The 144,179-nt window shown below is 35.0% G+C and overlaps 4 protein-coding genes across 7 annotated transcripts; 2 read left to right on the forward strand and 2 right to left on the reverse strand.

Moving 5' to 3' along the window:
• Positions 1–2,501: 2,501 nt before the first annotated feature.
• LOC142240045 (uncharacterized) lies at positions 2,502–7,828 on the reverse strand. Its single transcript, XM_075311765.1, has 8 exons — positions 7,492–7,828; positions 7,177–7,302; positions 6,304–6,867; positions 5,291–5,362; positions 4,658–5,227; positions 4,390–4,577; positions 3,072–3,234; positions 2,502–3,019 (listed from the first exon to the last, which is right to left on the reverse strand). Exons 1-8 carry the CDS (start codon positions 7,826–7,828, stop codon positions 2,541–2,543), a joined length of 2,499 nt encoding a protein of 832 aa, XP_075167880.1. The 3' UTR covers positions 2,502–2,540.
• A 7,657-nt stretch (positions 7,829–15,485) lies between these two features.
• LOC142240491 (uncharacterized) lies at positions 15,486–37,507 on the reverse strand. 4 transcript variants are annotated; one of them, XM_075312192.1, is made up of 4 exons: positions 37,442–37,507; positions 34,822–36,154; positions 31,145–31,524; positions 15,486–16,022 (listed from the first exon to the last, which is right to left on the reverse strand). In XM_075312192.1, the coding sequence occupies exons 2-4, from the start codon at positions 36,002–36,004 to the stop codon at positions 15,915–15,917; spliced, it is 1,671 nt and encodes a 556-aa protein (XP_075168307.1). In that variant the 5' UTR covers positions 36,005–36,154; positions 37,442–37,507; the 3' UTR covers positions 15,486–15,914. The 4 variants fall into 4 exon arrangements, with proteins under 4 accessions (XP_075168307.1, XP_075168304.1, XP_075168305.1 ...); XM_075312189.1 differs by having other exon boundaries at positions 34,822–36,181; positions 37,442–37,503; XM_075312190.1 differs by having other exon boundaries at positions 34,822–36,219; positions 37,442–37,493.
• A 21,169-nt stretch (positions 37,508–58,676) lies between these two features.
• LOC142240046 (uncharacterized) lies at positions 58,677–71,371 on the forward strand. Its single transcript, XM_075311766.1, has 2 exons — positions 58,677–58,828; positions 70,315–71,371. The coding sequence occupies exons 1-2, from the start codon at positions 58,677–58,679 to the stop codon at positions 71,369–71,371; spliced, it is 1,209 nt and encodes a 402-aa protein (XP_075167881.1).
• A 47-nt stretch (positions 71,372–71,418) lies between these two features.
• Positions 71,419–74,481, forward strand: LOC142240047 (uncharacterized). The gene is made up of 3 exons (XM_075311767.1): positions 71,419–71,492; positions 71,986–73,154; positions 74,162–74,481. Exons 1-3 carry the CDS (start codon positions 71,419–71,421, stop codon positions 74,479–74,481), a joined length of 1,563 nt encoding a protein of 520 aa, XP_075167882.1.
• Positions 74,482–144,179: the final 69,698 nt, after the last annotated feature.

The following is a 144,179-nucleotide window of genomic DNA, read 5'->3' on the forward strand; positions in this document are numbered from 1 at the left end:
TTGTGCTCTTGAAACATGTTTGAGATGATCATATTCCTTCTCTGGGTGTATGTGTCACACCATTGGAATTCGTCTGTAAAAGGGAGAGGCCTTTATCCATGGACTGTTAAAATTAAAAAATTTTATATCTCGTTTGAGAAAATTTGGATCATATGTACATCTTCCATCACCTCAATATATGTTATTACATAGAGGCGCTATATCAAATATTTACCGATCCATAAATATGTCAAATATAATTTGACATAATTTTTATGTACTTAAAAATTGCGTTAACTTGGCATAAAATTTTCATTGATAAAGAATATAAAATGCTCAGTGAAATAGGCCCCAGCATATAATAGGCACAAAAGCGGTAAATAGCAAAATTGCAATTGCTTGCAAACATTTGGCTGACCGCTGCATTTTTTCGCCACCCATTCGAAATTGTTGGGGTGGGCTGTGGTCTCACTTCAGCATACGCTATGTCCGCAGTTTTTTTATGTTCGTTTGCTTCAATTGCATGGAAATCTAATTAATAGATTGTAGTATTAAATATATTATATGGGTTGTTAATAAACCGGATAAATTATATGAAGTGTTGAAGCCATGTATTTTTAGTCTTTAAGATGACTCCACAAAGCAAGAAGCTTTGTCCGTGAATTACAAAGAATTTTTGACGTATTTCATTTATTTAGGAACACATCCTTCATCATAAAACTGAAGAGCAGATTTCTTCACGAAGTATTACCAATTCCAACAATCATATTTTTTGTCAAATTTATTATTTTTTTTTTTTTCGTTATAACTACAACAATGTGTGAAAATAATCTATGTTTTATTTCATTTTCAGAATTCATTTATATAGCTGCAGGAATATAATATAGCAGTATTTTGGCTCATTCCCGTTCCATGGCAAGAATATAAATGTCCGTCGGATTGGCATGTGGCGAATGTTGAATTAAATGCGGAGTACAAACTTTTTGGTCTTCTTAGCAACTGAATCGATATTTACGTAATATGAAAGGTAATGTAACAAAGATATGTTCCGATATTTTAGAATTAATTTTATAATGATGATTGTCGCACAAAAACAAAATTGACGGATTAACACCATATTCAGCTCTGCCATTTGTGGACATAAACTAATTCAATATTTTGAATTTCAGACAAATCAAATAAAAAGTTCGAAACCGAACATGTCATATAGGGAGATGGAACTATACCAAAACATAGACCGGCAGAACCCATATTCGGCACACTGATTTATGTATCAAACACCTCTAGATTTCCTATTTCCGGTGGGCATGTAAGTGACAATACACTGATAGAAAAAGCTTCATTGATAATGTGAATTGCTTCGTTGTATTAACGAAATTTGTCATTAAAATTGAGCCAACGAAGCTTTTCGTTAAAACAACGAATATGTCGTTGTACTAATGAAATGTATTATGAAATACTTGTCATAAATGCAATGAAAGAAATCATTGTAATAATGTAACAAATCCATTATATCAATGAAACAAAATTATGGTATGAATGAATGATTTCATTGTAATAATGTAACATATTCATTGTAACCAAGAAGCATAGTTGTTGTACGAATGAATGATTTCATAGATATTATGAAGCCTATTCTTTGTATCAACGAAACATAATTATTTTATGAATGAATGGCTTCATTGTTATAATTAAAAATATTCATTGTTTCAATGAAAACTTTACATTGTTTGAACGAAAATATTTCATTGAAATAATGAAAGCGATAGTAGTATTAATGGCGGACAATAATTAATACTATGAATATATTCGTTGTAATAATGATACAAATTCGATCTCCCAATGAAATATGTTCATTGTTTTAATGAAAACTTTACATTGTTTCGATGAAAATATTTCATTGAATTTATGAAAGCGATAGTATTATTAATAGCGGACAATCATTAATACTATGAATATATTCGTTGTAATAATCACTATTAATTAAATATTGTAAGTATATAAGAAACTCTATTCAAAATAAAATGTTTGTAATAAATGGGCTAATTTCCTTTTACATTTTAAGCAAAACAGCATTGTTTTTCATAATTTAAGAAAAAATTTATTGTTCTCAACAATAAAGCATTTATATAAAACTTTACTTAAGTGTTAAGAAGTGTTATACTTATGTAATTATTTAAATACCTCAAAATTTTTGTTGTTGACATGAATCAAAAAGGTAATTATAACTTCGAAAAAATATTATATAAATATATAAACTTATAAATTTTTGTTTCATTACAAAAACTAAACACACATACGACAGAAAAATAATACATTAAAAAATAATCATACCTCTAATAATTATAGATTTTTGTTTCATTTTAAAAACTAAACACTTTTCATACGCCAAAAAATATATATTCCTTAGAATGACAATTATATTACCCCTTTCTTACAAGAAATCTAAAACCACAAAATTATGAGAATCGTAATAATAGTATTTTCAAACATTTCATGTAGTAATTTTTAATCTAAAAAAAAATAAACCAAATCCTCATACAAATTGTGGTTCATACATTTTATAGAACAGTAGATAATTCATGAATAAGTGATAAAACTTTGGGGAAGCCTTTTTTGCCGTCAGCAATATTATAAAAAAATTTTTCAATAAAAACCCAGAAAGGGTAACATGCTTCCGGGTATTCTACATTAAATATGTGGAATACCTTGAAGCATATGTCTAATGCTCGACAAAATGTATTCACCTCCAACAATTGACCATCTAAATAAACGTAATATTTTTCAATGTTAAACATTTTTCTGTTACCAATTGCCAATATAAATGGTTGTATGGGTTCACCCCTCTTTTTTAAGAATTGAAGCCGATCTTCCAGTTCTTGAAGCGTTTGGCTGATGAAAATGAATGACTCTTGCGAATCACGTATGGAGTAACGACCATAGGTTTTTTTGCCATCACAGTCTTTGCGTTGGAATTTTTTAGTGGGAAAGAGGTAGCTGTGAAGGCTCCAGAGAAGTTTTAGTCCAACGCCATTTATATCTATAATCAAAATAGTTATTGGAGTGAATTTAATAATTTTGAATATAATTACCTTCTTGAATGTTGTTCGGATTTATTCCCGACAGAACTTCCTTCGACTCTTTGTCGTGAATTGTTAAATGTTGTTTCATGTAGTTGGAGAGGCATATAAATTTGTCAGTCCAGCCGAGAATTTGATCAGCATCCTTATGAATAATAGAGAAATCAATATCCATCTATTTAAAGAGAATTTTAAATATCAGTGTTCAGTTATACATTTGTTTTATGTATCTTTTTAATCGCAACTTAATTTAAATTACTAGTTTAATAAAAATATTTATTTTATGTACGTACAAATATTGAGAAAATTTAATTTAAATTTGTTTACTCTAAAAAATTGATTTTAACTTTATTTGATTTGATTGGTCTTAATCTATATAGGATTGACTTTAATTTAAATTTATTTAATTTATTTTTGAATATTTTTGAGTTAATACTTTTTTTAAATGTTTATACTTTATTTAATCAACTTAAGTCTATATTAATTTTTAATATAATTTGGATTTTTAAATTTAATTACTTTTAATTGAATTGATTGTAGTCTAGATATTAAATTAATGTTATTTTTAAAAATGTATATATTTTAATTTAATCAAAGACAGTTTTCTTAATTTTTAATATATTTTTGTTTTTTACGTTTACTTTATTCTAGATAGATTTGAGTTTAATTTAATACTAATTTATTTGAACATTTATTGATTTGGTTGAATTTAACTTAAATTAATATTTTTTTAATTATATATTTTAATTTAATCAATGATAGGCTATATCAATTTTTAATATAATTTAGATTTTAAGTTAAATTTAGTCTATATAGATTTGAGTTTAATTTAATATTGATTTATTTTAAAATTTTTTGATTTGATAGAATTTAACTTAAATTAATATAATATAAAAAATCTGTATTTTAATAGGCTATATTAATTTTTAATAAAATTTAGATTTTTAAGTTTACTTTAGTCTATATAGAGTTTAATTTTAATTTTTTTGACTTTTTTGATTTGATTGAATTTAACTTAAATTAATATTATTTTTTAAAAATTTTATATTTAATAGGCTATATTAGTTTTTAATAAAATTTAGATTTTTAATTTTGAATATAATTTAGATTTTTAAGTTTACTTTAATCTATATAGATTTGAGTTTAATTTAATATTGATTTTTTAGAATTTTTTATTTGATTGAATTTAACTTAAATTAATATTGTTTACAAAAAATCTATATATTAATTTAATCAACATTTAATTTGAAATATAGACTATATATTTCATTTTAATTTAAAATTGAATTTGATTTAGTTGAATTTTAATAAGTTTAATTTGTTTACTTACCAATTTAAACCCAAAACGACCTTTGTATTGCGGCCAGGCTTTTAAAGACTCACTCATGTTTAAGCTTTTGTTGTGAATTTGCTCTAATCTATATTTAGAACACGAAGACCAGCTAGACATAAACTCATCGGCCGACAGATTGTCATATTTTAAACTTTGCATAGAAATTAAAGCATTTTCTTCAGGAGCTGGAAAAAGAAAAAAAGAAATATTTTAGTTATTGATGAGCAAATTTTATATTAAATGATATATAACAACTCATACATACCAAACTTAGCTTTTGCATCCTCATTATTTTCTTTCATCGATTTTGTCTCGCTAAGTGACTTCAATTGCTTCCTGATATTGTGAAATTTTGTATAAATCTTGCCACGCCTTTCGGTTCGGTAAAACTCTAACTTTTCTGTTGGAAAAATTTCGAGAATTTCATTTTCCAAACGATGACTAGTTTGTAACGACAAAGGCAAATTGTTGAAATCGAAGTGTTGAACAATGGTGTTAATTACAACTGATCGGTGCTCATCAGTTAGTGTACGTGTGTTTTGATAATTTTGAAGAATTTTCTGGCCATTGTGATGATTTTTCAAAATATCCATGGTTTTGATATTGCTTACGGATATATCGACTTCATTTAATGGTAATGAGGTTTTCGGAGAGGATACTTCATTTATAGTTAATACTTTATTATTTTGGTCCATAGATGGTAATTTGTTTTCACTTCTCCACTCTTCAAGGCAATATTTAAATGTAAGGGCGTCTCCAATTTTCAATTTATTTGTGATTAATATTAAATCATCAGTTTTAATCCTCTTAAGCAAATTTATAGTTATATTTTCATCTAAAATATAATATATATGGTAATTTAAAATTCAATAATCAAGTTTTTTGTGCAATGTTTTACCTTTGAAAAATTCTTTCAAATGTAGCAAATTCCATTTTGATAAAATAGTGGTTAAATTTTCGTCACTTTCGTCTAAAAATAAAAAGAATAATAATTTCATGCAAATACACTTTAAAAATTTTATACGGTCTCTTTTAACCGTATCATAAATTTCCCCTTAGATGTTTTTATAATTGTGGTAGGAACTCCTAAAATGACTTCTACTCTCATGACGTCATAGTCTCCTAAGTCGGAAGGATCCACTTCAAATGCAGTGTAATGTTTAGAATATTTAAAAGAATTTATTTGTCTTGTGTACAGATATACCAAATGATCGGATATTACAACTTTTTCGATTATGAAGAAATTGTAATCTGATGTTCGAGTTGCTACGTAAAAGCCGCTTTTGTACAATATATTGTTGAAACGTACTTTGTTGTACAGATCAATATTTTTAGGTTTTGTATTCAGTTTATTTGAAATGATATCTAGATCAAAATTTTTTACTTTATCCATGGAAGAATAAACAAGATGTTTTCGTTGTTTCTTTGAAATTATGAAGTTTGCAAAATAAAATTGATATTTTCTAGCAAGGGAAATGCTAACATTTTTTCTGGAACTTATTGATCTTGCGTACTGCTTAAAAACTCTGTGGCGGGCTTCGTAATGAAAGCTCCAAAACTTCCGAAGTGGTCCACATAATTCCATTACCTCAGGGTAGTGAGTCAAAATATGAAATTTCGGTTTCAATGTATCTTTAAAAAGTTTAATATATAATACGTTATGTTGTCTTATAAGCTCCTTGAAGGATGATCTGGAAAAGTCGGTGCTTTGAAATAAGAGCACGTTATCTATTATCTCTATCAAAACTAAAATAAATTCCCATACATCATCCTCTGAGGGCACAAGATCTCCCACCATAATTGGAAAATACACAACAAAAGTTAAAATTTCCCTAGCTGACATTTTAAGGTGATTATTTTTCAGGTGTGACATGGTTATATCTGGTGATATATTCCCCACTTCTAATTCACCATACTCAAAATATTTCTTTCGATCATTCAATTTGTCTAAAGAAAAATATTTTTTCTTAGTAATAAAGTATAATAGAGCATGGCACAAGTCATAGTGGCAGATGCCCTCCATAACATCATGCATAACATCGACACTTACATTATCGATAACATGAAACGAGGGAATGCGATTGAATTCGCATCTGGTCACAATCCCAGTTGTAGTGGGATCATTTTGATTGATATGATTTTCATAGTTTTGGTGTGTCCGCCGCAGTTCGGGCAACGCCATAGGAATGGTCTGACTGTCAGCTTTGCTAATTGTACAAAACCTACAAAATGGCTTGTTAAATGATTTCCCATAACCCATCAAATAATTTACACCGAGATTATCACCCACAATTAAAACAGGAATGCAATGAGGATAATTTTTCTCACCCGTCGAAAGTTCAACCTCAATTCCGTCCACTTCCAACGTTATCATTTGATCAATCAAAGCGTTTAAACAAGCCTGTCTTCCAAATGTTTTTAAATCATTGGATGTTATTGCAGTTATAAAAAAAATGTTGTCTAGTTTAGTGTCTTCTGCGACACAAGGGAAACTAAAGTAGAAATTAGACACAACGTTAGTGGAGTGCGAGCCCAAGGGGTTGTTAATTTCAATTTCATCGCAATACACTATATACGGAATGAGCAACTTTCCGGGATATAAACTGCACTTTTTTTTCCAAGTATTACCTTGAATAATGTTTGTAAACGAATTTGCATTTAAAAGATTTGATATATATTTTGTCATGTGTAATAAAGCATCATCCTTTTCAAGAATTTTTTTGAAGGTAAAAGGTAAATTCATAATACCGATCTTTTTTTTCACCTCACAAAATTCTAACTTACCTTCTTTGTGAATATAATCCTTGGACGTATCCTCCTGCTCTTCAAGATTCTGCATATTTCCCTCTTCCATCAGCCTTTTTTTCAATAGGTGTTCAGTTTTCACAGACTTAAATGTTGTTTTGCACGCTGTTATTATGTTACAAATTTCTGAAAATAGGTTTTTGTCAAGCTTTTCCCCGAATTCACGAAATAGGTGTAGCAGAGGGTCTATAAGTAATTCCAAAAGGCTTTTATATATGGTCTCCGCGTCACTTCTCGGAATATTAAAATTTGAATATAGTTTAGTTGCAAAAATGAGAACATTTTTTGATATACATTTTATATTAGAGTCGCTGTCTTTCTTTGGCTCTAATATTTCATTATCGAAATCTTTGCAACTTTTCTCATTTATTAAAACATTTGTAGCGGTTTCACCAATATTGCTATGTATATCATCAGGCAATAATATTAATGACTCACTTTTATCCATCGATGACGCTAACTTTGTTTGTGCATGCTTAACGCGACAATGCCTTTTGAAGCCAGAGGAATTTTTATAGGCCGCTCCACAGCACCTATAAGTGTCATCGTATTTTAGAAAATGATACGATTTTAAATGTTTAAAATAAGTATCATTTTCATCAAATGTTTTGTGGCACAAAAAGCACTTCATTTTTTAATAAAAAACACTTGCACTCACTAATTTACACAGAGCAACCAAACTTTTACTTTTTTTATGTTTTGCCGACGGAGAAAAACACTCGCGAATAACCATACGTGCGCACCGATAACTTGCATAAATCACACTGACATTATGAATTGGCTGTTGCACAGCCGTGGTCATGCCTATTACATTAATGCCAGGGTTGCCACGAAATATTCTAATACGAACAATTTGATGAAAATTTAAATTTATTTTAGAAGCATGGCTATTTTTGAAATGTTTAACATAATATGAAATTAGTGAAATCTAGCATAATTTGTTAAAAATATCTATATTTCGTGTTTTCATTTACGTTTTTGTTTTATTTGTTTGTATGTTCCCGGTAAAGACTAAAATCTAGTTTAATACAAGTTGTCCGATTGGTATATTTTTTTGCCAGCATGTAGACTTTTCGATTCTAAAGGTGGGTATTAAGTTCGAATTTAGCCGCAAAAATCGTCATTTTTTCACTTAAGTGAAAACTAAATCAGTAAAAAAAGGCATAAAATTATACATATTTGTTGCAAATTTGATTGTAACTTGATGGGAAATAGACCAAATCAAATTTTCACAAAGTTTGTATTCATTAAAGTGGATTAATTAAGAAAAGTAATCGTGAAAAAATGGCGATTTTAGCGGCTAAAGGTAAGTACTATGTTCGCTTTTCGCGTTGAAATTTTCGCGGTTACTTTATTAAAACAGTTCAATATAAAGCAGATAAATTAACTAAATTGATGTGCAATTTCTTGTTCCTCTAGATTTCGGCTAGACTTTACAGAAATATGTCTGTTTTCATTTATAATTTTGATTATTTCAGGAAAAGTAATCGCGAAAATAAAGTGATTTTCAACTCGAAAACCGAACATAGTACACACCTTAAACTCGAACTTAATACCCACCTTAAACACAAAATGTTATTTAATGCCTTTTGTCAGAAAGTTATATTTTCGAAGTTACGGGCCCCAAAACTTTCCATTATCATTTATATTAGATTTGGTACCAAACGCACAAAATATTCCCAATAATGATAAATATATATGGTATCCAAATACTAGGTACACACAAAAAAAAATTTTCTGATTCAATCACGAAATTAATTGATCCAATTAATTTTTTAATTGAAATGTCTTCAATCACGAAAATGATAGTATCAATCACAGTTTTAATTGGGCATAGAAAAAATTCTTGATTAAACAATTAATTAATTTCATTACCAACTTTCAATTAATTTTTTAATTGATTCAATTAAAAATTTCATTGATGTTGATTGCAAAACTCAATTAATTTAGTAATTAAAAAAGGTAACTATTTTCAATTACATTCTGAATTGGCTTAGAAATTTTATTTGGATTAACAATTGATTGTTTGAAAAAAAATTTAATTAAAAATTAAAAAAAAATGTTCATCACTTCTTTAACTGACTTAGTCTTCCGAATTTCATTAAAAGTTAATTGTATCAATTAACTTTTTAATTAAAAATTTTAAAATTTTCAATCATTGACTTAATTAACTTAATGTTTCTATCTTGATTAAAAACTTAATTGTACCAATTAATTTATTAATTGAAAAAAAAAATTCAACTTCAATTAACTTTTTAATTGGAAATATTTTGGTGATATTTTTTTCTGTGTAATAAAATGTATGTTTTTAATTAATTAATAACGCGTAGAAGTCCCGGGTCCTTCAAAATTTTGGCCCTTTCGCATTTAAACAATATGGTACTCATATTAAAGCGTACTCGAAGTACATTGCGAATTCAAATACCGCGTAATTTTTTTGAAAAACAATGTTCGCCTGCAGCGCTTTTAATTACAAAAATACCCGGTTTTACACTATATTTAATTTCCTAAAAAGGAAAATTTCTCAATTTAGGTGGAACTATTTTTTCGGTTGCGGGGTTTTCTTTAACAAAAACTGTCTTCCCACTCTCGTTAAGTCGCAAAAAGAAAAATTTTTGCCAAAAGCATCGCAAAATTTTTCTTTACAAAAAACCTGCGTTTCGTTTTTAAATACGTAGACTGTATGTATGTGTATCCAAAGCAAATCCCAAAATAGTAAAAATTATAATATTATTCTAGGATATTTCAGCAAACTATTATTTTCTCTTCAAAATACACCATATATACTAAATAAATTTTAAATTTAAACAAAAAGCTGCCTTTGTAAACAAATTTTTTTCAGGGGTCGACATCTCGAAAAAAACGCTCTTCCGAAAAATTTTTTACTTTACATTTTTTCTTTAAAGTGCACTCTCCTATCCCCAAAATATTGTGGTAAAGAAGATTTTTTCCATAAATTATTTTATAAAAAATGTGCGCAAAAAATGCTTACATCTTAGAAAATAAAAGATTTTGCAAATTAAAGTTTTCATGCGGAAAGTATTCAAAATAATTTCTTGTAACTTTTGTAGAGAAATTAACGCAATAGTAGGGTTACTTCCATTATTGAAATACCTTAAGCGAAAAGTTCATTTGATTTTCCAGTCGATATTAATGCTTTTAATAATCTCCAATATAGTAAAAAATATTTAGCGGCAACACTGTTTCAAACAAAATCCAAAATGTATAACGGTAAACAACACGCATTTCGCAAAGAGTAGTGGAAGAGCAAGACTTAGAGGAGAGTATACAAACTTGCAAACCGCTTTGTTGTTGTTGTTGTTGGCAGAAGTCGTTCACTCACAGAGTATGAATGCGTGTCTATGGTATACATGTATGTATATTCTTATGTGAGTATACCAAACGAAAGAGCATTAGTATTTTTCATGTTATGAAAAAAATGATCTTATGCTTCAGCTTAATGTTATGGGCGAATGTCATATGATGAATGGCAAATATGTTTAAATCGAGAAATTTCTGTTCTGTAGATATGTATCATTTTTGATAACGTAAGTATGTATATAAACAAAATACCCATCTTAGCAGAGACTGTACATAAATGCGTACATATTAAAGTGAATATTACGAAAACATAACTATATAAGGAGTAGGTGCGTGATTATTGCCTTTTCGATTTTTAAAAACTATAAAACTTAAAAACTAATGTACGCAGCAAAACCGAAAAAATATTTTTCATAATCGAATAAAATTTATAAAATTTTATTTTTTCGGAACGCGCCGGTTTAATGGTTTTTTATTTTCATTTAATTTTTATGGCTGACAAATCTTGCATTGTCGGAAGGGATGGATGGATATACATACAACGTCTTTTTTGAAACATGCAAGCCCGTGAAGCCTTCTTAAATTTAACGATTGTGTCGTTGTATTAATGAAACATATTCGTTAATTTTTTTGAATTTTATAAAACTCGAATTTTTAAAAAAATATTTTCGGAATTCTACATTTTTGTATCTATTTGGATACTCTGAAACCTTTAAAAAATATTTGTAGTAAATTTTTGCATCTTTTTGGGCAATGGAAACTAAAAATAAATTTCGTCATATTAACGTAACCTGTTTCGTTAATGTTATGAATATCAAAAACTTCTAAAAAACATGCAACGATCAATTTCATTATATTAACGAAATTTTTCATGTTATTAATGAAACATTTCGTTGTATTAATGAAATATAATTAACGAAGCCCATTCATTATTATTACGAAGCATTTTTCTATCAGTGTAGATATGTTATATATGTTAGCTATCTAAATCTGAACCGATTTCCAACAAATTTTGCACACTTGGCTGTACTACTATTTAGACACCTCGTTCAAGCAAGCATTTCAAGCAAATCTTAGCAAAACTTTGGCTTCTGGAGCCATATCAAATACTGACAAAATCTGGTGTTGCTGCAGAATCCAGGGTTTTGCCTAGGTTTTGCACGAGGAGTCTAATTAGTAGTACAGTGGAGGTGTGCAAAATTTGGTGGAAATCGATTCAGATTTAGATAGCTCCCATATTTATCTTACACTTACATGTCCACCGGAAATTAATTTGCACTCCGAGACCACAGTTTTACTCCGATTTGCTTGTACAGATAGCATAATTAACATTATAGCTAAGCATGCTGAGTTTGGTTGAAATCTGTTCAGATTTAGATATAGCCCCATACATATCTTACGCCCGATATGCACTTTTATGGCTCCAAACGCCACATTTTTATCTCTGATTTGCTTCAAATTTTGTACAAGAAGTATATTTGATAGTATCGTCAAGTGTGTTGATTTAGGTATATCCCCCATATAAACGTACATTTGCAGAAACTTATGTTACCCGAGTTAGTGACGTTTAGTACAGGTTTTTGGCGCATTCCGCTAAGCACAGGTCTAAATATAATACATTGTTCTAAAGGTATTTGAGAGAGCTATATTTCTATGTATTTGAAAAGAACAAAAAATTCGAAACTTTGAAGTTTCTGGGGCACGGAACAATTTTTTTTAAAAAATTCCGATTTTTTGGGAATTAAAAATATGAATTGAAACCTTAATAACTTTTGAACTAATTGTGACATCATTATCATTTTTATTAATTTTTGCAGGGAAAATTGTTTTAAGGAGTATAGGTGAATATACCATTCCCAAAATTGGTATCAAAAATCTCCCCAAGGTGGGGACATATTTCTCAGCTATTTACTGGTAGGATGGTGAAACCTTTTACAGTTAGTTAGTGGACACATAAGGCTTTTTGCAAAATAGATCGGCTTAGCAATCGGTGCTAAGTGCTTTTGGCAGGATAAGAACTCATATACTACTTGACCAAAATGGCCGATAAAAGCTTAAAACGTATCCATATTTGGTGTTCTATATGAAACAAGTAAACAAAGATAGGGAGAGGTCTACCAAAAAAAATGTTACGACAGAAAGAATGTATGTGCCTTTTTCCAAAGAAAATGGTTAAAATTCGATATATATTTTTTTTAAATTCTGTTTTGTGGACTTTACAACTTTTAATCTAAAGCACATGGGTACACATTTGTATACCCTCCACCATAGGATGGGGGGTATATTAACTTTGTCATTCCGTTTGTAACACATCGAAATATTGCACTAAGACCCCATAAAGTATATGTATTCTGGGTCGTGGTGAAATTCTGAGTCGATCTAAGCATGTCCGTCCGTCCATCTGTTGAAATCACGCTAACTTCCGAACGAAACAAGCTATCGACTTTAGACTTGACACAAAGAGTTGTTATTGATGTAGGTCGTATGGTATTGCAAATGGGCCATATCGGTGCACTTTTACGTATTGCCCCCATATAACCGGATTCCCAGACTTCGCTTGCGGAGCCTCAAAGAGAAGAAAAGTTCATCCGATGCGGCTGAAATTTGGTATATGGTCTCTAACATTCATGCCAAAAATTGGTCCACATCGGTCCATAATTATATATAGCCCCCATATAAACCGATCCCACGATTTGGCTTGCGGAGCCTGTAAGAGAAGCAAGTTTCATCCGATCTGGCTGAAATTTGGTACATGGTGTTAGTATATGGTCTCTAACAACCATGCAAAAATTGGTCCACGTCGATCCATAATTATATATAGCCCCCATATAAACCGATCCCTAGATTTGGCTTCCGGAGCCTCTAAGAGAAGCAAATTTCATCCAATCCGGCTGAAATTTGGTACATGGTGTTAATATATGGCCTTAGATACCCATGCAAAAATTGGACGAAATCGTTCCATAACTATATATAAAGCCCCCCATATAAACCAATCCCCAGAGCCCCTTGGAAGAGCAAAATCCATCCGTGTATGGTCTCTAACAACTGCGCAAAAATTGGTCTACATCGGTCCATAATTATATATAGCCCCCATATAAACCGATCCCTAGATTTGGCTTCCGGAGCCTCTAGGAGAAGAAAATTTCTTCCGATCCGGCTGAAATTTGGTACATGGTGTTAATATATGGCCTTAGATACCCATGCAAAAATTGGACGAAATCGGTCCATAAATATATAAAGCCCCCATATAAACCCCTTGGAAGAGCAAAATCCATTCGAGTCAGTTGAAATTTGGTACGTGATGGTAGTGTATGATATTTAACAACCATGCCAAAAGTGGTCCATATCAGTCCATAATTACATATAGCCCCCATATAAACTGATCCGGAGATTTGGTTTTGGAGCCTCTTGGAGGAGCAAATTTCATCCGAGTCAGTTGAAATTTGGTACATTGTGCTAGTATATGACCGTTAACAACAATGCCTATCTAGGTCCATATCGGTATATAGTTATATATAGCCCTCAGATAAATCGATCCCCAATCACATAAAAATTTGTCCATATCAAGTTCATAATTGTATATAGCCCCCATATAATCCACTCCCGTAATTTAATTCTGCACCGAAAAAAAGTTAACTGTTTTATAGGAAGAATAAACTAATTCGTACGAAAATTGAACTAAATTTTGCAACACCTTTTGAGATTTCCCCAAAGCGTTGTTAAAACCCGGAAAATTTAATGCACTGTTGTACTTTTTCACAACAGTTCACGAAATTACACCCTCTAATAGAAGAAAGTATTAACTAAATGTCAAGAAGAAAATCATTGGCGCCATATCATGACCATTTTAACCATACAGTAGTTCATTCTTACTATTTTTGGGAATCGTACGAAAATTTTCATTTGCTTTAGTTCCTATTGAACTTATGTGTACGGTCATCGAACTTTATACTCACATTTAGTTCATAAAATATTTGAGACATACTTAAAAAAACGAAAATTTCATTGGGAAAATTTCGCAAAAAGTAATAAAATTTAACTACTAACAAATGATTTTTTACAATAAAAATAAATTAAATTAGGCGTTAATTTAACTTCGAAAAAAAATTTTTGTGTGGCTTTCTAAGTACCGTGCAAAAGTCCATATCGATTTTTAATTATTTGTAGACTTACCTATACATACCTTTTTTGTCTAATATATACCACGTATGGACTAACTCACAATTTAGAAAACGATGTTAAGAAGTTTTAAGATGCCACAACCCAAGTAATTTGATTGTGAATGACAGTCTTTCGTAGAACTTTCTACGCAATCCATGCTGGAGGGTTCATAAGATTCGGCCTGGCCGAACATACGGCCTTATATACTTTTTTTCTTCTAGAATTCGTAGAAGTTTGTAGGGAATGCATTTATGAAGAAAGATAATTGCACACGCACGCTCTACCCAGCAAAGAAAAAATCATCGAAATCGGTTCAAAATTGCGAAGTTTACAGCTAAAACAAAATTTCATATACCCGAGGTGCCCACTTTCAACGCCTACAGGTCAGCCCGTAGACCCACTAGGGATCCACAAATTTGCAAACTTATGTTAATATATTTATCCGTTCAAAAGTTGCAGAATTATTCCAAAAAAAGCGATTTGGAACAACTGTGCAACTGTAACTCCCTTCAAAAAATTTCAGATCAAAATCCCACAGACCCCCTTGAGGAACTTTTTTTTCTTGTTAGTTTTTATTCCATAGAAGATATAACATTACTTCTCCATTTTATTCTAACATTCGCTCTCATACGGTGAAAATAAAAAGCACAACTTTTAGAGCGGTTATAAAAAAAAAGAACGAACTGTTCATACATAAAATATGAACTTTGAATGATGTGTGTGTATGTGTGTAAGTGCTGTTGGTCCAGCAATCATTGCCTCTGACAAAGCCTGCTCTTTGCTTCTTATCAATCTTCGTTTATATCTTCTGTGCTCTCCATATATTTGACCTTTTATTGACTGAATTATTTTACGATACCATTATAATATTTTTTAGTGTTTTTTCGTCTCGCCTCTCTCTCTCTTTCGTTTTGGTTGTTGTTGTTGTTCCAAACCACCATTGCTCCTGTCGCGCTTTTTGGTCCTTTAAGGATGGTTGGGGGAATTGGTCGATCACTGTTATGGTTGAACTCTTGGATTGGTGTTGATTTGGGTTTGATTTGATTGTTTGAAGTGGATTGGTTGAGGTTACGCTTGATGGACGAAAATAAAGACCACGTCAATGTTACTGACAATGATGCTTATTCTGTTTATTGCTATTGGCAGCGTCTTGGAATGGAGCTTCACGATTTGTTATGGGCCATTTTAGTGCTTGTACGTGTGTTTGTGTTTGTGTATATTTCTGAGTTTAGAATTTAAAATCCTCCAAGGAAGAAATATGATTTTAACGAATCCACAATTCGAATGACATAAATTCCATTATTGTGTAGCGTAAATATTAAATTTCTCAAAGGTATACAATTCTGTAAAGATAACAAACAAGAAAAGAAAGAGTTATCATTAATCCCAAAATTCATAAAACATACAAAAGGTTTATTTATGGTTAGCAACAAGTTGGACATAACAAGAGGACAGTTTAGAATATTAAATGGGAGGGAAAAAAGACAGATTTATTATAAACAATACTTTGATGTAGATTTTTCAACATTTCTAAGGCTCAGAAATGGAATATCCAGAAGAAAATTCTGCATTTCCGTTAGGAAAAAAAATTGTATATTATATTTGTTATAAACGTTGACGTCTTTTATGGGACATAAAAACAATTTAAAAATATTCTAGTAATGTGGCTGATATGTATTGCAATCAGCTTCAGGTTGCTATTATTTCTAAACTGCTCGCACTGAAAAAAAATATTGTCGTGAGGTCAAAGATTTCATGTCTTTAAAATACGAATACAAATTTTGCTTAGCATAGAAGACGCATTTCTCTAAAATAAAGTTATTTTCCTTGTCCAAAAGTCGATAAACTTTTCAATGAAGTCGTATTGTCCTTATAATTAAGTGATTTGACTTAAAAATGGGTATCTTAACATGAAAGAAAAAATTTATAGGCTAAGGTCAACTTGACTTTAATAATTCAGAAAAATTCTTTAAATTTAATGAAATTGTCTTTAAATTTGTTGCTTCCTAGAAGCAAGTACACAAAACCTAAATTTAAAAGAGAATTGTGTCTTAAAAGTATCCTTACTTGTATTTTCCGCTTCTTTGGCTCGGAATCAATACCAAATTTTTTAAAGTAAAGACAAAATCTTTGGAACCGAGTAGGCTTTTTTTTCAGTACGTCTGACACACGGTGGTTCCAAATCTCTTTTTTAAAAATAATTCTGCAACTTTCGAATAGACAAAGATATCAACATATTTATTTCTTTGTGTAAAAGCTGAGGTATTTTCCTCTAAGTTTGCAAGTTTATTGGTCACAAGTGGGTCCAAAGTCTGTCATGTAGGCGTTGAAAGTTGGTCACCTCGTGTGTATGAAATTTTGTGTTAGCTACCAAATCCGCAATTATGAACCGATGCCCATGATGTTTTCTTTTCTGGATAGAACTTGTAGACTTCTACAAAAACGACTTGCCTGTGTGAATATCTCTAACAGTTTGCGATATATGCGCTGAAAAAAAAGCATGCCCGGTTCCAAAGATTTTGTCTTTACTTTAACAATTTTGGTATTGATTCCAAGCCAAAGAAGCGGAGAATACAAGTAAGGATACTTTTAAGACACAATTTTCTTTTAAATTTGGTTTTTGTGTTCTTGCTTCTAGGAAGCAAATTTTAATTTTTCATTTTTTCGGCTTTGTTTCTTCATATGCTATCAAAGGCCTTTAAAAACGAGTTAACGACAACTTTATTTTCCAAATTCAGACTCGACTTCCAGTACATTTATGCTATGTTTCAAGTAAAAACGGCTTTAAAATAAAATATTGAAAAACAGGTCCTATATTTCAACGATTTTTATACCCTGCGCCACACTGTGGAACAGGGTATTATAAGTTAGTGCATATGTTTGTAACACCCAGAAGGAGACGAGATAGACACAGGGTGTCTTTGGCAATAATGCTCAGGGCGGGTCCCTGAGTCGATATGACCATGTCCGTCTGTCTGTCAACACATTTTTGTGATCAAAGTCTAGGTCGCAATTTAAGTCCAATCTCCTTCAAATTTGGCACATGTTCCTAATTTGGGTCAGAATAGAACCCTATTGATTTTGGAAGAAATCGGTTCAGTGTTAGATATAGCTCCCATATATATCTTTCGCCCGATATATACTAATATGGTCCTAGAAGCCAGAGTTTTGGCCCAATTGAAATTTTGCGCTAGGAGTACAATTAGTAGTGCAGTTAAGTGTGCAAAATTTGATTGAAATCGGTTCAGATTTAGATATAGCTCCCATATCTATCTTTCGCCCGATATGGACTAATATGGTTCTAATAGCCAGAGTTTTGGCCCAATTTTGAAATTTTGCACAGGGAGTAGAATTAGCATTGTAGCTATACGTGCCAAATTTGGTTGAAATCGGTTCAGATTTAGATATAGCTCCCATATATATGTTTTTCTGCTTTCGACAAAAATGGTCAAAATACCAACATTTTCCTTGTAAAATCGCCACTGCTTAGTCGAAAAGTTGTAAAAATGACTCTAATTTTCTTAAACTTCTAATACATATATGTCGAGCGATAAATCATAAATTAACTTTTGCGAAGTTTCCTTAAAATTGCTTCATAGTTAAATGTTTCCCATATTTATACCCTGCGCCACACTGTGGAACAGGGTATTATAAGTTAGTGCATATGTTTGTAACACCCAGAAGGAGGCGAGATAGACACATAGTGTTTTTGGCAATAATGCTCAGGGTGGGTCCCTGAGTCGATATAACCATGTCCGTCTGTCCGTCTGTCCGTCCGTCCGTCTGTCTGTGAACACATTTTTGTGATCAAAGTCTAGGTCGCAATTTAAGTCCAATCGACTTCAAATTTGGCACATGTTCCCAATTTGGGGCAGAATAGAACCCTATTGATTTTGGAAGAAATCGGTTCAGATTTAGATATAGCTCCCATATATATCTTTCGCCCGATATGCACTAATATGGACCAAGCAGCCAGAGTTTTATACCGATTTGCTTGAAATTTTGCATAAGGAGTACAATTAGTAGTATAGTCATGTGTGCCAAATTTGATTGAAATCGGTTCAGATTTAGATATAGCTTCTATATATATTTTTCGCCCGATATGGACTTATATGGCCCCAGAAGCCAGAGTTTTGGCCCAATTTGGTTGAAATTTTGCACTAGGAGTACAATTAGTAATATAGTCATGTGTGCCAAATTTGATTGAAATCGGTTCAGATTTAGATATAGCTCCCATATATATATTTCGCCCGATATGGACTAATATGGTCCTAGAAGCAGGAGTTTTGGTCCAATTTGGTTCAAATTTTGCACAAGGAGTACAATTCGTAGTATAGGCATGTGTGCCAAATTTGATTGAAATCGGTGCAGATTTAGATATAGCTCCCATATATATGTTTTTCTGATTTCGACAAAAATGGTCAAAATATCAACATTTTCCTTCTTAAATCGCCACTGCTTAGACGAAAAGTTGTAAAAATGACTCAAATTTTCCTCAACTTCTAATACATATATATCGAGCGATAAATCATAAATAAACTTTTGCGAAGTTTCATTAAAATTGCTTCAGATTTAAATGTTTCCCATATTTTTTTACTAAAATTGTGTTCCACCCTAGTGCATTAGCCAACTTAAATTTTGAGTCTATAGATTTTGTAAAAGTCTATAAAAAATTCTGTCCAAATCGAGTGATATATAAATGTATGTATTTGGGACAAACCTTTATAAATAGCACCCAACACATTTGACGAATGTGATATGGTATCGAAAATTTAGATCTACAAAGTGGTGCAGGGTATAATAAGGTCGGCCCCGCCCGACTTTAGACTTTCCTTACTTGTTTTTTACTAACATTGTGTTCCACCCTAGGGCATTAGCCGACTTAAATTTTGAGTCTATAGAATTTGTAGAAGTCTATCAAATTCTGTCCAGATCGATTGATATTTAAATGTATGTATTTGGGACAAACCTTTATATATAGCCCCCAACATATTTGACGGATGTGATATGGTATCGAAAATTTAGATCTACAAAGTGGTGCAGGGTATAATATAGTCGGCCCCGCCCGACTTTAGACTTTTCTTACTTGTTATACTTTACCGATTGCTAAGCCGATTTCCACAACACCTCATATGTCCACTTACCTACTGTAAAAGGTTTCAACATCCTATTTGTAGACAGCTAAGAAATAGATTAAATTGCAAAACATTACGTTTTTTTGTAACATATGTCCCCACATTGGGAATTTTTTATAGGAATTTTGGGAATGGTATATTCAACATTATTTCTTAAAATAACTTTTCAAAAAATGTTCATTATTTTTCTTATTTTTCCATCACATAGGAAACAATTCCTTCCAAATACCTTTCCAACAATATGTTATATTTAGACCGTCGCTTAGTAAAATGAACCAAAAATTTGCACTACATCGCACTAACTCTGGTGAAATAGTGCATTTCTGTACGTATATATGGGGACTATACTCGTAGCTAAATCGGAACCTATTTCAAACAATTTTGGCACACTTAACACTACTCTTTGTGCAAAATTTGAATTAAATCAAGGTATAAAATCCAAGCTTATGGCACCAGAAGAAGCGCATATCGGGGGTGAGATATATATGGGAGCTATATCTAAATCTACACCGATTTCAACTATATTCTGTACGCGTAGTTAGAATTTAATTCTAATACCTTTGCAAAATTTCAAGTAAATCGGAGTGAAACTTTGGTCTCCGGTGTTCACATGTGTCTAAGTCGGGTATAAGATATACATGGAAACTATATCTAAATCAGAATTGATTTCCACCAAATTTAGCTACAATGGTTTGCTTGTCCGCCTTGCATACCAAAGGTCGTGGGTTCAACCCCAGTTTAGACTGGACACCAAAAAGGTTTTTCATGGGTTTCTGAGTGTTTCAAAGCTTCTCTAAATGATTTCACTGCAATGTGGAACGCCGGATTTGGCTATAAAAAGTAGGTCACTTGTCATTGACCTAACATAGAATCGGGCAGCACTCAGTGATAAGAAAGAAAGTCACCACTATGGTATCAAAGTGGACTGAATAGACTGAGTGAGTTTGAAATATCGTGCAGCTACTATACCACTACGATACCTTACCTAACTTTTGTACTCCAAAAAGTACAATTAGTAATATATGTTACGTGTGCTAAATTTAGTGGAAATCGATTCAGAATTAGCTATAGCTTTCAAATATATATATTTCGTCCGATTTAGACACATATGACCACCGGATACCAAATTTTCACTCTACGCCTTACTTCTATAATGCGTAGGATTTTGTAAGGAATGCAGTTAAGTTGTGCTAAGAAAATGACGAATTCGCATTTTAAGAACATGAAATATTTTTTCTCACGACAATATTTTTTGAGATTAGTCTGATTTACGGACAGACGAACATCATTCCTCATAATTTTCCTAAAGTAACAAAATGTTATACTGCTTAGTATAAAAATATTTCCATAACTTCGCCCTAACTTTCGGACTTTGACCCATATTTAATTGTTTATAAATTGGTTTGCAATGCTTGCAATTTATAATATTATACGTCAGTTTCTTATTAACTTCCAGTAGTGATTGCTTTAAAAAAGAAAGTTACGAATACATAAGGTTTTTATTTTGAACGAATTACTCATGACCTTTCATGAATTTGTAATAGCAAGCTGCCTACTAAATAATAAGTTTTGTACAAAATATATAAATTACAAAATTGGTTTCAAGACATAAAACTACCAAGAAAAATTTCAAAATTATATTGAATTGAATTAAAAAGAAAGGACCACTATTTGGTGTATTAAAAATTTCAATCACGTTTTCTGTGCAAATTATTGCCTCCAATAAAGTAAGAGGCATTTTTACCTTTTTTCGGACTATGTTCGATATGCTACGAATGTTTGTATAACTTTGGTTTTTTTTATTTATTCCAGGTTTTTTCCAATTACTTTTTTTTTTTTTTTTTGAAAGAACACAAAAGCCCAAAGTTTCAAAGATGAAGCATAGAGAGAAAAAATAATAATTTCTATTATCCTATTGTCGTTCACTGCGTTTTTCTCGCTTTATGCTGGTGGGGTAATAGCCAAATGGGTTTTTATGTTATAGACGGATCCGAGACAAAAAGGAAACAAGTCTAAAGATTTATTTTCGATTGGTTATAATCGAATTGAAAATACACTTTCTTTAATAATAGGGTATAACTTTGATGGTCAAAACGTATCCTTCGTCGAGGGTTTTGTTACTATGTAGCCAAAATTCCGCTATAAATATTTCTGCAATCAATTTCTACGATATCTTGGGATAATCGCAATCGCAAATTAAAGAATTTTAATTTGGTAATTTCTATACCCAGTACCATGATGATACCGAAGATACCAGAGGCAAACATGAGCACTGTGCAAGATATCGAACACGTAGTGGAGAGGATTACTAAGGCTTTCAACATCTCACTGAAAGCTGCATGCCCTAGAGGGAAGCCAAGGGGGAAAAATCGACCACCATGGTGGTCTACGGAGTTAAGTAATATCAGGAAATCCCGCAGGAAGCTCTTTAACAAAGCAGAGTCCACCAGAACTCCTGAAGATTGGGACGCTTACAAGAAGAATCTCAGAGTATACAAGCGAGAACTGAAAAAGGCTCAGCATAACTCTTGGAATGATTACTGCAGCAGTATTGAGAATACCTCAGGGGCTTCCAGACTACGGAAGGTACTAGCAACTACGAACTCCGCTCCAGGTTTCATTAAAACATCTGAGAGCAATTGGACAACGTCCAGTGAAGAGACTCTGGAGGTACTATTGGACACACATTTTCCTGGAAATCAGACGGTTGAACCATGTTCTGGCGGTGCCACAGTGGCTCAGCGGTCGTTTCCTATTGAGGAAATTGTATCGGAAGCTAGAATAAAATGGGCATTAAATACCTTTGGACCGTTCAAATCCCTCGTACCTGATGGAATTACTCCGGCGGAGTTATAAGCAGTGACTGACAGAATTATCCCCTGGTTGTCGGCGATATATATAGGATGTATCAACTTAGCATATATTCCAGGAAAGTGGAGGGAAACAAAAGTCGTTTTCATACCTAAAGCGGGAAAAGCCTCTCACTCGAGTGCGAAGGATTTACGACCAATCAGCTTATCTTCATTCCTACTTAAGACTCTGGAGAGGATGATAGATATTTATCTTAGAACTAGCGTCGATTCAAGTTTGCTCTCGAAACGACAGCAAGCATACTCGAAGTGCAGGTCTACTGAGACCGCATTAGATGAACTAGTCAGCTTTATTGAAAGCTCACTTTCAGTCAATGAATACACAATCGTGGCGTTTCTTGACATCGAAGGGGCATTCAATAACGTCCATCCGAGCTCGATATTAAATGGACTGACAACTCTGAATGTTGATCCAGGTATACCTAGGCTGTTAGACGAACTTCTAATGAAGAGACGTATTTCAGCCACACTAGGACAAGCAAACATGCAAAGGTATGTGAACAGAGGCACTCCCCAAGGAGGAATTCTATCACCTCTTCGTCGGAATGTTGTTATAAACAACCTTCTGGTTTCCCTAGAAAAAGAAAAGATAAAAGTGGTGGCATACGCAGATGATGAGGCGCTAGCAGTCAGGGGAAATTCCTATCGACAATCAGAGATATTATACAGAGAGCTCTCCGGATGACCGAGAAATGGGCGGAAGATAATAGTCTTGGGGTAAATCTTGCACAGACAGAACTAGTCATGTACTGCAAAGATCGCAAAACTCCCACGGTTAGGCCCATTTCCTTAGGGCGTATTTAAATTCCCTTTGGTGAGTGTGCAAAATACCTTGGCGTTATTTTGGACAGGAAGCTGAACATTAAGCTTAATATTGAAGAAAGGGTGTGGAAAGCAAATAGGCAATAGGAAAAAAGTGGGGACTAAAACCAAAAATTGTGCGTTGGCTATACACGGCAGTGGTTAGACCTATAATGCTATATGGTGTTGTAGTCTGGTGGCCGGCACTTCACCAGCCGACAAGTTTAGACAAAGTTCAGCGTATGGCGTGATTGTGTATCTCAGGCGCATTCAGCAAAACAGGAACAAATTCCCTTAATGTCATGCTGCATCTATTGCCTTTAGACATTTTGGCCAAACAGTCAGCTGCAACAACGGCTGTGCGGTTGCGCGAGCTATCGCTGCTAATGCCAGATGTGCCTAACGTAGTGGATTATACTTTGGTGAGACCACTTTTCGACAAAAAGTTTGAAACTCTAATTCCCAACAGTGAGGCGTGGTGCACACAGGCCCCGGGGAATAAACGATATATAGATTTCTACACTGATGGCTCAAAATTGGGTGGACAAGTGGGTTTCGGAGATCTGGAACTTCGAATAGCGAAAAGATTACCTAATCACTATAGTGTTTTTCAGGCTGAAATATTAGCAATAAGAGAGGTGGCGATTTGGCTGAGAAGTAATGTGCCAAAATATGTTATCATTAATGTAAAACATACACAGGCAGTCAACCTGCAATAAAATCCTTGGTCTCTGTGTTCCTTAACTCGAAAACAGCAATCGACTGCCGCAAATCTCTCAATGAGATGGCTGATCAGCACAATATTCACCTAATATGGGTGCCTAGCCATAGGAACATACCGGGGAACTGCGAAGCGGATGAGTTGGCAAGGCTAGGGACTACCTTACATATTCCAGGGGAACTAGAATCTGTTGGTATGCCCCTGGCTACCTGTAAGCTCATACTGCGTGAGAAGGCTGTTATGATATCAAATATTCGATGAGAGAATTGCAAGGGTTTAACGACACCAACCAAATATGGCCCCATTTTAACTTTAACCGCACACTAGTTACGCTAGTGTTTTCGAGACGTCAGATATCACTCCTGATATCTGCTATCCAGTACCACTCTCTGGAACAGGGTATTATAAGTTAGTGCATATGTATGCAACATTCAGTAGGAGACGGCAATAATGCTCAGGGCCTCCACTTGTGCATATCTTGTGATGTCAGCCTATCCGTGAATATATTTTTGTAATCAATATCTGCTGCAGATTTTGTATAAGGAGTATCATTGATAGTGGTGTGGTATATGTGATAAAAATTGGTTCAGATTTAGATATAGCTCCCATATATATCTTACTGCCAATTTACTTTCATATGACTACGGAGGACAGTTTGACTGAGATATATGTGAAATTTTAATATGGAATAGAAGTGACATTCTAGATATGTATGCCAAATTTGGTGGAAATCAGTTTTGATATAGACATAGCTCCCACGAAAAATGCGTCGCCAAAGACGTAGTGAAAATGTTCTTTTTGGATCTGGAATCTGGATATTTGTAGGGTCGCTTGTAGCACTTGGATTCAGTTTGTTACACTTTCATGTAATTCGAATAATTTGGTTATAATATTGGTTTTATGATTTCATAAATAAAGCTTGGATTTGAATAGTACTTAAAACTTAGTCTACGATATGGTAGACGCAGGTTGAAGGTAGTGTTACAGAATGAGATAGATGTAAATTAAGTATATTTTCGGAGAAATGAAATAAAATAAAATAAAATGAAATAAAATAAAATAAAAAAATAGTATCCTAAAATGAGTTTTTGCCAGGATCCGAACCTGGGCGTGTGTGACCATAGTCGAAGGTGTTGTCCACTGGGCTATCGAAAGCTTGAAGGACGACTTGACTATTTTCATAGTGATTCCCTCTATTGATAACGCTAGAATTGCTAGCTTGATTTATTGATCGCGTTTCTTGAATATGTTTTTCTTTTTTTTTGGGTTTGTGGGTGTTCATGCCATTTTCGAAATAGCAGGAATTTTCCAACATTTTTTTGTGGAAAAATCCAGCCTACTAACGCTGGCTTTCCATTGCGTTCTCTTGCTATAAATAGGAGTTCTTTTGCCCAAATTCTCAGTTTATCTCGTCAATTGTTCAATTTGAAATCGGACAGCGCAGCGAACATTTAAACTTTTTGTATCCTGAACTAAGAATTTGTCTTTTCATTTTTGTAAGTATGAAAATAAAAGAATTGACTGTGCTTTGTTCTTTGGATTGAAAAAATGTTATTAATTAGGACGAGATAAATTGGATTTGGACGAAATTTCTTCTATTTGTGGACATTCCTTGGTTTTTGGATTTTTCCCAGAGGATATTCGGTGGCATTTCTCCTGTATTTTGGCCTCCAATAGTCATTTCACCCGCCTGTGATTTGGGCCAGGACAAAATTATCCTGATTTTACCGGGTTTACCATTTTTCCATACCAGGAGCGCAGGAAAACCATAAGCTCTTTTATTTCGCTAAAAGGTAATATACATGTATTGGTTTCGTCCCATCCAAGCATCGGTGCTTATTTTTGGAAACCTTGTTTGTGTTTTAGGCATCCTATTTTTTGAATTTTCCTTGGGCATATCCGACTTGGAAGCACTCTGCATGGGTACGGGCAACCCTCAGCGAAAAACCCGCAACATTTTCCGAATTGACCCCTATATGATCTTTATTATTTTCTCCTGAGGATACCATAGATTTATTGGCTGGTCCAGTTCGAACCACGAATATTGTGGAGTGATTGTGTGAAAAGAAAAGTGTTCGCTACAGTTTTTATAGTTTTTTTGCTGTCCGGTTTAAAGTAAAACAAAGACATTAAAATTGAATTGAATCCGGAAAGTTTTTAGTTTAAAAGTAGTTATTTTAATTTCTTTTAGTTAAAGTTTTGTAAATATGCAGATATCGTGTTTTTAAATCGTTTCGGTTTCGTATGTATGTGAGTGAAAATCGGTCGTAAATTAATTAGTTAAGATCAACCAAAAACCACAAAGACAATTAAATACAATTATATTTCAACATTTACGACACCAACAACACCAATATAAATAAAATTCAAAAATTTAGTGATTTACCGGATATCCTATGAAGGATCCTTCATCGTTGGAACCAATAAGTAGTAAGTCATTTATTTCCTTTTCCTATACATATTCCCGGCATTACCAACCATCAAAACACTGGTTTTAGTTTTGCATCAAAAATCATTATTTTGCAAAGTCACCAAGAAGGGGAATTTTCTCCTAATATTGATGTTTGGTGTGTAGGTGAATATCTTTTTACATGTAACCACGATCAAAAGTCACCCCAATGCTGACATAGTTAGTTTGCCAAATAACAAAAAATCCTTCGATAGCCCAGTGAGAGCACTCACGACTTCCAACCATAAGGTTGGGGGATCGAGCCCGCTTTCGATCATTTAATTTTTTTTTTATATTTTCAATTTCCTTATTTTTAATTTCCTCTTGGTTTTATTTTTTTTATTATTGTTCCTTTTTTAATTAATAAAATTAATACTTTTTTTTATTTATATAAAATCAAATAATATTTATTATTGACTTTTATGATGGTGTGGTGAATATATATTTTAGTGTAATTAAAAACAGTATTTGCCACTCATTATAATTGTGCATTGGGCCAACCACCCATAAGTCATTAGTTAGTCTAGTGGTAAGACTCGCGGCTTGCAATCGTGAGGTCGTAGGTTCGAGCCCGGTTTGGGTGATGTGATTTTTTTTTCTTTTGTGCAAAGTAACGCATTTTTATCTTATTAAAAATTGTTTTATATGATTTTTAAACTAAAAATAGCAGTGATTGTTATAAGATCTCGATAATGGTGACAAAGTTTTGATTTTGATTATATGTAAAGTGTATCTTGTATTGTTGTTGTTGTATGGACGTATAAAGACACACTATCGAATCCCGGCTCAGTTGAGTGAAAATTAATTTTCTTTAATTTTCGGATTTTCTCGTTTTTTTATGATTCGAAAATTTAAAAGAACGCGTATCTTGAAAATTGAGATTCAATATCTTGATCCTAAGCCCTAGTGTGAGAGAGGGTTGTGCTATCGAATCCTATCGGGTTGGAGAAAAAAAATAATTTTATATTTTGCTTAAATTTGATTTTTTCGTTTTTTTTATTATTTTAAATTTCGGAAAACCTAAAAATTAGTAAAAGTAAAAGTTAAAAATTAATTTAAATCTGGTTTTGGTTTAATTTACTTTTTTTCGTTATTAAATATTATTTCAGTTTATCTTTGAATATTATTGAATTTTTCGCGGTACAAATATATTTAACCACTCATATACATATACATATTTATATATATACCATGATATCCGAACTGGATATGTTCTTTTTCAGCTATTTCGTTTCTGTAATTACTCGTGAAATAACCGATCTCTGCATATCAATAGTGTATTATTCTTTTTTTATTTGCTTTGCATTTGCATTTTTTTTGGGATAAAATAGAATATTAGGAATATATTGATTAGTGTTAAGGAAATTTTGTATTGGTATAATTCAGTAATTTTTTTTTTACAAATTTTCTTTTCGTATTAAATGCTTTTGGATTATTTCGAAATATTAATTGAATTCCTTTGCAAGTTGCCTTGATTTTAAGATGAAATGTTTTCTTTGAATTATACGGTTGAATAAATAATTATGGAGCACTAAATATATATTTTTTGATTTCCTAACTGGGAGATGGGTTGAAGGTTGTTTGGGACCATGTATAAATTCATTGCATACGGCTCATGGTCAAGGTTGGGAGGGGTAATATCAGATGTCAACATCCACACATCTGCTTAGCATCGAGTTTTCTTAATTTTTCCCGATTCTTTCTATCCTATCCATCTTATTTTATCGCACGCATATTTTAAGTAATAGTTATTCTGTGTTTTTTTTGGCACATACTGAACCTGGTAGTTAAGTTTGAACCCCACCGATAGCCGACGAGCAGAGGCCGGATACCAGATGCGTGCCACTACATATTGGTTCAGAGCAGACTTGCCACAATTAGGAATTCCTAGAACGTTGTATGCTACATATTTGTTCGAAAAAGTTGGTTGTAAATGATTGTGTTGCAAATAAAATTTATTAGTCTGTCCATTCAAAAGTGGTGGATAAAAGTCGTATATGTGAATTAAATGGTGCGAGGGAATATTTACAAATGCAACAAATAAAATTAAAAAGTTAGTATGGATCAACCCCATATTGGAGTAAATGAGAATAAACCTGCCATATTAAACTTTTCATGGAAGTAGGACATAGTGTATTTTAAACAAGTATATACAGCAGTAAGTTCGGCCGGCTGAATCTTAAATACCCACCATCATGAATCAAATATTATATTTTCCATTCAAAATTTCAGGGGGTTTGATGACAGATTAAGCAGAGCAGTTCAACCAGTACACTTCCCGAAGATAAATTTAAAGATTTTACCTATGAAGACTATATCAAATTCTGGATTTATAAGAACCATTATTGTTTGAGTTTTAGAGGAATCATTAACATATCTTGTAAGTGTGCAAGAAAATTATACAATAACGTCTTCATTTGAAATCTTAAATCTGTAGAATTTCACCCGATATTTCACATTGAGTTTCAAGCAATTTTCATGATCAGTGCGCCTTCTATATTCTCAAGAAGTGAAATCGGTCTATATGGAGGACCTACGCGTTGTTGTGAGCCTAATATACCAGAATATTTAAAATTTCAGGTAAATCGGATAAAAACTACGGTTTCTAGAAACCCAAGGAGTTAAATCGGGATATCGGTCTATATCGGGGTTATACCAAATCATGGGCCGAAACTCACCATTTTTGGCACACCCCTTTATGGTCCGAAAATACCTCTAGATTTCCATTTTCATTTAAAGTGGATAAAAACTACGGTTTCTAAAAGTCAAAGACCCCAAATCCGGAGGTCGATTTATATGGGGATTATACCAAAACATGGACCGATACTCACCATTTTTGGCACACCTCTTTATGGTTCGAAAATATCTCTAGGTTTCCAATTTCAGGCAAATTGGATAAAACTGCGGATTCTAGAAGCCCAATAATTAAAATCGGGTAATCGGTCTATATGGGGACTACACCAAAAAATGAACCGATACTCACCATTTTCGGCACTCCTCTTTATGGTCCCAAAATACCTCTAGATTTCCAATTTCAGGCAAATTAGATAAAAACTACGGTTTCTTTATGCCCTAGACCCCAAATCGGGAAGTCGGTTTATATGGGAACTATATCAAAACCTGGACCGATATAGCCCATCTTCGAACTTGACCTGCCTGCAGACAAAAGAGTTTGGCAAAATGTCAGCAAGATTGCATCATTGTTGAAGACTGTAGCGCGATTACAACAGACGGACATGCTTATATCGTCTTAGAATTTCTCCCTGATCAAGAATATATATGCTTTATATAGTCGGAAATCGATATTTCGATGTGTTACAAACGCAATGACAAACTTCCCAGCAAAAAAGCGTCACCAAAAAAGTAATGAAAATGGATCCGGAAGTGGTGCGAAATTGACGCAGAAGCGATGAATTTAACATGGGCTTGTCATATTCCTCCATTTCAACAGCCGTTGCACTGAATTTGCATTACTTCTTTAGGTGTGATCCGAATTCAATATTTTGGATGTAACATAAATTAAAAGTTCTGTGATATTTTGGCAAATAAATAATTTATATAATTTTTTTATAATTTTTAATGGATTCTAACCCTTATCGGAAACGTTTGACCTCAAATATTTTCACAAATGCACAATTTTTCAGTTTGAATTTAGCTTTTCTCTGATTTGTAACATTTTATGAATTCTTATTCTGTTTTTAACATATTTGAAACAAAAAAATAAATAAAATTGCCCATTAAAAATATGAAAAAGCCAAGATATAAAAAATTGAATAAAAAAAACTTCCTGGGTAGTTAAAATAAAGAACATCATTGGGAGTGCATCTTCTGGAAATGCTTTTAAAGTTGCGTCTTTGGAAGAACTTCCAAATTTTCTTGCTGGGTTATTATACCACCGTCACCATTCCATGGTGGTGGGTATAAAAAGATCCCATTAAAATAAAATTAAAAACATGGTTTTAACAAAATACAAAACAAGTACAAATCTAATCATAAAAAAAAAAAAAATTCTTTGGACTTACAAACTAGTAAACCAACCAAATACACCACTTTTATTTTAAGTAATTATATTAGCCAAAAAATACAAGAAAACACCACCACCTCTATAGCAAAGGTAAAAAAGTTTTATATTAAAAAAAATTCTTTGTGCCATAGAGCACGTACAATTCCTGTTTTCACAATATATCCTTTGAAACAGACTTCGACCATACTTGTTTTTATACGATACCTACCTCTTTGATCAGCTTTTGTTTTCCCTTATAGCCAAAGGATTGGCTTTCATTGTTTGCAGAATTTAATATTTGGACCAAACATCACAAAAAACAAAAAGGAATAAAGATTTAAAATAACGAATTTAGTCCAACCAGTTGTGTTTTAAAATTGAAGTGTTTTGCAAACAACAAAGGCGAAATTAAGGCGGTTTGGGGGAGAAATTCAAACAATCCAAAAAGGAGTCATAGCACATAAAAACGAAGAATAAAAAACTCACCTGCATATTGTTTAGTATTTTGGAAAACTCCGGACTTCCAATAGTATCGACAAGTTTTGAGAACTGTTCATTGGATTCGAGTTTATCAAAAAATGTTGCTAGTATTTGATCCTGTGGCAAAATATCCAGGATACTATCAACTAATCCATGTAAGCCGTTAAGCTGCTCTTTTATCGTTGTTGTTTCTGTGTCCATAGCAGCGTGTATTGCAGCTGTCGTAGTTGTTGGCACAAATGCGGATTCCTCCACTTCAACTGGCGATGATGATGATGATGGCTCATGTGTTCGAATTTCAATATTTGAGGGAAATGATGTTATTGCATCCACTAATGTTATCGCCGTTGTTGCCACTTCATTTTGTTTTAGTCCATATTCAATATCTAAATAATAGAATAGAATTCATTGAATTATTTTTATTTTTACATGTTTCACCTTTTGTTGGCATTTTTTGTTCATAGCCTTTTGGAATGCTCAATATTTTTCTATTGGTTATATACTTTTGTAATGAAAATGTATATCACTCGCAGTGAAATATATTCTATGGGAATTTTCGCATTCAACCTTTTCATTTTATAATTTTTTTATTCGGAAAAAAGTATCAAAAAGCTAAACAAAAGAACTGGGAAAAAACTAAAAAAATATACCATATCAAATCACATATTAAGCCCTATTTTCATGAGGCTTCGTTAGAGCAAGGTTAGCTAACCTTTTAATTTACCTTTAAATTATGTTCCATGTATACAAGTCTCTCTATAATCTCGTATGACAGTTAAAAACTTAATATCCGAAATTTTTTCAGTTAATTTTAAACAGCGCAACAAATAATATTGTTAGCTTAATGTGTAAAGATGCTAAGTCAACATTTTACAAAAAAATGGATTAAGATGCAGATCGACAGATAAATCAATAAAACATGGTTTACCATAAAAAAATATACATGAAATATCTGTTTTTATTTCTGTTTGGTAATGATGTGTAAAAGTGCTAAGTCAGCACCTGTTAAAATACACGTGCAAAATCAAAAATCTCCTGTAAAATTTCAAAAATTTGACTTAGCACTTTTACACATTAAGCTAACGATATCCTTAAATTACTGTTTGCTAACTGACAGTCAACTCTTACCTGAGCTATATGAAAATTGCCGTAAATGGTTTAATTGATATATCGAATTTGAAGTAAAACAAATTGTACATATGTAAATTAAAATAGTCTGTAAGGTTATTTGTAACCATAGACATAAGAATTCAATAAAAAAAGGAATATTTCAAGAGAGATTTGTACTTTAAACAATTTCAATTTAAATATGCCTGGGACATACACTAATAGAAAAATTGACGATCCAAAATCGTGAGCGGATGGTAAAGAAATATAACATGAGACCAAAACGGAATGTTCAAGGTTTCGTCCACGGATGTAAACGATTTGATTAACGTTCGTTTTCCTTTGGCAAGGAAAAGTCTTAAAATAATCGTATGACGTTGTTAGGCAATTCTGTCGATGGTAAAATGTTTTCTAAATTTTATATAAAAATTTACAATAAAATATATATATACGGCCGTAAGTTCGGACAGGCCGATTCTTAAGTACCCTCCACCATGGATTGCGTAGAAACTTCTACTACAGACTGTCATTCACAATCGAATTACTTGAGTTGTGTTAATACTTGCCGATAGCAAGGTATCTTAAAACATTTTAACTAGAGTTCTGCATCGAATAACTTTTTACTACATGTATGCAATTCGCTGTCGAATATAGTACATACACTGTCTTTTTCTCAGAGCGCAAGTAGTGAAGTGGATCGGATGAAATTTGCTTCTCTTTGAGGCTCCGCACGTCAAATGTGGATATCGGTTTATATGGGGGCTATATATAATTATGGACCGTTGTGGACCAATTTTTGCATGGTTGTTAAAGACCATATACAAAAGCTCCGCAAACCATATCTTGGGATCGGTTTATATGGGGCTATATATAATTATGGATTGATGTGGACAAATTTGTGCATGGTTGTTATAGAACATATACCAACACCATGTACAAAATTTCAGCCAGATCGGATGAAATATGCTTCCGCAAGGGACTCCACAAGCCAAATCTGTGGGTCCGTATATATGGGGGCTATACGTAAAAGTGAACCGATATGTTCCATTTGCAATACTACCCGACCTACATCAATAACAAATACTTGTGCTAAGTTTCAAGTCGATAGCTTGTTTCGTTCGGAATTTAGCGTGATTTCAACAATCGAACGGACGGACATGCTTAGATCGACTCCGAATTTCACCACGAACCAGAATATATATACTTTACTTTACGATTTGGACCAAGTTTGGCATGGCTGTTACCGGCCATATACTAGCACAATGTACCAAATTTCAACCGAAACGGATGAATTTTGCTCCTCCAAGAGGCTCCGGAGGTCAAATTTGGTGATCGGACAATATGGGGACTCTATATAGGTTAGGTTAGGTTAGATGGCAGCCCGATGTATCAGGCTCACTTAGACTATTCAGTCCATTGAACATTTCTCTTATCACTGAGTTCTGCCCGATTCCATCTTAAGCTTAATGACCAGGGGCCCTCCATTTTATAGCCGAGTCCAAACGGCGTTCCAAATTGCAGTGAAACCACTTAGAGAAGCTTTGAAATGTCACCGGCATTACTGAGGTGGGATAATCCACCGCTGAAAAACTTTTTGGTGTTCGGTCGAAGCAGGAATCGAACCCACGACCTTATTTATGCAAGGCGGGCATGCTAACCATTGCACCACGGTGGACTCTATATAATTATAGACCGACATGGATACATTGTTGTTAGATACCATATACTAACACCAAGTATCAAATTTCAACCGTTTGGGGGGATCGGTTTATATGGGGGCTATATATATTTATGGACCGATATGGACTAATTTTTGCATGGTTGTTAAACATCATATACTAACACCACGTACCAAATTTCAACCGGATCGGATGAAATTTCCTCCTCCAAGAGGCTCCGGTGTTCGGAAGTTAGCGTGATTTCCATAGACCGACGGACAGCCGGACAGAAGGACGGACGGATATAGCTAGATCGAATCAGAATTTCACCACGACCCAGAATATATACACTTTATGGAGTCTTAGACCAATATTTCGATGTGTTCCAAAAGGAATGACATGTTAATAATCATATGGTGGAGGGTATAAAAAATCCGGTACATAAGCTTCGGCCTGGCCGAACTTACGGCCGTATTTACTTGTTTTTTTCGGGAATTTCGTTTCTCTGAAAATTCGTACCTTCGGAAAGTATTTTTTCTTTGTGTGCACTTGTTGGAATCAATCATAGATAACAGTAGCATATCAATCATCATTCGAAAATGCACTGTCCAAGTCCTAGTTTGCTGATGTTTCCATGGACATCTAGACTGATTTTCTGCTTCCGCAATTTGTTGCAATTGAGCTAAATTTCGCCCCTAGATAAAATTAAGTCTATGGCTTCAATTTCATGGAATGGAATATGGATGTTAATGAAGCTTTCTATTTGACAAACAATCCAATTACAATATTGTTAACATGATAAGATTTTCACGATGGAATTATTTTGTCCTAATTACAGCAAGCCTCATGAACCATCCATTTGGACAAATGACACCCCTCCGCACTATTAATTACTCTAGGCGTCATTTTAATACTCACCATTTGTCTCCAAAGCCGAACGCGACCCATCTGCGGTATTAAGTGGTATTTCACCTTTTCCAGTTGTTTCCGTTGTGGCATTTTCCACACTCGTCGTTGTCATATTCGTGAGGGCGGTTACAAAACGGACCAAATCTAAACCGCTGCTATTTAAATAACGTAAAAATGCTGACATTTCCGGTATGGTAATGATGTGATGCTTTAACTTAATGAAATCTTGACTGGCCATGAATGACTGGGCACGTTGGACTTCCGGATCGTTACGATAGTAATGGGCGACAATAGCTTTGACTTTGGCCAATGGTATTAGGGCTAGAAAATCGCTTAAATCGAGGGGTGTAACCGGGGCCATCGTCGTAGACGTCACCATCGTTGCCATCATCCTCGGTGTCGTTCTACTGACCTCTTCATTATTGTCCGGTTGTAATTGAATTTCATGCCGTAGCCATGCCGCATTAGCCTCCTCCAAATCGGTGTTTTTGAAAAGGGGCAAATGGAGATCCGATGCTGTTGATGATGCAAATGTTGGATGTGTTAATGATGCATCAGAATGTTCATCAGATGTGCTGCTACTACCACTATCCCCACCATCGGCACTCAGATGATGATGAATTTCAAATAAATGTCCATGTCGAGGCTCCAATGGGCTCTTGGGTGTTGGTAGCCGGGCAACATACTGATGTTGGTTAATTGGTCGTTTGTCCAGAAAAATCAAATCATCAACATTTTCCGATGCTTCACTATCGGGAGCCTCCCACACTCCCAAGTTGCCAATGCCAGATACCAGAGATCCATCGCTAGACTGATGCATTGGATGATGATGATGTTGCTGTTGTTGTTGTTGAGCCTCCTTCTGATTGTTGTGTTGGTCCTGTAGCATCCGTTCCACGGCTATTATAAATTCACTATCATCATCATTGTTGTTACTCTGATTGCTACCACTATCCACGTTGGCCCGATTAAATTCACTATTGTTGCTGGTATCTCCATTGGAACTTGCTATAGCCGCGTTACCACTGCTGTTGGTTCTTGCAGTCGGGCCATCTATAATGGTAGTGCCACCACCACCTCCACCACTAGAGAGCTCAGTATCTGCATTATGTGGAAACATTGTAATCATTTGACAGCAGCAACTCAATAACAGCACACTAATTGCATAAAACAATTTTCGATTTTCCACCATTTTGATTTTTCTATTTCGATAATTTTTATTTGTTTCTATTCTTCAGAAATTTGAATTTTATTTAATTCTTTGTTTTTTTTTGTGTTTTGTTGGTTTTTATTTTTACCACTTTGTGGCTTACGGTTATAAAATGGTTATTGCATAGAAATTCTGTGATAAGTACAAAGCACCAATATTCTGCTTGATTTCAAGGTCAATAAGAAATTTAATTCAAACTGCGGATAGCACTTTATTCCATTATTTAAGTTGAAATTGAGAAAATTCACAAAAAAAAAACAAGTACGAAAAATTGTTCGGGGTCTACTATACAACCAATTTCACTTATTATTTTATATTAAGGCGATTTTCGCAAATATAGCATGGTCTTAATCTTTCTCTATCTCTTAAATTTTGGCAAGTTCATATACCAGCAAAAAAGCAAAATTGACGCAGAAGTAATGAATTTAACATGGGCTTATCCGATGTTCACCATTTCAGCAGCTTTGAACTGATTTTGCATTACTTCTTAAGGTATGATCGGAATTCAGTGTTTTGGATGTATATAAAAAAATTGATATATTGCAAAATAAATAATATTTATAATTTTGTTATGACGCTTGTCTGAAGTGCTTGATCCGAAATATTTTCAAAAATTCGCAATTTTTCTAGAATGGATTTATCAATTTTTTCGACAAAATTTAAATAATTTGCACCATTTTATTAATTCTTACTCTTTTTATACCCTCCACTATAGGATGGGGGATATATTAACTTTGTCATTTGGTTTGTGACACATCGAAATAGTGCTCTAAGACCCCATAAAGTATATATATTCTGGGTCCTGGTGAAATTCTGAGTCGATCTAAGCATGTCCGTCCGTCTGTCCGTCTGTTGAAATCACGCTAACTTCCAAACGAAACAAGCTATCGACTTGAAACTTGGCAGAAGACCCTTTGACTGGAGAAGTAGGATTTTTGTCCTGCTTTTTTTAACAGATCGACTACATCGGGTAGGGTACAAAGACCTAAGGCTACATTTTGCGAATTGAATGCCGAATTCAATAAAGGGCAGTATTTCTTCACCAAGGAAAGAAAACATTGGTTATCATTATGATAACGCTTCGAGTTACACCTCTTTGCATGGGATGAAATTAGATCCCCAATTATTTCAAATATTCAAATGTGACTCGATGAACTGAAACATTATTGAATTAAATGGGAAACTAATTTCGGAATACGTGCTGCTCAATATGTCCACCAATCGTTAACGATATCATTTCCTCTAAGAAAATTTAATGCTCCACCAGAAACGGTCATACCACTGTTATTGCTTTAAAATTTTCTAAAATCTTCGGAAATTTTTTGAACCCAAATTTTGTTAGCACCTCTATTCACAAAATATTTGTTTGTGGTTTTTGTATTTTCTCAATTTCAATTTACATATAGTGAAATAACTGACATTTTTACGAACTCATCTTAGAGCTATAATTCCCGAATATCGTGTGTTTAGTTCGAAGTTTGTGTCTGTACTAAAAATGACAATGTACTTTCATTGTTCAATCAATTGGTGGCACACAAAAGAAATCTCTGGCTTTAAATGATCATCATCATTTAAGTCGTAATGCGTTTTCTGGTGTCGCCTTGCCTCGCAAAGAATATGAGTAAGAAGAAGAAGAAAACTAATGTTCGTATTGAAATACTTGGAACTGCCCATAACTATGGTGATAATGTCGCCTCTAATTCAATTATCACAATCATGATGATCAGGTTGTCGCTCTGAGCCTCTCAATTCGTGAAGTATTCTAAGTAATTTAGAAATTAAAATGTCAAAGCAACCCACCAGACAGTAGTGGCTGCACATATCCAATTGACTTACCATCACTACAGATAACACCCAAACACAATAGAGTTTAGTAGAGAGAAGGAAAATGAGAGTAAACATCGTAACATATATTAAATAAGTATACAGGGTGAAACAAAAATTACTATAGTATATTACTTATAAAGCTTTAGGGAATCTGTTAATATGGAGAATTTAGTATTTTGGTAATCGATTAAAAAATCAATTGTAAACAAGTAAGGAATGTCTAAAAACGAACGAAGCTTCGTTTTGACTTATACAACCCTCTGGAGGAGCAAAGCGTACAACATTTATAAATGGAAGTTTTATCTAAATCTAAGCTAATTTCTGATAAAATTTGTCATTATTAGGTTGGTAAACGATATATCTGAGACTTCTCTTTCTAGGCATTATATAAAAAAGCTCAAATTTAATATTCTATATAACTGAAGTGTAGTGGCAAGTACAAAAAGGAGTAAATCACGTGTTCACCTTGTACTCCAATGTATTCAGTCCATTGACTTATCAGAAGCTATCCAAATTTTTGCTTCGCATTATAGTGAATAGCTTCATTAGAACTTCCGGGATATCTGCAACAAATAACTATACTGGACTGATGTTATGCATATGTTTCTTAGTTAACTAGAAGATTGGATGATACAAGCAATCTGGCCGATATTTTGATTAAATATCAAATCATCAAACATTGATATTCTTTAATTATACACTCAAAAAAAAAAAATTAACTCTCTATTTCAGAAAGTTTGAGAAAATTTCCTTTACTCTAATAATTTTTTGCGTACGTTAGTTAAATTAACTAGAAAACGGGGAAAAAAATTTTACACAAATTACGCATACAGATTTACTAAATTCGTATTTCTCACAAAATAGTTCATTATTTCTTTAAATTTGTAAATTTTACTGCAAATGACTTCATCATTAACTTCGTATGTCACTAAAGACATTCTTGCAATTTTGAAGTCCAATTTTTTCCTTGAAACTACAAAATTTTCTTTAACAAATGAAAAAACCTAATTATGTCTAATAAATTTTCTTCAATATGTCGAAAAATATTTACTTCATTTTGAGATATCGGCGTTATGCTAGCGTTAGTAATAGTATTTGGTTAACATTTTTACCAAAAAGAAATAGAATTTTCTAAAATTAACCGAAAGTTTTCTTCCTGGTGGGTTCACTGTTTTTTCAGTGTACCCCCACCATAGGATGGATGTCATTCCGTTTGTAACGCATTGAAATATTGTTACATACCCCAATAAAGTATTTAGATTCTGGGTCGCGGTGAAATTCGGAGTCGATCTAGCTATGTCAGTCGGTCCGTCTGTGGAAATCACGCTAACTTGCGAACGACATGAGCTATCGACTTCAAACTTGGCACAAGTAGTTGTTATTGATGTAAGTAGGATGGTATTGCAAATGGGCTATATCGAACCACTTTTAAGCACGCAGAGAAGGAATATGATCACCTCAAACATGTTTCCAGAGCAAAATGTTTTTTTTTTTTGTATGGTGACCATGTAATATGTTTGTCACTAAAATTTTATTTTCTCGTCAAATATAACCTGCTTACCGAAATCAGATAAATGCTTTCCGAGAAAATAACATGGTTGCGAAAACCATGTTACATGGTCACCACCCAAAAATAACATTTTGCTCTTAAAACATGTTTGAGGTGATCATATTCCTTCTCTGGGTGTGCATCATAAACTTCTTTAATAGTTATTTTGTATATTTATTTGATGTTGAAGATGGTTAGGTTAGGTTAGGTTAAAGTGGCAGCCCGATTAAATTTCAGGCTCACTTAGACTATTCAGTCCATTGTGATACCACATTTAACTAAAAGTACCTATTACATATGGGCACTTCTAGTCTTAACCACTGAACCTTCTCTATTATTTACTTTTGTGGAACCAACCAGATTGCTCCAAAAACATTAACAAACTGCTTAAGTTAACGTTTTCAAGGTCAGCCAGTAATCTAAAGCTATATGCTCCTAAAATTCGCTTACGCCTTACACAAAAAGCAGGACACTCACACAAGAGGTGTTTAATTGATTCCTTTTCCTCCGCATCATGACAGCTCATACAGTAGTCATTATACTTCGCACCTATAGTTTTTGCAAATTCGCCTATCAGGCAGCGACCCGTTATAGCAGATATTAGGAGTGCTATCTGACGCCTTGAGAACACTAGCATATCTAGTGTGCGGTTTAAGTTTAAATGGGGCCATATTTGCTTGGTGTCGTTACAACCCTTGCAATTTTCCCATCGAATATTGGCCATCATAACAGCCTTCTCACGCAGTAAGAGCTTGCAGGTGGCCAGAGGCATACCAACAGATTCTAGTTCCCCTGGAATATGTAAGGTAGTTCCTAGCCTTGCTAACACATCTGCTTCACAGTTCCCCGGTATGTTCCTATGACCAGGCACCCATATTAGGTGAATATTGTACTGCTCAGCCATCTCGTTGAGAGATTTGCGGCAGTCTATGGCCGTTTTTGAGTTAAGGAACACAGAGTCCAAGGATTTTATTGCAGGTTGACTGTCTGAGTATATATTAATGCCAATATTTGTTGGAACATTACTTCTCAGCCAATTCACCACCTCTCTTATTGCCAATATTTCAGCCTGAAAAACACTACAGTGATTAGGTAATCTTTTCGCTATTCGAATTTCCAGATCTTTAGAATATACTCCGAACCCCACTTGTCCATTCAATTTGGAGCCATCAGTATAGAAATCTATATATCTTTTATTCCCCGGGGTCTGTGTACACCACGCCTCACTGTTGGGAATTAGAGTTTCAAACTTTTTGTCGAAAAGTGGTTTTGCCAGGGTGTAATCCACTACGTTAGGCACATCTGGCATTACTTTGAGGACCGAACTATGACCGTAAATTTTTTCCGACCACAGCGATAGCTCGCGCAACCGCACAGCCGTTGTTGCAGCTGACTGTTTGGCCAAAATGTCTAAAGGCAATAGATGTAGCATGACATTAAGGGAGTCTGTTCCTGTCTTACTAAATGCGCCTGAGATACATAAGCTCGCCATACGCTGAACTTTATCTAAACAAGTCGGTTTCTGAAGTGCTGGCCACCAGACTACAACACCATATAGCATTATAGGTCTAACCACTGCCGTGTATAGCCAATGCACAATTTTTGGTCTTAGTCCCCACTTTTTCCCTATTACCTTTTTGCACGAGTACAAAGCTACCGTGGCTTTTCTCGCCCTCTCTTCAATATTAAGCCTAAAATTCAGCTTCCTGTCCAAAATAACGCCAAGGTATTTTGCAGGGAATTTCAGTACCCCATAAGGAAGTGGGCCTAACCGTGGGAGTTTTGCGATCTTTGCAGTACATGACTATTTCTGTTTTTGCTGGATTTACACCAAGACCATTATCTTTCGCCCATTTCTCAGTCATCCGGAGAACTCTCTGTATAATATCTCTGATTATGGATGGGAATTTTCCCCTGACTGCTAGCGCCACATCATCTGCGTATGCCACCACTTTTATCCTTTCTTTTTCTAGAGAAACCAGAAGGTTGTTTATAGCAACATTCCAAAGAAGAGGTGATAGAACTCCGCCTTGGGGAGTGCCTCTGTTCACATACCTTTGTATGTTTGCTTGCCCTAGTGTGGCTGAAATACGTCTCTTCATTAGAAGTTCGTCTAACAGCCTAAGTATACCTGGATCAACATTCAGAGTTGTCAGTCCATTTAATATCGAGCTCGGATGGACATTATTGAACGCCCCTTCGATGTCTAGAAACGCCACGATTGTGTATTCTTTGACAGATAGTGAGCTTTCAATAAAGCTGACTAGTTCATGCAATGCGGTCTCAGTAGACCTGCCCTTCGAGTATGCATGCTGTCGTTTCGAGAGCAAACCTGAATCCACGCTAGTTCTAAGATACATGTCTATCATCCTCTCCAGGGTCTTAAGTAGGAATGAGGATAAGCTGATTGGTCGGAAATCCTTCGCACTCGAGTGAGAGGCTTTTCCTGCTTTAGGTATGAAGACGACTTTTGTTTCCCTCCACTTTTCTGGAATATATGCTAAGTTTACACATTGTTTATATATCACCGTCAACCAGGGGATAATTCTTTCAGCCACTGCCTGTAACTCCGCCGGAGTAATTCCATCAGGTCCGGGGGATTTGAATGGTCCAAAGCTATTTAAAGCCCATTTTATTCTAGATTCCGACACAATTTCCTCGATAGGAAATGATCGCTGAGCCTCTGTTACTCCGCCGGAACATGGTTCAACCGTCTGATTTCCAGGGAAGTGTGTGTCCAAAAGTACCTCCAACGTCTCCTCACTGGACGTTGTCCAATTTCCCTCCGATGTTTTAATGAAACCTGGAGCGGTGTTAGTGGATGCTAGTACCTTCCGTAGTCTGCAAGCCTCTGACGTATTCTCAATACTGCTACAGTAATCATCCCAAGAGTTTTGTTGAGACCTTCTCAGTTCTCGTTTATATTCTCTCAGATTCATCTTGTGAGTGTCCCAATCCTCCGGAGCTCTTGTGGACCTTGCTTTGTTAAAGAGCTTCCTGCAGGATTTCCTCATATTACTTAACTCCGTAGTCCACCATGGCGGCCGATTTTTTCCCCTTGGCTTTCCTCTAGGGCATGCAGCTTTCAGTGAAATGTTGAAGGCCTTAGTAAGCCGCTCCACTGCGTGTTCGATATCTTGCACAGTGCTCATATTTGTCTCCGGCACTTCCGGTATCATCAAATTGAACGATTCCCTATACCTATTCCAATCAGCTTTCCTAACATTTGGCGGAAATGTGGTCTTTGAAGTACGAACAGCCAATCTGAAACTGATGTAGCGATGATCTGAGAAGCTATGTTCCCTCAAAACTTGCCACTCAGATATCTTATCATTCAGTTCCGGAGAGGTCAACGTTACGTCCAAAACCTCTTGTCTGTTCCTGGTGACGAAGGTTGGTGCATCTCCCTTATTGCAAACTACCAGGTTAGTACGCAAAATAAACTCTATTAGCGACTCTCCCCTTGCATTAGTATCACTACTTCCCCAAATACTATGATGTGCATTTGCATCACATCCCATAATGAGTTTTGTCTTTGTTTTTAGTGACTCCTCAACTAAGGTCTTAACGGCACAGGGTGGCATATCCCTATCATGTCCCATGTAGACCGAAGATACCCATTATTTGCATGTGGATATCTCTAGACTGGCTACGACAGTGTCTGCATTGCTCAATGAAGGAAGCAGAAACAAGTTTAGTTCGTTTTTAGCAATTATACATGCTCGATTTATATCGTTACCGGTATTATGCAAAAGTTTGAAACCCGGAGTGCTTAATTCACAGATCTTGTTCTTATATATGTATGGTTCTTGAATAAGAACTATATCTATGTCTCCTTTCATCAGGAGAACTTTTAAGGCAGCACAAGCGGCCTTACAATGGTGAAGATTTATCTGGAGGAACCGTAGAACCATCCAAATTTTCAACCACCGTCACATCAACCGCTTCAATTGAGTCATCAAGGGCTTCCTCTTCACAGATCTCGGTGACTCTCGCAACAATCCGCGGTTCAGCTTTGGTGAGGCTTGAGCCTGTAGAAACTTCCCGGATATGATTTTCGCCATAGTCTGTAGGTTTTATGTCTCCTTCGGCTTCGCTAGGAGATTTTTTCACTGCTGACTCTACCGGAGGCTTGTCCGTTTCGGTATCCTTTGGCTGATCGCTTTTGTATACCTTCATATGGATATCATGAAAGCCATAACTTACGCGTCCTTGGTTCTGGGCTAGATGTGGCAGCGACTCTATGTTTAATATAAACACCGCATGTCGTCTTGGTCCATCCACCTCATCCAAACGACCAACCTTCCAATCGGCGGTTGGAAGATCTGGGTTACATTCTTTTAGTCTCTCTAGTATTGACTCAGGATCAGGAGGGTTTGCCGGTATCCATGCATGTGCTCTAGGTTTAGCCGGTATGTCTTTTTTATCGACTAACTCCAAAGCGGCTCCTTCCCAAACTTCACCAATTAGCATCAATGCAGCTTTAAAGCTATTAACTTATAACGTCCTTGATACCATCCAGCATCTTGCCGTCGAGGACTTGGTCCGGGAAACTTTTTTCGCACCTCTGAGTAGACACCAGACATCGCGTTCTCAATTTCCCCCCATTTTTGCCTTGGAATCATACCGTCCAATGCTCCTTTATTAATAATAGCCATCACAAGGCTGTCTTTTGCAACTGAGGCAAACGATCTTTGATCCCGTTTAGAGGATGGTAGCTCATCCGGTGATCGTTCCCTTTTTCCAGCTTCAAGAATTCCTTGAGCCCATTTTAAGGAATCGCTTTGCTTAGCCGACAACGTGCTTGGGTCGACTGATCCTAATTTCTTTAGGATAAACAAAGCATTTCTTCGTTCTTTGAATCTCTTTCGAGAGGGATTGCCTCCTTTTGATGTCGTCACCTTAGAAAAGGTTCGACTTGCCAAAGTGTCACCGCCAGTCGACCCGTCTACAGGTCGACTAATTGGGCCTGACTCTTGGTCGCTGCCCAAATTTATAACTTCAGTCGTTACCCGTCCACTGGGCCCTGAAGTTAGCAACCCAGTGGATGACTTTGAATTTCGCTGCATGGTGGTTTATTATTTCCACCACACGTGAAATTCGCAATAAGTACTTATTACGATGAAATACTCCGCTATTAGAAAACACGTCCGTTCAGTTCGACGGTTGAATAATAAGTCCTTGAAGATGAAATTGAAGATGAAAGTGAAGATGAAATGAAGCTCATTTTATTCGAAATATAATATAACAGATTCTGAGATTTTAAGTTTTGTCCCATTTTTATTTTTTAGGAATTTTTCAAGAACAAAAAAAAAGGATCCTCCACCATGGATTGCGTAGAAACTTCTACGAAAGACTGTCATCCACAATCGAAATACTTGGGTTGTGGTATCTTAAAACTTCTTAACATCGTTTTCTAAATTGTGAGTTAGTCCATACGTGGTATATATTAGACAAAAAAGTTATGTATAGTTAAGTCTACAAATAATTACGAATCGATATGGACTTTTTGTACGGTTCGTAGAGAGCCAGAATTGAAATATGGGGGTCGCTTTTATGGGGGCTATGTACAATTATGAACTTGATGTGGACCAATTTTTGTGTGATTGGAAATCGATTTATCTGAGGGATATATATAACTATAGACCGATATGGACCTAGTTGGGCATGGTTGTTAACGACCATATACTAGCACAATGTACCAAATTTCAACTCACTCGGATGAAATTTGCTCCCCCAAGGGGCTATATATGATTATGGACTGATATGGACCACTTTTGGTATGGTTGTTAAATATCATATACGATCACCACGTACCAAATTTTAAGCAGATCGGATGAATTTTGCTTCTCCAAAAGGCACGGGCTGATATGAACCAAATCCTGCATGGTTTTTGGATACCATATACTACCATCACGTACCAAATTACAATCGGATCGGATGCACTTTGCTTCTCTTAGAGGCTCCGCAAGCCAAATCGGGGGATCGGTTTATATGGGGGCTATATATAATTATGGACCGATTTCGACCAATTTTTACATGGGAGTTTGAGGCCATATATTAACACCACGTACCAAATTTCAACTGAATCAGACAAATTTTGGTCTTCCAAGAGGCTCCGGAGGTCAAATCTGGTGAACGGTTAAATGGGGGCTATATATAATTATGGACCGATGTGGACAAATTTTTGCATGATTGTTAGAGACCATATACTAACACCATGTACCACATTTCAGCCGGATCGGATGAAATTTGCTTCTCTTAGGGGCCTCGCAAACCAAATCGGGGGATCGGTTTAAATGGGGGCTATATATAATTATGTACCTATGTGGACCAATTTTTGCATGGTTGTTAGAGACCACATACTAACACCATGTACCAAATTTCAGCCGGATCGGATAAAATTTTCTTCTCTTAGAGGCCTCGCAAGCCAAATTTGGGGGTCCGTTTATATGGGGGCTATACGTAAAAGTGGACCGATATGGCCCATTTGCAATACCATCCGACCTACATCAATAACAACTACTTGTGCCAAGTTTCAAGTCGATAGCTTGTTTCGTTCGGAAGTTAGCGTGATTTCAACAGACGGACGGACGGACGGACATGCTCTGATCGACTCAGAATTTCACCACGACCCAGAATATACTTTATGGGGTCTTAGAGCAATATTTCGATGTGTTACAAACGGAATGACAAAGTTAATATACCCCCCATCGTATGATGGAGGGTATAAACAAATTTTAAAATTTATTTTTTTTTTTTTCAAAACTTGAACGATATCTCTTAAACTACTTGGAAATTTTTATTTTTTAAAAATTTTTCAAGAACAAAAATTTTTTTTTTTAAATAATTTTTTTTCAAAACTTGAACGATATCTCTAAAACTACTTGGGAGATTGAAAAAACGGCTTAAAGAGAATATTGTTGTGTATTTTCTGATATTTTTGTTAATTTAATATTTTGAACCGTTTTGATGTTATTCGAATATATGTAGCGGAAGTGCCTTAATTTTGAACTTAACGGTATATCTATAAAAATCGAGCTGATAGAAGAAAAAACCAAGTGCAGATTTGGATTCAGCGACCTCAAATTACTGAAAATTTGCCATAAATTTCTAATCAAAAAAAAAAAAAAAAAGTTCAATTTTGTTCCCCTGTGTAATCATGTCCAGGAATGTTCTCATTATGACATCATAGATGTGTTTTCTAAAGCGAACAAAATTCTTTTTAATGCAATATTTCAACATGGATGCCATTGAATTTTCCTTTCAGGAGAGTTCTTGTTCACATGCTGCCAATTTAGAAGCGTAACGAATCTCTTATTAGACTTCGAAACCCTTTACCGGAATTTAAAGTTGCCAATGAGAGATTATCTAGAGATTATAATTCAATTTGGTTTTTCATTTCCCCTCCCCTTAATATAAAAATGTCATTGCTTATGATGCACCTCAGATCTGATTCTAGAATAAATGTTAGATTAAAAATGTTTGTTATTTATTAAAGAACTAAAGCAATTGCTCAAAATGAACGCTGTGGTTTAATAAATAATCGTCAATTGCAAGGCTATTCCCATTCCTATTCTGCCTATATGTTCTTCTGCCTTTATAAAATCCATTTCATATTTATTATGAAATTACTATGTGGCCACTATTCACCTTAACTGCCGGGTCACATATTGCAAGAATATCTAGTTTAATACCTCCCATTCTATAAAATACGAAACTTTACAAAATTTTCTTAGCTAAGACCACACCAGTCAACAAAGTTTTACCAACGAAACAGCCAACAATGTCTTGTGGCATTTTTAGAAACTCCAACAAGTCCCTTGAACAGGGATAGAATAGGTGGCCAAAATAATGGTTGTAGTGGTGGTGGTATTAAGACATAATTAACTGCGAAACTTGAAACCACACTCAAACACCCATAGACACGTGGGCATTGGCAAGTACTCATTACACACACAGATATACATGCACAGTTCCTCACCAGCACCATACGACAAAAGCCAAATCCTTCTGGTGTTTAGTGAAAACACCTGAGCTCTTGGGCAATTGGAAAATTTTGTTTACAAAATTAAAATTATGAACTTCTGGTAGAAACTTCGATGAACGCACCAAAACCTCGAGAAAAACAATTCATAGTAGTAGTTAAACGAAAGATGTTGGAGTAGGGAAATTACTGCGGCTGTTCCATGTAATTCATGTAAATTTGAGATTTCGATGGTTGGCAAAATGGTCTTGTATACATAACACTATCACCTTAATATTTTTCCACAACAGTTTAAAAATAACAAAAGCTAACAAAGCAACAAAGAAAACTTGGGGTAAACAATTTTAGTGGTTTTCCTCCCCAGTGCAGCAAAGTTTGACAACAGTGTTAGCTCTAAAACTTAGAACAAAGTCTGGCTATTCCATGGGACCGCACACTCACACACTCAAATTGATTTTTTTTATATTACCTTCACCGAAAAGGTAAACATTCAAGCGATTATGTGGAAGTTTGTGAACTAAATCGTTCAGGAAAGAGGAATAGAATTTTGGCCATTAGATTAATATTGAAGTTGAGGTCTTACTCTACCTGGGTGATATAGCCTTTATGCTGTGATGATAAGCAGTAAATATTTTACTTTACCAGCTGGTTTACTGGATTCGTTTAGAATTACTAGTAATCAATATCTTACTACTTGCATCATTACCCTAGTTTTAGAACACATTATAGCATGGGACTCGAGTTCCTTTATTAGAAGCGGTTTTTTTCACCAGGACCATTGCACTCAGCACGCGTCAACTAAAAATCGAGATTTCTACCGCATTCGGATCTCAAGTATGTGAGAGCTATACCAAAATATTGACCGAAACATATTCGGCACACTTCTTTGAAAATTGAACTTTGTAGAAGCCTAATAGGTCCAATCGCGAGATCGGCCATCACGGGGCTATACCAAAACTGGGACCGATACACACCATATTCGGCGCACCTATTTGTGAGTCTAAAATACTTTTGATTTCCAATTTCAGCCAACTCAGATAAAACAAGTATATACGGCCGTAAGTTCGGCCAGGCCGAATCTTATGTACTCTCCACCATGGTTTCGTAGAAACTTCTACGAAAGGCTGTCATCCACAAAATTCAACTCACATGGTTGTTAAATATCATGTGCTACCACCACGTACCAAATTTCAACCAGATCGGATGAATTTTGCTTCTCTTAGAGGCTCCGCAAGCCAAATCGGGGGATCGGTTTATATGGGGGCTATATATAATTATGGACCGATATGGACCAATTTTTGCATGGTTGTTAGAGACCATATACTAACACCATGTACCAAATTTCAGTCGGATCGGATGAAATTTGCTTCTCTCTTCTTCTCTTTGCCTCGCAAGCCAAATTTGGGGGTCCGTTTATATGGGGGCGATATGGCCCATTTCCAATACCGTCCGATCTACATCAATAACAACTACTTAGGCCAAATTTCAAGTCGATAGCTTGTTTCGTTCGGAAGTTAGCGTGATTCCAACAGACGGACGGACGGACATGCTCAGATCGACTCAGAATTTCACCACGACCCAGAATATATTACTTTATGGGGTCTTAGAGCTATATTTCGATGTGTTACAAACGGATTGACAAAGTTAATATACCCCCCATTCTATGGTGGAGGGTATAAAAATACGGTTTCTAGAAGCCCAAGACCCCAATAGGGAAATCGGTCAATATGGAAGCTATACCAAAACGTGGACCGATACACACCATATTCAGTACAGCTCTTTGTGTGTTTCTACACCGACGAGAAAGACTGTTTATCATATGTTTCGGTCTAAAAGTTGTATGTCTGGAACTCAAAATTTTTTAACACAATATTTTTAAGTGCAAGCATATAATGTTCATAAACAAGCATAACATTTTTGGGACATATATGTTAATATGTTAGAACATATTATGTTTGGTACATAAAATGATTGTAAATATAATATGCTTGGATGCAAATATATATTAATTTAGAAATAGCCTATAAACATATATGTGTTTAGAAAGACAGACCTAGAGAGTATGCTGCAAGTAAAAGAATGGAAGTAAACAATTGGCGGCTTAAAAATATATATACACAAAGAAAATTTCATAAAATTTTTTTCTACCAGTGTACGCCTAAGGTAAAACATAATATGTTAGAACAATACAAACAATATTTTGTTTGGACCAATCCTGAAAATATATATATGTTTGAAGCAAAATATATTTGGGGCATATGGTACAGAAACGATTTGTTTTGAGGGTGTATAAGACCAAGAAGCAAAATCGGGAAATCTGTCTATATAAGGACTATACCAAAACATTGTCCGATACTCACCATTTTCAGCACACCTATTTATGGTCTTAAAATATCCCTTGATTTCCAATTTCAGGAAAATTGGATAAAAACTACTGATATTAGAAGCCCAAGAAATACAATCGGGAGATCGGTCTATATGGGGGCTTTACCAAAACATGGAACATCTGTAGCTTGATTACAACAGCAGAGATGGTCCGAGTAGCATTTTTATACCTTCCACCATAGGATGGGGAGTATATTAACTTTGGCATTCCGTTTGTAACACATCAAAATATTGCTCTAAGACCCCATAAAGATTCTGGGTCGTGGTGAAATTCTGAGTCGATCTAAGCATTTCCGTCCGTCCGTCTGTTGCAATCACTATAACTTCCGAAGGAAACAAGCTATCGACTTGAAACTTGACACAAGTAGTTGTTATTGATGTAGGTCAGATGGTATTGCAAATGGGCCATATCGGTCCACCTTTACGCATAGCCCCCATATAAACGGACCCCCAGATTTGGCTTGCGGACCCTCTAAGAGAGGCAAATTTCATCCGATCCGGCTGAAATTTGGTACATGGTATTAGTATATGGCCTCTAACAACCATGCCAAAATTGGTCTATATCGATCCATAATTATATATAGCCCCCATATAAACCGATTACCAGATTTGACCTCCCGAGCCTCTTGCAGGAGCAAAATTTATCCGATCCGGTTGAAATTTGGTACGTGGTGTAAGTATATGGTCTCTAACAACCATGCAAGAATTGGTCCATATCGGTCCATAATTATATATAGCCCCCATATAAACCGATCCCCAGATTGATCCTCCGGAGCCTCTTGGAGGAGCAAATTTCATCCGATCCGGTTGAAATTTGGAACGTGGTGTTAGTATGTGGTCTCTAACAAACACGATATGGACACGAATTGCTCCGTATCGGTCCATAATTATATATAGTCCCCATATAAACCGTTCTCCAGATTTGATCTCTGCAGTCTCTCGGAGAAGCAAAATTCATCCGATCCGGTTGAAATTTGCAACGTGGTGTTAGTATGTGGCCGCTAATAACCGTGCCAAATTTGTTCCATATCGGTCTATAGTTATATATATCCCATCCCCAATCACACAAAAATTGGTCTATATCGGTTCATAATCATTGTTGCCACTCGAGTCAAAAATAATCTACCAAACTTTTATTTCTATAGAAAATTTTGTGAAAATTTTATTTCTATAGAAAATTTTTTCAAAATGTTATTCCTTTAGAAAATTTTGGCAAAATTTTATTTCTATTGAAAATGTTGTCAAAATTTTAATTCTATGGAGAATGTTGTCAAAATTTTAATTGTATTATTTTATTTCTGTAAAATTTTTTGTCAAAATTTTATTTCTGTAGAAAATTTTGTTCAAATTTTATTTTTTCAAAATTTCATTTCTATAGAAACTTTTATCAAAATTTGTTTTCTATACAAAATTTTGTCAAACTTAACTATATACGTATTTAATCGGCCTTTTTTAGTTTAATATATACTACGTATGGACTACCTTGCAATTTAGAAGACGGTGTTAGGAAGTTTTAAGATACCTTGCCATCGGCAAGTGTTACCGCAACCCAAGTAATTCGATTGTGGATGGCAGTCTTCAGTAGAAATTTCTACGCAATCCATTTTGGAGGGTACATATGCTTCGGCCTGGCCGTACTTACGTACTTACTATACTTGTTGTTGTTGTTGTTGTTTTTTTTTTTTTTTTTGAGTTTTCTACTGTCAAAAAGTTGTAAACGTCGAAAAGGTTATATAGCTGTATAAAACGTAGTACATTCCAAGACCACCTACAGGATCCTTAGATATGATTTCAAAACCTATTTTTAATATCCTAACGGCCATTTTCATGTATCTCCGTTAGACTTGAACTCCCAGTTAACAGAAAGTAAAATCGAAATATCTTCTCTCCGGTTACCTTTAACTGAATTTTTTTTAGCAGTTAAGTTCCTAACTGGCATATGAAATATATAGACAAGATGACAGACATGTCCATAGTACGGTTTAAAAGTTCGTTAGCTAACGTAGCACTAACGGAGCTTCCTGAAAATGGGGGTAAGTCATAGAAACGTTATATTGAAGTATTTTAGATTTTTTTATAATAATATTTTTAAATTTTTACTCAATTGCAATTTACTCAATTTGCAGGCATAAACGTTTGATTGCAACGCGTTTTCAAATTGCTGAAACTATGAAAATTGTTGAAGCAAAAATAGGATTTAGCTACAACGTGTGGGTATGCAAAATACAAACCACGCAGATTTAAATTTTGTTAGTTACTCCTATGTGAAATCCAACTGAAAGTAGTATGCCTATTATTACTATTTCTTTATAAGGAAAAGGCAAAGGTTCTAAGAAACGTATACTGCACAAAAAATACTTATATTGCAAAAAACTAAGTATTTTAGCATTTTATTTTAAAGAAACGAATGACTTTCGTGAATACAAAAATTGTAAAAAAGTACGAAATAAACGGTTCTTAAACAAGAGTACTGAACAAATCCTTATATTGTCAAAAACTATGTATTTTCAGAAGGTTTACGACGTTTTTGAAGTATGGTACATTACGTCGTAAATGTATGTCAAATATTTTACAGTTTACGAGAGACCATCTCTGTACAACATACAGACAGACAGACGTTCAGGCGGACAAGGTTATATCGTCTTAGAATTCCTCCCTGATATGTATATACTTTATAGGGTCGAAAATCGATATTTCGATTGTTACAAACGGAATGACAAACTTATTATACCCCCATCACCATTCTATGGTGGTGGGTATAAAAACGATGGTGTCAAAATTCTGAAGACCCCAATTCGTGTGGTCGGTTTATATAGTGGCTAGTTGAAACCCTAAACCAATAAAAGCCATCATCCAACACAACCTGCTTTCGGGCATACGCGAATTTGTGTCAAATGTCAGGACGATAGCTTCTTTATTGAAGACTGTGAAGGGACAGACGGACATGGTTATATAATCTTAGCATTTCTCTCTGATCAAGAATTTTGATGCGTCAAAAGCGAAATGACTCATTAGCCCGCCCTCACCATTCTATAGTGGTGGGTATAAAAAAATACCTTATAATTTTGACGTTATAATTATTTCCATATAATGTTGATCTCCTTCATCTTCAGCATTTTATTGCTCTTCACAATTTAGAGGAAAATTATAAAAAACTTCTTATAGAAGTGTCCAAAATGTTTTTCTTCTCGACCTAAATAGCCACTCCCTTAAAAATAAATTAATTTATTGGACTAATTCCAAAGAAGAAAAGATTCATGGAGAAATTACTGTAGTGATAACAAGTTCACATTGTATAAACTTTCATTATAGGGCAAGTACTTGTTTCAACATCGTTTAAAACAACATTTGTTTCTTCATGAACTTATTTTATTTCCTTTTTTTCTAACAAATTACAAAAGAAAAGATACAAAAAAAACACAATTTCTAAATTAAGAAGATTTGGCCAAAAATTGTCATCCTGTACAAAACGAAATCTTGAACGTTCCACCAAATGATGCAACTTTAGCAAACCAGAACAAGCCTCCAAGTAAATCCCTCGATCCGCTCTATCCCCCCAAAAAAACACACCGTACGGAAAGCAAATAACATTCACACAAAATCAAGACCAGAAACAAAAAACTTCACTAATTTGTAATGAAAAAGTTTCGTTATAAACATTACCGCAAAATTAGTAAAACTTTTCGCTGTCGTATTTTAGTTTTCTGTGTGTTTTCACTTAAGATGTGCCATAAATAATGTTCTCTTAACACTTTTAATGTGCCTCCTGTAACAATAGCAACAAAAACAACAAGAACAACATGGACAAAACAACTTGAACTTTTCAATTTACTGTGATGCTCTTCCGTTTTTTTTTATGGGTGACTAATTCATGTACTCGCCTTTGGTTTTTTTTCTTTGTCATAGACAGATATTCCTTTTATGGGGATTTTTGTTTTTTGCCAAGTGTCTTTAACGCAAATCCATGACCTGATATTAAATTTGTGTGGATTTTGTATTCAAATTGTGGAGGATGAACTTCATTTCAAATCATCCTTTAAAAATAAATCTGTGTAAAAGTCGGTTGTGCTTAAGACTACCAAAATTCTTTGGTTTACTCAAATTTGTCTGTCCACCCATCATGGATTTGGTTGTTTGGAGACCATTGTTAGGGCGCACTTAAGTAATAAATCACAAGAGTGAATAAATCATAAAAGGCAACAGTTCCAATTGACACAATAAGACATTGGCATACGCAAGTACAGTGGAACCACAATATACGGGGAAACGATTATAAACAATTTCCCATTTCTCTTCACAGGAGTAATTATGCTTCTTAGGACAACATTTTTGGAGCTCCAAAGGAATTGGAACGAATTGATTAATCATTGGATATTACAAAACCCAAAATAGCTATAATGATTTTTTAGATTTAGTTAATTTTTATAATTTCCAGATTTTATGGATTGGAATCTATACGTAAAATTCGGGGGACCATATCTCATTAAGTCTGCATCATCGTTATAACTCTTTTTGGTCTAAAATAAGATTTAAAATTTCAGGCAAGTTTTACAGCCATCTATAAACTATCAAGTAGTAGGTTAGGTTTGGTATAGCCCGTTAGACTATTTAGTCCATTGTGGTACCACGGATGGTAATCTTCTCTCTCTATGTTTAGGTCAGTGACAAGGAACCTCCGAGCCCGAACGGCGTTTCGAATTTCAGTGTAACCACTTAGTGAAGCTTGGTAACACTCAGAAATGTCACCAGCATTACTGAAAACGGATAACCAACCACTGAAAAATTGTTTGGTATTTGGTCGATAATGGGATTGAACCACCGATCCTTTACGTGGAAGATAGCATGTTAACCATTGCAAGAAGTACATCAAACAATTTCTTTAAATTAACTCTTTGACTACCACTGTCTACTTCTGTCTACTAAATTCAAAAACAACACCAAAGTTTATTTCACCACTTTGTTTTAATATATTTCTCGATGTCATTTTAAAATAGAGGCTTTAATCTAAACAACCTTTGAATATTTCCTATACTGGTGGGCACTACATAGCATTCTTACATTAATAATAATACATTCTTCTTTAATAATAAACGAAAAATACGAACATTTGAGACTACTTTTCCTTTCTGGTAAATGAACATCTGTACGAGAACTATAGCCGATATTTGTCCGGATTCTTTTTCGTTTTTTCTTCGTTTTCACTTCGACTGCGCTTATTTTCGTAAGGCCATTGGGTCATAATTCCAGAAACAAGTTTTCAGAACAAACGTATATGCTGATGAACTAATTAAGGTAGGTCCTCAAATTACAATTGTTATACCCTTCAGCACTACTGTGGTACAGTTTGTGCATTTGTTTGTAACGCCAAGAAGGAAAAGTCAGAAACCCATCGTTTAGTATACCTATCGTCTTAAAATTAAATTCTGAGTCGATTTAGCTATGTCCGTCTGTCTGTCTGTTCATTTATTTTTGTGTAAAAAGTACAGGTTGCAGTTTATATGCTATGTAAGTTCGTTAAATAAACAAAAGTTTGTTTTTTTATCTGTAACTTTGTGTATATATGTTATTACGAATAATTTTTGGTTAATATAAAGAGGTTTATTAAAAGTCTTTTTAAGGTGAATAATTAATTTCATCCGATCCTGTTGATTTTTGGTACAAGGTGTTATTATATGTATCTAACAACCATGCAAAAATTGGTCCATGTCGGTCCATAATTATATATAGCCTCCATTAAACCGATCCCCAGATTTGAACTCCAGAGCCTCTTGGAAGAGCAAAATTCACCCGATCCGGTTGAAATTTGGTACGAGGTATACGTACCTAACAATCATGTCAAAATTGGTCCATATGGGTACATAATTATATATAGCCCCCATATAAACCGATCCCCAGATTTGAGCTCTGAAGCCTCTTGGAAGAGCAAAATTAATCCGATCCGGTTGAAATTTGGTACGAGATGGTATTATATGGTATCTAACAACCATGCAAAAATTGGTCCATATCTCTCCATGATTATATGTATAGGCCCCATATAAACCGATCCCCAGATTTGATCTCCGGAGCCTCTTGGAAGAGCAAAATTCATCCGATCCGGTTAAAATTTGGTATGAGGTATTATTATATGGCATCTAAAAACCATGCAAAAATTGGTCCATATCGGTCCATATAAACCGATCCCCTGATTTGAATTCCGGAGCTTCTTGAAAGAGCAAAATTCATCCCAACCGGTTGACATTTGGTACGTCGTGTATGTATATAGTATCTAATAATCATGCAAAAATTGGTCCATATCGGTCCATAATTATGTATAGCCCCCATATAAACCGATCCCCAGATTTGAACTCCGGAGCCTCTTGGAAGAGCAAAATTCATCCGATCTGGTTGACATTTGGTACGTCGTGTAGGTTAGGTTAGGTGGCAGCCCGATGTATCAGGCTCACTTAGACTATTCAGTCCATTGTGATACCACAGTGGTGAACTTCTCTCTTATCACTGAGTGCTTCCCGATTCCATGTTAAGCTCAATGACAAGGGACCTCCTTTTTATAGCCGAGTCCGAACGGCGTTCCACATTGCAGTGAAACCACTTATAGAAGCTTTGAAACCCTCAGAAATGTCACCAGCATTATTGAGGTGGGATAATCCACCGCTGAAAAACTTTTTAGTGTTCGGTCGTAGCAGGAATCGGACCCACGACCTTGTGTATGCAAGACGGGCATGCTAAACATTGCATGCCCGCCTTGCATAGACCATAGAGGCCATATACTTACGTCGTGTAAGTATATGGTCTCTAATAACCATACAAAAATTGGTATATATCAGTCCATCATTATCCGATTCATTCATCCGATTCTGTTGAAGTTTGGTACATTGCGATAGTATATGGCCGCCAACAAACATGCCAAAATTGGTCCATATCGATCTATATTTATATATAGCCGATCCCCAATCAAACAAAAATTGGTCCATATCGGTTCATAATCATGGTGGCCATTAGCGCCAAAAATAATCTACCAAAATTTTATTTCTATAGAAAATTTTATTTTTTATTTATTTCTATAGAAAATTGTTTCAAATTTTTCCATAGAAAAATTTTTTTTTTCTATAGAAAATTTTGTCAAAATTTTATTTCTATAGAAAAATTTGTCAAAATTTTATTTCTATAGTAATTTTTTTTCTATAGAAAATTTTGTCAAAATTTTATTTTTATAGAAAATATTGTCAAAATTTTATTTCTGTAGAAAATTTTGTCAATATTTTATTTCTATAGAAAAATTTTGTCAAACTGAATTATATACGTATTTAATCGGCCTATTTTTAGTTTAATATATACCACGTATGGATAAACTTACAATTTACAAAAGACGGTATTAGGAAGTTTGAAGATACCTTGCCATCGGCAAGTGTTATCGCAACCCAAGTAATTCGACCGTCTGTAGTAGAAGTTTCTACGCAATCCATGGTGGAGGGTACACAAGCTTCGGCCTGGCCGAACTTATGGCCGTATATACTTGTTTTTAAATTTAAAGTCAATAGATTTTGTAGAAGTTTAAAAATGCTTCTCCCAATCGATTCCGATTTGTATATGGGAATCTAAACCTTTATATAGCTCCCAACCAATTGGAAGGAATTGGAAATGTTGGTCTACATAGTGGTGAAGGGTATAATATAGTCTGCCCCGCCCGACTTTAGACTTTACTAACTTGTTTTTATATGCTGTTAGTAGAAGTAGAAAAAAAAAAATAAAAAGTAATGTTTTAAACATTAGTTTTATTTCGGTAGTGAAATGGTTAAGAAATCTACGTTAATGACATCTATTTCGTAATATCTGCTACTTCTGCCAACGAATTACATGAAATTTGGAAACTAGTATTAGAAATGTAAAAAAAAAAATATTTTTAATTGATTTAATTTTTAATTAAAACAAAATCAATCACAAAAATTCATTGAATCATTTCTGAGAAATTTAATTTTTTTCGTGATTGAAGACAAAAATTAAAAAATATGCATATCAGAAATATTGACTTTAGATCCCATAAACAAAATATCACCTTCCGACTAGATTTAAACTTTGGTGGGCGTCCTTCCGTCTATTAATGTTTTTGTTGATCGCAAGTTTGTTGATGTAATTATTAACCGATTTTGATGAAATTTAGTACATGGTGTTTTTTGCCACACCGACGAACACTATTGAAATTGGATAAAATTTAGATAAAACCCCGTATGAGCAGGAATCTAGAAGTACCGAAACGATCGTTTATTGTACCGTATTGTAGTCTAATGGAGATTGCCTTAATTTCCCTATGTTGTTTAAGATTTTCTTTTAGAAATTTATTTTAAAGCTAAGATTTGGTTTCAACTTGAAATTTATACAGTAATTCGTTTATTTTTATCTTTGCGTCTCCACATATTTTTTTTGTTAACCTTTCGCCTATTTCTCTCTTTCACATCTCTTAATATTCATTAATTGAAGTCTGCGTGCTCTAAAACAAATACAATATTCACCTCTGATATCTGTGCAGGGGTCGCAAATATAAATAAAGTATTTGTATTAAATAATGTATATATATATAAAATATAAGCTTATTTATCATAGAGATATTTATTGCAAAATATTTGTGGAAATGCCAACATTTTGTAATTCGTTCCCACTGTAAATATGACTAAAAACTAAAGAGCAACAATGCTACAAACACATAGTACGTATTGTCTAAAATTTATCAAAATGGGAAGGGCAAATCTGTGTTGGATTCACATGTCAGTGTTACACACACATATTGAACATATGTGTGAGTGAGTATATTTGGGGATTTGTGGGTACCAAAAGAGTAGTAATCGGTGCTATAGTGGTTATCGTATATGTGACTATGTTTGTTAGTAACTGTCTCAGTAGTTAGGGAATTGATGCTGACTGATACTAATGTCGATGTTGATGCCGATAATGATAACTATGGCGTTGACTATGATGATGACGACGACAGAGAGGAGAATGCTGATGCTGCCGATTATAATAGTCATAATGATAATGGCATGAAAATTGACATTATTATTGTCATGTTTATCCGTCCATCCAAATACTCCTACTCAAGGCATGAATCAAGACACAAGACCCACATCTAACTGTCTTAATATGCGCATATATTTAGTATTTATTATCCATATACATGAGGGAGAAATTCATGCTAAATTTGCTTTTGAATCTATAGTTGGGTGTTGTATAGGAGTAGGCCAAATAAATAGCTGAGAATATCATGACAAGGTAGAAATGTTCTTAGAATCTATGTCTTCAGTTTCGTAGAAAATAAGATGAGGTGGGAAGTAGTAATTTAGAGGGCATAGATATCGATGTCATTAAAAAGGGTGTGAGTATTTTGATGGGAAAGAAGGCGATATAACTTCCCGGCAATCATGATCACTAATTGAAAAATACTTTTATATTTCCAATGATTTTATCTATGCTTTAATTATTTTAGTACTGATTCCGAGCCAAAGATACGAGAGGTTACAGTAATGATAAATTTAATAACCCAGCAAAAAAAATAAAAATTCTTTTAAAGCCACGACTTTAAAAGCACTTCCAAAAATGTCCTCCCCAAGATGTTCTTCATTTTAAGTACACAGAAAGTTCTTTTAATTACATTTTTTATAAATTGCTTTTTTCATATTTTTAATATATAATTTTTAATTTTATTGTTTCAAATAGGGTAAAAACGGAGTAAGAAATAATAAATGGTACAAATTGTTCAAATTTTGTCGAAACAAATGTTAAATTAAATCTTGAACAAGTATATTCGGCCAGGCCGAAGCTTATGTACCCTTCACCATGGATTGCGTAGAAACATCTACTGAAGACTGTCATCCACAATCGAATTACTTGGGTTGCGGTAACACTTGCCAATGGCATGGTATCTTAAAACTTCGTAACACCGTCTTCTAAATTGCAAGGTAGTCCATACGTGGTATATATTAAACTAAAAAAGGCCGATTAAATACGTATATAATTAAGTTTGACAAAATTTTCTATAGAAATAAAATTTTGACAAAATAAAATTTTGAGAACTTTTTCTATAGAAGTAAAATTTGGACAAAATTTTCATTAGAATTAAAATTTTGACAACATTCTCTATAGAAATAAAATTTTGACAAAATTTTCTATAGAAATAAAATTTTGCCAACATTTTCTATAAAAATAAAATTTGCCAAAATTTTCTATTGGAATAAAATTTTGACAAAATTTTCTATAGAAATAAAATTTTGACAAAATTTTCTATAGAAATAAAATTTTGGTAGATTATTTTTGGCTCCAGTGGCAACCATGATTATGAACCGATTTACCAATTTTTGTGTGATTGGGGATCGGCTATATATAACTGTAGACCAACACCACCACTTTCCAAATTTCAACCGGATCGGATGAATTTTGCTCCTCGAAGAGGCTCCGGAAATCAAATCTGGGGAACGGTTTTATAGCCGCCATTATATTTATGGATCGATATGGACCAATTTTTGCATGTTTTTTAACGACTATATACTAACACCACGTACCAAATTTCAATCGAATCGGATGAATTTTGCTCCTCCAAGAGGCTCCGGAGGTCAAATCTGGGGATCGATTTATATGGGGGCTATATATAATTATGGACCGATATGAACCAATTTTTGCATGGTTGTTAAAGAACATATATTAAAACCATGTACCAAATTTCAACCGGATCGGATGAATTTTTCTCCTCTAAGAGGCTCCGAAGGTCAAATCTGGGGATCGGTTTATATGGGGGCTATATATAATTATGCACCGATATGGACCAATTTTTGCAAGATTGTTAGAGACGATACACTTATACCATGTACCAAATTTCAGCCAGATCGGATGAAATATGCTACTCTTAGAGGCTCCGCAAGCCATATCTGGGGGTCCGTTTATATGGGGGCTATACGTAAAAGTGGACCGATATGGCCCTTTTGCAATACCATCTGACCCACATCAATAAAAACTACTTGTGTCTAGCTTCTTTCGTTCGGAAGTTATCGTGATTTCAACAGACGGACGGAAATGCTTAGATCGACTCAGAATTTCACCACGAACCAGAATATATATATATATTTTATGGGGTCTTAGAGCAATATTTCGATGTGTTACAAACGGAATGACAAAGTTAATATACCTCCTATCCTATGGTGGAGGGTATAAAAATTGCAAATTTTTGAAAATATTTGAGGTCACATGATTCAGACAAGCATTAGGATGCCTTCAAAGTCATTAAAAAAATTTAAAATTATTTGGCAAAATATAGCAAATTTTTTTTTTAATTCATATCCGAAACACTGAATTCGGGTCACACTTTAAGAAGTGATGCAAATTAAGAGTGCAACAGCTGTTAAAATGGTGGATATCCGTCCTAAGACAAGCCCATGTTAAATGCATCGCTTCTGCGCCTATTTTGCACCACTTCCGCACTACATTACTACGTTCGGCGACTCTTTTTATTGCTGGGATGCAATTCACTTCTAAATTAAATTTTGCCGAGTCCGAGCGGCCTTTCACATTGCGGTGAAACCACTTAGAGAAACTTTGAGCACTCAGATATCTCACCAGTATTAATGAGAGGGGATAATACACCACTGAAAACCGTTTTGGTGTTTTGATTGAAACTGGGATTTGATTCATGATCTTTTCTACATATGTAAGGCGGACATGCTAACCATTGCTATACGGTTGCTCCGAAGAGATCTTAAGATTACCACTAGCTTCATTCTTATTACGTGGACCTCTTGTTGTGGAAGAGGAATATTTTCCACATAGAAGTTGAAGAGTAATTGTCCGATATATGTCTTCCAAGTGTAAATGGGCTTGTGATTCAGTTTCAGAATTTTCTTGTTTATATTGCAAGGGTACTAGATAATATCTTCGGCCAGGGGACCAATATCTTCGGTCGGGTCTAGTAGTCAGATCCATTGGACCAGTAAAAATTGGAGCCAAAAAAAGCAATGAAAATATTCCAAATTAGATTAGAAGCAAATAGTTTTACATGGGCTTGTCATAGGAAAGATGTCATCAGTTTAAGCAATCGCTGCATTGATTTCGCATAAATTCTTAAGATATGATGCTATTTTATTATTTCGGATCGTTTGAAAAATTAAGAAAGAAATCTTTAAAAAATTATACCTTTTCGTTACTTTTTGAATTCTGTCTCGATAAATGGACGTGTCCAATAATACTAGGTCATATTTTATGGTAAAGTCCACATTAATTGACAAATGTATCACTTTTTTAATATGTTTTGGAAATTTCCATTGTTTTTCTTTGTATATACTATGTTTTATTCCTATTAAAAATCAGAAAATATAAATTTATTGCTAAAACTGCTTAAAATAAAGTATTTTTGTATAACACATCAAAACAACTTCCTGTGAAGTACAAAATACGTCCAGAAGAACATCCCTACCTAAATAAACGTAATGTTAAAAGCGTTAATTTTACTTATATTTTTATTTGTACTAACAGTATTTATTAGCTGATGGCCACAGTTGTCAATGCTTTTTTTTCTACTTTATACAAATATTATATTTACTATAAATTTAGTATTAATTATAAATAAATAAATAACAGCTTTTAGAAAACAAATTGTAATTTTAGAGGACCTACCTCAATTAGTTCAAGAGCTATTGGTTTGTTATTCCCTCCACCATAGGATGGGGGTATATTAACTTTGTCATTCCGTTTGCAACACATCGAAATATTGCTCTAAGACCCCATAAAGTATATATATTCTGGGTCGTGGTGAAATTCTGAGTCGATCTGAACATGTCCGTCCGTCCATCCGTCCGTCCGTCTGTTGAAATCACGCTAACTTCCAAACGAAACAAGCTATCGACTTGATACTTGGCACAAGTAGTTGTTATTGATGTAGGTTGGATGATGTTGCAAATGGGCCATATCGGTCCACTTTTACGTATAGCCCCCATATAAACAGACCCCCAAATTTGGCTTGCGATTGCTTTAAGAGAAGCAAATTTCATCCGATCCGGTAGAAATTTGGTACATGGTGTTAGTATATAGTCTCTAATAACCATGCAAAAATTGATCCATATCGGTTCACTTTTACGTATAGCCCCCATATAAACAGACCCCCAAATTTGGTTTCCGATTGCTTTAAGAGAAGCAAATTTCATCCGATCCGGCTGAAATTTGGTACATGGTGTTAGTATATGGTCTCTAACAACCATGTAAAAATTGGTCCATATCGGTCCATAATTACATATAGTCCCCATATAAACCGATCCCCCGATTTGGCTTGCGAAGCCGATCCGGCTGAAATTTGGTACGTGGTGTTAGTATATGGTCTCTAACAACCATGCAAGAATTGGTCCATATCGGTCCATAATTATATATAGCCCCCATATAAATCGATCCCTAGATTTGTCCTCCGGAGCTTCTTGGAGGAGCTAAATTCATCCGATCCGGTTGAAATTTGGAACATGGTGTTAGAATGTGGTCTCTAACAAACACGCAAGAATTGGTCCATATTGGTGCATAATTATATATAGCCTCCATATAAACCGTTCCCCAGATTTGATCTCCGGAGCCTCTTGGAGGAGCAAAATTCATCCGATCCGGTTGAAATTTCCAACGTGGTGTTAGTTTAAGGCCGCTTATAACCACGCCATAATTGGTCCATATCGGTCTATAGTTATATATAGCCGATCCCCAATCACACAAAAATTGGTCTATATCGGTTCATAATCATGGTTGTCACTCGAGCCAAAAATAATCTACCAAAATTTTGTTTTTATAGAAAACATTGTCAAAATGTTATTTCTATAGAAAAATTTGTCAAAATTTTATTTCTATAAAAAATTTTGTCAAACTTTTATTTCTATAGAAAATTTTGTCAAAATTTTATTTCTATAGAAAATTTTTTCCACATTTTATTTCTATAGAAAATTTTTTCCAAATTTTATTTCTATAGAAAAGTTTTTCCAAATTTTATTTCTATAGAAAATTTGTTCCAAATTTTACTTCTATAGAAAATTTGTTCCAAATTTTATTTCTATAGAAAATTTGTTCCAAATTTTATTTCTATAGAAAATGTTGCCAAATTTTATTTCTATAGAAACTTTAAACTTAATTATAAACGTATTTAATCGGCCTTTTTTAGTTTAATATATACCACGTATGGACTATGTTGTATATATTACGGTGTTAGGAAGTTTTGAGATACCTTGCCATCGGCAAGTGTTACCGCAACCCAAGTAATTCAATTGTGGATCACAGTCTTCAGTAGAAGTTTCTACATAATCCATGGTGGAGGGTACGTAAGCTTCGGCCTGGCCGAACTTACGGCCGTATATATTTGTTCTGAAAAATTAATACTTGAATTGACACCAAATGACCTTACGAAAATAAGAGCTATTTGGCCTATAATATCTATCGAGGTGTGAGAAAAAAATACAGTAAAATATACAAAAAAAAATCATTGTTGTATGATTGTCCATTTACTAGAGACATACACTAGAAAAATTGTCTCAATATTTCGTATTTTTCGTTTACTGTTAAAGATGTTTACAAAACTGAATTTTCGTGCTTACCAATGAAAATATTTATAGCTTATTTAGATAAAAGCATCTGCTATAAAATAACATTGAGGAATAAATCGAAACTAAGTGGGGAAATAGAGTTTGGTGTTGTTTTCGAATGTCCTCCTAAGTGCACATCGGTAGTCATCGGAAAAAGGAAGATAGGAAGTAATGACATTGGAAGAACTTCTACATTTTCTTGGTGGGTCTTGGTGACTTGATATTACCATGATGACATTCTTCTGGTTAAAAAAACTACACTTTCTTGGCACAGACATCTGTTATAAGAGGGAGTTATCGCTGCCACGGAGGTCTATATTTATTTACAATACGGATATATACCTGAGTCAGGAACGATCCAGGTACACTTCTTAACCTTCTTCCTTCGAGTAACCTCCGATAGCTAAGCGTGTTCTCAGATCGGATTGGCTCTCTAAGGAGATGTCCTAAGAAAGTGTATTTTTATACCCTCCACCATAGGATGGGGGTATATTAACTTTGTCATTCCGTTTGTAACACATCGAAATATTGCTCTAAGACCCCATAAAGTATATATATTCTGGGTCGTGGTGAAATTCTGAGTCGATCTGAGCATGTCCGTCGGTCCGTCCGTCTGTTGAAATCACGCTAACTTCCGAACGAAACAAGCTATCGACTTGAAACTTGGCACAAGTAGTTGCTATTGATGTAGGTCAGATGGTATTGCAAATGGGCCATATCGGTCCACTTTTACGTATAGCCCCCATATAAACGGACCACCAAATTTGGCTTGCGATTGCTCTAAGAGAAGCAAATTTCATCCGATCAGGCAGAAATTGGCTACATGGTGTTAGTATATGGTCTCTAACAACCATGCAAAAATTGGTCCACATCGGTCCATAGCTATATATAGCCCCCATATTAACCGATCCCCCGATTTGGCTTGCGGAGTCTCTAAGAGAAGTAAATTTCATCCGATCCGGCTGAAATTTTGTATATGGTGTTAGTATATGGTCTCTAATGACCATGCAAAAATTGGTCCACATCGGTCCATAATTATATATAGCCCCCATATAAACCGATTACCAGATTTGTCCTCCGGAGTCTCTTGGAAGGCCAAAATTCATCTGATTGAGTTGAAATTTGGTACGTGGTGTTAATATATGGACTCAAACACCCATGCAAAAATTGGTCGAAATCGTCAATAATTATATATAGGCCCGATATAAACTGATCCCCAGATTTGAATTTCGGAGCCCCTTGGAAGAGCAAAATCCATCCGATTTGGTTGAAATTTGGTACGTGATGTTAGTATATGGTCTCTAACAACCATGCAAAAATTGGTCCACATCGGTCCATAATTATATATAGCCCCCATATAAACCGATCCCCAGATTTGACCTCCGGTGCCTTTTGGAGAAGCAAAATTCAACTATGCCAAAAGTGGTCCATATCAGTCCATAATCATATATAGCCCCCATATAAACCGATCCCGAGATTTGGTTTTGGAGCCTCTTTGAGGAACAAATTTCTTCCGAGCCAGTTGAAATTTGGTACATTGTGCTAGTATATGGCCGTTAACAACCATGCCTTACTAGGTCCATATCGGTCTATAGTTATATATAGCCCTCAGATAAATCGATCCCCAATCACACAAAAATTGGTCCATATCAAGTTCATAACTGTATATAGCCCCCATATTTCAATTCTGGCTCTCTACGTACTGTGCAAAAGTCCATGTCGATTCGTAATTATTTCTGGACTTACCTATACATAACTTTTTTGTCTAATATATACCACGTGGACCATGGACTAACTCGCAATTTAGAAAACGATGTTAAGAAGTTGGATTAATACCACAACCCAAGTAATTCGATTGTTGATGACAGTCTTTCGTAGAACTTTCTACGCAATCCATTGTGGAGGGTACATAAGATTCGGCCTGGCTGAACTTACGGCCGTATATACTTGTTTTAATTTGGATGGACCTAACAAATCGGTGTAGTATGGTACTCGATGTAGTTAATGTCGATCATAACTTGTGATTTACATGACTTTGGGTTTTTATGAATGACTTTTATTGAATTTTGTTAAACGTTACCACCCCCAATCAATTTACAGACATCCCATACACAATTTATATTATTCATGTGGGCTACTTAGAATATTACGACTTTTATCCTTCGCATTGTCATACAAATTGCCTTAATGTGGTCACTTCTTTAACGTAAATCCTAGTCACTGTGTCGCATGAAGTGAGCATCCGTAGATAGGGATACTCCAAAAAATCCGTACGTGTTTATTATCCTTATTTCAATTTGGCCAAATGCCATAACCATCTTGAATAAAAAAATCCTACTCACATCCATTCCTTCGGAAGGATCATGAAAGTAATGAAAGCTAATTTGACACGCAATACAACAACAACAGCAAAAAGAAAAGAATCAAAATAAGGCATAAGCGAGTGAATAGAAAGTTATAAAAATTAAATCAACATTGTTTGTTAAAAATGGTGCTAATCATAAATATTTACTTAACATCATTAAATTTAATTTACTTGTTGCACGCTATCACCGCTACATCCTATTGGGAGCCCACACAGCCAATGCGGGAACAATCCGAGGGACGAAGACTATTAACAATGAAATTGCAAATATAACAATAAAAGTAAATAACAAAAGAATAAGAATAACGCAATGATGCGAAAAACAAGCACAATAAAGCTCTACAAAACACGAACATGGATGATATGAAAATTAAACATGAAAGTCCAAATCACTTCATGATTCCAAGACACAATCAATATGGATAATATGTGATTTTCTATGAAAGCACTAATAGGGGGAAAAGCGAATTAAATGTAGCCTACAATGACACAGCATAAAATGTATGGAGAAAATGAAAATAATTTAATAAATTATTAATGCAAAATGTCAATTGGTTATAACCTATGATTTATTAGTCAACCTCTTAGGGAGGTCAAATCAGTAGCCTTCTATGAGGAATCAATGTACATAAAATTAAAGTTCATCATAATAATTGTACATAATTGCAAGAAAAATTTTCTATAGAAATATAAAATTTTTGACAAAATTTTCTATGGCAATAAAATTTTGGTAGATTATTTTTGGCTCGAGTGGCAATGATGATTTTTCTATGATTGGGGATCGGTTTATTTGGGGGCTATATATAATATAGATCGATACGGATCAATTTTGGCATGGTTGTTATCGGCCATACACTAACGAAATGCATCAAATCGGATCGGATGAATTTTGCTCCTTCAAGAGGCTCCGGAGGTCAAATCAGGGGATCGTGTACCAAATTTCAGCCGGATCGGATGAAATTTGCTTCTCTTTGAGGCTCCGCAAGCCAAATTTGGGGATCGGTTTATATGGGGGCTATATATAATTATGGACCGATGTGCACCAATTTTTGCATGGTTGTTAGAGACCACATATATCAACACTATGCACCATCCGGATCGGATGAAATTTGCTTCTCTTTGAGGCTCCGCAAGCCAAATCTAGGAATCGGTTTATATGGGGGATATATATAATTATGGACCGATGTGGATCAATTTGTGCATAATCGTTAAAGACCATATACCGACATCATGTACCAAATTTCAGCCATATCGGATGAAATATGCTTCTATTAGAGGCTCCGCAAGCCAAATCTGGGGGTCCGTTTATATGGGGGCTATACGTAGAAGTGAAACGATATGGCCCAAATCAATAACAACTACTTGTGCCAAGTTTCAAGTTGATAGCTTGTTTCGTTCACCATCCGGATCGGATGAAATTTGCTTCTCTTTGAGGCTCCGCAAGCCAAATCTAGGAATCGGTTTATATGGGGGATATATATAATTATGGACCGATGTGGATCAATTTGTGCATAATCGTTAAAGACCATATACCGACATCATGTACCAAATTTCAGCCATATCGGATGAAATATGCTTCTATTAGAGGCTCCGCAAGCCAAATCTGGGGGTCCGTTTATATGGGGGCTATACGTAGAAGTGAAACGATATGGCCCAAATCAATAACAACTACTTGTGCCAAGTTTCAAGTTGATAGCTTGTTTCGTTCGGTCGGACGGACATGCTTAGGTCGACTCAGAATTTCACCATGACCCATAATATATATACTTTATGGGGTCTTAGAGCAATATTTCGATGTGTTACAAACGGAATGACATACGTGGTATATATAGTCAAAAAAGTTATGTGTAGGTAAGTCTACAAATAATTACGAATCGATATGGACTTTTGGGTGGTTAAAATTTCAAGGGCCGATGTTGATTTTGAATAAAACACAAACTGTTTAGGAAATTGTCATAATATTATATTATTATTATATATTGGTATTACTCAATTATGTATAGAACAAACTATCGGCCAAATGGGCGCCGTGACCTCGGTGGCACACCTTCATCCGATGGTCCAAATTTTCGATGACGCTGAGGCATAATGGAGGTTCTATGCCGTTAATGTGCCGAATTATCTCATCTTTTAGCTCTTGAATTGTTGCTGGCTTATCGATGTACACCTTTTCTTTCAAATAACCCCAAAGAAAAAAGTCCAACGGTGTCAAATCACATGATCTTTGCGGCCAATTGACATCGCCATTACGTGAGATAACACGGTCATTGAATTTGTTGCGCAAAAGAGCCATTGTTTCGTTAGCTGTGTGGCAAGCGGCACTGTCCTGCTGAAACCACATATCGTCCATATCCATATCTTCCAATTCGGACCATAAAAAGTTCGTTATCATGTCACGATAGCGAACACCATTCACAGTAACTGCCTGATCGGCCTCATTTTGGAAAAAATACGGCCCGATGATGCCGCCAGCCCATAAACCGGACCAAACAGTCACTCTTTGTGGGTGCATTAGTTTTTCGACAATCACTCTTGGATTCTCATTCGCCCACTGAGGTGAAAATGTGCCTCATCACTGAAGATGATTTTCTTCGAAAATTGATCATCCACTGTTGCCATTTCTTGGAACCATTCTGCCCATTCACGATGTCCATGGTTCAAATTGAGTAAGTCTGAAATAGAGAAATGCCAAATAAAATTCGGAAAAAGCTTGGCGTTTAGGTGTGGTTCACTTTCAATATCGGCCCTTATAATGTAACCACCCTTTACAATTATGATCTTGATATGGAGCAATTTTTGTGCGATTGGGGATCGATTTATCTGAGGGCTATATATAACTATAGACCGATGTGGACCTAGTTAGGTATGGTTGTTAACGGCCATATACTAGCACAATGTACCAAAAGGCTCCAAAACCAAATCTCATGATCGGTTTATATGGGAGCTATATATGATTATGGACTGATATGGACCACTTTTGATGTAGATGTATTAGTGCAAGAGAGTAATCCGTTCCGACGATATACCTTAGAGATGCTTTATATCACCGACGTTCCCAGCGAGAAGAGATTAAACTTTAAAACAGACACAGATAAATGTTCTCAAATGTATAGATACATCATAAAAAAACACGGACGCAGACATATTTAGTTGGCAATCAAATTTTCTAAAAAACAGACGTAATCACAAAACAAAAATGGGAAATATCTTAATGGATTTTTGTACCTACAGACGACTCAAGAAGGATCCGACTACGAGCCTCCAAAATAAAAATAACAGCTTAGTGGAAAAACTGTTTAAGGTTAATGCAATTACCTTTAATGAAAAGAAAAAATGGGCAAATAAAACATTTTTGCCACCTAGGATATATGGACTCCCAAAGATTCACAAGGAAGGTACGCCTCTAAGACCAATCTGCTCTTCAATCAATTCTCCAGGATATGACCTTTCCCGATATTTAGTCGACATTTTAAAACATTTGACGAAGGAATCAAAGTATAATATAAGAGACGCTGTGGATTTTAAATCTAGATTGACCAATGTTAAAATAGAATCTGACGAAACATTAATATCTTTTGACGTAATTTCCTTATTTCCAAGTGTACCAGTTGAACTAGCCATTAAGACAATTGAGAAAAAGTGGAATATTTTGGAGCAGTACACTAATATACCCCGAGGACTATTCATTGAAATATTAAAATTTTGCATTAAGGACACAAGGTATTTTAAATATGAGGAAAAGTTTTACAGTCAACAAAAAGGATTACCCATGGGATCTCCAGCTTCACCAGTAATTGCTGATATAGTAATGGAAGATTTATTGGATGACTCGATTGGAAAAATGCCAAATAAGCCCAAAATATTGACGAAATATGTGGACGACTTGTTTGGAATCATAAAGAAAACAGAAACGATCAACACTATCAACGTTCTAAATTCATACAATAAGCTAATTCAATTTACGATGGAAGAGGAAAATGACAACAAACTGGCATACTTGGACACGATAGTAATAAGGAAAGAAAATAGGATTCTTCTTGATTGGTACCAAAAAGACACAGCTTCTGGACGATTGGTCAATTTTCATTCCAAACATCCAAAATCAATGATAATAAACACCGCGAACAATTTCATAAATAGAGTTTTGACAATAAGTGACAAGATATATCATCATCAAAATAAGCAAAAGATACGAGACATTTTATTAATGAATGACTTCTCAAAGAAGACTATAAAAGATTTATTACAACGTGCACAGAAGCCAAAAAAGGACAATATCAATAAGGAGCCAAAAATATACAAATCTGTCACTTTTATACCTGGTTTCTCCGAAAGATTCAAAAACTCTGAAATTTATGACAAGGACAAGATTCAACTCGCTTTCAGAACGCACAATACAATGGACCAATTCTATGGGAAAACAAAATCAAAAGTTAAAAAGGAGGACAAATCAAATTTAGTATACCAAATAAAATGTAATGGAGACGGGTCCGACATATGCCAAAAGGTATATGTTGGTACTACAGGAACTAAATTAAAGACGAGAATTTCATCCCACAAATCTGACCACAAGGCTAGAGATAAGCCATTGGATCAAAAGACGGCACTCGCAACCCACTGTACACAAACTGGACACAGCCGAATTTTGACGATGTAGATGTATTAGTGCAAGAGAGTAATCCGTTCCGACGATATACCTTAGAGATGCTTTATATCACCGACGTTCCCAGCGAGAAGAGATTAAACTTTAAAACAGACACAGATAAATGTTCTCAAATGTATAGATACATCATAAAAAAACACGGACGCAGACATATTTAGTTGGCAATCAAATTTTCTAAAAAACAGACGTAATCACAAAACAAAAATGGGAAATATCTTAATGGATTTTTGTACCTACAGACGACTCAAGAAGGATCCGACTACGAGCCTCCAAAATAAAAATAACAGCTTAGTGGAAAAACTGTTTAAGGTTAATGCAATTACCTTTAATGAAAAGAAAAAATGGGCAAATAAAACATCTTTGCCACCTAGGATATATGGACTCCCAAAGATTCACAAGGAAGGTACGCCTCTAAGACCAATCTGCTCTTCAATCAATTCTCCAGGATATGACCTTTCCCGATATTTAGTCGACATTTTAAAACATTTGACGAAAGAATCAAAGTATAATATAAGAGACGCTGTGGATTTTAAATCTAGATTGACCAATGTTAAAATATAATCTGACGAAACATTAATATCTTTTGACGTAATTTCCTTATTTCCAAGTGTACCAGTTGAACTAGCCATTAAGACAATTGAGAAAAAGTGGAATATTTTGGAGCAGTACACTAATATACCCCGAGGACTATTCATTGAAATATTAAAATTTTGCATTAAGGACACAAGGTATTTTAAATATGAGGAAAAGTTTTACAGTCAACAAAAAGGATTACCCATGGGATCTCCAGCTTCACCAGTAATTGCTGATATAGTAATGGAAGATTTATTGGATGACTCGATTGGAAAAATGCCAAATAAGCCCAAAATATTGACGAAATATGTGGACGACTTGTTTGGAATCATAAAGAAAACAGAAACGATCAACACTATCAACGTTCTAAATTCATACAATAAGCTAATTCAATTTACGATGGAAGAGGAAAATGACAACAAACTGGCATACTTGGACACGATAGTAATAAGGAAAGAAAATAGGATTCTTCTTGATTGGTACCAAAAAGACACAGCTTCTGGACGATTGGTCAATTTTCATTCCAAACATCCAAAATCAATGATAATAAACACCGCGAACAATTTCATAAATAGAGTTTTGACAATAAGTGACAAGATATATCATCATCAAAATAAGCAAAAGATACGAGACATTTTATTAATGAATGACTTCTCAAAGAAGACTATAAAAGATTTATTACAACGTGCACAGAAGCCAAAAAAGGACAATATCAATAAGGAGCCAAAAATATACAAATCTGTCACTTTTATACCTGGTTTCTCCGAAAGATTCAAAAACTCTGAAATTTATGACAAGGACAAGATTCAACTCGCTTTCAGAACGCACAATACAATGGACCAATTCTATGGGAAAACAAAATCAAAAGTTAAAAAGGAGGACAAATCAAATTTAGTATACCAAATAAAATGTAATGGAGACGGGTCCGACATATGCCAAAAGGTATATGTTGGTACTACAGGAACTAAATTAAAGACGAGAATTTCATCCCACAAATCTGACCACAAGGCTAGAGATAAGCCATTGGATCAAAAGACGGCACTCGCAACCCACTGTACACAAACTGGACACAGCCCGAATTTTGACGATGTAGATGTATTAGTGCAAGAGAGTAATCCGTTCCGACGATATACCTTAGAGATGCTTTATATCACCGACGTTCCCAGCGAGAAGAGATTAAACTTTAAAACAGACACAGATAAATGTTCTCAAATGTATAGATACATCATAAAAAAACACGGACGCAGACATATTTAGTTGGCAATCAAATTTTCTAAAAAACAGACGTAATCACTCTCTACAATTTTTTGATTATTTCCTAAAAATACTTTAATGTAAATATAAATTGTTTGTGTTACTCGTACATTGTGTACTAATATTTGTTATTTATGTAGATCCCCGTCGAAGACTAACGATGTTAGTCGAAATATTGGAGAATAAAGTTAACAAGTAATCAAAAATCGTAAAAAGGATTTTTTATTAAAAGGACCTCAAGCCAAAATAATAATAAAATAAAATGGTTGTTAAATATCATATATTTCAGATCGGATGAATTTGGCTTCTCCAAAAGGCACCGGAGGTCAAATCTGGTGATCGGTTTATATCGGTTGATTACGGACCGATGTAGACCAATTTTTGCATGGTTGTTAGAGACCATATACTAACACCATGTACCAAATTTCAGCCGGATCGGATGAAATTTGCTTCTCTTAGAGGCTCCGAACGCCAAATCCGGGGATCGGTTTATATGGGGGCTTTATATAATTATGGACCGATGTGAACCAATTTTTGTATGGTTATTAGAGACCATATACTAACACCATGTTCTAAATTTCAGCCTGATCGATGTGTTACAAATCCTATGGTGGAGGGTATAAAAAGTTTTCATAAATTCCCTAAAGGAATTTTTCTAGCAGAAGTACCCACTAGGTTTGCATTAATTTTTTTATGAGAGTACAGTATTACGCTCAAGAAGAAACGGAACTGTGGAACTAAATGATTGAAATAGTCCCAGCTGTTCCTTAAATTTATAAAACTCCGGTCTTTTTCCTTGAATACGAAATTGGTAATTAAACGTAATAATAATTTCCTTGTAACAAAAAATCATGTGCTACTTATTAGAAAAATTCATTTTCTACCTAAATGTAACAAAAATCAAACAACCAATCAATGATTTTGTGGAAAAAATAAAATTCTCCAATTTTTAAATAGCTTCAGGTATAGCAACGGCTCAATTCCCCTTGAACCCTTCAACTTGTCAATCGATTAAAATCACTTTCACGCTGTCACTTCTGTTCATCACTACTAGCTGCTCCAACGACGACGACAAACGTTTAAGTAACTTTTTAGCAATGAAACTTAAACAAATATTTACGAAACGTGTCGTATCCAGAGACACAGATTCTCGCCAGGATAAAAACGATAAAAGGGGGAAAATTGCAAGACCAATACAAACGAAAAAAAAAGTTTTCTCAAAAAACAGGGATCTGTACAATCATACGCAAATGTTCGCATGTGTTGGATGTGAATGACAGACAGACGGCAGATTGAATATGGATGGACAGATGGATCTCCGCGTCTGTTGCACGCAAAGAAAAAAAACGTTTGGAAAACGTGTACCGAAAAGGTTTTTCTTTTGTTAGAGTTTTTTGAATTGCTTCGAAAATTTCAAACTTTTATCACCAAAAAAATTCGTTTGTTACAAAATTTTTATTTTTTCAATAAAAAAACTTATTTTTGAAACAACAACACAGTCCATTTCGTTTATATCAAACACTGTTCTTTTCGGACTTTAGGTCTTTAATAAGACACATTTTACAGTTCAAAATTTAATATAGTACAATGTAATGTTGAACATTTTTCGGAATCTTCCGAACATATCTGGAATATATAAAAAAAAAAAACAAAAGCAAAAAAAAAAAAACTTTGGTCGAAGCAGGGATGGAACCCATGACCTTTGGCATGCAAGTCGGACGTAGTAACCACTGCTCCACGGTGCCAAACTAAATGTTTGTTTCTGTTAAATAAACTTTGTTTATTCGGTTCGTGGGCGCCGCAAGCTATGCTATATAAATATAACTTATATGGATATTTATCTATTGATGACCATAACAGGTACATAGCTCAGTGGTTAGTGTGTTGGCTTACAAAGTGCATGGTCCGCGGTTCGATTCTCCGTACAGGCGAAAGGTAAAAAAAATTTTAAAAATTTATAAAATCGTATAATTTCTCCTACATTGTTGGTATTACAGGAAAAGGTGTTAGGAACTAAAAATCCTCGTGGATGTGAGAAAGATGTGAGGGACAATGCAATTAGCAAGAAAACAATGCTTTTTTTGAGCTAGTCTTTATGAAATTGTTTTTACATCCTGGAAAAGAGTAAACGTTTATCACAAAAAGTATATACTTTTCTTCCAAATACACTTCCTTACAGCGAAAAGCAAATGAGAAACGAACTTTGTTTGTCTAAAATTACGTTTGGGAGGAAAGAATTATTTTTTTGCGTGTGGAGTGTGTGTGAGAGTGTGTGTATGTAAATTTGAGTGTGAATAAAAGGTGGTCCAAATGGAAAGAACATCGAATCGCAACGAAAGAACATCACATAAATATTTCAATCAATTCATGTCAATTTTATCCACACGAAACTTCGTCATCACCTTTGTCACAGCCTTACGTTGTTTTTTTTTGGCCCTGCTGTGCCCCCAACTGATAAAGGAGGTTGGCCCATTTTTGCATGTTGTTATGTCAATAAATTCTGACCAGGTTTTTTTCATGCTTTTCCTTCAATACATATGAATACACGTTCGAACATTTATTATTTCCTCCGCCCCATTATTTTTACCACTGTCGCTTTTTCAAAGAGATGCAAAAAAGAAGCGACAAGAAAGTTCAATTGCCAAGAAAATTTTTCTTTGAATGTTTAAACCAGCAAAAGATTTTATTGAACATATTTTATTTTTAACTCTAGTATGTTAACATTCGTGATTATGTCCGTCAGAGGATCCGGATGAGGCATAAAATGTCGTTTCACATACAATGTCGATTGATGAATTGATTGCTTTATTCATCATTCGAATATATGCCTTTATTTATATCTCTTTTTGGATACTGGCTATGCAATAATTATATATCCGCTGAAGAAGGGAATAGACTTACTCCCATATACAATATTCCGTAAGGAAAACCTTTAAAAACTAAAGTTCGCAATTTTTGTTATTAATCGGTTCATATAATATCTAAATTATTTTTTTTATGCTTGAATAAGAAAATGAATACTAACGGTACATAACAGGACCATCGAATTAAAATGTGCTCTCAGGACGATCAAGAAATCAATTGTACATGACTAGATCTGTCTTTAAAGGATTTATATCCGGAGGGCTCTCTGTATAATATCTGTAATTGTAGAGGTAATTTTCCCCTGAATGCATTGTCTGCCTGCTTTTCCTTTATACCATTTCTTTTTATAAGGAAACCAGAAGGTTGTTTATAGCAACTTTCCAATGTGGTAGAACTCCTTCTTGTGCTTTTTGCTTCTGTTTACATATCTTTGAGAGTTTATATGCCATAGAGTAGCTAAAATACGTCACTTCGTTAGATGTTTATATATCAGCCTCAGTATCCTTTGATCAATTTTCAGAGTTGACAATGCATTTACTAAGTTCAATAGTAAATGCATTGTCACCTGAGAGGACTTGAGAGCAATCTTGAGCTAATGTTAATTTTAAGATAAATATGTATTAACCTTTCCAGAATCTTATGAAGGAGTAAAGGATTTCCTCGCTTTAGGTATGCAAACAATTTGCTTCCATTTTCATGGAATATATGCTAATAAATGCCCCTCCGCAGTGTTGAATGGAAAGAATGGACAGAAAAAATAAAAAAAAAAAATGACAACAATTCGATTCTTCTTATTTTTTTAACTTGCCAATAGTTGCCAATTTAATAATCACAACAATCTCCAGTCATATACCCAGAAAAAAAATTTGGAAGTTCTTCCAAAGGCACAACTTTACAAGTTGAATGGATAGAATGGACAGAAAAAATTAAAAACAAATTTTGACAACAATTCGATTCTTCTTAGTTTTTGAACTTTCCAATAGTTGCCAATTTAATAATCACAACAATCTCCAGTCATATACCCAGCAAAAAAATTTGAAAGTTCTTCCAAAGGCACAACTTTACAAGCACTTCCAAAAGATGCACTCCCAATGATGTTTTTTATTTTAACTACCCAGGAAGTTATTTTAATTAAATTTTTTATAACACGGTTTTTTCATACTTTTAATGGGTAATTTTAACATTTTTTGTTTCAACTAGGTTAAAAACAGAGTAAGAATTCATAAAATGGTACAAATCATTTAAATTTTGTCGAAAAAAAAAAAAATGTTAAATCCAATCTGAAAACAAGTATATATGGCCGTAAGTTCGGCCAGGCCGAATCTTATGTACCCTCCACCATGGATAGCGTAGAAACTTCTACGAAAGACTGTCATCCACAATCGAATTACTTGGGTTGTGGTATCTTAAATCGTTTTCTAAATTGTGAGTTAGTCCATACGTGGTATATATTAGACAAAAAAGTTTTGTGTAGGTAAGTCTACAAATAATTACGAATCGATATGGACTATTGCACGGTACGTACGGAGCCCGAATTGAAATATGTGGGTCGCTTATATATACAATTATGAACTTGATATGGACCAATTTTTGTGTGATTGGAGATCGATTTATCTGAGGGCTTTATATAACTATAGACCGATATGGACCTAGTTAGGCATGGTTGTTAACGGCCATATACTAGCACAATGTACCAAGAGGCTCCAAAACCAAATCTCGGAATCGTTTTATATGGGGGCTATATATGATTATGGACTGATATGGACCACTTTTGGCATGGTTGTAAATATCATATACTACCACCATGTACCAAATTTCAACCAGATCGGATGAATTTTGCTTCTGCAAAAGGCACCGGAGGTCAAATCTGGCGATCGGTTTATATGGGAGTTATATATAATTGCGGACTGATATGAACCAATTCCCGCATGGTTGTTGGATACCATATACTTACATTACGTACCAAATTTCAACCGAATCGGATGAATTTTGCTCTTCCAAGGGGCTCCGGAGGTCAAATCTGGTGATCGGTTTATATGGGGGCTATATATAATTATGGACCGATTTCGACCAATTTTTGCATGGGTGTTTGACGCCATATATTAATACCACGTACCAAATATCAACTGAATCAGATGAATTTTGGTCTTCCAAGAGGCTCCGGAGGTCAAATCTGGTAATCGGTTTATATGGTGGCTATATATAATTATGCACCGATGTGGACCAATTTTTGCATGGATATTAAGGACCATATACTAACACCATGTACCAAATTTCAGCCGGATCGGATGAATTTTGCTCTTCCAAAGGACTCCGGAGTTCAAATCTGGGGATCGGTTTATATGGGGGCTATATATAATTATGGACCGATTTCGACCAATTTTTGCATGGGTGTTTGAAGCCATATATTAACACCACGTACCAAATATCAACTGCATCAGATGAATTTTGGTCTTCCAAAAGGCTCCGAAGGTCAAATCTGGTGATCGGTTTATATGGGGGCTATATATAATTATGCACCGATGTGGACCAATTTTTGCATTGTTGTTAGATATCACATACTAACATCATGTACCAAATTTCAGCCGGATCGGATGAAATTTGATTCTCTTAGAGGGTCTGCAAGCCATATTTGGGGGTCCGTTTATATAGGGGCTATACGTAAAAGTAGACCGATATGGCCCATTTGCAATCCCATCCGACCTACATCAATAACAACTATTTGTGTCAAGTTTCAAGTCGATAGCTTGTTTCGTTCGGAAGTTAGAGTGATTTCAACAGACGGGCGGACGGACGGACATGCTCAGATCGACTGAGAATGGGAGCGATAACAGACAATAAGGTGCGACCCTGAATAGTTTGGTATCAAAAAGCCTGATCCACGACTAGTCAAAATTAGCATCGTATAGGTGTCATAATTTGAGGGAAATTTTGATTTACTTCATTAATTTGGATAAAAGTGCAGCTCAAACGCATCGATTACTCTCAGAACCCACTCGGGGTGGTTTGTGTATATCAGAAGTGTTGATTTTAATGTGGAAGACAAAAAACGTCAAGAACAACCGACAAAGTTTGGACCCAGAATATATATACTTTATGGGGTCTTAGAGCAATATTTCGATGAGTTACAAACGGAATGACAAAGATAAAAATGTGAATTATTGAAAATATTTGAGGTCAAACGTTTTCGACAAGCGTTAGAATATATTAAAAATTATAAAAATTATTTGACAATATATCACAGAATTTTTTAATTTACATCCAAAACATTGAATTTGGATCACTTCTAAAGAAGTAATGCAAATTCAGTGCAAAGGCTGTTGAAATGGAGGACTTCCTCCTTATGACAAGCCCATGTTAAATTCATCGCTTCTGTGTCAATTTTGCACCACTTCCGGATCCAAAAAGAAAATTTTCATTACTTTTTTGGCGACGCTTTTTTTGCTGGTATATGGTTGATCCAGGTTACCCAATCTTTTTATATCTGCCGAACTATATCTCAAATCTGCAAGCAGAATGGCTGAAAGAGAAATATATGATGAAACTCAACAAAATTACGAGGTCATTTATGGTGAACCTATTCCCGGATATCCGAAAGACGATGGGAGCGATAACATACAATAAAGTGCGACCCTGAATAGTTTGGTATCTAAAAGCCTGATCCACGACTAGTCAAAATTAGCATCGTATAGGTGTCATAATTTGAGGGACGTTTTGATTTACTTCTTCAATTTGGATAAAATTGCAGCTCAAACGCGTCGATTACTCTCGGCACCCACTCGGGGTGGTTTGTGCATATCAGAAGTGTTGATTTTAATGTGGAAGACAAAAACGTCAAGAACAACCGACAAAGTTTGGAGATGTTGAGTTTAAGGCGATGTGGACTCGTATTGAATGCAAGAAGAACTTGCAAAATCGTTCGAAATTACACGGCACGCCATTTCCCATCAACTCGAACTATTGGGAATGATTCAAGGAAATTGGATACCGTACGAATTGAAGCTGAGAGATGTCGATAGTTTCCCACATGAGAATAGCAGTTCAAAAGACTACAAACGAAAGGTTTGGTGTATCGGAATGTTTATGTTATGTGTATTTAGTGGGACCAGCTGGAAGTGGAGTACTATGAGCTTATTCAACCGAGTGAAGACACCACAGGAGCTTTGTATTAAACTCTATTGATGCGCTGGAGCCGAGTATGTCATGATAAACGGCCACAATATTTGGAAAGGTACGATAAGGTTATTTTGCAGCACGATAACGCTGGGCCACATATTTCAAAACCCACAGAAACTTATTTGGAAACATTCAATTTGGAAGTCCTACCACACCCGCAGTACAACCCAGGTTTTACTCCTGCTGATTATCTCATGTTCCGATCGATGACGCATGAAATGGCTGATCACAATTTTCGTTCTTATTCGTGGAAAAAATATCACCAACATATTTCCAATTAAAAATTGATTTAAATTTAAAACGCTATCAATTTAAAAATTTAAAAGGCACAATTGGCTTTTTAATCAAAGTACAAAATATAATCAATTTCTCAATCAATCAATTTATTTATATTAAAATTTTAATTGGAACAATTAATAAAAATAATAAAAAATATTTCCAAATAAACAAAATTATTGAAAATTTTTGTTCGGAAATAATAATAATTATAATAATATTCATTGCTTCATTAAATTTTCTTGATACTTTATTATAAGAAAATTCATCTAAATGTCAAAAAAAAGTATAAAAAATAAACAATAATAGAATAAATAATTGATTTCCTCAATTAAAACATTAATTGAAAGTCCATGAGGAAATAAATTAATTTTTAATCAAGTATATCTTATTATTTCTTATTCTGTGATTGATATTATATCATTTTCGTGATTGAAGACATTTCAATTAAAAAATTATTTGGATCAATTACTTTAGTGATTGAATGTAAAAAATAAAAGCTTTCTGTGCAGGGAAGGCAAAAATTGGGCTGAATCTTGGATAAAAGCTTAAAAGCGAAAATCTCATGGAGTCTACTACTAATATTTCGACTTCACAAAATTTAAATCATCATTTTGTTTCTTGGGATATATACTTTGTTGATCTTGAGTAATTTCTCGTAAGCAATGTATGGCATACAATTCGAATATCAACTTTTATATTTGCATACTTATTAAAATTATATGCAAGCATTTATATGTCACCATCTTTAAATGACTTTTTGTATATATAACATAAAGTAGATATTTGTCAGTTTATTTTTACAATTGACACATTAACAGATAAAACACCAAATGGAATCAAGTTCATTTCATATTCCCAGTTTCATCATGACCAGAACTGTTAATACATATCAATCCATCCTACGGCAATCGCAGTCACTTAAGCATTAATTACAGACCATGAAAGTTTCATTGGCTGAAATAAATATTAAGTGACTGAAAGAATGGATATTTAAACAACAAGAAATTATTAAAAATGCAAAAAACAGCGAAAATATATTTAAGAAGGGATCATCTGTTGACGTTATGTCAATAATTTTTGAAGAATATAAAAAAATGATGCCAGAAAATTTTTCGTAAGCGCCTTTATTACAACCGTCATATTATGGTCAATGGGGTATAATATGTTCGACATTCCGTTTGTATTACATCGAAATGTTAATTTTCGACACATTGAAATATTAATTTTCGAAACTCTGAGAATATTTAACGAGTCAGTATATCTGTTATAATCCCGTTAAATCGCGACTTCCAAAAAATATGCGAAAAGTGTGTCAATCTATTTCTCGTTAGACGTGGAATTAGCGAGAAAATATTTGCTAGCAATATTTTTGAATAATACGTCTCTTTGTGGATTTAAAAGCCTATAAAATATATTTTTATTCCCACCACCATAGAATGGTGACGGGGGTATAATAAGTTTGTCATTCCGATTGTAACACATTGAAATATCGATTTCCGACTATATAAAGTATATATATTCTTGATCAGGGAGAAATTATAAGACGATATAACCATGTCCATCTGTCTGTCTGTTGTAATCACGCTACAGTCTTCAATAATGAAGCAATCATGCTGAAATTTTGCACAAACTCGTCTTTTGTCTGCAGGCAGGTCAAGTTCGAAGATGTGCTAGGTTTTGATATAGTCCCCATATAAACCGACCTCCCGATTTGAGGTCTTGGGGTTATATAAACCGTAGTTTTTATCCAATTTGCCTGCAATTTGAAATCTAGAGGCATTTTAGGACCATAAAGAGTTGTGCCAAAAATGGTGAGTATCGGTCCATGTTTTGGTATAGCCTCCATATAGACCTATCTCCGACTTTTACTACTTGAGCTTCTAGAATCCGTAGTTTTATTATCCAATTTGCCTGAAATTTGAAATCTAGAGGTATTTTAGGACCACAACGAGTATATACGGCCGTAAGTTCGCCCAGGCCGACTATTATGTACCCTCCACCATGGATTGCGTAGAAACTTCTACGAAAGACTGTCATCCACAATCTAATTAATTGGGTTGTGGTATCTTAAAACTTCTTAAAATCGTTTTCTAAATTGTTAGTTAGTCCATACGTGGTATATATTATGTTAGATAAAAAAAGGTATGTATAGTTAAGTCTACAAATAAATACGAATCGATATGGACTTTTGCATGGTACGTAGAGACCCAGAATTGAAATATGGTGGCCGCTTATATGTGGGCTATATAGAATTATGAACTTGATATGAACCAATTTTTGTGTGATTGGGGATCAATTTATCTGAGGTCTATGTATAACTGTAGACGGATATGAACCTAGTTAGGCATGGTTATTAACGGCCACATACTAGCACAATGTTCCAAATTTCAACTGACTCGAATGAAATTTGCTCCTCCAAGTGGCTCCAAAACCAAATCTCGGGATCGGTTTATATGGGGGCTATATATAACTATTTACTGATATGGACCATTTTTGCCATGGTTGTTAAATATCATATGTTATACTACCACCACATACCAAATTTCAACCAGATCGGATGAATTTTGCTTCTCCAAAAGGCACCGGAGGTCAAATCTGGGGATCGGTTTATATGGGGGCTATATATAATTATGGACTGATATGAACCAATTCCTGCATGGTTGTTGGATACCATATACTAACATCACGTACCAAATTTTAACCGAGTCGAATGAAGTTTGCTCTTCCAAGGGGCTCCGGAGGTCAAATCTGGTGATCGGTTTATATGGGGGCTGTAAATATTTATGGACCGATGTGGACCAATTTTTGCTTGGTTGTTAGAGATCATATGCTGACATCATGTACCAAATTTCAACCGGATCGGATGAAAGTTGCTTCTCTTAGAGGCTCCGCAAGCCAAATCTGGGGATCGGTTTATATGGGGGCTGTATATAATTATGGACCGATTTCGACCACTTTTTGCATTGGTGTTTGAGGCCATATATTAACACCTCGTACCAAATTTCAACAGAATCAGATGAATTGTGGTCTTCCAAGAGGCTCCGGAGGTCAAATCTGGTGATCGGTTTATATGGGGGCTATATATAATTATGGACCGATGTGGACCAATTTTAGCATAGTTGTTAGAGACCATATACCAACACCATGTACCCAATTTCAGCCGGATCGGATGAAATTTGCTTCTCTTAGAGGCTCCGTAAGTCAAATCGGGGGATCGGTTTATATGGGGGCTATATATAATTATGGACCGATGTGGACCAATTTTTGCATGGTTGTTAAAGACCATATACCAACACCATGTACAAAATTACAACCGGATCGGATGAAATTTGCTTCTCTGAGAGGCTCCGCAAGCCAAATTCGGGGTATCGGTTTATATGGGGGCTATATATAATTATGGACCGAAGTGGACCAATTTTTGCGTGGTTGTTAAATATCATAGGCTATACATAATTATGGTTCGATGTGGACCAATTTTTGCATGGTTGTTAGAGACCATATACTAACACCATGTACAATCATGTACGGATCGTATGAAATTTGCTTCTCTTGGAAGATCGGCAAGCCAAATTTGGGGGCTATACGTAAAAGTGGACCGATAGGGCCCATTTGCAATACCATCTGACCTACATCAATAACAACTACATGTGCCAAGTTTAAAGTCGATAGATTGTTTCGTTCGGAAGTTAGCGTGATTTCAACAGACGGACGGACGGACATGCTCAGATCGACTCAGAATTTCACCACAACCCGCAATATATATACTTTATGCGGTCTTAGAGCAATATTTCGATGTGTTACAAACGGAATGACAAATTTAATATACCCCCATGTTATGTTGGAGGGTATAAAAAGGTGTGCCACAAACGGTGAGTATCGGTCCATGTTTAGGTATAGCCCCCATGTATACCGATCTCCCCATTTTACTTCTTGGTCTAATAGGAACTGTAGTTTTTATCCAATTTAACTGAAATTGTAAAACTAGAAGTATTACAGGACATTAATCGGTCCATGATTTGGTATATCCCCCATATAGACCGATCTCCCGATTTTATTTCTTGGGCTTATAGAAACCGTAGTGCTTATCCAATTTGCACGAAATTTGAAATCTAGAATTATTTCAGGACCATAAAGAGGTGCGTATCGGTCAATGTTTTAGTATAGCCCGCATATAGATCGACTTTTTGGGGTTGTAGAAACCGTAGTTGTTGTTCAATTTGCCTGAAATTTAAAATCTGGAGTATAAAACAATTACAATTAATTTTATGTTAGTTAGCTGATGACCTCTGTAGCCAATGCTACTATTGTAATATTATCTTATTTTATACTATAAGTCTAATTTTGTAAATAAATAAATAAAATCTGGAGGTTTTTTAGGACTATAAATAGATGTGCAAGAAACGATTTTTATTGTTTGGGATTCTAGAAACCGTAGTTTTTATCTAATTTGTCTGAAACTAGAAGTATTTTAGGACCATACAGAGGTGTGCCGAAACCGTAATTGTCGGTCCCTGTTTTAGTATAGCCCTCATAAGACCGATATCCCGATTTAACTCCTTGGGTTTATAGAAACCGTAGTTTTTCTTCGATTCAAAAAATTTGTATCGTATAAGTTTTTATCGGGCCATTTGGTAGGCCCCTATAAAGACCAAATTCACTTCTTGGGGGTGTAGAAGGCGCACTGATTATGAAAATTGCTTGAAACTGAATGCAAAATCTCCAGATTTTATTTCTCGTAATCATTTAAATTATGGGGAGTGAAAATCAACAGATTTTAGATTTCAAATCAAGGCGTTATTTCATAATTTTCTTGCACACTTACAAGAGATGTTAATGATTCCTGTAAAACTCAAACAAAAATAGTTCTTATAAATCCAGAATCTGATATAGTCTTTATAGGTAAAATCTTCAAATTTATCTTCGGGAAGTGTACTGGTTGAACTGTCATATCTGTCATCAAACCCTCCTGAAATTTCAAAGCAAACTATAATATTTGATTCATGGTGGTGGGTATTTATGATATACGTGCTGTATATACTTGTTTATTGTAATAAAATTTTACACAAACTACTCTTCTTGTCTGCAGGTAGGTCAATTTCGAAAATGGCCTATATCAGTCCCTGTTTCGATATAGCCCCACATAAACCAATCTCCCGATTTGACTTCTAGAGCATAAAATTGCCGTTACTTTTATCCAATTTGTTCAAAATTGGAACTTTTGAGGAAGTTTAGATCCATGAAGCCCCATAAAAACCGATCTTCCGATTTGGATTCTTGAAAGCATTGAAGCCGCAATTTTTAAGCGTTTTACTTAAAAATCAAAGTTTAGAGGTATTTTAAGCCAACAAGGGGATATGTAGAGTTTGTTACATATCTGTCTATGATTCGATGTAGCCAAATGTTTATATCAATCAATGTTTCGATATAACTCGCTTATTGACTATACTTCCGATTTAACTTCTAATATTAAAATGAAAAGAAAAAATTGTTTTATGTGTTCTGAATCGAATCTTAATTACCATGGTAGTAAAAATTCATCCACTTCGATTTAGTTCTAGATGTTTGTTCGTCTGTCAGTTTCTGAATTCAAATTTGCCTCAAGATGTAGTAAAAATGCAAATTTTTACAAATTTGGCAATATTGCTCTTATTAACTATGGATTTTCTTCCTTTTTATCCACCCATCATAGAATGGTCATGCCGTTTGTAAAGCGTCGAAATATTGGTCTCAGATATTTATATTCTTGATCCAGGTGAAGTTCGTAGCGATCTAGCGCCGTCCGTTTGCTCGTCTGTTCAAACCACTTGAATGGGCCATATTGAACCACTATTTGGTATAAAAACCATATTTAGTATTTAAACCATATGACGGTCTAGCCCAGTGTTGCCAGTATTGGTGATTTTCCCCCAAATTGGGGATATCTTTTCGTGAATGGGGACGAAATTGTTGAGTTGGGGACCTGGATAGTTGGTGGGGAATTTTAATAAATTTGGGGATTTTTGTGGGTATTTTTTGTAATTCACTTCAGTATAATATATCAGGTTTACGAATCGTCAAAACCTTAAAAAGATAACTTTGGTCCTCTTTGTTCTACGCCATATAAATGGAGCATTTTGACTAGAAACAGACACAGGATTTTATTATATGGGCTCAAGCTCTAATTTATATTTTACTCAGCTTGGCTAAAAAAAGGTCTACCATTGTGAAGTAATTTCATGAACTCTCGGGCCTAACTGTTGCCTCCACACTACACGCAAAAAAATAATTCTTTCCTCCCAAACGAAATTTTAGACAAACAAAGTTCGTTTCTCATTTGCTTTTCGCTGTAAGGAAGTGTATTTGGAAGAAAAGTATATACTTTTTGTGATAAACGTTTATTCGTTTCCAGGATGTAAAAACAATTTCATAAAGACTAGCTAAAAAAAAAACATTATTTTCTTGCTAATTGCATTGTCCCTCACATCTTTCTCACATCCACGAGGATTTTTAGTTCTTAACACCTTTTCCTGTAATACCAACAATGTAGAAGAAATTATACGATTTTATACATTTTTAAAATTTTTTACCTTTCGCCTGGACGGAGAATCGAACCGCGGACCATGCACATTGTAAGCCAACACACTAGCCACTGAGCTATGTACCTGTTATGGTCATCAATAGATAAATATCCATATAAGTTATATTTATATAGCATAGCTTGCGGCGCCCACGAACCGAATAAACAAAGTTTATTTAACAGAAACAAACATTTAGTTTGGCACCGTGGAGCAGTGGTAGCTACGTCAGACTCTCATGCCAAGGGTCATGGGTTCGATCCCTGCTTCGGCCAAAGTTTTTTTTTTTGCTTTTGTTTTTTTTTTACATATATTCCAGATATATTCGGAAGATTCCGAAAAAATGTTCAACATTACATTGTACTATATTAAATTTTGAACTGTAAAATGTGTCTTATTAAAGACCTAAAGTCAGAAAAGAACAGTGTTTGATATAAACGAAATGGACTGTGTCGTTATTTCAAAAATAACTTTTTTTATTGAAAAAATAAAAATTTTGTAACAAACGAATTTTTTTGGTGATAAAAGTTTAAAAGTTTCGAAGCAATTCAAAAAACTCTAACAAAAGAAAAACGTTTTCGGTACACGTTTTCCAAACGTTTTTTTCTTTGCGTGTAGTGCTTATCACTGGTTTGGACAATACTGTGAAGCCTCACAAACTTGGACACTCCGAAAACCGGACACCTCTCCAACGTGGACTGTTGTGTGGGGCCGTTTGCTATATTAACGTATTAAAATTAACCTCTCCAAAGTGGACACCTTTTTAAAAATGTACGCCACCGTGAATGTCCACTATTCTGAAGTTTCACTACATATCCCTCAAATCTAGAAATGATGAGATGGTTCACATACCCAGTTCTATTACTTCAATCTTTAGAAGCAAATTTTCGTTCATGAATACTTGGTGGCCGAACTCCTATTTGAAAAACGATCACCGGTCTCCTGGTGTTCTGTTTCGTAAGCTGGTATGAAAAAAAATTTCTTACTTGCTCAATTTTTAAGTTATTACTGGTTTTCTACAGAGTTTATTTCTTTATTTTTCTTTTTATACCCTTCACCACTACTGTGGTACAGGGTATAATAAGTTTGTGCATTTGTATGTAACGCCAAGAAATAGTGGTCATAGACCCATCTTTTAGTATACCGATCGGCTTAGAATTAAATTCTGAAAAATCGGTTCAGATTTAGATATAGCTACCATATATATTTATCCCCGATTTCGTCATAGTTAGCGTGTTTCACAACCGATTTTCTTGAAATACCGTACATCTAAATATTTTATGAATCTCGAAAATCTTGCAAAATATCAGCTAAATCGGTTCAAATTTATATATAGCTCTCATATATATCTCTCGTCCGATTTAGACTCATATGACCACAGAGGCCAAAGTTTACTACCGATCTTTGTGAAATTTTGCACAGAGGGTAGAGTTGACATTCTACCAATGCTTGGTGAATTTGATTGAAATCGGTTCAAATTTAGATATAGCTCCCATATATATCTTTCGTCAGATTTGAACTTATATGGCCACAAAAACCACAGTTTTGCCGTGATTTGTTTAAAATTTTGTACAAGGGGTACGTTTAATAGTATCGTTAAGTGTGTCAAATTTTGTTAAAATCGGTTCAGATTTAGATATAGCTCACATATATATCTTTCGCCCGATTTGGACTTATATAGCCTCAAAAGCCAGAGTTTTGCCCTGACTTACTTAAAATTTTGCTCAAGCTGTACTTTTAACGATACTATTGTATGTGCCAAATATGGTCAAAATCGATTCAGATTTAGATATAGCTCCCATATATATCTTTCGGCCAATTTGAACTTATATGGCCTCAAAATCCAGGGTTTTGCCGCGATTGGCTTCAAATTTCGCACAAGGAGTACGTTTAGTAGTATCGGTAATTGTGTCAAATTTGGTTGAAATCGGTTCAGATGTAGATATGGCTCACATATATATCTTCCGTCCGATTTGCACTCATATGACCAGGGGGGCCAAAGTTATACTCCCATTTACGTGAAATTCCGGATAGATAGCAGAATTATTATTCTAACTATACATGTCAAATTTAGTCAAAATCGGTTCAGATTATATATAGCTCCCATATATACGTACACCAGAGTTGGGGAAATATGGTAGACTGTTACACATTTTAGACCCATTTTCAATGGAAGTTTCCTACAATTAACTGGATAGCGTTAGCCGATTTAAATTTTAATTCTAGAGATTTTGTAGAAGTAAAAAATTGTCTCCTTTATATAGCTTCCAGCAAATGTGAAGTAGTTGAGATGGTAACACAAATTTTGGCCTACATAGCGGTGAAGGGTATAATATAGTCGGCCCCGCCCGACTTTAGACTTTACTTACTTGTTTTTTCATAAAAATTGTGCAAAATTTATTGGGGATTTTTGTGAGGAATTTTAACTTAACCCTTTCACTACAGATGTCCACTTAGAAGGACATTCGAAAAAGACACCAAATTCTATTTTCCCACTTAGTTTCGATTTATTTCTCCATGTTATTTTAAAGTAGAGGCTTTAATCTAAATAATCTATAAATATTTCCCATATTGGTAAGGTCTAAAATACATTTTTATAAACTTCTTAAACAATTAACGAAAAATACGAAAATTTGAGACAATTACTGTATGTTTTTAGTAAATGGACATTTATACAAAAACTATAGATGATACTTTTTCGGGTTCTTTTTGTATTTTTTCTCACACTTTGAAAGATATTATCCGCCAAATATCGCTTATTTTCGTAAGGCCATTTGGTCACAATTCAAGAATCACGTTTTCCGAACAAGCTCATATAGCTCTTGAAGTTATTGAGGTAGGATCTCAAAATGACAATTTTTGTTCTACATGCTGTTAGTACAAGTAAAAACAGAAGAAAAATAAAAGTTTTTAACATTAGGTTTATTTCGGTAGTAAAAGGGTTAATTCGGGGATTTTTGGGAACAAAAGCGTCCAAATTTGGAGATAAGCCCTTGGTTTCCGTCTGTCCGATTAAAATTTTATTGATGACAAGCTCATGTTATACCCAGAGAAGGAATATGATCACCTCAAACATGTTTCAAGAGCACCATGTTGCTTTTTCACAGCGATCATTTGTCGCAAAAATATTCTTTTCTCGTCAAACGTAACATGTTTTCCGAAATCAGATACATAATTTCCGAGAAAAGAACATGGTTTCAACGAACATGCTATATGGTTTCCGTGAAAAAGTTACATTTTGCTCTTGGAACATGGTTGGGGTGATTATATTCCTTCTCTGCCGTTTCTGCGCCAATTTTGCACCACTTCTTGGTTCAAAAATACCATTTTCAGAACAGTGGCATCAGCCACATCGTATGAGATTTAGCCCTATATACCAAAATTTTATATATTTATATAATATTTTATTAATACCCCCAAAATCCTTAGGTTTACTAATTCAGTAAGTGTGGTTTAGAGTATGGTATAGTCCAGTCCGCTCGTCTTTATATTTTACTCGCTTGTTTTGCCATCTTTCTGACAATTTCACCTATCTAGTAATGAATAGTAATTATCAGAGTTATATTGAATAAAAAAATTTTCCATTTGACTGTTCTATGTCATTTATAAATATTAAAATTTGTTTCCAATCATATTGCCATGATGGAATGTTATTTTTTTTGTTGTTGTTTTTTTTTTCAGAAATATCTCCATATATCTATTTTTATTATGACTATTTTTTCAAAATTGGCTGCTATCATTTTATTTGCTTTTTATTTCAATTTCCTACCGAACGAACTCGGCCAACAAATCAAACTTCCATAATGAAATCAATTTTCAATCAATTGTCAACGGAGTAGAAATGTACATCAAAAAATGTGGAAAAAAATCCATCAAACCCGGTAGCATCAAAAATGAAGTTGAACAAGTGTAAAACAAAATACAAAACAAAAAACTCGAAATAACTCAAATTGGAATTTGAATTGAAAAACTGGTGCACTTTATAAATGAATTGGGAAAAAACATAAATGAATAAAAGTTAGAAATGTTTCAACATTAGGTGAAGGAATTCTGTATATGCTACATTTCTGCGATGACTATATTTGCTGTTAGATATGGGAAACAAGGGATTATGATGAATGGTATAAGCATTTGCCTAAATCGAAAGTCTCATATTTGTGGAAGTTAGGCCTTGTGACGAATATCCTACGTCAATTCTTTTAAGGCTCTGAAATTTGGTCGATATAAAAATAAGCCTTGTGACTAACTCATAATAGGTTGTGTACACAAATGAGTCCAAAAAGCTATAGAAAATGTTGACGAGATCTAGCAAAAATTCTGAGACGAATTTTCGGAATTCAGAAGACGACTCGAACTTTCCGCATTGACACAGTTAAATTGATTTGGCAATGAACTGCCCATCAACCATATTCTATTAATTTACTACACTAAAAAGTGAACTCCTTGTGAAAAATTTGAAGCAAATCGAAATGAAACTCTGGCTTTTGGAACAATATAAGATACTGACAAAATGCCATGTTAGGTTAGGTTATGTGGCAGCCCGATGTATCAGGCTCACTTAGACTATTCACTCCATTGTGATACCACAGTGGTGAACTTCTCTCTTATCACTGAGTGCTGCCCGATTCCATGTTAAACTCAATGACAAGGGACCTCCTTTTTATAGCCGAGTCCGAACGGCGTTCCACATTCCAGTGAAACCACTTAGAGAAGCTTTGAAACCTTTAGAAATGTCACCGGCATTAATGAGGAGGGATAATCCACCGCTGAAAAACTTTTTGGTGTTCGGTCGTAGTAGGAATCGAACCCACGATTAAAAATCATAAAAAAATTTAAAAATTATTTATTTGTCAAAATATCACAAAAATTCTTAATTCACATCCAAAACACTGAATTCACCTCACACCTTAAGAAGTGATGCACATTCAGTGCAGCGGCGGTTGAAATGTTGGGCATCCGTCCTATGACAAACCCATGTTAAATTCATCGCGTCAATTGCGTCAATTTGGCACCACTTCCGGATCCAAAAACTACTTTTTTGGCGACGTTTTTTTTACTGGGAAGTTTAATCCAGCAAAATCATTGAAATCAGTCCATAATTGATTGATTGATAGCTAAAATAAAATTTCTCCCGAGGTGACAAACTTTCAACGCCTACAGGTCCACTACGGACCCACAAATTTGCAAACTTAAAAGAAAACAACTCAGCTGTCAGTTTTGATATCTTTATCCGTTCAATAGTTAGTAGCAGAATTATTTCCAAAAAAGCGATTTGGAATCACTGAGCGCTGCACGAAAGTGGCTTCACGGTGTTTTCGCCCATTCTCCACGAATCCTGCTTGAGATGGTAGACACTTTGACATTTTTTAAATGCCAACCTTCAATAGTTGCAGAATTATTTCCAAAAAAGCGATTTGGAACCACTGATCGCTGCACGAAAGTAGCTTCGCGGTGTTTTCGCCCATTCTCCACGAAGCCTACTTGAGATGGTCGACACTTTGACATTTTTTAAATGCCAACCTTGCTCTCCGAAATGACCCGGACGCAAAAGTCCATCGGATTGAGAACCAGAGATTTTGGTGTTCATTGTGCGACGGTGTAAATGACCATTCCTTGTCGACGTGTGCTGAGTCTCGTTTGAATTTTCTTTCTGCTGAAATGTTTGTATGTCCAGGGAGGGCCTCAATACTGCCTTTTGGAGATTTTTCTCATAATATACGTCGACCCCACGGTAGTTACGGTGGCGCAAATTATTGCGCGTGAATTTCTCTCTAGCAAGTAAATCCGATTATTTTGTTTGTTCACAGAGTTCCGAATTTGATTTTCAGGATTGGATCCGGAAAAAACTCTACCTGTGATCCATGGCGGCGGGTATGTAATCTTGGGTCCAGCCAAATCACGGCCTTATATACTTTGTGATTCCAAATTTGAAAAAAAAAAACAAGTCATCAAGTCAAATACTTTTTTTTATACCCTCCACCATAGGATGGGGGTATATTAACTTTGTCGTTCCATTTGTAACACATCGAAATATTGCTCTAAGACCCCATAAAGTATATATTCTGGGTCGTGGTGAAATTCTGAGTCGATCTGAGCATGTCCGTCCGTCCGTCCGTCTTTTGAAATCACCCTAACTTCCGAACGAAACAAGCTATCGACTTGAAACTTGGCACAAGTAGTTGTTATTGATGTAGGTCAGGTGGTATTGCAAATGGGCCATATCGGTCCACTTTTACGTATAGTCCCCATATAAACGGACCCCCAAATTTGTCTTGCAGACCCTCTAAGAGAAGCGAATTTTCTCCGATCCGGCTGAAATTTGGTACATGGTGTTAGTATATGGTCTCTAACAACTCCGCAAAAATTGGTCCACATCGGTCCATAATTATATATAGCCCCCATATAAACCGATCCCCCGATTTGGCTTGCGGAGCCTCTAAGAGAAGAACATTTCATCCGATCCGGCTGAAATTTGGTATATCGTGGTAGTATATTGTATCAAACAACTCCGCAAAAATTGGTCCACATCGGTCCATAATTATATATAGCCCCCATATAAACCAATCCCCCGATTTGGCTTGCGGAGCCACTAAGAGAAGCAAATTTCATCCGATCCAGCTGAAATTTGGTACATGGTGTTAGTATATGGTCTCTAATGATCATGTAAAAATTGGTCCACATCGGTGCACAATTATGTATAGCCCCCATATAAACTGATCACCAGATTTGACCTCCGGAGCCTCTTGGAAGACCAAAATTTATCTGATTCAGTTGATATTTGGTACGTGGTGTTAATATATGGCCTCAAACACCCATGCAAAAATTGGTTCATATCAGTCCATAATTATATATAAGCCACATATAAACCGATCCCCAGATGTGACCTCCGTTGCCTTTTGGAGAAGCAAAATTCATCGATTAAGTTGAAATTTGGTACGTGGTGGTAGTATATGATATTTAACAACCATGCCAAAAGTGGTCCATATCAGTCCCGATCCCGAGATTTAGTTTTGGAGCCTCTTAGAAGAGCAAATTTCATCCGAGTCAGTTGAAATTTGGTACATTGTGCTAGTTTATGCCCGTTAACAACCATGCCTAACTAGGTCCATATCGGTCTATAGTTATATATAGCCCTCAGATAAATCGATCCCCAATCACACAAAAATTGGTCCATATCAAGTTCATAATTGTATATAGCCCCCATATAAGCGACCCCCATATTTCAATTCTGGCTCCCTACGCACCGTGCAGAAGTCCATATCGATTCGTAATTATTTGTTGACTTACCTATGCATACCTTTTTTGTTTAATATATACCACATATGGACTAACTCACAATTTAGAAAACGATGTTAAGAAGTTTTAAGATAACACAACCCAAGTAATTCGATTGTGGATGACAGTCTTTCGTAGAAGTTTCTACGCAATTTTTTTTTTTTTTGGTCCAAGTACTTCTTTGAGTGCCCTCAGATATCAATCAATAGGTACACTATTCCCCAAATCCCTAGTTATAGTAGACAGCTACTATTTTGTTACCTCGTCTATTTTCTATAAAAAATCAAGCATTTTTAATGCCATTTGTTGAATCCGACCCCTAGTATATTTTTTCAACAATATTACTGTTAGTACATACATTTTACTTCCGGCAACAATTTATTTCATGTACTCATCACATTCGATGTTTCCACTTTGTGTTTTGTTTTTTTTTTTTTGTTGCTCTTGTATGCCTGATTTGATTGAGCTCACAAATGCTGTGACACTTTCCAGGCACCAAAACGTATAATGGCCGTAGAGATCTTAAAACTTATTTGAATATTTTCCATTTTTATTCAATGAGAGTCTGACCAGTGTTTGCAGATATTCGTTTACTTTTTGGTGTTGTTTTTTTTTCGACTATATCCTCCGGGGCAAGGGAAATTACAAATGCTGATGATGTGTCTGTATGCATTGGTAATATTGATTTTTTTTGTGTGTGTTTTTTTCATGTCCCCCGGTTAGGCATTAAAATGGCAAACAATAACCTTTTGTAAGGGATTTTGGTTTAGATTTCTGCAGGTGATGAAAGTTGGGGAAGTAGATGTTAATTGGCATAACATTCATAGAAAGTGTTAGTACTGGCATAGCTTAGCTTAGGAAATACCCTAAAATCGTTGAAGAGATTTGTTTGAAATACCATCTGACCTACAACAATAACAACTACTTGTATCAAATCAAAGTAGATTGTTTGATTCGTTCGGAAATAAGTGTGATTTCACCAGACAGACGGACCCCGCTTTATGGACTGAGAATATCACATCGACCCAGAGTATATACACATTATGTGGTCTAACACAAATATTTCGATGTGTAAACAACGGAATTATATAGTTAGTATACACCTAGCCTATGTTGAAGGGCATAAAAACGGCAACAATTTTAGAATATGTTATATCCCAAAAAGAAGACAAGATTTGATCGAAGTCCATGCCATAGTAGTAGAAAACTTGCTCTGGTTCATCATACCATAAAAAATGTGCTTTGACTAAAGTCATTGAAGTTCCAAACAGTGCAAGTTCTATAAATCACAAAAAAGTTAGACTGGAGAGTGCCAGAATGCAAGTGGTCTGACTTTTATTGCACATGAAGAAAAACACAGAAAACAAGTATATACGGCCGTAAGTTCGGCCAGGCCGAATCTTATGTACCCTCCACCATGGATTGCGTAGAAACTTCTACGAAAGACTGTCATCCACAAATTTCAACTCACTTGGTTGTTAAATATCATATACTACCACCACGTACCAAATTTCAACTAGACCGGATGAATTTTGCTTCTCCAAAAGGCACCGGAAGTCAAATCTGGGGATCGGTTTATATGGGAGCTATATATTATTATGGACTGATAGGAATCAATTCCTGCATGGTTGTTGGATACCCGATACTAACATCACGTACCAAATTTCAACCGAATGGGAAGAATTTTGCTCTTCCAAGGTGCTCCGGAGGTCAAATCTGGGGATCGGTTTATATGGGGCCTATATATAATTATGGACCGATATCGACCAATTTTTGCATGGGTGTTTGAGGTCATATATTAACATCACGTACCAAATTTCAACTGAATCAGTTGAATTTTGGTCTTCCAAGAGGCTCCGGAGGTCAAATCTGGTGATCGGTTTATATGGGGCCTATATATAATTATGGACCAATTTTTGCATGGTTGTTAGAGACCATATACTAACACCATGTACCAAATTTTAGCCGGATCGGATGAAATTTGCTTCTCTTAGAGGCTCTCCTCTAAGAGAAGCAAAGCAGTCTATAGGGCTTTGCCCAAATAAATTTGACAAACATTCTTTTCCTCTGTTGGTTAAGCTACTCTTGTAGTTTAGTCAATGTATGGTTTTAAGCTGAAATAAAAAAACGACAACAATGCTTAAAGAACAAAACCAACAATAACAAAACAAAACAAATGGAAAAAGAAGAGGAGGCACGCTCAAAATAAACCCAGCCATGTGAATTCAAATCGATGATTTGACAGTGGCATAGGAAAAGAGATATGTTTGTTTCGAATTCATTTGGCATAAGCCGGCTATCAATGTAAAACCTTTTTTCGGAGGGTTCAAGTGTGGTTTTTGTTGGGTTTAATAAACTGCCTGAATTTATTCTGATAATTGGTTGATAGTTTTGCTGCAAGTAGAGGATGCTGATGAGGAATGTGGTAATTCCGAAACGTGCGTCCATCCAACCATCTTGCAGTCTATAGGGCTTTGCCCAAATAAATTTGACAAACATTCTTTTCCTCTGTTGGTTAAGCTACTCTTGTAGTTTAGTCAATGTATGGTTTTAAGCTGAAATAAAAAAACGACAACAAGGCTCTCCGTTTATATGGGGGCTATACGTAAATGTGGACCGATATGGCCCATTTGCAATACCATCCGACCTACATCGATAACAACTACTTGTGCCAAGTTTCAAGTCGATAGCTTGTTTCGTTCGGAAGTTAGCGTGATTTCAACAGACGGACGGACATGCTCAGATCGACTCAGAATTTCACCACGACCCAGAATATATATACTTTATGGGGTCTTAGAGTAATATTTCGATGTGTTACAAACGGAATGAAAAAGTTAATATACCCCCATCCTATGGTGGAGGGTATAAAAACGAATAAATTACGCAAAACTTAATTTTAAAAGACAATTCTCTCTTAAAAGTATCCTCATTTCAATTCTCCGCTTCTTTGGCTTGGAATCAATGCCAAAATCATTATTGTAAAGAGAAAATCTTTGGATTAGGGCATGCTTTTTCAGTGCAAAACTGAAGCGCCGCCGATAGTAACACTGTGAGCCGCCGTAACTGCCGGTGGTAGCTCTCCACTCACCGAAAAATGCTCTTAAGCCGGTATTGAAGCCTATTTTGACTGCAGACGATTGACGTGCAAAGAGGCTACAGCACCGTCGCACTCAGCACATGTCATCCAAGAATGGCTTAAAAAGCCGTTTTCTCGCTTTATTTCTACAACACAATGGTCACCAATATCTCAGGATCTCAATCCGTTGAACTTTTGCACCTGGGCCATTTTAGAGAGACGTGTCCTGAAGTGTAAATGTATCCCGTTCTGAAGTGTAAAATATCCGGACTCTTCCATAGATTTTGGCCAGAACTTTGATTGGTTGATCAATTTCCAGTACGGCGGTTACAAATTTCGGTTTCCAGAAGAGGATCGGTCTATATCAAAACTTCGACAGATTGACACCATATTCAACACACTTATTTATGGACCCAAAATACCTCCATGTTTTTAATTTTAGACCAATCGGATACAAATGGAATGTATAGAGGCTTAAGATGTCAATAGGAAGATCTGTCTATATGGGGGCTTACCAATACATGGACCGATTGACACCATGTCCTGTACATCTATTTAAGGACCTTAAATTTTGAATTTCATACAAATCGGATAAAACTACATTGGCAAGATACTCCAGACCTCAAATCGGAGGTTCGGTTTGTATGGGGCTATATAAAAACCTGGACCATTATAGCCCATCTTCGAACTTTACCTGCTGCAAACAAAACATAAAAGAAGCTGTGCCAAATCCCAGAACAATTGTGTTATTATTGAAGGCTGTAGGGTCTTAGAATTTCTTCCTGATCAAGAATGTATAAACTTTATATTATCGGAAATCGATATTTCGATGTGACAAACTTATTATACCGCCATCACCATTCTATGGTGGAGGGTATAAAAAAGTCAGCACTACATTTTAGCAACTGTTTATACACATTTAGATGATGTTATAAAATGAAGTTACATTTTCTCATAAACAGCTCCTCATTTTTAGTGTAATACCACTAATTGATCTGGTTTTATATATACAACGAAGTCCGTCATGCAAGACATTAGTTTTTTTGCTTCTTTTCTTCATACCTTCTAAAAGATAACATATAATTTCTCTCAGAGTTTTTTCTTATTTCATTGCCTTCCTGATATTCTTAGAATTTCGTATATTCTCCATTAATTTCTTCCAAAACCAAATTCTCAATATTATGACCTTTGACCAAGAATTAGCTTTTTGGTTAAAGAATTTGAATATGTTGAGAGTAGATTTGAACAGGGCTACGATAAAAAGAGTTCACACACTTACAAACAATGAAATTTTTGAAGATTGAAAATGGGCAAAATGAAAGCCAAAGAGAACAATAAACACGGTCGCCCATTGGATTTTAGTACCAACTAGGAAGCCATTGACTATTCAATATGACTGGGTTGAGTGCTCCCCAGTCTGTGATGTGTACTCTGCTATAGCATCAATTCGATGCCTATGCCCAGAAGTAGTGGTAGCAGTATGGCCATTTAGTCATAACGATTACTTTAGTAAATAAACATAAATGTTGGTGTTACGACAAAATCCCATATTATTTGTCCCTCTAAAAAAATACAAGTAGGAAAGTCTAGTAAATTATGCTTATCAACATCGTGTAATCGAAAATCTAAAATTCAGAGTATATATTGTATTTTGGGCAAGTATACATATAAATAAATTGTAAGGGCATATGATGAAAGGAAGCCAAATTTAACCATTGGAATTTTGTCAGCGTATCATTTGAAGTTACTCAATTTCAGGGAGGTGATATATACCTTTTACGAAACGCACAGAAATTGGACCACATCGGTATATATAGCTATACATGAATCAATATCCCGATTTTATCTTCTTCAACTTCTGAAGGCTTATTCTTCTGATCCGCTATGGTGTGAGACCTTGGAACCCACGTTTTATAAATAGTCCACATCTTTAAAATGGGACATATTATTGCATATGGTAGGGTATATAAGGAGACTAGATAGAATTGATTTAGGGAAGTTTATCCATCTGTGAACACATTTTTGTAATCAAAGTCACATTTTGATTCGAAATTTATCACAAGTCAATTTTTTGGTCAGAAAAATCACTATTGATTTTGGCAGAAATCGGTTCAGATCAACATATACATTTTTCGTACATATGACCACAGAGACCCTGGTTTTATTTTGAATTTTGTACAAGAAGTATAATTGACATTTTAGCTACAGATGCCTTTGGATCAGATTTATATGACTTGCAACTAACTTCAGGTTGATATCGTTTCTCGTCTGAAAGCTGACACATTTATTTTAGTTATATCAAATGCTTTTTTAAACTTATAAACAATAAGATGAACTGTCGTTGCCATACATTTGTCAGACGAACGGTTTAGAAATGTTAGCAACCTGTTGGTCACAATACATATTATCAAAAATGTTGACAATATTTTATTGCTATAGAAATTTTGATCACATTTTTGTTTTGGTAGAACCTTTTTTTAAATTTTATTTCTATAGAAAATTTTGTCAAAATTTTATTTCTATAGAAAATTTTGTCAAAAGATTTACTTCTATAGAAAATTTTGTCAAATTAATAAATGTCAATAGTTTTATTAAGTTTGAGATCTTAGTTTCCTTTAGTTATTTTTAATCCATCATTCCTAATATTTCGCAATTATCATTGAATTGCTTCTTCAGAGGAGATTTGATATATGAACCAATGATCACAAAACAATTATTATTCTAATGGAGCATCACTGATCTCGTCTACTTTATCTATTGCATTGCACTAAGATCTCAAGCTTAATAAAACTATTGGCATTTATTAAAAAGAAAAAGAGCGAATAAAACACCAAGAAACAAAAATTTTGTCAAATTTTTTTTTTTTCTGTAGAAAATTTCCTCATAATTGTATTTGTATAGAAAATTTTTTAAAAACATAAATTCTATAGAAAATTTTGTCAACACTATTATTCTTTTGTGCAGATTTTTCTTCTATTCAAAATTTCATCACCATTTTACTTCATATAACACTTTGACAAATTTTTATTTCTGTAAAAAATGTTCTCAAAATTTTATTTCAGTAAAATTTATTTCTTCAAATTGTATTTATATAGAAAATTTTATTTCTATAGAAAATTTTGTCAAAATTTTATTTCTTTAGAAAATTTGTCAAAATTTTATTTTCATAGAAATTTTTGCCAAAAAATTTAGGTTAGGTTAGGTTGCAGCCCGATGTATCAGGCTCACTCAGACTATTCAGTCTATTGTGATACCACATTGCTGTACTTCTCTCTTATCACTGAGTTCTGCCCGATTCCATGTTAAGCTCAATGCCCAGGGACTTCCTTTTTATAGCCGAGCCCGAATGGCGTTCCACAGGACAGAAACAATGTCAAAAGATTTACTTCTATAGAAAATTTTGTCAATTTATTTTTTTGTAGAAAATTTTCTCAAAATGTTATTTCTTTAGAATTTTTTTTTCAAAACATAAATTCTATAGACACTTTTGTCAACATTTTTATTTTTATAAAAAAAATGTCAAATTTCTTACTTCGAAAGAAAATTTTGTCACCATTTTTACTTTAATAGAATATTTTGTCCAGATTTTTCTTCTATACAAAATTTTGTCAACATTTTACTTTTACATTTTTTGTCAAAATGTTATTTCTGTAAAAATGTCCTCAAAATTTTATTTCTGTAAAAATGTTCGCAACATTTTATTTCTGTAGAAAATTTTCTTACAATTGTATTTCTATAGAATATTTTGTCAATCTATAGAAAATTTTGTCAAAATTTTATTTCTTTAGAAACTTTGTCAAAATTTTATTTTCATAGAATTTTTTGTCAAAATTTTATTTCTATAGAAAATTTTGTCAAAATTTTATATCTATAGAATATTTTGTCAAAATTTTATTTCTATAGAAAATGTTGTCAAAATTTTATTTCTATAGAAAATTTTGTCAAAATTTTATATCTATAGAAAATTTTGTCAAAACTTTATTTCTATAGAAAATTTTGTCAAAACTTTATTTCTATGGAAAATTTTGTCAAAATTTTATTTCTATAGAAAATTTTGTCAAAATTTTATTTCTATAGGAAATTTTCTCAAAATTTTATTTCTGTAGAAAATTTAAGTGAAAAAAACGCCTTTAAAATAAAGTGTTGAAAAGCATGTCCTATATTTGGACGATTTTTGCTTTGTAGTCAGGATGCAAAAATACAACAAATTTAAAGACAATTTCATTAAATTTAAAGAATTTTTCTGAATTATTAAAGTCAAGTTGACCTTAGCCCAAACATTTTTTCTTTCATGTTATGATACCCATTTTTAAGTGAAATCACTTAATTATAAGGACAATACGACTTCATTGAAAAGTTTGTTGACTTTTGGACAAGGAAAAAAACTTTATATTAGAGAAATGCGTCGTCTATGCTAAGCAAAATTTGCATTCGTATTTTAAAGGCATGAAATCAGTGACCTCACGACAATATTTTTTTCAGCGTAAATCAGATCGGTTATAAATATATATGACAGCTATATCTAAATCTGAAGCGATTTTTTTCTAAATCAATAGGGATCGACCTGAGCCGAAAAAGGATCCTATGCCAAATTTGAGGACGATCGGACTTAAACTGCGAGCTGGACTTTGTACACAAAAATACATCAACAGACAGACAGACGGACAGACAGACAGACAGACTAAATAAACTCAGAATTCTAAACCCATCGGTATACTAAAAGATGGGTCTATGACTACTCCTTCTCGGCGTTACATACAAATGCACAAAATTATACCCTGTACCACAGTAGTAGTGCAGGGTATAAATATAGATATGCGAAGCATGTCACTGATGCGTCTGGGAGTTAGGTTTATATCCCAACTTTATTTTAGTAATACCCCTCACATGCTTAGATTTATTAATTCGGTAGGGGTGATTTAGGGTATAATATAGTCGGTCCAGCTTGCCGTTCTACTTTACTCAGTCGTTTATAATATCCTGTTTAGTTACGGCTCCTATAGAAACCCAAAGGTTGACATGTTGGAAAATATCAATTTTTTGAACCAAGTCTTTATGAAATTGTAGCCAAACTTGAGCCCTCGAGCCCTTCTATTTGCTTCTAATAAATATTTTCTATTAATAATTCACAACATTTCCCTTGTGAAATACCCATTGCTTTACACTCTATGTACATCTTACGTTTCTTATAATATCATACTTACCTCGTTCACTCCATATGTTATGTGAAAGAATTCACATGAAAAATTCTTTCACAAAGTAATGGGTGGAGAAGTATGTAGTCATGGGTACCATTATGGTCGTTATGCATGTACCAGTTATTACCCAAAATCGCAAAAACAATAAACAACAATAACAACAACAAAAACAATATAAGCAGCAGTGTCAGAATAACAACAAAACATTGATATTCTAATGTTTCACATACCACTATTTTTTTTTTTGGGAGAGGGTATATTTGCCTTTCAGCTTTGGGGGATCTCATCCCTTTTGACTCTTTGCTTTCATACAACCGCCTCGAACCTCAGTAGTGTGAGTTTTATGCAAATTTTCTTAACTGAAAAAATGTCAACCTACCAAGTCCCTCAATCTCTCATACTCCAAGTGAATATGACCAAGGTCTAAACATATCAGCTAGGACAAGAGGATATCACAGAAAAAGCAACAACAAAACTGAAAAAAATTGGTCATTTAAGCCTTGAGGCCATTTTTGACAACTGTCAAAATGGGAGACTGAATAACCGAAGAGAAAAACAAAAAACCAGAAAAAGAGGTCACCAATATTAGCCAAGGGATAACAAAAGAAGTAGAAGAACTAAGTTTTCTATTCGATTTATGGGTACGTGTTAATTTGAAAACTCTGGGGTTAACGGGGAAAAGATTTTAATGAATACTCTCCCCAAAACGAAAAATTCGAATTCCGTTTGCAAATAATGGCCTTGGTTGGGAACCATCACAATTTCGAATGTTGATGAACGAATGTATGAATATTCAAAGGATATGCCAAACTGGTCACATGGATATGCATAGAGGATGTACATATATATGAAGATAGATGGATCTGGTTGTTGGTTCACTCATACAATAGCCATTTTTGTTGGTGACTTCGTGTTTTTTTCGTTACAATTTGAATTTGAAAGGAAATTAAAAAGTTTAGAAATTCAAAATTGCAAAAGTGAATTATTGAACTTGTCAATCATAGCTGAAAAAATATTCTCATAGGAGATGAAATTTCACTAAAACTTCTAGGTAATGAGATGTCGAAAACTTTGCAAAAGGTGTTGATTGTGATCATAGTGAGAATTTAGATTGAATTTTTTATGGCCGCACCAAATAAAGGGGGTATACCGACATTATTATTCATTTCATAAGCCATAGAAAAATAATGAATACAAGTCTAAAAAGCCTAGTAGAGAAATTGGCAATCAATTTAACTGTACTTTAAATTAATGTTTAATACACTTTATTTCTATTTACATCGAAAGATTGGACCCCACTGCTATAACCTAAAGTTCTTCATAATAATTTTACTACTTAAAGTTCTCACGCTCTTTAGTGTGTTGTATAAGCCCATTGAAATATTCTCAATATATCGTCTGTAAAGTTTATTTTGTATTATTTTTTTTTTTTGCTCTTTCATTCTTTCCGACTTCAATAGAGTGGTGGTGTAAAAATGTCTGCCCTTGATGCAGGCGTTCTTAAAGATACTGAATCTAAGAATGTGAGCGAAGAATAAAAAGTGTAGTTAACAACATTCAATTAACTGTGTGTGAGAGGGTTGATGTGCTGGACTCGTTTATGTACGCCATAAATAATGAAGTTTCCACTCTAGCAATGAGAAAGTTTTGACCTTTGAATGTCTGAGCAACGAGAAGATATCTGAGACAAAGATTTAAGGTTAAAATTTAAAAGAGGATAAGTGAAACGGATATACTTATTTATTTTCTGTTTACAAGCAGAAATGGAGAATCATTAAATTATAATTTAAATGAAATGCACAAATTAAAATATATCTTAAAATTTATCTATTATCTATATAGTATTCCGATACATCCTGTAGAAGCAATTTTTTTTGGTTAGTGAAAATAATTTTCATATCCTCCACCATAGCATGGGAGTATACTAACTTTGTCGCTTCGTTTTTATCACATCAAAATGTTGATCTCAGATTCCAGAATGTATATATTTTCTGGGTCGTGGTAAAATTCTGAGTCAATCTAGCGATGTCCGTCCATCCGTATTTTGAAACCACGATAACTTCCGTAGGAATGAAGTACCTTTTGTTGATGTAGGTCGAAGGAAAATTACATTCAAAAAGCGTGAAAAGACGGTAACCAAATGAAACGGAAATGAAAATGTTTGTTAGACGTTCTTGTGGAAACTTCGTCGGTGGTTCAATATCCCCGCAAAAAAATTTGGAAGTTCTTCGTAAGGCACAACTTTAAAATGACTTCCAAAAATGTCCTCCCAAAGATGTTCTTTATTTTAACTACACAGGAAGTTCTTTTAACTCTATTTTTAATAACTTTCTTTTTTCATATTTTTAATGGGTATTTTTATACCCTCCACCATAGGATAGTATACTAACTTTGTCATTCCGTTTGTAACACATCGAAATATTGCTCTAAGACCCCTTAAAGTATATTTATTCTGGGTCGTGGTGAAATTCTGAGTCGATCTGAGCATGTCCGTCCGTCCGTCTGTTGAAATCACGCTAACTTCCGAACGAAACAAGCTATCGACTTGAAACTTGGCACAAGTAGTTGTTATTGATATAGGTCGGATGGTATTGCAAATGGGCCATATCGGTCCACTTTTACGTATAGCCCCCATATAAACGGACCCCCAAATTTGGTTTGCGAGGCCTCTAAGAGAAGCAAATTTCATCCGATCCGGCTGAAATTTGGTACATGGTGTTAGTATATGGTCTCTAACAACCATGCAAAAATTGGTCCATATCGGTCCATAACTATATATAGGCCCCATATAAACCGATCCTCCGATTTGGCTTGCGAGGCCTCTAAGAGAAGCAAATTTCATCCAATCCGGCTGAAATTTGGTACATGGTGTTAGTATATGGTCTCTAACAACTGTGCAAAAATTGGTCCACATCGGTCCATAACTATATATAGGCCCCATATAAACCGGTCCCCCGAATTGGCTTGCGAGGCTTCTAAGAGAAGCAAATTTCATCCGATCCGGCTGAAATTTGGTACATGGTGTTAGTATATGGTCTCTAACAACCATGCAAAAATTGGTCCACATCGGTTCATAATTATATATAGCACCCATATAAACCGATCACAAGATTTGACCTCCGGAGCCACTTGGAAGACCAAAATTCATCTGATTCAGTTGAAATTTGGTACGTGATGTTAGTATATGGTATCCAACAATCATGCAGGAATTGGTTCATATCAGTCCATAATTATATATAGCACTCATATAAACCGATCCCTAGATTTGACTTCCGGTGCCTTGTGGAGAAGCAAATTTCATCCGATCTGGTTGAAATTTTGTACGTGGTGGTAGTATATATTTAACAACCATGCCAAAATTGGTCCATATCAGTCCATAATCATATATAGCCCCCATATAAACCGATCCCAAGATTTGGTTTTGGAGCCTCTTGGAGGAGCAAATTTCATCCGAGTCAGTTGAAATTTGGTACATTGTGCTAGTATATGGCCGTTAACAACCATGCCTAACTAGGTCCATATCGGTCTATAGTTATATATAGCCCTCAGATAAATCGATCCCCAATCACACAAAAATTGGTCCATATCAATAATTGTATATAGCCCCCATATAAGCGACCCCCATATTGCAATTCTGGCTCCCTACGTACCGTGCAAAAGTCCATATCGATTCGTAATTATTTGTAGACTTACCTACACATATTTTTTTTTGTCTAATGTATACCACGTATGGACTAACTCACAATTTAGAAAACGATTTAAAATACAACAACCCAAGTAATTCGATTGTGGATGACAGTCTTTAGTAGAAGTTTCTACGCAATCCATGGTAGATGGTACATTAGATTCGGCCTGGCCGAATGTACGGCCGTATATACTTGTTTAAGACTTTGAGAAACCCCACATTTTATTATTGGACCTGATTATGGTCCGAAGAGGCCATTGAACCTTAAAATGAGTTATGGTGAATGGATTGTTTTATCGAGAGATGATTAAAGATTTTTATGATAGCAGTTGGATGGTATTGCCGGTGATATGTGCCACACAAGCAGCGACACAATTGCTTTTATACGGAAAAAGTTTTTGAACCCTTTTATTTCACGAAGAAGCGTTCAAAATGGCCACCGAGATATTGTGATTTTATAGCTTGCGACTTCGTCCTTTGGAGCTACGTGGAAAATAAGATCTACGCTAACAACCGATTCAAGACTTCAAACACAGAATTCATGAGATTATTAATCCCCTAATGCCCCAATTTTTTGCTAATGTTACCGACACAAAAGCAAGAAAACTAAACAAGAAAAAATTATACGATATTTTCTGTATGTGCTGCAAAACCTTTTGAACAGGTTTAACTAAGTTTTCTTTATAATTTACCCATTTTTGTTTTCTTAAAGTGTGTTTTACTAAAAGCTTCCTGATTTAACGAAGCCTACCTAAAGGCATGATTGGGCATTAGAGGGTTAAGGACATGGTGCATCCACTTTTCAATTTGGTTATACAAAAATCTATATTTTTTAATGGTTTACTTTCTCTTGAAAATGAAATAAACCTTCGGTCATGTATCTCAAAAGATCCCATCTCTCATTTATTATCAAGATAACTTATCTTATTGGAAACCCGTTTACAACAGCAAACATGCATAATAAATGCATTTTTTTTATCGAATTGAATATAGACTTCAATAACCTTTTTGACATTTTTTTTTTTTTGGGAATTCATTAACACCAACATATAAAATGTAATCTCAACTTTCATATTGAACTTAAAGGTTATATACGCATATATTTTCCTTTAATTATTCCCCAGGTTTAATATCCTTGTGTTGTCGAAGATATCTTTATAGCCATTAAGAATTTCTCTTACACTTAATTTTATTTAGGTTTAATGTTTTAATGTGTAACTTATACTAGATGTTATACACAAACACCTTTCCCCCAACCCATGCCCCTTCACCCTCCTTCATATGCATCAAGGGGAAGAAGCATCCTTGGTGAACACATCACAGGTGTTGGCAAATGGTAAACATTATTCACTCTTAACCTTTTGTTTTGCGTTGTTTTGTTAGCCAGTTTCACCGACGAAACCCCATCAAAACCTGAGAAGAAAACCATACACAACTGATGTTATTTTAACTTTTTCGTTACATACCTCATTACTTAACTTGCTTGTGACCGGAAGTGATAGAGCTAGACAGAGAGGGAGGTTGTGTGACGTGTTGGGGCCCTTTGTGATTGTTATATAAAAAAGTCAAGTATAGCCGTGTAAATGATACCCAAACAAAAAAATATAGAGTTAAAATCGCATAACATTTGAGGGATATGGGTCTGTCCCAGTTTTGACCGTCTTTATAATTAAGTATGGAACGACGTCACCAAATTTTGAACGCTTTTTACTATAGTAGTCAACACACAAAAATCCAACATATTGAATTTCGAATAGTTTTGCAAAATTATTAAAGCCACGTTGACCTTAGTCAATTATTAGTAGTCAAATCAAGTGGTATATTGAAACATTTGTTGTCGGTATACCAAAACCTGTCATCCAAAAACCCTGGTCATCCACCGAAGCCCAATTAAAAGGAAGAATGGAAAACTGAAGCCGTTGTTAATAGGATCTATTTATCAGCGCTACTAAGATTGAATAGTAAGAGTTTTTGGTTGAATCAAACTTCAATATATTTGGTTCAGATGGAAAAGATTTGATGTGGCGAAAAAAGGTTGAAGGTTAAGTTAGGTTAGGTAAGGTGGCAGCCCGATGTATCAGGCTCATTTAGACTATTCAGTTCATTATGATACCACAGTGGTGAACTTCTCTCTTATCACTCAGTGCTTCATTTTTATAGCCGAGTCCAAACGGCGTTCTACATTGCAGAGAAACCACTTAGACAAGCTTTCCAAGCTCTCAGAAATGTCACCAGCGTTACTGAGGTGGGATAATCCACCACTAAAAAACGTTTTGGTGTTCGGTCGAAGCAGGAATCGAACCCACGACCTTGTGTATGCAAGGCGGGCATGCTAAGCATTGCACAACGTTAGGTTAGGTGGCAGCCCGATGTATCAGTCTCACTTAGACTATTCAGTCCATTGTGATACCACATTGGTGAACTTCTCTCTTATCACTGAGTGCTGCCCGATTCCATGTTAAGCTCAATGACAAGGGACCTCCTTTTTATAGCCGAGTCCGAACGGCGTTCCACATTGCAGTGAAACCACTTAGAGAAGTTTTGAAACCCTCAGAAATGTCACCAGCATTACTGAGGTGGGATAATCCACCGCTGAAATAACTTTTTGGTGTTCGGTCGGAGCAGGAATCGAACCCACGACCTTGTGTATGCAAGGCGGGCATGCTAACCATTGCACCACGGTGGCTCCCGTGGTGCACAACGTTGGCTCTCTAAAAAGGTGAAGAAGTCAACCCAAACAAGTATATACAGCCGTAAGTTCGGCCATGCCGAAGCTTATGTCCTTCCACCATGGATTGCGTATAAACTTATTCTAAACACTGCCATCCACAATCGAATTACTTAAGTTGCGGTAACGCTTGCCGATGGCAAGGTATCTTAAATCCTCCAAACACAGCCTTCTAAATTGTATGTAAGTCCATACGTGGTATTTATTAATTCAAATACGAGATTAAATACGTATATAATTCAGTTTTACAAAATTTTCTATAGAAATAAAATTTTGACAAAATTTTCTATAGAAATAAAGTTTTGACAAAAGTTTCTATAGAAATGAAATTTTAACAAAATTTTTTATAGAAATAAAATTTTGGTATCTATCTATTTTTGGATGGTTGCGAGAGATAATATACTAACATTATGTACTAAATTTCAACCGGATCCGATGAATTTTGCTCCTCTAAGAGGATCCGGAGGTCAAATTTGGGGATCGGTTTATATGGGGGCTATATATAATTATGGACCGATATAGATCAATTTTTGCATGGTTGTTAGATACCATATACTAACACCACGTACCAAATTTCAACCGGATCGAATGAATTTTGCTCCTCAATGAGGCTCCGCAAGCCAAATTTAGCGGTCGGTTTATATGGGGGCTATATATAATTATGGACCAATTTTAAGATGGTTTTTAGAGGCCATATGCCAACAGCATGTACCAAATTTATTTCATTGTGATACCACAGCCGGATCGGATGAAATTTGCTTCTCCTGGAGGCTCCGCAAGCCAAATCTGTGGATCGGTTTGTGCTCGTATGGGGGCTATGTATAATTATGGACCAATTTTTGCATGGTTGGTAGAGACCAATTTTAAGATGGTTTTAGAGGCCATATGCCAACAGCATGTACCAAATTTCAGCCGGATCGGATGAAATTTGCTTCTTCTGGAGGCTCCGCAAGCCAAATCTGTGGATCGGTTAATGCTCGTATGGGGGCTATGTATAATTATGGACCAATTTTTGCATGGTTGGTAGAGACCATATACCAACACCATGTACCAAATTTCAGCCGGATCGAATGAAATATGATTCTGTTAGAGGCTCCACAAGCCAAATCTGAGGGTCCGTTTATATGGGGGCTATACGTAAAAGTGGACCGATATGGCCCATTTGCATTACCATCTGACCTACATCAATAACAACTACTTGTGCCAAGTTTCAAGTCGATGGCTTGTTTCGTTCGGAAGTTAGCGTGATTTCAACAGACGGACGGACATGCTCAGATCGACTCAGAATTTCACCACGACCCAGAATATATATACTTTATGTGGTCTTAGGGCAATATTTCGATGTGTTACAATACCCTCCCTATGGTGGAGGGTATAAAAACATTCGCAAAACTGTCTTACATGGTAGTGGAGGAGTAATGGTATAGAGTTGCATAATGGCAGGCGGTGTTGGAAATTTGGTATTCATTAAAGAAACGATGACTAAGCCTGCATGCCTGAATATATTAAAAGACAATTATGCCGCAGTTATGAAAAACGTACATTTTTTACAATGACCAATTTCAGCAGGACAATGACCCCAAACACAACACTAATATCGTTACCGTTCGATTACTTTAGTTGCACATTTGGTACCGTTCTCAAACAGTGCCATTTTTATGCCACTTTTTTTGCAACGCCACTAAATTTTATTTATTTTAAATTCTATGACACCTTTTCCAAGTTGCGCCACTATTTCACCTTTGATAGTGAATGACAATTTTGGTGACATTGTTTCGAAATTCTCAACGCATTGCACATATTTCAGGGAAACTTTCTTAAAACATGATAATTTCATTAACTAAAATAGGGTCAAAATTGGCTATAGTGCTCTAGATGTTTCACTTTTTTGAGTGTATATACGAGATATAAGAAAACTTTCCTGCAGAAAGCGCTAGACCGCGCTTCGCCTCTGTGTTTATATCACAAAAAATGTTTGTGTGCGTAAATAAATGTACGTTTGCGTGGATACTACAGGTAGGAAATTGTGGCAGACATCTTGGCCAAAAAGAAACGTGCCAGAGGTAATGAGAAATAGGCAATAGACAAGAAATGTAGACAGATGCTTGTGTATGTGTGTGAGTAAGTCTACTCATTCCAACCAACCAACAAACCACAATACCCCTTTGAATCTCTTTTGTTCTCTTGTATTCAAAATTTATAAGACGTTCGTTGAAGTCCACGTAGGTGGAATGAGCATTGCGTTCTCGAGTAAAACCATAAATTACTTGAGTTTAGACAAATGTGAGCCATTAAGTAGTTTCGTAACGTTTTTATGGATAGGAAAAAGAAGGGTATCTCATATAACCAAAAGCCACCATTGTTTACGTATAGTCAGAGAAGTGTTGATTTAATATAATATTAAAGTTTCTAAGTAGCCTTTATGATATTAACCAGAAGTAGCTTTATATGATATACCAACAAGTTTTCATATTTAATTAAATTAATTATAATAATTTACACACAGAGAAAATATCGACGGATATTAACTTTTATAATGTGCTTCGGGTTAAGAATGAAATATAGCGAGCAAATGTTCAAAATATTGGCATAAATATGAAGCAGTTAATTAAAATATGAAGTAGTTAATAAAGATTAATGGACAAGGACATTTGAAATGTTTAAAACAAGTTTAATTGTTTAAGGAAGACCGAGAAGATGTCAATTACGAAGCTCGTCGTGGTCTACCGAATAAGTTAATAACTGGTGAAAACATAGGAATAGTGAAGAAAATGATTTTGAATAATCGAAGAATCACTCTCAGTTCCAAGCAATTTTACGAATGTCTTAGACCAGAAGCAAAGTTTGTTCCAAAATTTTTAAAACTTTTAACTCATATATAACTCTCAAAACTGAGGACACCAATCCGTCCGTCTCACTGTCTGTCTGCTGTAATAAAGATACAGCCTACATTAATGACGCAATCGTGCTGTAAATTGGCGCAGATTCTTGTTTTGTATGAAAGCAGGTCACGTTCGACGATCCCCCGATGTGGGGTCTTGAGCACCTGGACACTGCAATTTTTATCCGATTTGCTTAAAATTTAAAAACTAAAGGTATTTAAGTCCTCTAAATGGGTGTGTACATCCTCAAGAAGTCGCTTCTGTAATATATACTCCAAACAAAATATTGTTTGTGTTGTTCAAACATATTATGTTTCACATATTATGTTTCACCTTAGCCTCTAAGAGAAGCAAATTTCATCCGATTTGGTTGAAATTTGGTATATTTCGCTAGTGTATGGCCGAAAACAACCATGCCAAAATTGGTCCGTATCGATCTATATTATATATAGCCCCCAAAGAAACCGATACCCAATCACAGAAAAATCACGATTGCAACTCGAGCTAAAAATAATCTACTAGAATTTTATTGCCATAGAAAATTTTGTCAAACTTTTATATTTCTATATAAAATGTTTGTCAAAATTTTATTCCTATAGAACTGGAAGGAAAAAAGCTTTTAATGATTTTTTTGTGTTTATATATTTTTAAGGCGCCTATTGGTTACTTCCATTTTTATACCTTCCACCATAGGATGGGGGGTATATTAACTTTGTCATTCCGTTTGTAACACATCGAAATATTGCTCTAAGACCCCATAAAGTATATATATTCTGGGTCGTGGTGAAATTCTGAGTCGATCTAAGCATGTCTGTCAGTCCGTCCATCCGTCCATCCGCCTGTTGAAATCACGTTAACTTCCGAACGAAACAAGCTATCGACTTGAAACTTGGCACAAGTAGATGCTATTGATGTAGGTCAGATGGTATTGCAAATGGGCCATATCGGTTCACTTTTACGTTTAGCCCTCATATAAACGGACCCACAGATTTGGTTTGCGGAGCCCCTAAGAGAAGCATATTTATTCCGATCTGGCTGAAATTTGGTACATGGTGTTGGTATATGGTCTCTAACAACCTCGCAACAATTGGTCCACATCGGTCCATAATTATATATAGCCCCCATATAAACCGATCCCCAGATTTGACTGGCGGAGCCTCTAAGAGAAACATATTTCATCCGATTCGGTTGAAATTTGGTACATGATGTTGGTATATGGTCTCTAACAACTATGCAAAAATTGGTCCACATCGGTTCATAATAATATATAGCCCTCATATAAACCGATCCCCAGATTTGGCTTGCGTAGCCTCTAAGTGAAGCCCAGCAAAAAAAACGTCGCCAAAAAAGTAATGAAAATGTTTTTTTAAATTAAGAAATTCTGTAATATTTTGTCAAATAAATAATTTTTATAATTTTGTGTTTTTCGCAGAACTACCAAATTTTTTTGCTGTGAAGCAAATTTCATCCGATTCGGTTGAAATTTGGTACATTTCGCTAGTGTATGGCCGATAACAACCCAGCCATTGGTCCGTATCGATTTATATTATATATAGCCCCCAAAGAAACCGATCCCCAATCGAGCTAAAAATAATCTACCCAAATTTTATTGCCATAGAAAATTTTGTCAAAATTTTATATTTCTATATAAAATTTTGTCAAAATTTTATTTCTGTAGAACATTTTGTTAACAGTTAATGTCTTTAGGAAATTTTGTCAAAATATAATTTCTATACAAAATTTTGTCAAAAATTTATTTGTATAGAAAATTTTGTCAAAATTTTATTTCTATAGAAAATTTTACTTCTAGAGAAAATTTCGTCCGAATTTTATTTCTGTAGAAAAATTTCTCAAAATGTTTTTTCTATAGAAAAGTTATGAAGCACCTCTTAGTTGGAGAGGAATATTTTGCAAAATCTTCCAAAACATCAAGAATTCTACCAATCTACCAAACAGTAAAAAATCTGCCATTTATGGTAGACTAGTGTTCATAATTTTATATAGCCCTCATAGAAAGCGACCCCCATATTTCAATTCTGGCTCTATAATTACAGCACAAAAGTTCATATCATTTCGTAATTATTTCTTCCCTATATACACCGGTCAAGAGCTGAATATATACGTATTTAATCAACCTTTCTTTTGTCAACTATATATCCCGCATGGACTAACTTACAAATTAGAAGATGATGTTAAGAATTTTTAAGATGCCTTGCCATCGGCCGCAACCCAAATAATTTAATTGCCATCTTTAGTAGAAGTTTCTACGCAATCCATGGTGGTGGGTAGGTTAGGTTAGGTGGCAACCCGATGTATCAGGCTCGCTTAGACTATTCAGTCCATTGTGATAACACTTTGGTGAACTTCTCTCTTATCACTGAGTGCTACCCGATTCCATGTTAAGCTCAATGACAAGGGACCTCCTTTGTATAGCCGAGTCCGAACGGCGTTCCACATTACAGTGAAACCACTTAGATAATCTTTGAAATAGAGGTGTGCACGTGAGTAATATTTTACTCACGCTCACGCACACTCACGACGGAAAAATCTTACTCACGCACACTCACGCACGATATTGTTTGGTAGGACTCACGCTCACGCACACTCACGAATAGAAAATTTGTATTCACGCACACTCACGCACGAAAATGTCGAAAAATACCGTGACTCACGAAAAATATCGTGACTCACGAAAAATGTCGTGACTCACGAACAACTTTTTGAGTAATTTACCTTAGCGACGCGTCTGAAAACATGAGCATTATTAAAATCGAGAGCGTTATTACACTCTTAACATTCCAGGTGTCACTAAAATTGTAAATGAATTTAACTCTTAAGCGTTTTATGTTGGTGAGCAGGATTATTTTCGTGAGCGTAAATCTTTACTCACGCACACTCACGAAGATAATATTTTCGTGACTCACGCTCACGCACGACATTTTGGTTTGTTAATCACGCTCACGCACACTCACGCCGTTGCCATGAGCGTGACTCACGACTCACGCGTGAGTCACGAAAATTTTCGTGAGTCACGACAATTTCGTGTCACGTGCACACCTCTACTTTGAAACCCTCAGAAATGTCACCAGCATTACTGAAAAACTTTTTGGTGTTCGGTCGAAGCAGGAATCGAACCCACGACTTTGTGTATGCAAGGCGGGCATGCTAACCATTGTACCGCGGTGGAGGGTACATAAGATTCGGCCTGGACGAACTTACGGTCTTATATACTAGTTTTTTCTTGCGGCATTCTCTCTCTATAAATTAAAAATCATTTTTTACGTCCAAGAATAGGAGGTTGGGAATGTGGTGTTTATCTGCTCATTTAAAAAAAATGGTAACTCTCTACGATATTTTTTAAAGGAAACTATTACTTGTTTTTAGATAAATAAAATTCTAGGCTCTATCAACCTAGTGAAGCAGACCATGGCGAAGGGCTTAGTAAATTCAGCCAACTGGTATCTATGGCCTAATGGTGTTGTTATACCATCCACTATAGGATGGGGATCTCAGAACCCATAAACTATATATAGGGTGAGTTGTGGTAAAATTCTAAGTCGACCTTACGATGTCCGTCCTCCGGCTGTCCGTCCGTCTGTCGTAATCACGCTATCGATTTGAAACTTGGTACAAGTAGTTATGGTTGATGTATATCGGTTGGTATTGCAAATGGACCACATCGGACCATTTGTAAGTATATGTCCTTTATAAACCGATCCCCCGTTTTCAGGTTGGAATTTGGTACATTGTGTAAGTATATGGCCTCTAATAATCATACAAAAATTGGTCCATATGAGTCCATAATTACCCTACGGGAAATGGAACAACCACAGGACCGGTACAGGACCAGTCCCAGTTCTGGTCAAAATATATGGAAGGGACCGGCCACTTTAACATGGGTTTGTCATTGACGGGATAAATTTACACTTTAGGACACGTCTTGGACTAATTCCAAAGGACACGTCCTGGGACAATATAACAGGAGCACCCCATAGACAGGTCCTCAGGAACCACTCTCGGACAAATTCTTAGAAATCTGTTTCATTTTGAGCATCCGAATCGCATTCGAACTTTTGAAAACTTTTAAAATATGTACAACAATAGGTTATTCTAATAATTTTATGTCACTAAATGTGTAGATCCAATAATATTTTAATATCAAGCGAGTTCGGAAATCAATAAGTTACGACTATTTAAAAATTGCAACTAACTGGAGCACCGGTACCAGCTCTGTGATAGGTCCGTCAGTTGCAATTTACACCAATTTTCCGTAGGGTACACGGATGAAAAAGACTGTTTTTCATATGTTTGGCTATAAACATTATATGTTTGGAACACAAATTTTTAAACACAATATTTTTGAGTGCAAGCATACAATGTTCATAAACTAGCATAACATGTTTGGGACATATATGTTAATATGTTAGAACATATTATGTTTGGGACATAAAATGTTTGTAAATATAATATGCTTGGATGCAAACATATATTAATTTAGAAATAGCCTATAAACATATATGTATTTAGTAGCTTGGAGCGCTATTTAACAGGAAGCGATATTGAATTAAGTTGGTGGTGGTTGTTGCTTGTTATTACAAAATTAACATTTTATTTTTCCTTGGGCAATTGATCAGCTACTTCTTTGATCCTTACAAACTGTGTGGTCCGCTGTTCGAATCCCCGTCCGGCAAAAGGTAAAATTAAAATAAAAAAAAAAATCATACAATTGAATAATTTCTTCTACAATGTTTGTATTACAGAAAAAGGTGCTAAGAACCAAAAAATCTCGTTGAAGTGAGAAAGATGTGAGGGAATATACAATTGGGCAGAAACAAAATTTTGAGCATTCAGGTCGAAAACCTATGTTGTTAGCACCTATATTACCGATTTATTTTCATAATTGTAATGATTGTAAATATATAAATAAATAAATAAAATTTTGAGCACAATATTGTTTGGGAGAATTTTTTTTAAGCATATAATTTTTTTGGGTGCAAAATGCTTCCAAACATATTATATGTTCACATAATAACATATTGTTTTTTGGAAGACAACATTATTGAATTTGGATGCAAAAATACAAAATGTTTGGAACTTAGACTACCCAAACATATATTGTTTAGACCAATATGCTTTCAAACATATTATATATTGAAAGAGATCAAACATATAAATGTTTGGGCAATACCCAAAAATGTATATGCTTGAAGCAAAATATGTTTGGGAGTATATGTTACAGAAGCGATTTTTTGTGAGCGTGTATATATAGGCCCCATATAAACTGATCCCCAGATTTTGCTTGCGGATATTCTTGGGGGAGGCAAATTTCCTCCAATTCAGTTGAAATTTGGTACGTGGTGTTAGTATACGATTCTTCCATATTGGTTCAAAATTATTTACAGCCTCCATACAAACCGACTCCCACAGTTTGGCTTCTGAAGCCTCATGGAGGACCAAATTTCATTCAATCAGGTTGAAGTTTGGATCTCAAAATTAGTTATAGTCTCCTCTATATAAATCGATCAAGTGCTGAATTGGCTTATATAGGTTCTGCCTCTTTTTATCTAACATAGACTCCATATGAAGTTTTAAGATAAGTTGATATCGGCAAGTTTTACCACAATCCAAGTAATTGGATGGATGACAGTCTTTAGTAGAACTTTCTTCGCAATACATGGTAGAGGCTACATAAAATGCGCCCGTAAATACTTCATATGTTTTCATTCTTTTTATACCCACCACCATAGAATGGTGACGGGGGTATAATAAGTTTGTCATTACGTTTGTAACACATCGAAATATCGATTTCCGACTATATAAAATATATATATCCTTGATCAGAGAGAAATTCTAAGACGATAAAATGATGTCCGTCTGTCTGTTGTAATCACGCTACAGTCTTTAATAATGAAGCAATCGTGCAAAAATTTTGCACAAACTCGTCTTTTGTCTGCAGGCAGGTCAAGTTCGAAGATGGGCTATATCGGTCCAGGTTTTGATATAGTCCCCATATAAACCGACCTCCCGATTTGGGGTCTTGGGCTTATAGAAGTCGTAGTTTTTATCAAATTTGTCTGAAATTTGAAATCTAGAGGTATTTTATGACCATAACGAGGTATGCCAAAAATGGTGAGTATCGTTCCATGGTTTGGTATAGCCCCATATAGACCGATCTCCCGATTTTATTTCTTGGGCTTATAGAAACTGCAGTTTTTATTCAATATACCTGAAACTGGAAATCTAGAGGTATTGTAGGACCACAAATACGTGTGCCAAAAATTGTGAGTATCGGTCCATGTTTTGGTATGGTCCCTATATAAAACTACCTCCCGATTTGGGTAGTTTTTATCCAATTTCTCTGAAATTGGAAATCTAGAGGTATTTTAGGACCATAAAGAGGTGTGCTGAAAATGGTGAGTATCGGTCCATATTTTGGTATAGCCCCCATATAGACCGATTTCCCGATTTTACTTCTTGGACTTCTAGAATCCGAAGTTTTTATCCTATTTGCCTTAAATTGGAAATCCTGAGGTATTTTCGGGTCATAAAGAGGTGTGCCGAAAACGGTGAGTATCGGTCCATATTTTAGTATAGCCCCCATAAGAACGATCTCCCGATTTAACTCCTTGGGTTTCTAGAAACCGTAGTTTTTATCTGATTGGCCTGAAATTGTAAATATATTTTAGGCTCACAAAAACGTGCATCGGATTAAGTTTTTATCAGACGTTATTTTATAATTTTCTTGCATACTTACAAGAGATGTTAATGATTCCTCTAAAACTCAAACAAAAATGGTTCTTATAAATCCAGAATCTGATATAGTCCTCATAGGTGAAATCTTTAAATTTATCTTCGGGAAGTGTCCTCAAGTCCTCAAGCCCTCCTGAAATTTCAAAGGAAACCCTAATATTTGGTTCATGGTGGTGGGTATTTAAGATTCGGCCCGGCCGAACTTAGTGCTGTATATACTTGTTAATATCTCTTAAAATATTTTTTCCAAAAAAATTTATCAACATTTCTTGAATGCCAAATCGAACACAATTCAATTTCTCCTATTGCATAAGTCATTCGAATATCTAAAAGCTGCCCAGTTATGGATTACAACCTTCCATATGTACATGCAATCCAAAAGGGTAATATATGCATAGTCATCCATGCTATAACAATAGAAGTTTTGGTTGCATTCCTACATCCTATATCGTTGTAAGTTACTTAGTTCGAGTGAAGTACAGCGAACTAAGTTGTATGCATATGTAAATTCTATGAGAGTCGTACAAGTTTCTAAACCAAAGTTTTTTTCTGGTTCTTTTGGTTTTTCGCTTTACACTTTGGTCTCAGACGAATGTTGGAAAGTAATGCAGCCTTTACAACTATCCATGAAATTTCCATTGCAAATATGCTTACCCTATTGTTGTTGTTGGAGAATATTTGGATCTGTTGGATGTGTAATCGTCCAATATCTTGTCAAAAGTGCCTCTTCTCCCAAAATGTTCTTCTGGTGGGAGGGTTTTGGGGATATTTCGCTGCTTGTTATACAAAATAGATTTAACCGCCATGTTCTGCATATAACAATACAAAGGGGACATTATAGACGAAAAATGTTTATGGATTTTGCATTTCTGGAAGATTTTCAAAAACCAAAATTATCAAAGAGAGTGGTAACGAAATGTTGTCTAATGGCTTGTTCTTGGTTGAAGTGCATGGCCACAATGATGCATTCATAAGTACAGTGGGATGGATGGCAGTTGGAGGAGGTTTATTGAACATATTAATAGAACATATCAGAGATATAGGAAAGGAAAGAAGATGCAAAGCACGAGGGTAGGTATGTTAATCCTCAGGGGATTTTATTAAACCCTTGTCTAAAAATTAAAATTAGCTTTCGAGAGTTAAAGAATTCAAATATGAAATATAACAAATACATACGGACTTAAGTTCGGCCGGGCCGAATCTTAAATACCCACAACCATGAATCAAAAAATATAATTATGTCCGTAGAAAACTCTTCGTCAGCTTACTTGAAAATACATATATAGAATTTCAGGTGGATTTGATACTCTGCCAAGCAAACATGGAAATCGGGAGACTTAACACATGGGAGCTATACCAAATCATGGACCGATAATGGACTTTAACCCTCTAATGCCCCAATTTTTTTCTCAGCTGATTAAATATTCAATTTTAACGATACAAAATCAAGAAAACGAATCAAGAAATATTTGTACCGTAAAAATTCAGTATATGCTGCAAAGACTCTTGAACAGTTTTAACTAAGTTATCTTTTAATTTTACCCAACTTTGTTGTCTTAAGGTTTGTTTTATTAAAAGCTTCCTAATTTAACTAAGCCCGCCTAAAGGCGAGAATGGACATTAGATGGTTAATAGCTTAAAAAGAAAAACACTAAAAAAACGAATAAATTAAATATTTTTCCTAGAATCAAGTATGCAAAATTCAAATTTAAAAGAGAATTTTGTCTTTAATGTGTCCTTACTTAAATTTTCCGCTTCTTTGGCTCGGAATCAATAGACAAAATCTTTGGAATTGGGCAAGCTTTTTTTCAGTGCATATTCGCTACACCTATTTAAAATTGGGTTGTCTCGAAGTCAAATCGGGAGATCGGTCCCTATAGGGGGTATATCAAAATAGATCGATACGGCCCATATTCGGCTTACCTTGTGTGGACCCAAAATACATCTCATACAAATTAGGATGTCCACACCCTTAAGAGGTCAAGTGTGGAGATCGGTCTATATGAGGTAAATACCAAAACATGAACCGATATACAACATATTCGGCGTACTTATGCGTACCCCAAAATATCTTCCGATTTAGAATTTCAGGTAAATCGTATAAAAATTGCGGTGTCTAGAAGCCCAAGAAGTCAAATCGGGAGATCGGGCTATATGGGGGCTACACCAAACCGTGGACCGATACACACCATATTTGGCACACTTTTTTATGGACTTAAAATATTTCTAGATTTTCAATTTCAGGTAATCGAATAAAAATTGTGGTGTCAGGAAGCCCAAGAAGTCAAATCGGGGGATCGGGCTATATGGGGGCTACACCAAACCGTGGACCTATACACACTATATTTGGCAAACCTTTTTATGGACTCAAAATACCTCTAAATTTCCAATTTCAGGTAAATCTGATAAAAATTGTGGTGTCTAGATGACCAAGAAATCAAATCGGGCGACCAGTCTATATGGGGCCTATACCAAAACATGGACCGATACAAAACATTTTCGCCACACCTATTTGTGGTCCTAAAATACCTCAAGATTTTCAATTTCAGACCAAACGAATAAAATCTACGGGTTCCAGAAGCCCAAGAAATAAAATCGGAAGATCGGTCTATATGATGGCTATACCAAAACATGGACCGATACACACCATTTTCGACTCACCTATTTGTGGTTCTAAAATATCTCTAAATTTCCCATTTCAGGCAAATCGATTAAAATGTACGGTTTCTAGAAGCCCAAGAAGTAAAATCGAGAGATCGGTGTAAATGGGGGCTATACCAAAACATAGACCGATACTTACCATTTTCGACACTCCACTTTTTGGTCCTAAAATACCTCTAGATTTCCAATTTCAGACAAATCGAATAAAAACTACGGTTTCTAGAAGCCCAAGAAATAAAATCGGGCGATCAGTCTGTGGGGGCTATACCAAAACATAGACCGATACTCACCTTTTTCGGCACACCTATTTATAGTACTAAAATACCTCTAGATTTCTAATTTCAGGCAAATCGAATAAAAAATACGGTTTCTAGAAGCTCAAGACCCCAAATAGGTGTATCCGTTTATATGGGAGCTATATCAAAACCTGGAACGATATAGCCCATCTTCGAACTTGGCCTGCGTGCAGACAGAGGACGAATCAGCGCCAAATTTCAGGACGATAGCGCCATTATTGAAGACTGCAGCGTGATTACAACAGACAGACAGACAGCCAGACGGACTTGTTTGTTATTAATCCTCCTTATACCCTTCACCACTACTGTGGTACAGGGTATAATAAGTTTGTGCATTTGTATGTAACGCCAAGAAATAGTGGTCATAGACCCATCTTTTAGTATACCGATCGGCTTAGAATTAAATTCGGAGTCGATTTAGCGATGTCCGTCTGTCTGTCTGTATGTCCGTCCGTCTGTCTGTATATGTAATTTTGTGCACAAAGTACAGCTCGCAATTTAAGTCCGATCGTCCTCAAATTTGGCATAGGGCCGTTTCTTGGGACAGAGACAATCGGTATTGTTTTTGGAAAAAATTGGTTCAGATTTAGATATAGCTGCCATATATATTTATCCCCGATGTGGTCACAGTTAGCGTGTTTATCAACCGATTTTCTTGAAATACCGTACATCCAAATATTTTACGAATCTCGAAAATCTTGCAAAATATCAGCCAAATCGGTTCAGATTTAGATATAGCTCCCATATATATCTTTCGTACGATTTAGACTCATAAGACCACAGAGGCCAAAGTTTACTACCGATCTTCGTGAAATTTTGCACAGAGGGTAGAATTGACATTCTACAATTGCTCGGTAATTTTGATTGAAATCGGTTCAGAATTAGATATAGCTCACATATATATCTTTCGCCCGATTTGAACTTATATGGCCACAAAAGCCACAGTTTTGCCGTGATTTGTTTCAAATTTTGTACAAGGGGTACGTTTAATAGTATCGTTAAGTGTGTCAAATTTTGTTAAAATCGGTTCAGAATTATATATAGCTCACATATATATCTTTCGCCCGATTTGGACTTATATAGCCTCAAAAGCCAGAGTTTTGCCCTGACTTACTTCAAATTTTGCACAAGCGGTACTTTTAACGATACTATTGTATGTGCCAAATATGGTCAAAATCGATTCAGATTTAGATATAGCTCCCATATATATCTTTCGTCCGATTTGAACTTATATGGCCTCAAAATCCAGGGTTTTGCCGTGATTTGCTTCAAATTTCGCACAAGGAGTACGTTTAGTAGTATAGGTATTTGTGGCAAATTTGGTTGAAATCGGTTCAGATTTAGATATGGCTCCCATATATATCTTCCGTCCGATTTGCACTCATATGACCAGGGGGGCCAAAGTAATACTCCCATTTACGTGAAATTCCGCATAGATAGCAGAATTATTATTCTAACTATACATGCCAAATTTAATCAAAATGGGTACAGATTATATATAGCTCCCAAATATACGTACACCAGAGTTGGGGAAATATGGTAGACTGTTATACATTTTAGACCCATTTTCAATGGAAAATTCGTACAATTAACTGGATAGCGTTAGCCGATTTAAATTTTAATTCTAGAGATTTTGTAGAAGTAAGAAATTGTCTCCTTTATATAGCTTCCAGCAAATGTGAAGTAGTTGAGATGGTAACACAAATTTTGGCCTACATAGGGGTGAAGGGTATAAAATGGTCGGCCCCGCCCGACTTTAGACGTTACTTACTTGTTTTGTTATTAATCCTCTTTTCATCGACAGTCACCAACCACTACGGAAATTGGGAACCCGAATCAAAACACGTGCAAACAAAAATACATCCCAGCCGCATTTACCATTTGGCGAAATACCAAAATCATCTAAAAATTTAAAATACTGAATTCCAATAAACAGGGAATAATGTACTACAGTGAATGAATCTTACATAGATTTATGTGTTAATGGTTCCAAGTTGGATAAACAAGTAGGTTTAACAGTCTATTCAAAAGACCTGGAACGACGTGTTGGAATAGGTCAGAAGGTAAGTCAAACTGCAAAAAAAAACTCCGACACTGTCTTTCAAAAAAAAAAACTCCGACACTGTCTTTCTCCATTCGGAAATTTTAAAATTTCTCATATCATTAATCAATATTTGGATATGCGGAGGCTGTGTGCAAAATGGGTGCCGCGCGAGCTCACATTTGACGAAAAACAACAACGTGTTGATGATTCTGAGCGGTGTTTGCAGCTGTTAACTCGTAATACACCCGAGTTTTTCCGTCGATATGTGACAATGGATGAAACATGGCTCCATCACTACACTCCTGAGTCCAATCGACAGTCGGCAGAGCGGACAGCGACCGGTGAACCGTCTCCGAAGCGTGGAAAGACTCAAAAGTCCGCTGGCAAAGTAATGGCCTCTGGATGAGCATGGAATAATTTTCATCGATTATCTTGAGAAGGGTAAAACCATCAACAGTGACTATTATATGGCGTTATTGGAGCGTTTGAAGGTCGAAATCGCGGCAAAACGGCCCCATATGAAGAAGAAAAAAGCGTTGTTCCACCAAGACAACGCACCGTGCCACAAGTCATTGAGAACGATGGCAAAAATTCATGAAATGGGCTTCGAATTGCTTCCCCAGGCACCGTATTCTCCAGATCTGGCCCCCAGTGACTTTTTTTGTTCTCAGACCTCAAAAGGATACTCGCAGGGAAAAAATTTGGCTACAATGAAGAGGTGATCGCCGAAACTGAGGCCTATTTTGAGGCAAAACCGAAGGAGTACTACCAAAATGGTATCAAAAAATTGGAAGGTCGTTATAATCGTTGTATCGCTCTTGAAAGCAACTATGTTGAATAATAAAAACGAATTTTGACAAAAAAATGTGTTTTTCTTTTGTTAGGCCTGGGACTTATCAGCCAACCTGTTACGATTTATCAATTGTTGAAAGATGTAGCGTTGTTAAAACAAATAGACGAGCGGACTGGGCTACAACGGTCCAGGTTTTCATATAGTCCCAACTCTCCAGTTGCTTGAGTATCAAGACACAGCCATTTTATCCGATTTATTTGAAATTGGAAACCTTGAGGTATTTCAGGGTTTTATATTTTGCAAATCTGTTGAAGGCTGTGTATGTAAAAACTTTAAATTTAACTTCGGGAACCGTAATATTTGAACTGATTTTCTTGGATATAATGAACACATATTGCATGTTTCATCAAACTTGCATGAAATTCTATAGGTGTTATGAAGTAACCTGCTACGACAAGGAGGTTTGAAAGGAAACTATTATATTTGACCGATGGTGAAGTGTATTTAAAATTTGGCCCAGCAGAAATTACGGCCATATATACACGCTATATCGTTTTATCGGGTTCCACTGTATTCCATCTTCTCCTAAGCTTCTCCATTGTTATGGCCAATATGTTGCCTTTCTCTTGTGTCACTTATTTCCATTACACTTTCGGGATAGTTGCAGCAGCACACTTGTGGTCTTTTTTGGGCAAACAAAGTGAATTGTTCTGGCTCGCTTTGCTTATAGCTATCCTTGTGACAGTATGAAGTTTCCCAAGAAAAGAAGAAAAAAACCGAAAAAAAGAAAAGATGTTCGTTCGGCTTACCATCATAGCCATCTTGAGGCATTGGCATTGCTGTGGTGCGAAGAATTTCTCCAACACACACTCGCACACACACACACTCACACACAAAAGAGAAAGAGGAGACATTTCTTGTCCGGGGACAAAAATGTAAAACAATTGTGTTGATGTACACAAGTATATCTCCATTTGTTTTCACTTTAGTTAAGAATTTGAAAATGATTCTTTCTAACTACCCTCCTCATGATGTCATTCAGCTAGGGAGTTTCGTTTTTCTTACATTTTAAAAAGATGATGGTGATATTGGTAATGTCTGGCCATATTCTTGTGGATTTTTTTTTTGTTTGATCAACTGCGCCTTTAAGGCAGCATGCGTCACAGTTAGGGATGCCATTGTAGGTAGGGGCGGACAAATCTGAAAATGGAGATGAAGACGAGGTACCTTGATTGGATTATAAAGAGGAGTCTATAAATAATTATGACCTACTAGGAACTAATTTTCGCATGGTATGGTAAATAGAGGGTCAAATTTCAACAGGATCGGAAGAAATTTGATCATTCAAGAATCTCCGGACGTCAAATCTTGGAGGGGGAAAATCTGAAAATGGGGCTGAATACGAGGTTGGAGCCTACCTCAATGATCGCTTTATGAAGAGGAGTATGTAAATAATTATGAACCGCTAGGAACTAATTTTCGCATCCATCCAACCGGATGGGAAGAAATGTGATGTTCACAGAAGCTCAGGAAGTCAAATCTGGGGTTGGGTTTATATGGCGATTACATATAATTATGAACAGATATCGACAAATGTTTGTATAGTTATTGGAGGCACGGTTGCCAGATTCTTTTCGAGAGAGATCCCCAAAATTTCGAAACTGTATCCCCAAAAAATCTCCAACTGAAATATTTTTCCCCATGGAAAATCCCCAAAGGAAAATTCATATAATTATTGTATGTATGTAAATGTAATTATAAAAATAGAAAAACAATCTCATATCATCGATTGCAGTGAAGACGAGGTACCTTGATGGATTATAAAGAGGAGTCTATAAATAATTATGAGCTACTAGGAACTAATTTTCGCATGGTATGGTAAATAGAGGGTCAAATTTCAACAGGATCGGAAGAAATTTGATGCTCCAAGAAGTTCCAGACGTCAAATCTCGAAGGGGGGAATCTGAATATGGCTCTGACTGCGATGTTTGAGCCTACCTCAATGATCGCTTTATGAAGAGGAATCTGAACTAATTTTCGCATAACAATTAGGGGGCTAAACTCCAACCGGATGGGAAGAAATGTAATGCTCACAGAAGCTCAGGAAATCAAATCTGGGTATCGGTTTATATGGCGATTACATATAATTATGAGCAGATATCGACCAATATTTGCATAGTTATTGGAGGCACGGTTGCCTGATTCTTTTCGAGAGAGATCCGCAAAATTTCGAAACTATATCCCCAAAAAAAACCCAACTGAAATATTTTTCCCCATGGAAAATCCTCAAGGGAAAATTCATAAAAATATTGAATGTATATAAATTTAATTATATAAAAAGAAAAATTATTTTTATTTTTTTAATAGGTAAGGACTTCAGCAAGTCCGTCACGTGGTCAACTGTTGTAATCGATGTGTGTTTTGCAATAAAAATTGTTGTTATTTGTTTCAGAAACTTACACTATCCTCTATGTTCCGGTTTAGGAATTCGCAAAACGCAAAATTATGTATTGTCAATAACTTCTGAACCATTTCATCTTTCGCCAAAAATTATGTATCCCAATAAATTTCATTATCCATAAGAACAATGTGTAAAAATTTCGAGTTATATCCCTTTCCGACCTATAGCCGATCCACGTGATAGATTTTCCTAAATTTTTGAATTCTGTTATTTATGTGTACATAGAACATTTTAAATTATTAAGTTTGTTCAGTTTGATCCTGTATCCTGTTTTTTCAGGATATGTACAATTGTTGCAGTCCGGTAAAATCCGGTAAAAGTCCGGACGTAAAAATATCAAAAAACACAAAATAATCACGAAGTTACTGTTTGCATACAATATTTAAAATGTTTTCTTATTGAAAACACTTATTTGATGAAATATTCCACAATTTAAATAATTTTAATATATTTGCAAACTTACATCTTCCACTCATTTTTACAAATGCGCAAAGTACATTGCTGAAACTACAAAATTAATATGAAAAGCAAATATTTATAACGGTTCTTCACATTCTTAGACAAAGAGAGAGCATACACAATTATTTTTTTGCCTCTCTTATCGCAGTACGTCATATATTAAAGAAATTATAGAGACTTAAAGTTACCCGCACAATTGTGCGTACACGGTCGGAAAGGGATATATCTTTGTACTTCGGAAAGTAGAGGGTAAGGAAAATTTTGCGTTTTGCGAATTCGTAAACCAGATCATGGGGGCATGTGTCATTGAAAACATTTCGATTAAAATTAGTTTATTATGAGATCGCAATAGTAAAATGGAGGACATATACTAACACCACGTACCAAGTTTGAACTGGATCAGATGAAATTTGCTCCTCCATAAGGCTCCGAAAGCCATATCTCGGTAACGGATCATATTGGGTCTATATAATTATGTATCAATATGGACTACTTTTTGCATGGTTTTTAGAGGAAGTATACCAAGATCAAGTATCACATTTCACCCACAACCGATGAAATTTGCTTTTCCAAGAGCTTCCGGAAATCTAATTTGGGAATCGCTTTATATGGAGGCTATATATATAAGTATCGACGATTAGACGATGTATACTAACATAACGTATCGAATACCCTCCAAGAGACACCCGAAATTAAATAGGTGCATTGGTTTATATGGGGGCTATATAATTATGAAGCGATATTGACAAATATTTGCATAGTTGTTAGAGAACACATAGCAACATCACATATCAAATTCCGCCCGTATTGGGTGACATTTACTCCTCTAAGAGAACGCGAATCAAATCTGGGATGGGTGTATCGAGCTGCTATCATAAGGGACCGATATGGACCAATTTTGAATGTTTTTTTAAGGGAAGGTCTCCTCTATGAGGCTCTGGGAGTCAAATCGGGGGATTGGTTTATATGTGGGCTATATATAATAATAAACTAATATTGATCTAGTTTTGCATAGTTGTTAGATGGTACACCAAAAAAAAAGTGAACTGTTTTATAGGAAGAATGAACTACCTCGCACGAAAATTGAACTAAATTTTACTCCATATTTTGAGATTTCCACAAAGAGTAGGGAAATTAAATGCCCTGTTGTACTTTTTAACTGCAGTTCACGAAATTACATCCTCTCATAGAAGAAAAAATGAACCAAAAGTAAAGAAGACCAGGCCAGGCCGAATCCTATGTACCCTATGTACCCTGTAGAAACTTCTACGAAAGACTGTCATCCACAATCGAATTACTTGGGTTGTGGTATCTTAAATCGTTTTCTAAATTGTGAGTTAGTCCATATGTGGTATATATTAGACAAAAAAGGTATGTGAAGATAAGTCTAGAAGCCAGAATTGAAATATTCCCAGCAAAAAAAATTGGAAGTTGTTCCACAAACATTTCTTTTAAAGCCCATCCCAGAATCCTCCATCGAGTTTTTTCAACTTCCGATGCAGTCCTTGTGGACAAGTATTAGAAAGAACGCCATAGCCTGTATTTTAAGTGCAAATTTTGTATAATTAAATTTTACAAAAAAAATAGAAAACTAATAAAAAACTAAAAAAAATAGAAATTGATAAAAAAGTAAAAAAATAATAAAATAATAAATGTCATCCCCACTGGGATTTGAACCTGTGCCGTTTGACTTTTTCGCTTCCATGGAAGTTCTTTTGAGAAGGTTTTGCAAATTACGAGAATTTTTAATTTTTTGTTTATTTATAATGGAAAAAATATATTTATACGAAAATATATGCCGAAAATAAAAAATAAAAACGATGCATGACATAAAAAAAAATAATTTTTTAGAAAAAATATTTGACAAAAAAAATTGCCGCTGGTGAGATTTGAACCTGCGTTTCTTATTTTTTCGTTCATACTAATAAAGAACATCTCGAGAAGCAATTAGAATGTTATTCCTTGGTGTCGTATTACGATCATATCACAAACATTTAAATTGACCTTTCAACGCTTTATGTTCAATGGCGTTTGTGGCTGAGTGTGCTAAGGCGTTCTGTTATGGTGCCAGCAAACCCAGGTTCAACCCGTGGTCGGAGCGAAAAACTTTTTCAAATTGTAAAAATTAGATAATAGGAAAATATTGATGAAAAAAAAGTGAAATTGGTTGAAAGAAAATTTTTTTTCGCTTTTTAAAATTCTTCATTCAAATTAACTTCCAGGGCACAACTTCTAAAGCAATGCAAAGGATCCAAAAAGGCAGTACTTCCGTCCTATGACAAGCCCATATATAATTCATTGGAGATGATCCAAGTTTGCACTACTTCCGGATCACAGATTGGGGATCCAAACTACTTTTTTCGAAGCTCTTTTTTTGCTGGGTTAATATGAACCAATTTTTGTGTGATTGGGGATCGATTTATCTGGGGGCTATATATAACTATAGACCGATATGGACCTAGCTAGGCATGGTTGTTAACGGCCATATACTAGCACAATGTACCAAATTTCAACTGACTCGGATGAAATTTGCTCCTCCAAGAGGCTCCAAAACCAAATCTCGGGATCGGTTTATATGGGGGCTATATATGATTATGGACTAATATGGACCACTTTTGGCATGGTTGTTAAATATCATATACTACCACCATGAACCAACCATATCGGATGAATTTTGCTTCTCCAAAAGGCACCGGATGTCAAATCTGGGAATCGGTTTATATGGGAGCTATATATAATTATGGACTGATGTGAACCAATTCCCGCATGGTTGTTGGATACCATATACTAACATCACGTACCAAATTTCAACCGAATCGGATGAATTTTGCTCTTCCAAGGGGCTCCGGAAGTCAAATCTGGGGATCGGTTTATATGGGGGCTATATATAATTATGGACCGATTTCGACCAATTTTTGCATTGGTGTTTGAGGCCATAAATTTGTACCAAATTTCAACCAGATGAAATTTGCTCCTCCAAGGGACTCCGGCGGTCAAATCTGGGAATCGGTTTATATGGGGGCCATATATAATTCTAAACCGATATGGACCAACTTTTGCATAGTTCTTAGAGGGCATATACTAACATCACGTACCAAATTTCAACCAGATGAAATTTGCTCCTCCAAGTGGCTCCGGAAATCAAATCTGTGGTCGGTTTATATGGGAACTTTATGAAATTACAGACCAATATCGACTTATTTGTGCATGATTAATAGAGTGACTAACGTACACAATTTCAACCGGATTTAATGAAGTTAGCTTCTAGAAGAGGTTCCGGAAGTCAGTCATGCCTACATCAGAACCAGCTAATTTTGCCAAGTTTTAATTTAAAAACTTGTGTTGTCAACTGACAGACGGACATTGCTAGATCGACCATTTAATCATTACCCAGAAGGTATAACATCTATCCTTCATGTGGTCTAAAACCAAAATTTCGATGTATTACAAAGTTGGTATACCTTGGCGTAGGATCTAAAAATAGACCGATATAAACACAAGCATATCTCTTTATGGACTTGATATTCCTTTAGACTTCCAATTTCTCGAAAATCGGATAAAAGTTGCATTTCGTGTAAATTTCGATAGCTTCATTATTGGACGCTATATCGTGATCACAATAACCATACGGACGGACTCTTTTAGGTCGTCTTAGAATTTTACCCTGTTCAAGAATATATGTACTTTATATAGTACGAAATCTATATTTCGATGGGTTACAAATGGAATGGCAAACACATAACACCCACATCATGGGATGGATATAAATAGAAAGCCAAAATGATTGAAATAGAAATCTTGAATTGAATGTAATTTTCAATATCTTCCTTTAGAACTATTCCATTAAATCTTCAGTTAACCCTCTAATGCCCAATCCCGCCTTTAGGCGTCCTTCATTAAATACGGAAGCTTTTAGTAAAACACACCTTAAGACAACAAAAATGGGTAAAATAAAAAGAAAACTTAGTTGAAACTGTTCAAGAGGCTTTGCAGCATATACTGAATTTTACCGTATAAAATTTTCTAGTTTAGTTTTCTTGCTTTTATGTCGTTAACATTAAATATTTAATCAGCTGGCCCATAAATTGGGGCATTAGAGGGTTAAATAAAATCAGTGCAAACGCTATTTGCAACCTTTCACTAATCATTGAGAATATTAAAGTAAGTTAAAATCCTACAATCATTTCACTTAGTTACTGCTATCCCTAAGCACCTAAGTACTCCGGACACACATCCTTTCAAGTAAATTCTCCTTGTTGGCTTTAGATTTTTGTTCTCGGTGTGTGTTTAGTGGTCCACATTTGCATAATTCTTTAAATGTGTAATAAGGACAGAATGTGCATTTTTAGTATGCAAATGAAAGCAAATTGAATGTGGTTTAAGTTGAGTGCAAAGGGGGACGATTTGATGATGGTAACACTATACCCGACCAACCATCCATCGAGGCATTTGTCCTCCACTTGGAATGTCTTAAGTGGTGTCTTTGTTTTTCTTTTTGTATTTGATGTTGGTATGGCATTTTCTTGAAAGTCCCTGGCAATGGTTGGTGGCACCGTTCACACACCGACATACACTCATATTGAAAAGTGTTTGCGTCTCTTGACAAGGGGAGTATGATATTGTGCGTAATGTCGCAATAATGGGCAAAATGCAAATTTTCTGCGGCATGCCACAAGTGTCATGTATTGCATTACACACCCACTTACATAGGCAACCATATTTCAAGGTGTTGTAAAAGCGCCAGTTTTCCCACCAAGTATCGTGCGGTGTGTAGATTGGTACTTATCTCTAATCGGATATTAATTCATTTGAAGCCACGACTCATTGTGGGTCATTGTGGTTTTTTGAAGAATACATCAGTAACATCTGTGTGACCAATCGAATATTCCAGTACTCGACAGATTAGCTTTAATAAATGGCTTCAAGTGGAGAAATTTTTGTTAAGTGTCACTCAGGTATAAATGAATCATTGATTGAAGTGTAGGTAGTTCAGATTTCTTAGAAAGATAAATAATTGATTTTATATAAATTAGACTATAACGGGACAACTTTACAAAAATTAAAATGGAGCTAAAAACAGACAGAACTTATTTACCGAAACTCCAAGCAAATATAACTGAATTTCGGTGAAAGTTAAATTGGGTCATTTGATTTCTTAGGTGTAGCCCCTACATAAACCGACCCTCAGATTTGCCATGGAGAAGCAAAATTAATTTGATACGCTTAAAATTTGGTACTTGATGTAGGTTTATGCCCTCTAACAACCATGCAAAAATTAGTGTATATCGTTCCATAATTATACATAACCGTATAAATCGATTCCCAGATTTGGAAAGCCGGAGCCTTTTGGAGGAGCAAAATTCATCCTATATTCTTGAAATTTGATGTCACTCTATTGCCTATAAAAATCGTGCAAAAATTTTTCCATAATTATATATGGACAAATTTTATAAACTGATCCCCAGATTTGATTTCCGGAGCTTCTTGGAGGTTGAAATCTGGTAAGCAGTGATATAATAACACTGCCATCTAACAACCCAACAAAAATTTGTCTATACATAGCCTTCATATAAACCGAACACCAAATTTGAGGTGTGGAGCTTCATGGAAAAACAAATTTCCTTAGATTGAAATTTGGCTTTCTAATTTCCGTACGAATATTGGTTCATAACGGTTCGTAATTATTTAAATATTTAACTACATAAATATAGATATTAAGTCTGCTTTATAATTTAACATAGCATAGATTCCTTACGGGAGACAATATTAAGAGATTTTAACCCTCAAAATGGGCACTGTATCTTTTAAGATACAACCAGAAAAATACCTTACGTCTTAACATTTTGACCGAATTCTACCAAATCAAGTTTGTTGCATCCAAAACATCGCAACGTAGTTTTAAAAAATATGTTTTTCTGAATGTTTTTCAAAAAAAAAAAAAAAAACAAGTATATACGGCCGTAAATTCGGCCAGGTCGAATCTTATGTATCCTCCACCATGGATTGCGTAGAAACTTATACTAAAGACTGTCATCCAGATAAACTCTTAAAACTTCTTAACACCGTCTTCTAAATTGTAAATTAATCCATACGGGATATATATTAAACAAAAACAAGTATATACGGCCGTAAGTTCGGTCAGGAAGCTTATGTACACTCCATCATGGATTGCGTAGAAACTTCTTCTAAACACTGCCATCCACAATCGAATTACTTAAGTTGCGGTAACGCTTGCCGATGGGTATCTTAAAACTTCTTAACACCATCTTCTAAATTGTATGTAAGTCCATACGTGGTATATATTAAATCAAAAAAGATCGATTCAATATGTATATAATTCAGTTTGACAAAGTAGACATAAAATTTTGACAAATACCAACATTACGTACCAAATTTCAGCCGGATCGGATGAAATTTGCTTCTCTTTTAGGCTCCGCAAGCCAAATCTGGGGATCGGTTTATATGGGGGCTATATATAATTATGGACCGATGTGGACCAATTTTTGCATGGTTGTTAGAGACCATATATCAACACCATGTACCACATTTCAGCCAGATCGGATGGAACATGCTTCTGTTAGAGGCTCCACAAACCAAATCTGAGGGTCCCTTTATATGGGGGCTATACGTAAAAGTGGACCGATATGGCCCATTTTCAATACCGACCTACATCGATAACAACTACTTGTGCCAAGTTTCAAGTCGATAGCTTGTTTCGTTCGGAAGTTAGCGTGATTTCAACAGACGGACGGACGGACGGACGGACATGCTTAGATCGACTCAGAATTTCACCACGACCCAGAGCAATATTTCGATGTGCTACAAACGGAATGACAAAGTTAATATACCCCCATCCTATGATGGAGGGTATAAAAAAAGCCGATTAAATACATTTATAATTCAATTTGAAAAAATTTTCTATAGAAATAACATGTTGACAACATTTCCTATAGAAATAAAATTTTCTACACAAATAAAATTTTGACAAAATTTTCTATAGAAATAAAATTTTGACAACATTTTCTGTAGAAATAAAATATTGACAAAAATTTTTCTACAGAAATAAAATTTTGGTAGATTAATTTTATATAACTATATATCGATTGCATGGTTGTGAGACTATCTACTAACACCACGTACCAAATTTCAACCGAGTCGGGATCGGTTTATATGGGGGCTATATATAATTATTGCCGATATAGACCAATTTTTGCATGGTTGTGAGACTATCTACTAACACCCCGTACCAAATTTCAACCGAATCGGATGAATTTTGCTCTTCTAAGAGGCTCCAGAGATCAAATCTGGGGATCGGTTTATATGGGGGCTATATATAATTATGGACCTATGTGGGCCAATTTTTGCATGGTTGTTAGAGACTATCTACTAACACCACATACCAAATTTCAACCGACTCGGATGAATTTTGCTCCTCAAAGAGGCTTCGGAGTTCATATCTGGGGATCGGTTTATATTGGGGCTATATATAATTATTGACCGATATGAACCAAATTTTGCATGGTTGTTAGAGACTATCTACTAACACCACATAACAAATTTCAACCGACTCGGATGAATTTTGCTCCTCCAAGAGGCTTCGGAGTTCATATCTGGGGATCGGTTTATATTGGGGCTATATATAATTATGGACCTATGTGGGCCAATTTTTGCATGGTTGTTAGAGACTATCTACTAACACCACATACCAAATTTCAACCGACTCGAATGAATTTTGCTCCTCAAAGAGGCTTCGGAGTTCATATCTGGGGATCGGTTTATATTGGGGCTATATATAATTATTGACCGATATGAACCAAATTTTGCATGGTTGTTAGATCGGTTGGGGATCGGTTTATATTGGGGCTATATATAATTATTGACCGATATGAACCAAATTTTGCATGGTTGTTAGAGACTATCTACTAACACCACATAACAAATTTCAACCGACTCGGATGAATTTTGCTCCTCCAAGAGGCTTCGGAGTTCATATCTGGGGATCGGTTTATATTGGGGCTATATATAATTATGGACCTATGTGGGCCAATTTTTGCATGGTTGTTAGAGACTATCTACTAACACCACATACCAAATTTCAACCGACTCGAATGAATTTTGCTCCTCAAAGAGGCTTCGGAGTTCATATCTGGGGATCGGTTTATATTGGGGCTATATATAATTATTGACCGATATGAACCAAATTTTGCATGGTTGTTAGAGACTATCTACTAACACCACATAACAAATTTCAACCGACTCGGATGAATTTTGCTCCTCCAAGAGGCTTCGGAGTTCATATCTGGGGATCGGCTTATATTGGGGCTATATATAATTATTGACCGATATGAACCAAATTTTGCATGGTTGTTAGAGACTATCTACTAACACCACATAACAAATTTCAACCGACTCGGATGAATTTTGCTCCTCCAAGAGGCTTCGGAGTTCATATCTGGGGATCGGTTTATATTGGGGCTATATATAATTATTGACCGATATGAACCAAATTTTGCATGGTTGTTAGAGACTATCTACTAACACCACATAACAAATTTCAACCGACTCGGATGAATTTTGCTCCTCCAAGAGGCTTCTGAGGTCAAATCTGGGGATCGGTTTATATGGGGGCTATATATAATTATGAACCGATATGGACCAATTTTTGCATGGTTGTTATGGACCCTATACCAACACCAACGGGATCGGATGAATTTTTACTCCTCCAAGAGGCTCCGCAAGCCAAAGCTAGGGGTCGGTATATATGGAGGTATTGCAAATGGGTCCGATATGGCCCATTTGCAATACCATCCGACCTACATCAAGTTTCAAGTCAATAGCTTGTTTCGTTCGAAAGTTTGCGTGTTTGTTCCGCAAGCGAAATCGGGCGATTGGTTTATATGGGGACTATATATATTTATGGACCGATGTGGACCAATTTTTGCATTTTTTGTTAGAGGCTATATACCAACACCATGTACCAAATTTCAGCCGGATCGGAAGAAATTTGCTACTTTAGGGGTTCCGCAAGCTAAATCTGGGGGTCCGTTTATATGGGGGCTATACGTAAAAGTGAACCGATATAGCCCATTTGCAATATCATCCGACCTACATCCATAGCAACTACTTGTGCCAAGTTTCAATTCGATAGCTTGTTTCGTTCGGAAGTTAGCGTGATTTCGACAGACGGACGGACTCAGAATTGCACCACGATCCGGAATATATATACTTTATGAGGTCTTAGAGCAATATTTCGATGTGTTACAAACGGAAAGAGCAACTCTCACTCCATTAAAATTCTGAGTGGAAATATCAATGTCCGCCCCTAAATTTGAATAAGTCCAAAATAAACCGATCCTCCGAACTCTTGGAATCCATTTAAAATAAGACACGCGGTGTCAACAGTTTACCGCTAACAATCCTTTATTCCTGTATATTTCCCATGAACTTTAGTTAAAGGGTAGAGAAAAATTCTCTCATATCAACGAGAGCAGTTTAATTCCATATTCATCTAAGTCATACCAGGACCACGACCAGTAAAATCACCAGTATTGCTGAGGAAACTTAATAAAAATACAAAACACAAAAAATATAAAAATAATTTTGGTGTTTTCGCTACTACTGAGCTAACTAACACCTTAAAAATTTATTTCTTAAAACAATTATTGAATTCAATTTCGCCAGACATATTTAGTTCGTATGTTAATGCCATGATATATGTAACATAATCCTCATTACAATTGAAATTTGATGAAACTCTCATTGTTTTGCCATAATGTGAGTAAAGTGCTGCAAATTGACAACTTTGCTAATGGTTTGGCAAAATGTTGTTCACATCCCAAAACCAAAGGCAGTTTCCGTACTGTGAATTTTAAGCATCATTCACTTACTCGTTCACTCACTCATTAAATCTCTGGATGGAGTGTCTGAAATTTTGCCTCGAGATATGCCAAAGACTGAAATAAACTTTGCCATTATTCCATTCTGATTAATTGTAATTCATACTCATTGCAAACAAAAAAAAAACAAAAATTTCGATACAACATTTTGTTCAGTCTGCGGCTCATGAAAATTGCTGAAGGCTTTGTTGTCAACGAGTTCTTCAGTATTTAATTACTTTGATAATATCACAAAATGTTTTAATTGGATTGATTTAAATAGAACATGATTTTCATGTTTAATGTGATGATTCATGCTTCATGCGCAGAACGGCATTAATCTTAAGCTTGAATGGGGCAAGTGCACAGGAATTTTAGGTAATGTATGAAATAGTGAATTGAATTTGTATAAGAGGATGATAAATGGTTCTATCAAGATAATAAAAGTAATCTGACGTCTTGACAAATAAGTAATTTTTTTTTTTGCAATTTTCAATTTCGACTAATTCGAATCAGTTATTCGACATCTTATAAACATAAGAGATCGCTATTCAGCTCGAAAAGTAGTTTTTTTTTTGTAGCATCTACGGATTTTGAAAAGTTCTTCCTTACCAGCAAATGATGATTTTCGAATGGTAGGAAAAAAGGATAATTTTCGATAAAATAACATGGTTGCAACAAACATGTTCCATATTCACCGTCCAAAGATAGTATTTTGCTCTTGCAACAGGTTTGGGGTGATCATATTTCGTCTCTCGGTGTACCCAATATTTATGCCAATCATTGATTATGGTCGTTCCTCTTTGTGAATTACGATTTGTCAAAATTTTTATGATTTTCGGGTCCAACAAGTGTATTTCTATATGTGCTCAAATACATGTGAAGGAAGCATATTATGTTGGAAAAAAATCTAGAACACGAAAGATATATCAGATATGCAGAAGTAGGGATACAAACATCGAAAATCTGCTTTTCGAATAACAGGCTTATTGTCAAAGAAAATCGAAGTTGAATTTTCTAAAATCGTCATAACTCATTTTATCATTTATCGGAAAAGCGGTTAACTCGTCAAACTTACTTTGTGGACTTTCCAATAGTCGCAACAATCGAGAGTCCACTTCCGAGAAATTTAAATTCAAAAAATTTAATTTTAAATTCACGTTATGAAAAAATGCGATTATTGAACTAAATTGAAGTTTCATTTTTGAAATTTCCACAATTCGTTGTTGCAACGCAATTATTCCTTATCGTAAAAAATTAACTAAAGTTGAAGAAAAAAAAATTTGGCACCAAATAATAACCATTTTAGCGTGCAGTAGTTCAATCCAAATATAAAATCGTAGCGTACAATAGTGTTGTAAATTTTGATTACTTTTGACTACTCGTTACTATTCGTTACTTTTGAATAGAGTACTCGTTACAACTCGTTACTTAAAAAAAAATTAAAAAAGACATTGTGGGCATTTTTTTCTTCTTTTTAAAATTAAAAAACGGTATAGAAAAGCAGATTACAACTTCGTATTCAATATTCGGTATTTTTTCGTCAGGGTATATCTAGATGGCATTGTGTATTACTGATGCTTGCAATTTTCAAACTTTTTAAATCCACCATTATCCACCATTGACAGTGGATACAAATATTTAGCGATCATTTTTATCGTGAGACCCAATGTTGAAATCTTCCATGGGTTTTTGAATAAGCTTGGGCCCTTCTCTGAAAACAATTGGATTGAACCAGCCGAAATCAACGACATTCTTATTCATACTATTTGCATGAGACGTGATCCATGTGATTCTTTAAATTAAAGCTCCCACCTACACCCAATGCAATTTTTTTTTTTCAAATGCAAACGTTTTTAAGAAATCAGATAAATTTTTCACTTTCTTCAAATATGAAGCCATATATCCTTTTCGTGTCATTTTAACTGATAAAACGATTTTCTATTAATATTAATACTTTCCAAGAAGTCAAGAATTTTACTTCCAAACCGCCAAATTACTTACCGTTAGAAGAAAAAAACTGGCATTGAAGATATTGAGTACTCATTTTCTCGTAACGAGTACTCAAAAAATTAGTCAGTAACGAGTACTTGTAATCTAATACTCGTTACTTTCCCAACACTAGCGTACAAAGCTAAGAAAATGTTCTTTTTGATCCGGAAGTGATTCGAAATTGGCTTAGAATCAATGAATTTAACTTGGGTTTTTTTTATAGGGCGGAAGTTATATTTTTATACCCTAAAGCACACAATGGTCAGGGTATAATAGTTTTGATCCGCCAAGAAAATGTGCCTACCAAAAATATTGATTTTAGACCCCATAAAATATATACCGATCGACTCAGAATCACCTCCTGAGTCGATCTAGCGCTTGGTGTCCGTCCGTCTGTCCATGTATTTGTTGTTCACAGGATTCCGGTCGCAATTTTTAACCGATTTTGATGAAATTTGGTACAGGGTGTTTTTTTTGGCACAAGGACGAACGCTATTGAATTTGGAAGAAATTTGAACAAATTTAGATATAGCTCCCATATATATGTATCGCTCAATTTTCCCAAAATTTGGCCATAATACTCTTATTTATTAACGAATGTTACTCAAATTTCAAATTTTGATATACTAGCCGATCGTATTTAGACTTACACGTAGCTCTTACAAAATAATATTGCCTGATTTTTAAAAATTTGGATTTATTAACCACAACTAATTGAGCGATTCCCTCTTTTTATACCCTAAACCACATAGTGGTCAGGGTATAATAAGTTTGATCGGTCAAAAAATGTGCCTACCAGAAATATTGATTTTAGACCCCATAAAGTATATACCGATCGACTCAGAATCACCTCCTGAGTCGATCTAGCGCTTGGTGTCCGTACGTCCGTCTGTCCATGTCTTTGTTGTTCACAGGATTCCGGTCGCAATTATTAACCGATTTGGATGAAATTTGGTACAGGGTGTTTTTTGGGCACAAGGACGAATGCTATTGAATTTGGAAGAAATCGGATCATATTTAGATATAGCTTCCATATATATGCATCGCCCGATTTCGACAAATGGAGTCACGTTTCGCTTTTTTACAAACCGATCGTCATCCGTCCATCCGTCTGTTGAAATCACGCTAACTTCCGAACGAAACAAGCTATCGACTTGAAACTTGGCACAAGTAGTTGTTATTGATGTAGGTCGGATGGTATTGCCAATGGGCCATGTTGGTCCACTTTTACGTATAGCCTCCATATAAACGAACCCTCAGATTTGGCTTGCGGAACCTCTAAGAGAAGCATATTTCATCCGATCCGGCTGAAATTTGGTACATGGTATTTAACAACCATACAAAAATTGGTCTACATCGGTCCATAATTATATATAGCCCCCATATAAACCGATCCCCAGATTTGGCTTGCGGAGCCTCTAAGAGAAGTAAATTTCATCCGATCCGGCTGAAATTTGCTACATTGTGTATAAGTATATCGTCTCTAAAAACTGTGCAAAAATTGGTCCACATCGGTCAATTATTATATATAGCCACCATATAAACCGTTCCCCAAATTTGGCTTGCGGAGCCTCTAATAGAAGCAAATTTCATCCGATCCGGTTTAAATTTGGAACATGGTGTTAGTATATGGTCTCTAACAACCGTGCCAGAATTGGTCCATATCGGTCCATAATTATATATATCCTCCATATGAACCGTTCTCCAGATTTAACCTCCGGAGCCTCTTGGAAGGAGCAAAATTCATCCGATCCGGTTGAAATGTGGAACGTGGTGTTGGTATATGGTCTCTAACATCCATGCAAAAATTGGTCCACATAGGTTCATAATTATATATAGACTCCATATAAACCGATCCCCAGATTTGGCTGCGGAGCCTCTAAGAGAAGCAAATTTCATCCGATCCGGTTGAAATTTGGAACATGGTGTTAGTATATGGTCTCTAACATCCGATCTGGTTCAAATGTGGAACGTGGTGTTAGTATATGGCCGGTAACAACCATACCAAAATTGGTCCATATCGGTCTATAGTTATATATAGCTGATCCCCAATCACACAATAATTGGTCCATATTGATTCATAATCATGGATGTCACTCGAACCAAAAATAATCTACCAAAATTTTATTTCCATAGAAAATTTTGTTAAAATTTTATTTGTATAGAAAATTTTGTTAAAATTTCATTTCTATAGAAAATTTTGTCAAAACTATAGGAGGTTTTATGATACCTTGCCATCGGCAAGCGTTACCGCAACCCAAGTAATTCGATAATATATAACGATATAAATCGATGGTGGTAGTTATGACAGATTCAAATTTCTTGAACACCGATTTTACCGAAGAGTTTTCTTTCTATCCAGTTTTCTTTTATATTTTGAAACAATTTTGCCTAAATAAAAATTTTAATAATTTCAATTCAATTTCATTTTCCATTTATTTCGTAATACAAAGCCAATGAGGCCAAATAAAAAATGTATTACATGACTATAGCCCAAGTAAAGATACATAAAATAATAAGTGTGTAAATTTAAAATTGTATAACAATTTTTACAAGAGTAACTCATAAAGGGCCCCCGCCAAGTAAGTATAATGTAAGGGAATACGAATTCAAAAGACTAAATAACAGATAGTGTCCAGTTATTAGCACCAAAAATATAGAGCATTATAGAATATCAATATCAACTTAAAATTGATGCTCCCGAAAAAAGATACATTTTTAAGCGAAAAGCATTATTCGAATGGGAGAAAATTCTCAAATCAAGAGGCTACATGTTCCAGATACGAGCGACTCGCACAAGAAATGACTTTTCATATAAAGAACAACAGATACAAGGAATCACAATCTGAGGATTTCTCGTCGAGCGAGAGAATCGAAAATAGTCACATAGCGTGCTAGGTACCCCACTACGAATAACTTTATATAAGAAGAGCAAATTGGCACACTTGACATAATGAGAAAACGATACACCAAGGAACCTCACCACATATTCTGAAACATGATCTCTTCTTCTTAGATTGAAGACAAATCTGACAATAGTATTCATCGCGAATTTCAATCGCTGAAAATGGGCAGTAGTCACTCCCGAAAAAATCTCCAGACCGTATCTTAAAGGAGGCAACAATAACGCATGTGCAAGTCTATATCGAATCCAAGGTGGAAAGACTAAATTGCATGAATAAATTCGACGCAAGGTAGAATATAATTTATTCAGAACCAACTCAATATGAGGAACAATTAATTTATATAACTTGACTAAATAAATATTTTTAATAATTAATATAATTTGATTTGTTTTAACACAAAAAATATAATTCAAAATTTCCAAGGGTTAAGGTTTACTAAAGTTGTACATGTTTCATATTCCATGACTTTTCGTATACTGGCATATTGTTCTCTCCACTCCATTAAAATTTCATTGAATCTAGAGCCCAATTAAACAAATTAACAAGCTATTTTCAAACATTTATACCCTCCGATTTTAACAAGCGTCTGCATTCATGTCAGCACTTCAATATATTGCAACTATGCATTCTAATTCGAACTAAGGTGGTCGCATATTCACATGTCGTCGTAAGTATACAATTATATCGTTTAATAATAGACTGTAAAACATCGGTTAAGAGTATACTCACATATATCCATGACTCAGATCTTGATTGAAAGTTCCTTCAACTCTGTAACGGCACTGATGATTGTTATGCTTCGAATGCAATTTCTATGTAGTGACGTGGCATTTATATTTTAATAAATGACCACTACGAAATGCAACGACAGCATAAATCGCTTTTCTTCAAATACAACAACGATTTCAATTCTCTCTATGCGACAAGTTAAGCTGTCAATTACAAAGTATTGAAGAGTTTGTGGATAGGTGAGGGTAAAATATTTAAGTATAGAAGATTTTGCACTTTATAGCAAGGGGTATCGACGTAACACATATCAATGCATAAAATAAAAAATAGGAAAAGTTTTTGTTTATGCAAAAAGAACTTATAAGTTTCCTATATACAGCAGTAAGTTCGGCCGGGCCGAATCTTAAATACCCACCACCATGAATCAAATAGAATAGTTTCCTTTGACAATTTCAGGGGGGTTTGATGACAGATATTTTCAGTTCAACCAGTACGCTTCACGAAGATAAATATAAAGATTTTACCTATGAAGACTAGATCAGTTTCTGGATTTATAAAAACCATATTTTGTTTGAGCTTTAGAGGAATCATAAACATCTCTTGTAATTGTGCAAGAAATTGATGAAATAACGCCTTGATTTGAAATCTAAAATCTGTAGATTTTTACCCCAATTATTTAAATGATTACGAGAAGTAAAATCTGTAAATTTTGCATTCAGTTTTAAACCATTTTCATGATCAATGTACATCCTGTACTCACAAGATCTGAAATCAGTCTATATGGAGGCCTTACCAAATGGACTGATAAAAACTAAATCATATACACTTTTTTGTAGGTCTAAAATGCCAATATATTTTCAATTAGTGGCGAATCGAATAAAAACTACAATTTCTAGAAACCCTAGGAGTTAAATCGGGAGATCTGTCTAATGGGGGCTCTGCCAAAAACATGGTGGGATACGCACAATAATCAGCACATCTAATTGCTGTTCTAGAATCTAGAACCCAAATCGGAGGGCCGGTTTATAAGGGGCTATATCAAAAACTGTACCGATACACAATATATATTCGCACACCCCTTTATGGCCCAAGAATACCTCTAGATATTCAGTTTCACACAAATTAAATAAAAACTTCGGATTCTAGAAGCCCAAGAATTAAAATCGGGAGATCGGTCTATATGGGGACTATATCAAAACATGGACCGACACTCACCATTTTCGGCACATCTCTTTATGGGCTTAAAATACCTCTAGATTTCCAATTTCAGGCAGATTAGATAGAAACTAAT

Source organism: Haematobia irritans, chromosome 5 (genome assembly GCF_050003625.1).
Source record: "Haematobia irritans isolate KBUSLIRL chromosome 5, ASM5000362v1, whole genome shotgun sequence".
Taxonomy (NCBI): domain Eukaryota; kingdom Metazoa; phylum Arthropoda; class Insecta; order Diptera; family Muscidae; genus Haematobia; species Haematobia irritans.

Coding starts and splice junctions, on each gene's coding strand:
- LOC142240045 (XM_075311765.1), bottom strand. CDS start 7,828: ATGAAGTGCTTTTTGTGCCACAAAACATTTGATGAAAATGATACTTAT. Junction 6,868..7,176: donor GGATTATATTCACAAAGAAG/GTAAGTTAGAAT, acceptor CTTGTGTCGCAG/AAGACACTAAACTAGACAAC. Junction 3,235..4,389: donor GTCGTTTTGGGTTTAAATTG/GTAAGTAAACAA, acceptor CTCTTTAAATAG/ATGGATATTGATTTCTCTAT.
- LOC142240491 (XM_075312192.1), bottom strand. CDS start 36,004: ATGGTGGAAAATCGAAAATTGTTTTATGCAATTAGTGTGCTGTTATTG. Junction 31,525..34,821: donor TTCGGCTTTGGAGACAAATG/GTGAGTATTAAA, acceptor TCTATTATTTAG/ATATTGAATATGGACTAAAA. Junction 16,023..31,144: donor AAATACTAAACAATATGCAG/GTGAGTTTTTTA, acceptor TTATCTTTACAG/AATTGTATACCTTTGAGAAA.
- LOC142240046 (XM_075311766.1), top strand. CDS start 58,677: ATGCTGACTGATACTAATGTCGATGTTGATGCCGATAATGATAACTAT. Junction 58,829..70,314: donor ATTGACATTATTATTGTCAT/GTTTATCCGTCC, acceptor CTTATTTCCAAG/TGTACCAGTTGAACTAGCCA.
- LOC142240047 (XM_075311767.1), top strand. CDS start 71,419: ATGCTTTATATCACCGACGTTCCCAGCGAGAAGAGATTAAACTTTAAA. Junction 71,493..71,985: donor ACAGATAAATGTTCTCAAAT/GTATAGATACAT, acceptor CTTATTTCCAAG/TGTACCAGTTGAACTAGCCA. Junction 73,155..74,161: donor TAAAACAGACACAGATAAAT/GTTCTCAAATGT, acceptor ATTTTTAAATAG/CTTCAGGTATAGCAACGGCT.